General features: G+C 42.9%; 1 protein-coding gene across 4 annotated transcripts; it reads left to right on the top strand.

The window, feature by feature from the left end:
• Nucleotides 1-20,571: 20,571 nt before the first annotated feature.
• LOC134565159 (methylcytosine dioxygenase TET2-like) lies at nt 20,572-112,407 on the top strand. 4 transcript variants are annotated; one of them, XM_063424616.1, is made up of 10 exons: nt 20,572-20,694; nt 84,086-87,461; nt 93,779-93,869; nt 97,310-97,403; nt 98,516-98,724; nt 99,534-99,684; nt 101,872-101,961; nt 104,487-104,624; nt 106,007-106,367; nt 107,623-112,407. In XM_063424616.1, exons 1-10 carry the CDS (start codon nt 20,665-20,667, stop codon nt 109,035-109,037), a joined length of 5,955 nt encoding a protein of 1,984 aa, XP_063280686.1. In that variant the 5' UTR covers nt 20,572-20,664; the 3' UTR covers nt 109,038-112,407. The 4 variants fall into 4 exon arrangements, with proteins under 4 accessions (XP_063280686.1, XP_063280687.1, XP_063280689.1 ...); XM_063424617.1 differs by having other exon boundaries at nt 107,641-112,407; XM_063424619.1 differs by having other exon boundaries at nt 106,007-106,183; nt 107,623-107,984.
• The last annotated feature ends 31,772 nt before the right edge of the window (nt 112,408-144,179 follow it).

Here is a 144,179-nt window from a genome sequence, read left to right on the forward strand (position 1 = left end):
CTGAATATTAATAAAGGCATTAGCCCTGTTCTTTTCAATGCCTGTGGATGCCGAAATCACAGGTGTCAAACAGTGCAGCTGGCAGCAGCACCAGCTTCTCACCTCGGGCAGCCGGGAGAGTTTGCACAGGGAAATCTTCCGTGAGATTGAAAGGCAACTACAGGAGCCAGTGTTGCCAGGTGTCTCCAGCATAGTGACTCCCACAGCACTGGGATGTTGCCCCGAGGGTCAGGAGCGCACAAACGGCTGCAGGGGGTATGATGGGAAGCAGGAGCTCTCCCGTGTTTTGTGTCAGGAGGAGGAGGAGCGCAATAGTTTGAGGAGGAGGAACCTCTCTGTTCATGTTGGAAGAACAACTTCTCTTCCCCTCAGCGTCCCAAGGAAGATTTAAATTTATCCTTGTGCCTAGCCCAAACCCAGCTCCACGAGACCTAGCTCCCTTCATGTCCCTCATGCTGTCTCCTTACGCCACAAAATCCCTCAAAAAGGCTTGTGCCTCTCTGGGCTGTGGAATGCTGGCATGTCCTATGTCTCCTTGGAAAATAAATCTGATAAGGGACAGGAAGAGAGGATGAGGTGGAGGTGGGAGCAGCACACTGATGTCTCCCACACCTAACAAGGCTCACCCTTCCTCTCAGCTGTCCCTGCTGTGGACTACACCAGCCCAAAAGCAAGCTGCTGCTGTTCAGCCCCAAGGGAGATCAAGCCCTTCCCCAGGCTGCCCTCTGGGAACTAAAACACTCTGTCAGAACAAGAAAAAAAGCCAGAGAAAACCCCAAAATGTCCCAAACCAAGTGCTCTCAGATTTTTCTAAATGAGAATTGAAACATCTGCCAGCCTATCCGTGGATAGCAGAAAGCAGATTGCAAGTGTAACAGGATGCAATCGAGTCAGACAATTCCAGGGAGAGCACCAGAAGGCTTAATATTAGGACTATTGGCATTCACAGCCTTTGCTAATGCCTAACGATTGTTTGTGCTGATTTGGGTTGGCTTTGCAGTGCAGAGAACAACACTTTCTGTTCAAAACTGAGAGAGACCATCAGGCTTTTACTGACTATCGTGGTGGCTGCTTTCTTGTAAATATATCTTTTCCACACCTTAATGTTAAATAAGTACATCAACAAAACTAACAAACCAAAGTCAAATCCTCAGTTTGTACTCTCAAAGGATGTACATTTTATAGGCAATTTTCCACCCAACAGCATTACCTCAGGAGAAAAAGCAGACCTGCAGGACTCAGAGGGATTTAATGCCACTGAAATCATGCAAAAAGCACCAAAAGAATACAATAGGTTTTTGCTGCCTAGGGCTACCTCTCTCTTCAGAGAAATCCCTCTCTAAATTGCCTCTGTTGCAACTGGGAGCTGTGCTGTTCTCTTCAATTTGGTGTGTTAAAGCCCAGGCAGGCTGGGTCACACTGTCACTCTCTGAGATTGGTTCCCCTGACTTTAAAGTGCCTCTGTATTTAAATTAAAAGCATTTCTCCATGCTTTGGAGGCAAGTTTGGCTGCTCACTGAGCCGCACCACTTGGTGCCCATCCTTCTTCAGGATACTCTGCCCTTAAGGTCCAACCTGTACCAGCACAGAGGTACTTTGGAAAGAGGTCCCAAGCCCTCACCTCTGGGTGACGTGGGGATGGCCACCACATCTCCCAGCCACAAGTGTGAAACTAATAAGCACATGAAAGGCAAGTACAGACAGCTCAGTGCCTATTGCTTAGCACCTAACAGCAGGAAGAGTGTCAGCACCTTTTTGGTGGCTTGGAAATAGATGTTAATTGTTAAATCTCATTTAGTGCTTCCCATGGGATGAGGCCTGGCATACTATGAATGTTTTTTTCTAAATCCAGTGGCAGAAGGAAAGTCCAACAGATAAGTGGGGAAAAGTGGGGGGATTTTTTCTTTTTTAAATCTGAATAACCTTTAAAGCCACACAACAACCAATGAATCTATTAGGAGGAACAGCCCCAGACCCTCAGCAGCCTGCAACATCCCACCCAGAGCAAATCAAGGTTTGCTTCTCCCTTCATTGGGCAGTAGCACTGGCAGCATCCTGCATCCTTCTTTCCCCACACCCAGGTCAGCCAAAATTTGTGATACCTTAAAACAGGACTGGTTTTAAAGCACGAGAAAAAGGAGACGAAGGCAGGTCCCCTGCTTTCTCAACTTCCCTGTGGAGAGGGAGGATGTACCTTAAAAAGAAGCTTTCCATGGCTGCATTCTGTGGATGCTGCTACAGCCATGGTGACAGGGATGTCAACCAGTTCCCTGCAGAAAGAAAAGGCTGTTGCTTTTCTGTGGGACCACAGGGTTGTCATGATCCGATGGACAGTCGTGATGTTTTGTTTTGATTTCGAAGTGCAAAAAGAGGCAATGAGAACTCAGTTCAAGTAAAATCAATTGTATCTTTATTGATACACACAATATGCGATAGAAGAGAATGGAAAGAAAGAGAGAAAAGAGGAAAAGGGGGGTCATAGCTACTGACAACAGGCATGAGTCCTCGTGACGCTGGAAACCAATAGACCACCTTTGCAGTCCTTGTGGTACGCCAATAGATCTGTCTTGTCCGTCGGGGAGGTCTCGAAGTGTGAGTCACAGGGGGAAGCTTTTACAGTCATTTCAGAAGCAGGGGGCACCTGGCCATTGCAGGCAGAAGCAGGGGGCACCCGGCCAATGTGGGGGGAGCACCCAAGAGTCATTGTGAGGAGGCCCGTTGCTCTGGGAATCAGGTGCAGCCATTCAGATCAGGCAGGTTTGGGACAAGCATGTCTGGGCTTTGCAGCAGGCATAGCACAGTCAGTCAGAGCAAACACAGCCTCCGCAAACACGGCCCAGGAACCATAACAGCCCCCCATTGTTCCTGCCCGGGTTTCTGAGGAGGGCATCTTGGTCCAATGGGTGCACCTGCAGGGAAGAACTTGGGTCCCACCTCAATCAGGCCAGAACTCCTGTGCTGCGACCCAGGGTCCTTGGGGGTCTCGGCTTCTGACAGTCGTGAGACAGATGAGGGATCTTCGGACCAACTCTTTCAAGGGTGGACTGGAAAGGTGACTGGGAAAAAGGATGAGAAGGAGGAATGATGAGAGGAAGATGAGACTCAGACTCTGACCTGCACTGAAACCTCAATGACAAAATTCATTGCTCAAAAGCTTTTCCAGAGAAGAACAGTCTGAAAGAGCCAGCACACTGTGGGGGACAGGATAAATGTTATCTGCTGGGAAAACATCACATTCAAAGCACAAGAGGAGCAAATGAGAAATTAAGAGCTTGTTTTTCAGCATGCAAAGTGTGGGTCTCACCTAAGTTTGGAGTGAGGGGGTATTATATTCATCAAACTTTTAAGCTGTTTTTCCTGAGAGCGTTTACGCATACATATGTTTACATCCCTGTCACTAATCTAGTACAGACACGTACACATGTACAGGCAGTGCCTGCCTTCGCTTGGGATTGGTGTCTTTGCCCTCAGTGCAGCTGACCTGGTGAAATCCTCCAGCAGATGCCCAGAGCTGTTACAAACATCAGCCTCAGCAAACATTAGCTCTGCTGCCTGTTCATTCTCTCTAATGCAATTAGGACAGATTAACATGGATGACTAGATGTGAAAGACAACTGCATCTCACCATTTCCATCCCACCCACATTTATTAATTTGAGTCCTGCCCTTTTCATAAACTTGTTGCTCTCTTGACATCCCTCAGATGGAGAGTTTTTTCTTGCTCAAAAATTAAGAAGAGTTCTGGCAGGGAAAGACAGCTAGCTGAAACAGTCAAAGCCACAGGAGCCCCACAGCAACAGCCCACAAAGTTTCTTTGATAACCAGGACACATGTGGGAGCTTCACAAGCTCCGTAGTGGGCTAGCAGCCACCTCTCTTGACTCTTCTGTCAATCCCTGGTTTCAAAAGCCCTGGAAGGACTGTGAAATTGACACCATTACAATTCTTTTGCTTGGGACATCTTGATTTTCTCTGTTCGCTTTGGAAAGCCAGGCATCTGCTCTTTGCATAGACCTCCAGCAGCAGGGCAGACATCTTCAGGTTTGTATCATGCTTTAGTCACAGTAACAGCACAAATGGCTTAAAAGTGTGATCCACTGATTAAACTGGACCACACAATCACACAGCACAGCCTTTAGGTAACCAGCTAAAGCACCATGACATGTCTTTTAGACAAACCCTTGATGGAAAGGCTCTGGCACTTCCCCTGCTAAATTATTCCACAATTTAAGAAAAAAAATGCCACTTGCTCTTAAAAATGAGAACCTTTCAGGCTGAATTTCTCTAGCTTTAGCCCTCATCTACTGTGCTTTGTTTAGTCTTTGTCAGATTCCAGGTTCAGTCCACTCCCTGGCATCCTAGCAAAGAGCAATGTATGTAAAGTGTGCCCTCTCCTTCACTTGTGACAATGTGTTCTGTAACTCCCTAAGTGTGAACAGCCTAGCAAATGGCACATCTCCACTATTTATCTTACTCCAAGCACCCAGATTTTATTTTCTGCATGGTCTCCAACTGGGACACTATTGTTCTTCCTGAGGCTCTTAAAAAAGTCTGTCATTTTCTTGTCATGATGGAAACGTGGGTTTGTGAAGAACTGTAGGTGGTTTCTGGTCCATCCTTGGCCTGTGTGGATGTTTCCTGACAGGTCTTACCCTGCTGAGCCTCTGGTGTAATATCTTCTCCAGGCAACTTCTTTAGGTGCAGATCAATCTTTACAGGCAGAAATTATTGTCCTGGCAATACATGTGCATGGCTGCCAATAAGCCCAGATTTTTTTTTTTCTTTATTTCCAGAGGATGTGAAAGGAAGTTGATGCTCAGCATTTTAACAGAATTTAACATGGAGCAGATAACTTACCATGTCCTCACAGCTGCTAAAATCCCAATTCAGCAACTCCAAACCCTTCTGTTCGAGGGAGAACTTTGCTGTCCCCTGACAGCATAAGCTGTCATTCCTGGAGACCACCTCTGAACTCCCTCATCTAATATACTACTAGAAGCACAGCTCTCCAGCTGGCTGCATTTCTCCATCCCAATCTTCACCAAGCTGTGAACACCAGAGGATACCTCCCTGTGGGGCACACTTTGCCCTTGGACAGCACCATTGGGCTGCTGGCTCCAGAGCAGCCTGTTCTGCTGATGCCAATCCTGTGCCCCTCCTGGGGACCTGTGGCCAGGGGGCAGGTGCCCTTCATTGCCAGTGGGTGACTGCTCAGCAACTGCTTGTGCAGCACCTTCTTAAACATCTCCCTTCCCACCAAGTGGGCTGTAACAGCCCTCCTCTTGACATTCTCCTCTCTTTCCTCTTTATCTGTCTCCAAAGTCATTCAGTAAATCTTCCTCTTGCTTCCTCACAAATGTCAGATGAAGAACAGCCTTTCCTGGTATTTGTCGCAAAATTTAACCCCTGTTTTCTCTGCTTAGTTTTCCTAAATCAGCAGTGCCATTCCATATCCATCTTCCAAGCAGTAATCTGTCCCCCAGAGTCTCTGTGGTGCCTCTTAAATCCTGGTTTGCTTCTGTGCTAAGTACCAAAATACTTCCTGTTTATTTTCTGTACTTCTAGCATGATTGCTGAAGGAATTAAAACCAAATCTGTTTATCTTTGCTAAATCTCTCTGCTGATAAGGGTATTAGTGTTCTTACTCACAAATGGAAGAGCAAGGCAAAGTAGGGACTGGAAGTAAAAATCTCATAAAGCAAGTCCCTAATTTGAGATGTCCTGAAAACATCCAGTTGCTGAATTTTCTGAAAATGCCAGATAAATATCCTCTAAAATTCATGCCCCTTAAGGTGCTTCAGTTTAGGGACCTCCAATCAGTGGCATCTCCACTCCCTTGATACTGAAGAAAAATGAGGATCCTGCCTCAGAGGTGGAGAGCTCATCCACAGCTTTTTAGTGGAAGGAAATAAGTACATTGCAGGCTATGTGACAGTCAGAGTCCTCAGTCACAGATAGCCTTCTATCAGAGCAATTACTTTTTAATATGTCTCCTAATTTTTCAGAGATGGAATTAACAAAGCAGACATCATCCCAACAGCTATATATTTTTTTAAAACTTTTTACCAGCTTCATAAAATTATTCTTTCCCTAGTCTCTCAACACCTCATTAAGGGAAGCAGAAGACAGGGCAGGTTGTCACTGTTATTAACGAATTTCCCAGTCGGGAGGGATTGTGCCATCCCTGTCCTAGCGAGACAGCCGCTCCATCCCCCCAGAGGAAAATGTGGAGCACCCATTAGCATATTAAAAGAGTTTCTGAGTACTCAAAATGCAACCCTCTCCTCCCATCAATTTGTGCCGTCACCCAGCCTTTTAGAAAAATGGGGGTTTTTCTCTTTTGCAGAGAACCCCATAGCTGGGGTGATGCTGCTGTTCCTAGAGATCCACTGACCCCCTCCCGGCTAGGCTAGATGTAGCCCCACACCCCAGCAAGTTTGAGGATGAGGGGAAGCTGCCCTGTGGCATTCTCCCACCTCATTAAAATGTGAAAAGGAGCGGCTCCTGTCTAGATGGCCCTGTCATTTTTCTCTGTAACTACCTTTTTCCAGCAGGAATACCTCTGCTGTGACCAAGACAAATGCATATGCATTTGTATATGCAAATAAAACTGACCCTGTGAATCCTGGGAGGGCTTTTTTGAGAGGTACTGCACCCCAAGTTGGGAAGCTAGATGCATCAGAGGAGAATTAGATAGTGCCCTGGCCGAGGAAGGAGTGGACGCACCCCCTGGCCTGGTTTGAAGACTCACCATAACCTGTGAGGAGTCTGAATGGAATGGGAGCCGGCCAGCTGAAGTGACTGAGACGGAGAACAGGAAACTCTTGAGGTTTTTTTCCCTGAGGGTAAAGAGCTGACGTGTGCTACTCTGCACTCCAGTGACAGACCCCCCACTGCTCTGCCTTCTGATGGTTGACCAGAGAGAGCCTCTAGCTGTTCCGGTGGAGACAAGGACTTGGCACCTACTGGGGGCAGCTGAGTGAAGAACTGCAACAGTACCTGCTCCTTCAGATTGCCACAGCAGCGTGAAAAACTCTTGTCGGTCTCTACAATCCTGCTGTTGACTTTAATAAAGAGCTGATCACTTAAATCAAGAGCTGAATATTAATAAAGGCATATGCCCTGTTCTTTTCAGTCACCACCAAGAAGCACTACAGCTATTTTTCATTTTGACAGTGGCATACTACATTGGAGGTAGTTGCTGCATGCAAAGGTGCATGTTGCCAGTTTAAGGCTGACCAAACATGCTTTGGACTCCAGCCCTCAGCCCTTCCCAATGTACCTGCTGATGCCAGTGACCAAAAGCAAATCCCACCTGCATCAACCCCCTGCCAGCCAGAAAGATGCACACATTTGTATATTTTGATGACAGAGGAAAACTTCCCAAGAGGGAAGCTGCCTTTTCCTAAAAGAAGAGAGAATTTGTAGGGGTTTTAAGTTGCTCAAGGTGGTAAGGGCTTCTGCTGGTCCCTCATAGCTGCTGAGCCCTGACAGTCTACTCTTCTCACTCTTCAAATCCTGAGATAAAAATGTACCTTTTAATATAATGCAGTGACTGTGACTCTGATGTATGTTTTCATCTTTCAGCAGAGCTTCTCAACAACTTTTTGAAGAAGGGCAGAAGGGCAACTGTTGATAACACATTCACCTGAAGAAAAAGGATTGAATGCACAGCTCCTTCTTCGAGCTGCAAAACCCCAGGCTACTGCCGGTTTGTGTCCAAATGGGAAATTCCTTGGATGTCCTACCCCTGAGGAGATATGGTGCTGACTCCCTGCCAAAATCAGTAGCAGGCATGTAAGAAAAAATCAAAGCAAGCTGACAGCTCAGCTAGGACCACAGACACACTGCTCTGTCAGAGAAGGAAAACAAAAGAGACAAAGAAAGCTACAACATTTATCGTCTTTATACATTACTTCTAGATTAGAAAATCCACACTAAAGAGATCACTGGCACACACACATTTACATTACTTTTTAACACTATTTAGCTGTTTAAATGCATGCTGTCAAGAAGTTAGCTTTGCACATAGCTTTCATTTACAGGGTAAAATTGATTTAAGCAGAATTTAACTCAATATAATTGTGCCTGCACGAAGGGTATGAACAAACATGACACTTCTGCTCAAGGGCTGTGAATTTCTGAGTTATGGCAATGGCAACCCCGCTATAAGGTTTGGCTTTTTCATCTACATCCACTGGGAGAATGGCAACTAACAAGTGAAGTCCTACTGAGCTTGTTAAAAAGACTAGTGATTAAAAATTAAAAAGCTCTTTGAGTCTTGCAGCCCCTGCTTTTCCCAGCTCCTGCCCAGGCACACAGCTAAGGCTCCTTCCAAAGACTGGCATTTGCTGTATCACATCCCAGGTGTCCTTATATCAGCCTGTTTAACTGTTTCATCAGTCTCTTCTAGTTTTCCCTTAGCACTTCTCCCTTTGTAAGACTTTCTTAGGAGCCAGCTTTCATTATATGACAGGAGATCACAGGGTGCACTGCAAAAAGTGGCATATATCCTTGACTTCTCTCAGTTAACAGCAAAACCTCTTCCTTCCTGAGAGATGAACTGTAGAAAATGACCAAATTCCTGATACCTAAAGCTGTATGTTTAAATATATACATTGGAAAATATCTAACTGAAAGGGACCAGTACTGATTACTGAGACTGTCACTAGTGTCACCAGCGGACATCAAGCTCACCTGGAACAGAGACACCTTTCCTCAGTGCTATAGACATAGGAAGCCTGTTTTCAGACACCTAATTTGAAAATGTGGTTTCAGGAGATCAGTGCTCAGTCACTCCTTCATTTTTTACCATGATGTTCTGAGGAATGTGAAGTCAGTTTCCAGGGAGAAAAGACACTGAGCTCCTCTCAGGACCTAGCAGCTGTGGGAATTTAGCCTCCTATCCATCCTGTTCAATTTGTAGTCCAGCAAAAGTCATGTTCAGGGACAGAGGAGAGAGAGGCCCTTGAAAACAAGCCACTGCTCAAACTGGACACTTTTTGGTAAAGCTGAGAAGGCAGAGTGAACAATACTGATTTCCAGCAACAGAAGCACCAAACACCTGCAAAAGCCTCCTGCACCCATCCCTGCTTCACACAGGCTCCGCTCACACTGCTGCTGTGGGCTCATCATATGCAAGGGATCCCCCTCCATCACTGTCACCAGAAGAGAGCAGGAGGAGCACACAGGAGACTCCAAGGCCTTGTCCACCTGCCTGCTCCCTTAATGCTGCTGCAGAGCCACAGGGCAAGAGTTGCCAGCAAGTGAGGTGATGCTGAGCAGTGCAGCAGACCCCATGGGCAGCACGTAAGGATCCACACCAGGATGCCATCTACAAGGCCGTGGAAGGCTTTGAAGATAAGGAGAAAACCAAACATCAGTTGAGAAGGCAAGGGGAAAAAATAAGTAAAGGATTTGGCAGTTGTAGCCTGCCTTTCCTGCCTGGTCCACCCGAGGCCTAAGGTATTCATGCAGCTGCAAAATGCTTACAGTTCAGGGGTTATCAAAGGATTTTAATTCCTCCAACAATCAGAGAATGGATGGATACAGCTACTAAATGTTGCTCTAGCCCAGAAATTCAGTGAGAGATGCACATTGTCACATACAGAACCTGACACTAGTGCAGCAGTCCTGGTCGCACATCATTGCTCAATGATTCTGAGAAGGGTTAAAAGCACAGTTTTCCTCCCCAGAGCTAGATTGATTGATGGTGTAGCTTCGAGCCACCTGATGGCCGCATAATGCACTCGACAGAAACACAGCACAGCTCAATACACTTTGCTGTGACAGGCATTTGCCTGTGGGAGAACATTTAGCCACAGCAAGCCTGACTGATGGAGTGAGACTGCTTGCCCTCTGCTCACAGGGAGGTATTTTGGGGAAGGGCAACCATGCACTCCGCTCCTGTCCCCCCTGTGTATGTTGGTCTGTGTTACTAGGTTGAGGCACTTGTTTTCCCAGCTTTGCTGCCTTTCCCAAAGGTGCTGCAGTCCAGAAGTGAACACAAATGGGCAATGCTGGCAAGCCAAGGAGTGGGATGAACAGAGCAAGAATTGATTTTGATCCTGAATGTCACCAACTCAGTTGCATCTAGGATCTATACACACTGCTGAGCACTCTTCCTTTGCAGGTCAGCTTCTGGCCTTTCTTGGAAGGTTATTACCACATGTCAACGAAGTAAAGTGCCACTCCTCAGGAGTAACCACAGACCTGGTGTCCACCCCTCAGCCCAGACCTTCCCCTACATCCCACTATTAGAGCTTCTGCTTCTCTTGCATGGAGAATTCAAGATTTTACTCCTACAACCATGAAAAAGCAAGCTTGGGATCCCAAAAGGACAAGCTGTACCTTCAGAAAGGGTCCTCCTGCTTCACTGTCACCCTGGTTTTGAAGACTTTTTTAAGCCTTCTGTTATGTTCTTCATATTGGAGTCAGAAGTTTCACCTTATCACACTTTCTACTATAAACACTGGCCAGGTTTTGCTAACTGTCTTTTATTGTTTACATATTTCTAGGTAGGAGGAGAAATGTGATTGACAGTTAGCTCGACCAACGTGGATTGAGAGGTGGAATTCCATCCTCCAATCCACGGGCACCATGGGAAATGTATAAAACTGGGTTTTGTAAATAAACTCTTTCTCTCTTTTCCTGCTTCGCTCACCAGCGTGTCCTCGTGTGGTTCTTCCCGTGTCCACTGTGACACTTCACCTCTGTTTAAGCTTCCCTTACCCCTTCTCCTCTGCCAGGAGCTTCCTTCCCCCAGGGCATTAATCCCAACCACGATCCTGGGGTCAGGAATTGCCTAGTAGACATCTAGCATGCCAAAATTCAGGCTTTCCAGCCATAAATGCCTGAGCAATCACAAGGCTACAATCACCTTAGAGCAGTAAACACTGAGGAGCAGCACAAAGACATATCCACCCACTGGCAAAAGCCAAGGGTTTAAAAGTTGAGACATTTATGGCTCTTAAGAAACACACATCTCCCACCAACAGAATGACAGCACTGGGCAGACAACACATCACAGCATCCCTGCAGGCATCCCAGCCACTGGGTTCCCCGCTCCCAAACAGACAAACAAAACTCCCATGTGTTTACTCTCCAATAACTCATTTGTGCAGTCCTGGAAAAGCCCCTTCCTGTCTAGGGTAGGATTGCAAAGAAATGACAAATAGTGATCTTTGATTCAGGGGGAAAAGAGAAATGGTGTCCTGTCATCAATATGCGTCTGGCAGGGCCACCTCCTGCTGCCAGCTGGCATGGCTGCAGCCCCAGCATCAGTGTCATCCCTCAGCTCCAAGGCTGGACTCTCAAGCTCATGGATGAGCAGATGTCTGAGGACCTGAAAAAGCCAGGCTGAAAGTATAAACCAAAGCAAAATAACAGCTCACTGAACTGGTCCTGCTGCCTTTCCCTCACCTTGTCCCTCTAGGGCTTTTGGTGGATGCTGCTGTGATCCAGACATGGGCCCATGAGAAATCAGTGTCCCTGGTGACAGAGACAAATGTCTTCTGTTTGGAGAAAGGACATGAGAGATTGTCTGCAGGCCCGTCATGTCACAGCAGACAGTCCTCTGGGCTCCAGAGGTTTGCTCCAGGAGGTAAAATGGGATATCTAGCAAATTTCTTTCCTCTCACCTCACATAGCTGTTCACACTTTATTAAGGGGGCAAGACAACATGAATAAAAACAACATGAAAAGCTGAAGTTTCAGTAGTAACAATTGAATTATGGATCTGAACTGGTTATTGCACAGAAATTCAAAGTCAGAGTTCAATTTGTCCCTGCAAGCTATGTGAAGTGGGTAGCTAATACAAACCCACTTATTCTGCAATGCAGGGTACAGGATGAAATATTATCTGCACTGTACATCTCTCTGGATGTTTCATTTGGGGCTTTGAGGAGGCCAAGTACATTACATTCCTTCAGTAAGTCAGTCAAGTTTGCTCACTGCAGCTTCAGGAGGAATCTGGCTGCAACTCTAATCCTGGCCACCCCGACATCCTTCACAGTGAGCAAGTTTTCCTCTAGCAGAGGGGCAAGGACCACACTCTTTGAAACTGCTGGATTAATTGTGTGCAATTACACGCTGTACACTCAAATGCTCTAATTGCAGGATGCTTTCTACCTGATGTTTTGGCCATGAAAAATGGTGTGGCTCGAATAGCTCTAGAAACAGCTCCAGAACATTGTTTGAGCTAAGTGCATTTCAGGACATTTCCAAAGAAGGTGAATATCTGGGTGTCTTGGTTTGAAAGACAGATATCTGCTAGGAAGGGGCAGGACCTCCCTAGAGATGGAGAATTCAAATCCCCTCCCTCCAAATTATTCCAATTAAAAGGAAAATTAAAGGAGCTTTCAGGCAGAGGTATGGGGGTAGGAATAACAGTTCTTTACTAGTATATATGACAAAACGACAAACAAACAACAACTACAGCATCAATAATAAACAGAACCAAGAACCTTGAGGGCTTTCTTTTACAAAAGCCCAGAGCAGTTTGATCTGGGTGCCCCTGCAGGACTCCGAGAGGCCGAACTGGAAGGAAGGAAAAGTCCCGGGCTGGTGGATGAGATGAGGAGCTCTGTGCTGGCAGCTGGAACAGCAGGGGTGTCCCGGCAGGGCTGGGCAGTGCAGGGCTACAGAGTAGCAGGAGAGCCTCAAAGGTCCGAAGAAGCAGCGGCGGTGGTGGGAGAGGCTGGAGAAAGCGAGTTCAGGATTCCCGGGTACACAGCAGATGACGATAGATTTCCCAGGACGAGGCAGAGGCAGAGGGCAGCCTGACCGTCCTCCTCGGCGCTGAGAGCAAGAGTGCCTCCCCCTCCCCCAGATCTGTCTTTTTTGCCTTTCCCAAAGCTCATCATCTCTCCCCTCTGAGGGACACTCCCAGGGACTCAAAAACAATAGGTGTAGCTTCGTGCTGCTATATCCCTCAAGCACTCTTTTTGTTCTGACTAAGTAGTCATTAAGGCTTCTTGGAAACTTATGGGAAAAAATTCTGTGAGAAGAGGAAAAAAAAACAAAACCAAATCTAACCCCCAACACTGGGTTTTTTTACAGCAGATACTTGCTTTGAGGAATGCATACAACTTAAGTCAGGGAACAGCATGTTTGAGAGGTAAAAGACTTTTTGCCCCCAATTCTTTAAGGGTGAAAAAGTGTGGGGGTTTTATGTCACTTCTCACTGAAGTCATGTTCAGTCACTTTTCTCCCCTTTTGATAGATATGGCAAAGCATAATGGGTCAAAATGTCTCATTCAATAAATACATTGAAGCAAACAGAACTACTCCAGGGGAGCATTTAGGTTCATGTCCCTCCCATCAGGCTGCTAACAGGTACCAAGTAACATGCATTGTAGAGCACACTACATTTGACAGGGGTATGCACAACAGAAAGCCATTGTCTTTGAATCCAAAAGATCCTGGTTTGACAAGATGTAGCAGGATGGCACTGGGTCACTTAGGAGGTTTGTAGGTTGAGACAGCTGAGCACAAGCTGGCGGTGCAGGGGAGGCTCTGGTAAACGTGCCTTGTGCTCTGGGAGGCAAGACAGTACTGCTGGTTCAGCAGGCCTGATCCTGAGTTTATTGAGCTTGGTGATTACAACAGGCTGTCATCAGGGCAGTAAAGTTTAAAGAGAGAGAGAGTGAGAGAGAGCAAAGAATAGGGAAGGGAACCACACCTAAGTCAGGAAGCATTTATAAATTGAACACGTTTCTCACATTCATATGTGCAGGTAACACATGCATGAGTGGTCCCTTATCTTCAGCACAGGAGCACAGTCAGAAAAGATAAGAATCCCAGCTCAAACTCCTGCCCGTGGCTTTTGGGTTTGGTGGTTGTTGTAGGTTTTTTCTTTTTTTTTTTCCATTTTACCCACTCCGTCAGTTACCCAGGTTTGCAGCTGCTTGTTCATGCAAAGGGAAGATAGGTCTTTGCTCTGATGCAGCAGCATCCTGCCAAAACCAGCCACCAGCCTTTTCCAGCCACAAAGGGCTCACAGGCACAGGAGTGATCTGAGCCATGCAAAGGAGTGTCACCTCTCCCAGCGCAATGCAAATTGCTGAAGAAAAGCGCAGAGAGAGAGGCCCCACCAAACCCTGTCAGTGCCAAGCCCTGGTTGGGCAGAACAAGATGGTGCAGAGGATGGAGGTGTCTGCAGTGCTGTAAGAGCAGCTTAGGGATGAGACAACGCTTTGAACCCACTGAGAGACTGAGCATGTTCATTCCTCATTATGTCAGGTGGATGCGCCAAACCGGGGGATAAAGCAACTCCAGGCTTTAACAAAAGAGGGAAACTTTAAGGAGTTTTAAATACTGATTAAAGCCTTCTGGAAATCAAACAAGTGCTGTGAAAGCACAGGGGGGAAAAAAAAGGTAAAATTGAGGTGGACATTGACCATTTTTTGCATTTTTTAGTTTTCCAAAAAGAGAGAGACCTGAGTCTGTTTACACAGATTTAGGCTGCACAAAATGCTGCTGAAGTCAGCTCTGCAGAAGTAAACACAAAGGTCTTTGTCAGAAACCCCAGGCATTTTGCTACAGAATAGGGCCAGTCAGCCCAGCACCTTTCCAAGGGCTGGGGAGAACGAGTTGCCTCACAAAGGTACAGAAGTGACACCCTGCCACCATCACAGAGCTATTTTAGCAAGTTTTAAGGGCAAACTTTTATCTATAGTGTACTTCTGAAATGTTTCACAGAAATTAAAGTAAAACCAAAACTCAGACAACAACCTGTGATATGAAAAACAAATTTTTACTCAGTGTTATAAATGGCCAATCAATTTCCAAATTAATAAAATAATTTTTATTAATTAAAGAAATTACAAATCAAAAATTTAGACAAACCTGCAATCGAAAGTGCAATGCCAATTACCCGGGATCGACACTGGGTGAACCACGGTCACAGACTCAGTCGCACTGAGACCTCCCCCATTCACAAATTTTACCTGTTTCGGGGTCCCCTTAGAAAGTCTTTATTTAGCCCGAGGTCCCCCAGTTCTTTGTTCTATTCAGCAAAATCACCCGTTAAACTGACTCTCCACAGAAAGAAGAATCATCATTTCAGTTTTTCATTCAGTTCCTTCCTTTGCTGAATAGATGTTCAGGGAACAGATGAATACTAATGTTGGGGTTCGAGTTGATGGATAGAGGTGTGTCTCCTTTGATGCAGTTGTCGAGATAACTCCTAACGAGCAATCGACTGTCCTCCTTGCTCAGGAAGAGTTGCTCCATCGTCTTTTCTTCTGGTTAATGGCTGTAGCTTCTAGCCTTTAACTACACCCAGCCAGGGTTTTGTTGTTCTGAAAAAGCAATCTCTACAAGCCTGGGCTTGCCTGATTTTTCTCATTGCAAACCCCAGCTTGCATGTTACATTTATTTTATCCATATAAACTGCATGAAAAGAACAGGGCTAATGCCTTTATTAATATTCAGCTCTTTATTAAAGTGATCAGTTCATTATTAAAGTCATCAGCAGGATTGCAGAGTCCTATCAGAGTTTCCCATGCTGCTGCAGCCATCCGAAGGAGCAGGTGCTGTCCCAGTTCATCGTTCCACTGCAAACAGTAGAAGCCTAGTCCTTGTTCCCATAGGAACAGCTAGGAGTTCTCTCTGGTCAACCATCAGAAGGCAGAGCGGTGAGCGGTCTGCCACTGGAGTGCAGAGTCAGCTCTTTACCCTCAGGGAAAAACCTTGAGAGTTTCCCATTGTCTGGCTCAGTCACTTGACCTGGCCGACTCCCATTCTATTCAGACTCCTCATAGGTCATGGTGAGTCTTCAAACCAGGCTGGGGGTGCGTCCACTTCTTGCTCGGCCAGGGCACTCTCTAATTCTCCTCTGCCACATCTAGCTTCTTGTCTTGGGGTGCAGTACCTCTCAAAAAAACCCTCCCAGGATTCACAGGGGCGGTTTTATTTGCATATACAAATGCATATGCATTTGTCTTGGTCACAGCAGAGGTATTCCTGCTGCAGGAGGTAGTTACAGAGAACAATGACAGGGCTATCTTGGCATGGGCAGCTTCTTTTCACATTTTAATGAGGTAGGAAAATGCTGCCGGGCCACTTTTCTTCAGGGCAGCTTCCCTCTGTCTTCAAGCCTGCTGGGGTGTGGAGGTTACCTCCAGCCGGGAGGGGGTCAGCCGCTTTCAAGGGACAGCAGCCTCACCCCAGCTATGGGGTTCTCTGCAAAAAGGAAAACCCCCCATTTTTCTAAAAGGCAGGGAGATGGCACAAATTGGGAGGAGGGTGGGGTTGCATTCTGAGAGCTCAGAGCTTTTTTAATATGCTAATGGGTGCTTTGTGTTTTCCTCTGGGGGGATGGAGTGACTGTCTCGCTATGGAGCTAGGACAGGGATAGCCCAGCCCCTCCCGACCAGGAAATTTGTTCATAACACTGCACAAATATGTTATTAAAACACAAATTATCTTAGGTCATTCATAACACTCAGTGATGACCTGAACTTCCCAGAAATCACTCTGATCTGCATCAAATGCACCGGATTTGTCATCTTGAAGCCCTTTTTCACCAGCCTGCCTTTGCCAGACAGGGGACACATGGGGATTCAGCATCTCTTGGGCACCACTGAGGAACACAGCGCTTGTAGACCTTCTCCTGGCACCCCCTGGGTGAAGGACGCACCAGAGAGGGGGAGAGGGTCTGGCCGGAAAGCTGATGCTCTCCTAAAATCCTCCCGGGCCCCGCACGCATCCCGGACAGGCCGGAGGAAAGCAGCCTGGAGGCTGCTCTACTTGGTGCAGTGGGAAGTAGAGGGACCCGCTGGAGGGGAGGCCCCAGGGCCCGTCTGGCTCTCGGGACTCCGGGCAGCGTTTCAGAGGTTTGAAAGCCCAGCGCCGGTTCCGAGAGAGGCGATTTTGCATACTTTAATTTATGCTCCCTGCAGCTGCCCAGCTGGAAGGGCTCCAGCTCCGCCGGCGAAAGTCGGCAAGCGGCGCATGGAGGGGGTGGCAGCGGGGACCTGTATTCCACCGGCAGGGGCTGGCAGGCTTGGGGGGCAGCAACCTCTGCTCCCGGGGCTGCGGGGCTGGGAGCCAGACCTCATGGTGCTCCAGCTGTCGTGGGCACAGCACTGTTTCTCCTGCGGCGAGCCATGAGCCCACAGTTTGGGAATGGTGCCGCTAGTCCTGCTCGTCACGCACTCCCAGAAATAAGTGTCCAACTCACTGGGGGAGCAATCTCTGCTGGCAGCCTGGTGTCTGCGGTCACAGGGCTTCATTTTGGTGAAGCCTGAGGAGATTTTGTCAATTACCCACTGTTATAAACGCATATTATATAATTGGCTTTTCTCACATATTAAAATGAATATCCCATGTGTTATGTTGGGAAGTTATACTGTATTCATATAGTTTATTCAGTAATATGATAAATGTAGTTTTTATGTTATAGAACAATAGTAAAATAGAAATTATGTTATGTAAAGATGCTTTTGTAATTAGCTCTAGAAATAGAGAAAATAACCAAAGAACTTTTTCACAGTATCCTAGTTTGATAGGAGATAGCAGCAATGACCAAAAAGGCTCTGAGAAAAGATTTATGACATAGCTCTGCAACCTAACGGCACCATGAGAAGACCAGATTTATGAATGGAAGGGAGAAAGAGAAGATTGAGATTAAACAGGAACACCTACAATTTGAAAAGAATGTTTGAATCATGTATGTAATGAATGAATATTCAACACTCTAGTGTTTTTAACGGATGAGTCTTTTGTTAAACGGGGTACCTGTGAAAAATATGGGATGTTAATTCATGTTCTTATGGGTTATGGCATGTTAGAAATTATAAAAACCACTGTATATATGTTATATGGGAATATAGTCTTAAATTTCAGTCTGCCTTGGAATTCACTGAGGCAGGCACCACCCTGGAATTTCCATTTAGAAAGGAGACAAAGGATTTACGGGAAAACCCTGGCCTTCTCTTTGGCATCAGAAAGGACACATTAAGATAAGCTATCAGTCCTTCCTCCATTGACTGCAGAGCCATTAGAGCACTATCATCAGCTATCGGGAGCACCGTCATAAAAAGCATCGAAGCACCATCATCGTTAAAATCTCCGGAGATGAACTCTTTCCATTCATAAACTTTGGTGTCTATTCACTCACGGGAAACCAAACATTGACAATTTAAAAAGGAGGAGGAAACTCTTTTCAGTTCAGCCAGAGACTGTGAAAAACAAAGTTAGTTTTGTGTCAGGGAAATGAAGAAAATCGGTGTAATTGTAGTTGTGGAACACGATCATGGGACAATTATAAAGATGAGTTCTAATAAACAACCGAGGAAAGCATGGAAGGAAGTTTTTGAATAAATCTTTTGCTTGCAATTACCTATTATAAGTCTCAAGCTATTCTGTAATAAGTGTCTTATAACCTTAGAAGCTTGCTTTGTATTAAAGAATTTTTAACTGTAGTTTTAGAATGTAAAAAGGCTTTTAGACAAAAGAAGGAAGTAAGAAGGGGCCCAGGCCTTGCACAGAAGGTGGGAAAACATCCTGGACACGAAAACAAGATTTCAGCTCACTGATTTATGGCTTCTGAAGAGGGAAACTGGACATCACTATCGGAGATTGATGGACCTGGGAAATAGAAACGGGATCCCCACATCTGGAAGCCGGACCCCATCATCTGGAAAAATATATCCTGGATGTACATCCTGGAATATTGAAATATCGAAATAGATCACAATAGCCTATAGAATTGTACAGGACAAAATATGAATTTATGACTGTTAAGTATTGAATTGTGGCATTAAAACTAGAAATGGAAACTGCTGAGAAAGCTTATGAATATGTATGAATATAGCAAATAAAATCCCAGCAAGTCCAGCAATCGGTGTGCAGTCGGAAGGGAAAACCTCTACCACTGTACCCAGCACACTGTCTTTGCTCACACTTTACCATGTTAATCAATTATTAAATTGCTGCTTGATATATTGGCCGTGTCAAGCGTCTCATTTCTAACAAGATGACTATGAATTTGAATAACCAGCATAAAAACAAAAGGACTATGAGGAAATTTTTGCCAGAGGCGGACTAAAGTGTATAAAATCTAAGCCCCAAACAAGGCCAATTTGTGAACACAGGGGGCACTGCAGTGTGCCAGATACTGCGTCCCAGTTCACCCTTAACGATTCCCTGGGTCAATCGTCAATGTAAGTCCGCTGGGAAGGTTTTGCCAAAATTCTGTAATTCAATCCTTTTTAATAAACCAAAAATTATATTTCTAATTGGACTACTGCATTGGCATTTATAACAGTACCCACATGGTGAACTGTATGTGAGGGTACCCAGGCGCCTGTAAAAGAATACTTTTGTTCTTATTGTCTCCTGATTGTCTATTTGTATTTTTTATTAAACTTCTAAAAATGGTACTGTTATAAATGCCAATACAATATTCCAATTAAAATAATTTGGTTTGTTAATCAAAAGATCGAATTACAGAATTTCGATAAACCCACCAACAGCGGAGATACTTGACAGTCTTTTTCCCGGGAAAATGCCAAGGGTGAACCTCGACACACAGAACCTGGCCGTCTGCTGTCTCCCCTTAGGTTCACAAATTTGCCCGGTTCGGGGCTGTTTTTATACATTTTATTCTGCCCTTGGCAATATTTCCCCATATTTCCCTTTGTTTCCCGGCTAGCTATTCAAATCCAAGGGTGTCTCCGCTAGGCTGAAAAGAGTTCTTTCTCTCAGTTCATATGTTAATGTCCAGTTTCTATAGATCCTCATGGCTGATGAATGGTCGAGATATGGATGATGATGCTTGATGCTCGGTGAGGGTGTCGGCTGGGGTGTTGATGGCCCTGCCGCCTCATCTTGATGGGTCTACTCCCGGTGCTTGAGGAGACTGCTGGTTTTCCCGTAAACCTTTTGTCTATTTCTGAATGTGTGCTTCTGGGGTGGTGCCTGCCTTTTCATAATTTGGTTTAACAAAATGTTACAAGGTATCCTGAAACTTATACTTTCATACAACACACATATATATACAGTTTTTATAGTTTTCAATTTATCATTAACCATAAGAACATGAATTAATCATTTCACATTTTTCACAGGTACTAAGTGAACCTCGTTTTTCACACACACACACCTTTCTTGGCTTTTCTTTTACGCTGTCAGCCGGCCACCGAGCACTACCAAGCTGCACCCCCAAGCCTCCCGCCGCAGCCGAGGGAGAGCAGCCCGGGCACAGCAGACGGGCTCCCGTGGCCGTGGGAAAGCGTCGCCGGCCCCGGGGGACGCGAGGGATGCGGGACGGGGGGTGTCCCACGGGGGCTGGCGGGGAATGGCGGTACCCTCCGCCCCGCCGCGTCCCGCGAACCGACCGACGAAGGCAGAAAAGACGTGTGGGGGGGGGGGGGGGCAAGAGAGCGGGGGTGGGAATCGCCAAAAGGCCGAAAGAACGTCAGCAGCCAGGAAAAAAGTCCCGCGCGGTCGAGAACGAGAACGGGGACGGTGACGGTGCTGGCGGCGCCCCCGCGCCGCGCGCTGGAGGGGGGGGGGGTGGGGCGCGGGGCGGGCGCCGACGTCAGGGCGCCGCGCGCATATTGATGCGGGGGCCCAGCCGCGCTTGCTAAGGAGCAGAAGGAAGCAAGATGGCGGCGCTGTAGGAGTGGGGAGCGCGGCGCCCGGGCTGTGCGCGCTGGATGTCGGCGAGGCTGAGGGACGCGGCAGAGGTCAGAGCGAGATACCCGCGCCGGCCGCCTTCCCCGCCCGGCACTGCCGGGAGGTGTCGTGGGGGAGCGCCGCGCCGCGCCACCGGGGGTCGGCGAGGAGGGGGCGCCGCTGTGGGTCCCCCAAGATAGCTGATTGACAGGGGTGGCGGGGGCGCCGCCGCCCCCTCCCCACGGGGCCGGACCCGGGCTTAGCCTCGCCGCCCCTCCCCGCGCCTTTGTCTGCGGATGGGGGACGGTGGCCGGAGGCGCCCCGGCTTTGTTCCGCTTCCCGGCCCCAGGCGGACACAAAGGCGGGCGCAGCCCGGGGAGAGGGGAGAGAGGCGGAGGGCTTGCGGGGCCTGGGGAGGGCGAGCAGACCGCGGTGCCGGGGGGCTCGGGAGGGAGAAGTGCGTGCGGGAGAGACGGGGGCTCGGAGCGAGGCCTCCCTTTTTCCGTGCAGTGATCCACACGCGTGTTTTGCCCGCGTTGCTAAACTCCGCCGTCGGGGCACAACGTGGCCAGGAGATGAAAAGGAGAGTCACTTTCCCGAGCGTGTTGCCCTAAAATAACGCTTTCGGCGAGGTCAGGCTCGTTCCCCGCCGGATGACAGACAAGAGCAGCAACCTCACCACGCCTGAGTCGGAAGCGCGGCAGTATGCGCTCGCTCCGCGGCGTTTATCGCCGTTAAATCACCGCCTTAGACACCAGCACTCTTTCTCGAGCCCAGAGTTAAAAGGGGACTTTTCGGCTCGCGGTTTGAGTGTTGGAAATTTAGCAGACTTTTCTGCTAAGTAATTTTCCTTTTCGGAGTGAGGTGAAGTGATGTGGTCTAGCGTGCTTTCATCGAAACGCTGCTGCCAAAGATCTCATCACAAGATTTGCTTTCCATGATGAGCGTTATGTGAATGTGCAGGCTTTGAGCAGTGATCGGCAGCTCTGAATATATGTTCAGAATCATTTTCTTTTCTTCCTTTCAATGTGAAGTTTAAGAGTTTCAGAGATGAGGAGATAACACTGTCCTTAGTGAAAGCAGGTCAGTGGGTGTTGGTTGTCGGCTAATGAGGCCGTTCTATTTGCGTGTTAATGGCAGGTTGACTTACTGCAGCAGGGGGTGAGTGCAGTCACACAGTCACTTGTGTATCTGCGTGTGTATTCCAGTGTGGCACTTTGGAGGTTGTAAAGTGCAAAACAGGACGTGGTTGCCGAGGATACTCAACAGGGAGATGTCAATGGTCAATAGTCATGTCTAAACTCGAGTTACAGGGGGATCTGATGGCTGTTGTTAACTCTCTGAAACAATGTACCCATCTTGGATTTTATCCCGCAGAAAACCAGCATTTGGAACCAATGAAAAAAAAAATCTTGGGCAGTATTTTGTCTCTCTCATGGAAAGCTTAGTATGAACCCTGCCAGGGAAGTCAGAAAACATTTAACTCTAGAAGCCAGGGTAAGGGGAGGAGGGAAAAAAGGGAAGCCAAAGATGTGGAAAACAACAATGTTTTAGTGGTGGGACTAAACTGCTGTTAACATGAGATGAAGAACTCAAAAGTCTTCTTTCAGTGGAAAGAGTTGTTACATTTTGGGAAGTGAGATTAAAAAACCCTTTGTGAATGCATCCAGGGAACCTCAGAAAGTGGTTTTATCTTGTCCATTCTGAACAAATCTTCAAAAGGAGACACTGAGGCACCTGAATCTACCGAATTATCACGGTTGGTAGTTAGGTTTTTAATGAGAAGTTTGGCATTGTGGTGATTCATTGTGGTGGCATTTAGCCAGGAAAACTGGTATTGTTTTGATATAGTGCACATGATCTTAGACTTTGGCATGTCAGCATTGTTTAAAGAACAAGAAACATGTGCTTGTTGCGGAGTTATTGAGTTATTATGATGGACAAATTTCCAAGGTCTTGTTGGTATCAGTGCTGCACTGGGTAGCAGAAATATGAGGTTGTAAATGTTTTGGCTTTTGCATGCAGAATTGGGAGAGCCTGTAGTTGCTGCTGGAATGGACATTTCAGCTGCCAAAGTTGAATGGGACTGTTCCTTCTTGCCCAAGCACTTTGGATGCTGCTGGCTTGTGTCTTCCACAGTGTTCCTTTAAATATTAACAGCTGGACAGCCCTAAAGAAAAGGGGAGAAAAAACCCTCATCATATTTTGGAACAAATCTGCTGCTTAAAAATCATGAAGGTCAGGTTGGATTGATGTTACTGACCCTGGTCAGGTTTACAGGGAGTGCCTCACTCCTAAGTTACTTGCATGGACCGTAGTGTTATTATCAGTGTGCCTAAGCAGTGACTTTAAATCCCTTGTTCCTTTTTGTTCCAAGTGGAAGATGTATTTCGTGTTTCCACAGGAGCCAAGTAAGGTCCCTTTTAAAAAGCTGACAATTTGTCAAGGTGGAATTCCAGAAGAGCGGTCAAATTTGGCTTGTCACAGCGAGTGACCCCTCTGCCTCTTACTGGGCTGCCGCACAATAGCTCTAAGCATGGTAGCAGCATCTGTAAGCCAGCTTCGCAACTGGAACTTGAAAGTGGTAGGACAAAGTTGCCAAATTTCAAGTAGAGTTGGTGGTTATCTTGGAAACTGTGCTGGAGAACACAACCACAAGTTATTTTGGTAAATAATATAGAGTATTTATTTAGTCCAGCTCTATGTTTGCTGTTAAGGCAGTCAGCCAGCAGCATTAAGTGTTGTGACATCATTTCGAAAGGCAATGTGCTGGTTCTGAAATTAAATGAGATGTACTATGATTCATTATTTAAAAAAAAAAAAAGCTGTAGGCTGAACAGAGATAAAGCATATGACTGCATCCTGGCTGAAAGCCAAAAAGAGGATTGTATGAATCAATCACGCTTGCAGCATTATTCCCATCCCTTACTTCATATGGCAGTGACTACCATCTTACTCATTTAGTGATATTCTGCAGCAGAAATATGCTTTTGAACACTGAACAAGTAACTACTAATGAGCTGCCATAGTTCTGGTTACTTTATCATCACTGCTTACATGCTCAATTTGCATGCCTCATCCCAATAATCTTAGGTAATAAAACCTTACAGATGGAAAGTACTGTGAGTAATCATCCCCTCAGTCACCCATTGAAAAGAAATCACTTCTGCCTTACCTTAGGGGTAGGTAAGTTTGCTTAAAAAAACCCTCTATATGTGTGTGTATGTATATAGAAAATCACCCATTTTGCCAAGGAACTCCTCAGTGGGTGGATGCAGAGATGGTGAGGTTAAGGAATAAAATTCTGACCCTCCAGCATCAGCTGGACTAAAACAGCTGATGACTGACCCAAAAAGGTTGTTTAGATTAAAATACTGGGAATGTGCCTTGCATTACATAGTAGGGAGGAAGAAGGTAGAGAAAAACAAGGTCTGAGAAATAGAAAGAGCAGCTAACTTAATTTACCCGCATATCTCACACTGTTCTTGAAATGAAGAAAAAAAATGTCCTAACTTATAGGTGGATCAGAAAGACATTTCTACTAGTTTTTCACAGTAAAGAAATTTAAATCTGAGGTCACTTTAAAGGCAATTGCCATGATTTGAAACATACTTTAACAAATAAAAGCCATAAAGATTTAGATTCCTGTCTGTCTTTTCAAGCAGGCTTGTTCAACTCTGTAAAACACTTTCCAGAATGCTGAATCATGTTAGTAACCTGAACAAAATTGAGGCTGTCTTTAAAAAGCAAAGTTTTCTGTGGAGGTGGGGATTTCAGGTTGCAATGTTGTTGCCTTGTAGTATACATATGGCAAGAAATCCCAGAAAGATTATTCTTACAGATAAATAAAAGCTTGCAGTATTTGACCTAATTCTTTGTGTGTGTGTTTTTCCTCTTACTAAAACAAAAATAAAAAATACAGGAGGCTTTTCTGTTGCAGTGTGGAAAGGAATAGAATAGGCTTGTTCTATGCTCAAGTTCAGCAAGAAAGGATAATCCAGCATTTTAAGCCTAATCAAGCACAAAATTTTGTTCAACCACAACAGACAGTTTCAAAGAAGTGAGCAGGTGAGTGTTTAGATAGCCAAGATAACCAGCTCAATAACCAAATTCCCCTTGGAAGTGTCTTCCCCAGGTACAGGGCAGTACCATCTGCACTCTGATTAAATACTATGACGCAATTTAGACAACATGAAATAATCTTCACGTGTTCTACCATTCTAGCATTACCTCTGACCTCAAATATATACCACATGTTTTCCCAGAATACAAATATTTATTGGTTTTACCAGATGTATGCATGGGAGAGGGGAAGTTTCCAGGTTTAAGTTGAATTTTTGCAGCTGTATAAAGAACATCTGCATTCTTTGCTCTACATAAGCTACCCTGTCCCTCAACTCATATTTCAATGACTAAAGTTTAAACAACTCTTCGTCTAATCTCCTTTCCAATAAGCCATCAGCAGTCCAAGTATGTGTTCCAGTGTCCTGGCATGAGCTACTCTAAATCACATCGTGTTGGGAAAGGATTTGGCTCCATTGTAGCGAAACCCTGGCTTACCAAGTGGTTAGGTTTAGGTCAGGAGGATGACCCTCCATGTGGTTGCATGCACGTGGTTTGAGTGTTTGCAAACACTGTCCCAGCATCCTCACCAGCTGCCTTGATGAAGCCAGTGAGGACAGAGTTCTAGGAATGTCCCCAGTCCTCACGGACAGCAGAGGAGGAAGAAAGAAAGAAAAAAAACTGCAGAGTTTTAAGAACACACATCATAGTTTGGGTTTTGGCTGAGCTTTCTGCATCTGTGTTGCATTCTAGACTGCTGGATCCTTTGTCGAACGCCGTTGTTTTTGTCCTCAGCGCTTGAGTGCAGTCTGGGCTGTGTTGACAGGTTTGTCTGGAACAAAGTATGAGATGGGGGTTAAGGGAATTGTTGCAAAGGTTTCAAATTATTTTTGTGCCCCTCCTCCCCTTTTAAAAATGTATAATTAATTCAAGTCCCAAAAGCTTTTATAATGAAACAGGTCTTTACAATATAAGAATCCCACTGTAAATGGTTATCTATTTTTTTCCCTTATAAAGCATGATTCACTGCCTGTTAGGATACTAGAACAATTCCCTTTTTAAAGAACAAGAAAGAAATCATGAATCCTACTAACTTTATGAGTAAAATCAAATAGTTGAAAGCCTTTATTACTTAATGAGACGTTGACACAAAGAGGCATTGCTTTTACCAAGGCACATTTTGGATCTCCATTAGATGTAAGAAGCTTGGTGGAAATTTCTGCATTTACCCAAGTGAATAATGCCACCAATCTGTTCCTAAAAAAAAAAGAGGGAAAAAAAAAAAAAAGGAGGGGGGAGAAGTGGTGTTAATTATTGGGGATGGCTTGCAGAGATGAAAATTTTGTGATTCTGTGAAAATGCACTGTAGCAGGTCAGAAGTACCCAACTGACAACGTGTTTCATGCTCTCCCCTGTGGACCTAAACCAAACCTGTCAGGCCAGTTCTGGTCTTCAGAGACACTTGAAGCCTATGCCCTGCGTGTGCTGTAGGACTTTATTATCAGAAGTTCTAACGCTCCTTATCCAGTTCCATGCACGTTTTTCAGATTTTCTTAGGCAGTTCTGCAGGAAGCACTCAGAACATTGTGCAAAGCACATTACTTGCTTTACAAAATGAATCCTAAGATCTGTTTTCTCCTCTTAGAGAGGAAGCAGTTTGTACAAATGCCTCTTCCATGTTCTTAATTTGTCTGGATGAGTCATAGTATTCGCTGTCATGCAATAGAGTAAGAAGGCTGATCATGGATCTTGTTATACACACGGCTTCTGCTAGCAGTTGTATGTTCACATTGGTTGCTCCCATTTTATGTTGATGTCTATTACAACACTGTAATTTTGTAATTACACTGCAGTGTTGTCTTCTCATTTGCAGGACAAAATGATTTGTGTTATATCCAGAATCTGCTTCTGTTTCAGTAAGCTCTTTACCATCTTTCTTTTTCTTTTCTGGCCTTTTTTTTATCTACAGTTCCCATTACTCTTGCACTAGCTGGGTAGCAGAAGGTGGCAACCAAGAGTAAAGCATGTGAGAGAATATGTGACAAAGGCATTCTTGAGTTTGTGCTGACTATTTGTTCCTTCTCTTGCCACTTCTAGTGCTGTTAGAGAGATCAAAGGGTAAACATTAACCCTGGGCCTGATTCTGGCAGGAGAGTTTTGCCCTTATCTTCTGTGTCCTTTAGTATCTTTCCAGATTTGTCCCTTCAAATGAAAGACAACTGTTCATGCAACACTCAGCCCCATTTCATGCCCCTGATGCTTTTTTTCATCTTTGTTTTATCTGTTTGTTCTTTCACTGCTACTTCACTTGTGTTTGAAGTCACATTCTTTGAAGTTATAAAATTTTTATACTTGCCAAAGGACACAAAACTCTTTCAGCTCTTATGTAAGCAAAAAGAAGAAAAGAATGATTGCATATTTTCTCTTGTGTGCAAGTAGCATTACTCTCCTGCTCACGGTAAAGTGAGGAAAATGAATGGTTGCAGTAAAAAAGGAGTTTCTACTGTTTTCCCAAAGTTAAAGACCACAGAAGTGAGGTATTTTCATGAAGCTTCAAGTGCATGTACAGCTTAATAAAAGGAATACCATTTATCCCTGAAAGAGAACATATGAAAGCTGACAAATACATGGGACTCACCTCTTCCTGAGATATGGAGCAGTGGTGGTATGTGTGCACACATATTACAGGTGTTAACATACTTTCTTTTCAGGAAGTATGTTTCCTCTGCAGTCCTTTGCTTGCTTTTCTATTTCAAGTTTGTTTGCCCAAAAAAACTGAAGTATTACTTAAATGGAAACACTAAAAATCAAAAACATGAAAGCTGAACAACTGGAAAGGGCAAGATTTAACACCTTAGTTTTGTGTATCTAGTAGACAGTTTGTGGGAAGGAAAATGTATGCTAGTGTGTTTCCCATTCCATGCACAGGTAGTTGCAAATGTACACATCACATACCTAGGAGCAAATGAAAATACAGACCAAATAGGCAAAAACACTCTTGATATTCATAAATATGAAAACTGCACAAAATAGAAGAATACAGCCTTTCAGTTCTCTGTTGTTTCTATGGTACTTTCTATACTTTACATGGAACATTTGTTTTCCTTAAATACGTTTAGACCTGTACTTTTCGCCTTCCCTGTAATCCTCAAAGCAGAGAAGCTTCTGTAGGTGTGAGAAAGCAGTAAGAAAACCAACAACTGTGCTGATCTGTTTTCTTTCTCTATTACTGTGTGTAGTGCTTGAGAAGTGAGAAACCAGGTAGGAAAATGCAGATTTCTATCTATTTTTCCACTGTGTCTATGTTGTACAGTTGACAATAAATGAAGTATAGGTGGCTTTTTTTTTCTCAATGTCAGCTGACTTGTGATTCTGCAAACTGCTATTTTCAGAAAGCCCTATTCATTTTTCTTGGGCTTGCCAAGCTATACCAGAGACGCTTGGAGCAGTGAAGCACTTAAGCACTTAGTCAGTCATATACTTTGTAGTACTGAAAAAAGAGAAAGTAGTTTCGGGGCTTTTTTTTTTTTTTTTGAGGGGACAGGGAGAAGAAATGGATGGAAAGACTACAGGTATAGAAGCTAAAAAACTAAGAAAAAACTAAGTTTTACTTAGAAACCCCAGCTTCTCAAAGCAGTTGCAAGTTAACGTGTATTTTGCTGTAAAATGTGGACTCTAGCTGATGAATAAGAAATTATGCTTCTGGAAGAGTGGGTCTAACTACTAACAGAATGGCGGCTGTTTTTTCTTGAAACAACAAGCTGGCTGGAGATATTTTGAGGGACAAGCTGGAGCATGAGTCTAATTCAGGATGGCAACTCTGATGCTTCTAAATATAAGGAGACTGGATTGAGTGAAATTAATTATTGCACATTAGGAGGCACCTCATATCCCAGCCACGAAACAGAATCCCACTGTGCTTGGGGCTGTACAAACATAAGCCATTTTTGTTCTGTCTTACTATTTAATTCTGTAAAAGAGGCAGAGAAAAAGGGTCTGGCAGCACACAAGGGGCCAGAGTGTTAGTAACTCTTGTTTATAGCAGAGACAGGCAGCTCCCTTTCAAAAAACTAAATATTTGGAGTAAATAAAGCAAAGCTGCTATTAGTGCCTGCTCTCTCTCTCTCTGTGTGTGTGTGTGTCAGAGGAGTTTCTAAGCAGCACCGCTGCAGCCTTTTCCCCAGGGTGCTGATGTTAATGAGCAGGCAAAACATGCAAAGAAGGAGAGAAAGGGTATAAAATTATTAAGCAACGACTGAGAGACAAAGCACACAGAGATCATGCAATGTGGTACAAACTCTGCTGGAGTCATTCATTTCTGTGCCTTTTTTTTCTTAACCCTAGAAGACCTACAGCAAAGCTGTGGTGTAGCTGGAAACTGAACCCATATCTCCTAAACCCCAGTGCTTTACCCATGATACCCTCCTTCCTGCGCATTCAGAAGTTTACTGATCATTTTCTCTGCTTACTAAGATAACAGAAGTATCAATTTTAAGAAACAGAAACTAGATGCTTTTCACTTTTTTTTAGAATTTGGTTTTCAGTAGCATTTTCTGTTGACTGACAACATGTTCTGTTTTTTGCTGCACAAACTTTCAGACCTCTACATCAGCAGTGCTTATCCAAAACAACTCAGCAAATTAAATAAATCTCCTCAGGGAAAAGAATGACTTTTTGTTCACTGCTTTGTGGCACTGTTTAAACCCTCCACTCCAAGTGAGAAAGGATGCTGGGAAGAATGTTATCTCCATTTTGCTGGCACTGTAGGTTTCTCCATGTACCTCCAAAGAAATAATTAAAATAACAATAATTAAAAGTAGTCGGTTGTGTCAGTTAATCACAGTGTGTGAAACAGTTATGACATTTCTATAAATAGGTATTCCAGTTAACTCTCTCTAATACCCTTGATCCTCCTATTCTTTCAGGCAAGATTTCCCACAGTCTGCAAGCCGTTCATGTACATCAGCTCCAATCTACTATACAATTCCCATTTCATCTGTTTTATCAATTAAAGGTTTGTCAGGGACCATGAACCTTCATGTTGACATCACACTTGGTAGCAGAGCTAAAAGGAGGGAAAAATACCAAAATAAAACCAGTTTTAATTTGTTGTCAGAAATCTCTCTGCTGGAGATGGGATGCACAAACCTGACATTAACCATAGCAGCATTCATAGCTTTCTATTCAAGAATCCGTCTTCATCTCCTAGACCTGAACTGGAGAGGGTAAGCTTTAGTGTCTCTGGCCTTTGAGAATTCCTTTGCTGTTGGTCATAGTCATAGCTCAGCCTGTCTGGTTACATAGTACATTTAACAAAGAGCCCACCCTATTTAACTTCAGCACATTCACAGATTTGTGATACAATCCATGATGAACTGCATTTGGAAATAAAATCCAATAGGTAATTTAGCTCGTGCAGCATCTCTGGATGCTGGCAGACACAGCTGACCGTGAAGGACAGATGGATTTTTCCCTGCCATGTTTAGAGAGACAACACCACTGCAAACTACTTTTAAAAAAGATGGAGCAGATCATTTGGACTCACCTCCCACAGTTGCTTCTCTCCCCACAGCAGTTTGGAGGTTCAGCCAGCCAAGCCCCACATGGCTCATGTGCACATGGCCATGCTGCTTACAAACACCCTCCTAGGTGTCCCCAGGCACCACTGGGTGCCACACTGCAGCTTGTGAGAGCTCCTGTTTTTCACTCACAGCCTTGGCTGCTTATAGCAGTTGTGGCTAAAGGCAGGGCTCTGATGGGCTGTGGAACCTGCTAACTTGTTCAGGTTTGCTCATTTTACTTTTAAGCAATATTCAGGCCAGGGGTTCAGAGCAAGATCATCCACAGTGAGTCAAAAATAGAAACTTCATTGCTCAATAGCGTAGTAGCACTGGAAAGCACTAGGTAAATGTACACACAACAGTGAGGAAGGTGCTTTTCTGCTTTCCAGAAACACTACTAAGGAATTGGATAACATTAACAGTAGGGCAGGATTTCAAAAAGCCTGTGGAAATGAATGAATGCTTTTATTCTTTTTCATTTCCCACTAACAAACCAGGGACGACTTCTTGTCCAGGTTTAAGAGATGGAGCTCAGCAAAATACAAGTAGTTCAGAGCAGCTAATATTTAAAACCAGAGTTGCATTATCACTTAAAGAAGACTGCCTTAGTTCTGCTTTGTTTTAGCAGGCCACTGGCGTGCAGTAAAAAAGAGGTTTGAACAGCTGTGTGTTGCAGCGTTTAATGGCCTCCCATAGCTGAGGCACAAAAAGACAAAGCCTGTTTTTTCCAGCTGCTCAGCTAAAATTGTATTCACTTACTTTTGCTACTCTCCTCACCAGTTCAGAGTTCAAGGACTCATATATCTACTGTACCGGGAGTTCAGATAACAAGATATAACTACATGGAGGGAAACAAACAGAAAAGTTGCTGTTCCTCAAAGACGAGCACTTTTTCTGTATTCGCTCTCCTGTTTTGTTTCGGGGTGTGCACAGTTTATTTTTCTCCTTTTGTTTTACTCTCTCTCCCTGCACCCTCTCCTGCTCACCCTCTGCTGCGTGCACACCCTCCTCTTCCAGCCGCCTCTCTGGCTTGCCTGGCTGAGAAGTGCAGACTCAGCAGAGACCGATAACACTTTAACTCTTTGTTCTATTCTCAGCTCTCCCAGGAAAGGTCAAAGCATATGAGACTTACATCTGCGCTTGAAACAGAGCCACTATAATGGAGAGGGACATTGAGCACAGACTGTTCCCCCGTCACGTTTTGTTTTTTTTTCTTGAAGCATATAAAGTGTGTTGCTAGCGTGAGATGAAACCGCATAGGTTTGGGTGGCTGGATCTGCTTATTTCTCGTTAAGAGGAAATGAAAGACTTGTGACTTTTGTTTATATTGGCCATATCATGCAACTTCTACTGATAAACAGAAATCATTTAGGAGCTACTTCCTCAAATGCCTGAAACATGGTCTTAATTTCATCAGTGCAAAGCCAGCAAATAACTATTACAGACACAGAGTCTCTGTTATGTGTCTTTGAAGTAATTTTGGAAACTTTGGCAATGTGCCCTTATACAATTCATTTCCCTAAGAGCCACAGTTTTGCATTGTGTTCTGGGACCCATGTGGGCTCCAATTTTAGTGACTTAGGGCAGAAAGGAGTTCCATTTTTCTTAAGAACAATTCAGCACTGCCATTTGCTTACACTGACAGACGAACCTGCAGGGCCACCATCAACATTAGCACATGTCCACGTGTGCCATGTACAGGAAAAAGGTTCCCACTTGCCCTTCAAACACCCCACCGCGGTGTCTCACAGGGCTGCAAGGGGTGTGCGTCAGCTGGGGCACTGGCGCTGGTTGGCTTAGCGACATCACACTGGTGCCAAGCTTTACCTCGGCTTTGGCACTCCAGGTCATGCTGGTGTCTCGCCATGTGCTTATGCACACATGGCAGCAGTGTTTACAAACATGACCCCAGAACTCTTACGGGCAGTTATGAAAGAGGCTGCAAATACCACATCCCGTGCGCCAGGCTGACCTAGATCGCCAGCACTGGGAATGAATAGCATGGCGCTCGTACCAACACAGGCTCTGAGAGATGTTCAAAGCAGATGATTTTGCTCCCAAACTGTTTTGAAGTATCATTGCCATCATGAGACCTTTTTTTTCACCATAAACTAAAAATAATTACTATTAACTAGCAGGAGCAGTGATTCAGCAATTCAGGGATAGAAGTGACTGTATTCTTCAGCACTCTTAAGTCTGTTTCAGCATTGAACTAACTCAGTACATAAAATTTTCACAATGGGAAGGAAATGCAAAGCTGGCTTACTTTGTCTAAAAGAACACTGCATGATCATATAGTTCCTGATTGACAGTTCTCTTTTTTTATTCCTTTATTAACACTTGCACTCAGGCACTAATGAATGTTTTGTAGTCAGGCTGTGACCATCCATTTAGGAAAAAGATGCCTTAGTAATTTCAAATGAAACACTTCTATCTACAAAATATGAATACCACTATATGGCTGATTTGGTTTTTTGACATGGGCCTTAAGAAAAAAAACATAGCTGAAACACTGCTTCATCAAACCAAGCACTCAGTGGTCAACTATCAAATGTCCATGTTCTATCTTCACATGTATATTTCTTACAGTACACATCTACTGAAAAAAAAAAAAAATAAAGCATCCCTTCCTCACCCTTGAAGCTCTTGAAAGAAGTTTGTACTGTATGCCAAAAAACTCAAAGCAGTTTGCTTTCTAGAAGTAAGCAGTTTACGGTTTGGTGGAGTACATGATCCAAAAATTAGTTTTTGACAGATTCTAGCATTCTTGAAGTTGTCTCAAAAATACATGTATGTGGAAGAAGACAGGTACTATAACTGTGAGTGATTGCTTAAGATAATCAGAGTTTTCTTGAAAAAACTGCTAAATGAGCAAAAAGAACCCATTCTTGTTAAAATTCACTTCCAGTTTTCACTTCTGGAATTGAAGAATTTAATCTCAGCTTTGCAAAAGCCTCCCAAATGATGAAAAATTCTTTTTCCCCTCCCAAATAGAAAGTTTGACTTTTCAGAAGCAGATGAGATGGTAGAAAGATGGTAGTTCTATTTTATATTAGTTATTGTAATACATCTCAGTGTTTGTAAATATCATAATGATAAAGCCTGTAGGAAAGACACACTATGAGCTTCTCCATGCCTCTTCTGCAATACAGTTCATTCCCACTACTGAACAAAATTTTTCTAAGTATAGAAGTCATCTTTTCCAACCATACCCATGGTAGCTCTGCATTAGAGTTGTCAAAATTCCTGCAAAGTTTCTTCACTATGTAAATAAAATGAAACAAGAAAACATGACGTGTTCACTCTGGCTTGGTCACTAGCTCATTTCATGTGGTCTCTGATAGCTCTTACCTGAGCTGGGCAACTGCTCTGTGGGTCAGCCCTTAACCCGTTGCCAGTTTTGTCCAGTCACCTAATTATTTTTAATCTTGTATTTAGAATGTAAGCAAATGTACTTGGTCAGTTATTGATGTCTTTTCACTGCTGAATGTTCATTACAATGTTCATTACACTGTATATAACAGACCTAGAAATAAGAATGGAAGTACTGAAAATAGGTCACTGCTGTGTTCCTGTTTTAAAAGCTCTTTGTAGCATTTCTCCTGCCTGAGGAAAGCAAATCCACATTACTGTGAAACTGTACAAGTATGGGCAGAGTAGGAGAATGGAGAATTAGAGCCTTAGTGTAAAATCATCCCTTAATGTATATAGCTTTCCTCTTGGGTACATCATTGTGCGTTCTCTGGAGTCTTTCTTCAGAAACCCTGAAGCACTTTTTAAATTGTCCTGAATCAGAAAGTACTGAGGTTTACAAGAACTGGATTATTAGTATTTATGATGTCTGTGGGCTTTACCAGCACATTTAACTTAACCAGTGTAATGACTATACAGATACACAAATTCTGTCTGGTGAATCTTTGACTCAGAGAATGTTCTTATTGTTAATAATATTATCTTACTTTATATGAAGAGCTTCTTTTAGTCACCCAATGAAGAGAATATATGAGAAGAAGTGCTGCTTATGATGAAGTTTATTTTATTCAGTGCTTTTAGTTGGGGGCAGGAGGTAAGAGAACAGTGTAAGATTACCATTGTATGCTACAGAGTAAATATTGCCATTGTGTCAGTTTAGATGAGTATCTCAGAATAAATAGCAACTCTGTCATGGGTTTGTCCTCTAGGTAAAAAAGCAGTGGAAATCTCGTTTAACAGGTTCAGCAAAAGGCACACCTAAAGTTTAATTATGTCTTCAGATGCATGAGTGCAAGTCTTACTAAAGAGTTTTACTCAACTCCCAGAGAACAGACTTAGGACTTTTGAATTTTTTTATACTTAGATGGATTGATCTACAGTCATGACAGTGCACAGTTTGGGGAAGAAAATCCCTTGGCATAATAAACAACTATTTCCAGCCACAGCTCTCTCTGCCACCGAGGTGTGTGGGAGAGAGCAAGCAATTATTCACCAGTTCATATTTTTCAGTCAATATTCCTCTTTGCTCACCACTCTGAAAAGCCAATCTACCCAAAAATCAGGGGAATATGGAGAAGAGATGAAACAACACTTCTGGTAGTTACCTGAGGGTTTTGTAATAATGCCTCTTGGAGCTGGGGATCTTGGATAGGATCTGAACTGCACATCAATTGTGCTACAAAAGTTGAAGCACTGAATGAGGGAGTGAGAGGGCTTCTTGACCTAGGAGGTAGACAGACAGGGGTCAAATTGTTTCTTTGTCTCTCTTACTCATTGTTTTCTCTGTAGAAGATGGTTCCTTAACAGACCAACTGCTTAATGGTTTTGTGTACAGAGAATAAAATGCACAGAACACCTGCTGGACAGTATATTAAGTTACACTAACAACTGCCCACAGCACTCAAAGGTAAGGTGGGAACATGCAACGGGCCTCCAAAATACGTGTTCAGCATAAACCACTGGCAGAAAATATTTCCCATCACCCTACTTAATAACATAACAAGTCCTGTAAATTCAAGAGTCACAAGAACTATAATATGTGAATAAGAGAACAAAAACAGTGAAAGGATCAAGGAGCATTTCAGATTTTTTACAGTATTGGGGGGAAATGCCTGGAGATGTTCTTAGAAAAGCAAGAAAATCCCATCTTACAGAGTGAGTTTAAAAAAACAAAAAAATGGCTGAGCCATACCAACAACAGATCTTCTTCATATTCACAGGCTTAAACTAGTGAGGTGCTGAGGTTTCTTCCCATGTCTTTCAGTCCTACAAGAAACACTACTGTGCTTTGCGCCCCAGCCTGACTTGGTCATGGCCAACCTCCAAAGCTCCAAAATATGACAAAAGCCTTATTTCTAGTAGTCAAGTTATATATCCATGAAAGAAAGCAGCTGCATATATTTAACAGCCAAGCTGCAGAAACTAATTCAGCAGAGATACACCAGAAGCAGCAAAATCAGACCTTCTCTTCTACTCATGTTTCACTATTCTGGCAGCCTTTTTTTTGTTCCTGATTTTTTTATCCTTGCTATAGGTCTACAAATGTAGAGTATGGTTGTCTCAAGAAAGACAATTTCCATGAAACTCCATGCAAAAGAATGTCATGCTTCAGTGTAAAGTTTTGATGTGCAAAATTTGGGTTAGTTTAACTTTGAGAGGAAGAGTGGCCAATATCTTTCCTTTGTAAACTCCTTTTTGGCCTATTCAAACTTGCTTGCACCCTTATCCAGGAAAATTCTCATCAGGATATACTAAACAGCCTTTCCCTGTACCAGTGCACAGCAGTAAGAAAGATGGACAAGCTGTTCCTAAAAGTTGTATGAAATAGTAATGGAAGAGACCATTTTTTCCATCTTCTCCCAACTCAGCCAAATCATAAAACTGGCACTTTTGATAAATAGGTGAATAATCTGCTCTAGAAGACCTCTGCTAATAGAGATTCTGTACTCTTCCAAGCCTTCTCATTTTGATGCATATTTTTGCCTTTTGGATAGATAAAGCATTCCAGTTGAAGCCCTGCCAAGGCTTAACAAGAAAAGTAACTTAATGCCTGACAAAGCCACAAAAAAGAGCCTGTGCAAAAATTGCCTTTTTTTCTGAAAAAGTGTCTTGGGTTGAAAAATGTAACCAAGAATGTGTATCCTATTTTCATCTGTTAAAACCTGTTGGGAGATTTTGTTCTTCTCTCCTGCTGCACCCATCCTCCTCCTGCACCCGTCTTCCTCTGAGGGACATCACCTATGAATGGGCCATTTAAGGCCTCTCACATGACTGATAACGTTAGTTCATTCCATTGTGAGATGCTCCACTCAGTGGGAGAAGCCAAAGCCTTTCCACCAGCATAAAACCTTCAATCCCAAACACCAGGATAGCCGGTTTTCCCACTGAATTCTCGGAGGAAGACCAGACCCATCTCGCCAGCACTGGACCCTTTTTGTCTACAGGATCATCTCCACAGAACAACATCTGTTACTCCAGGAGGACTTATTTGGACTGTCTCCAACACCCTGACAACAGGGTGTCAGGTTGTATCTCTGACTCTGTCAGGGTTTTCTAGGACTTTTGTTTGTTTGCTTGCTTGTTTTTTTATTACTGCATTTGTAATTTTTTTTTAATATTCTGTCCTGGTTTGAGGGGAAATGAGTTTTTTCAGGAAGCTGAGGTTAAACCAATGAGTGGCAGGTTCGAATATTGACACCTTTGGTGGCCACTGAGAGTTTGGACACGCCTCTGAGGACTCAAGGGGTTAAAAACAAGGAATTCCCAGAGGGACTTCCTCTTTCCTGGCTCTGCTTTCAGCAGAGGAGCATTTCTTCTCTTCCCCCCTGCCCGGCCTGGCCAGGCTGGGTGGGGGAGGGGAGCCAGGTGGGCCTGGCTGGGGTAGGTGCGGGCCCCAGTGGGGGAAACAGAGGGAGATGGACTGGACCTTAGCCAGCCCCATCCAGGATGGAGGGGTGGAAAACTTCAGAGGTGTTTTCCGTCCCTCCGTCCCCCTGTCCCATGGGAGCTGGGCCAGCCCCATTTAGGATGGAGGGGTGGAGAATTCTGGAGAACTTTAGAGGTGCCTTCCGTCCCCCCCGTCCCATTACCCCCCCCCCCCCCCCCCAGGGAGAAGGTGGCTGAGCCGCTGCGTGTGGGAGCTGCAGTGCCTGCGACTGCCTGAGCCTGTGGCCTTGCTGGGAGATCAAAGCTTTTAACTCTTTCTACGGCGGAAGAAAGCTATCCCTAGACACTGAATTCTCATGGCTGGTGGTTCTAGAAGAGAGAGGATAGCCTGGGACCAAGATGGTAACGGGAGATGAAAAGAACCCCCTTCGATTGCCAGAGTGAAGAGGAGTGGTCTTTTGGGCTGGACTTTTCCTGCGTAATGTTTAGCCATAGACGGACCCTGAACTCTCCTGAACATAAATAAGACTGTGTTTGGGTGGATGCTTTTTTGGCTCAAAACCAGAGACGTTGTGGCCTGTTCTTGGAAACCCTCGGCCCCAGGGGAAAATGGGGGGGACCTCTGTCCCAAAATGAGAAGATGGCTGGTTTTTGGTACTTGGCCAAACATCCTTAAAAGAGCCCTATTGCGGTTTTGGTCCATGGATGGCGGTGAGAGCGCTGGACATGGAAAGGAGGGTGTCACCCTGGCAGACTGCCGCCAGGCAGTGCCATGGGTGACATGGGAACACGGGAGGGTGGACCTGTGTTTCCTGTGGGGGGTCTGTGGTGCGAGAAAGACTCCTCTTTCCCTGGATGGAATGAAGATAGTTTTTTTTTAAGGGATGATGATTGTGATGGGAACCCAGGGTCGTAGAAGGTTTAAGCAAGTGGATGAGGGTAATGTGCTGGTGTCAACTGTGTGAGCATGCATGGGATGGAAATTGGGGGGAGGAGAAGTGTTCTGGGAGGTTTTCATCTCTGCTTTTAGGTGGTTGGGTTTTCTTTTTCTATTTTCTGTTATGTAGTTTAATAAAGTCTTTTTCTATTTCAAGTTCTAGGCCTGCTCTGCTCTGTTCTTGGTCGCATCTCACAGTCACTCATTGGGTAAAATATACACTCATGGGTGCACTGGCATTTGGTCCAGCGTCAACCCATGACATATTCCTAGTAGACAACTGTTATTCCTATTCCCATATTTTTTGCCTGAATGCTCCCTATTGCAAAGAGTTGTAATAATTTGGAGGGAGGTGGTTTTTACATTCTCCATTCCAAGGGAAACTCCAGTTTTCCCTGACAGATACCTGTCTTTTCAAACCAAGAACAAATTTGGTGCGCAACGTCAGGCACGAGGGCACTGAGGGAAAAGAATAACAGTGTTTGGGTGATTTAGGTTCTTGTGTACTAGATACAGAGGCCTTGTTGGACAGCATCATGTGGTCTAGCTTGCCCTGGTTTGGGTGGCATGTGGTTGTGGCTGTGTTTCTGCCATTTGCAGGCCCTTATCTAAACATGGGCCCTATAACTAAGGCTACTATGGCTGTTATCCAGTTTATTTTATGGGTTAATAAAGTGAGGAGTCAATGGATTTTTAACTTTTTCTGGAAGGCAGGCACATGGATTCAGAGCTATCACACCCTAACTGTGTGTTTTGGGGGTTACTTTAACAATGGTACCCACTGTGAGGAAATGACGGTGGGGGAAATTTTTTCCCAACCCTTCACTCAGCTGTTTGGGTCTATTCCACCAGTTTTTGAAGGGTTTAAATCTTCTCTGAATGCTAATGATATCATACAATGGCTAGTATTGCTCACAGGCCTATTCTATTTAATATTCTGAGATAAGGGGAGATTGGCCTGGATAACCGCCCTGATACCTACCCCAGAGAATAACGATACTGCCACAGAGCCTAACCCTGCCCCACAGCCTACCTCGGAGATAAACCACCTGGACTGGGTGAAGAAGATAGGTGAGACGGGCCAGACGCTAAGGGAGTACATTTCCCCTGTGGTAGCCTCATTAGCCCCAGATGATGGGAATCCCTCCCCCTGCCCTGACAAAGGAGAGTCTGATGGTGTAGCAGTGGAACCCACAGATGTTACAACTGTCCAGGTTCCAGCTGAACCACAGGGGCAGTCACAGCCAACAGCAGTCACCCCTGTGGAAATGAAGAAATAGAAGATGAAATCAGCAAACCCAGGTAATAAGGATAAGAAAGGAGGGCCCTCACAACCCACAGGGGAGCCTCAGGTTGAGATCATCACCGAGTCCCTGTCGTATGAAAGTCTCCGTAATCTGCAAAAAGATATTGCACAATGGGGATGTGAGGCTTATACAGCCTGGTTACTTCAGGTCTGGGACCTTATGGGTACACGGGTGCAACTAGATAGTGGTGAGGCAAGGAACTTGGGACCCTTAAATCAAGTCTCAGGTCTGAATCAGGTATTTGTAAGGGAGCCAGGGCCCCTTTCCCTATGGGAGCAGCTTTTGATGAGTGTAAGGGAGAGGTTTGTCCACAGAGAAAGAATGCAGGAACACCACCATAGAATGCGCTGGAAGACTTGTGGAAGGGATCCAACAGCTGAGGGAAATAACGGTATTAGAAGTACTTTTTGGGAGGAGCAGACAGCACGATAATGACCCCAATAAGGTTAGGTGCACAGGGCAAATGTGGAATCTGGCAACTCTAGGACCATCTCAATACACCACATTCATTGCATCAATTAATGCTGAGGACAACCAAGAGACAGTGGGTTCTGTAGCCAACAAGCTTAGAAATTATGACAGTATGATCAATGGCCTGATGCAGGCTCAGGTCTCTGCCTTGGTTAAGGAACTTAAAGAGGAGATGAGGGAGCTGAGGGAGGAGATGAGGAGAAACAGTTCTCATGTGGTACCGGTGCGAGTTACAGGCCCCAAAATCAGAGCCCAACGTCCCTCAGCTAAAGAGAGAGGGTACCCCCCGCGAGCTGACCTGTGTTTTTTTCTGCGTGACCATTGGGAAGACATGGGAGTGTGGCATGGGAAACCCACTTCTGTCCTAGCAGCACGGGTGTGTGAGCTTAAGGAGAGAAACACTAACCGAGGGGGTTCCACTAGAATGAAGGTAGCCTCAGCCTCCCATGACCAAGCCACCAGGTATTACAGAAGTGAGGATGCTGTGTCGGATCCCCTTGAAGGAAGCTCTACCATGTATGCAAAGGAAGGCAATAGTAACCAGTGCTAGGGGGGCCCTGCCTCTAGCCAGGAAGAGGCACAGGAAAACCAAGTGTTTTGGACTGTGTAGATCCGATGGCCTGGCACATCAGAGCCACAGAAATATGAAGCTTTGATCGATACTGGTTCACAGTGTACCCTAATGCCATCGGGACATGTGGGAAGAGAACCTATTTACATTGCCGGGGTGACAGGGGGATCACAACAATTGACTCTTTTGGATGCCGAGGTGAGCCTGACCGGGAAGGAGTTGAGGAAACATCCAATTGTGACTGGCCCAAAGGCTCCGAGTATTCTGGGCATAGACTTTCTCAGGAATGGCTATTACAGAGACCCTAAGGGACTCAGGTGGGCTTTTGGAATAGCTGCTGTTGAAGCAGAGGACATTAAGAAATTGAACACCTTGCCTAGACTATCAGAGAACCCATCTGCAGTAGGACTCCTGAGGGTAGAAGAGCAATGAGTACCTGTTGCCACCTCGACGGTGCATCGCTGGCAGTATCGGACGAAACGAGATGCCATGATTCTCATCCACAAGATGAACCAAGAGCCAGAGAGCCAAGGGGTGGTCATCAAAACCCACTCACCCTTCACCAGCCCCATTTGGCCTGTGCACAAGTGCAACGGAGAATGGAGACACTGTGGACTCTCATGGCTTGAATGAAGTGACTCCGCCGCTGAGTGCTGCTATGCCGGACATGCTGGAACTCCAGTACGAGCTGGAGTCCAAGGCAGCAAAGTGGTACGCCACAAGTGACATTGCCAATGCGTTTTTCTCTTTCTCTGGCTGCAGAATGCAGGCCTCAGTTTGCTTTCACCTGGAGGGGCGTGCAGTACACCTGGAACCGACTGCCCCAGGGGTGGGAGCACAGCCCTACCATCTGCCATGGACTGATCCAGGCTGCATTGGAAAAGGGTGAGGCTCTGGAACATCTACAGTTTATTGATTACATCAATGAGTGGGGGAACACGGCAAGGGAAGTGCTTGAGAAAGGAGAGAAGATCATCCAGATTCTCCTGGAAGCCAGTTTTGCCATCAAGAAGAGCAAAGTCAAGAGACCTGCCAAGGAGATCCAGTTACTGGGAGTAAAGTGGCAAGATGGGTGGCATCAGATTCCCACTGAGGTCATCAATAAGATCACTGTGATGTCTCCACCGACCAGCAAGAAGGAAACGCAAGCTTTCCTAGGTGCCATAGGCTTTTGGAGAATGCACATTCCTGAGTACAGCCAGATTGTGGGGCCCTCTCTACCTGGTTACCGGCAAGAAGAACGATTTCCACTGGGGCCCTGAACAGCAGCAAGCCTTTGCCCAGATCAAGCAGGAGATTGCTCATGCAGTAGCCCTTGGCCCAGTCAGGATGGGGCCAGAAGTGAAGAACGTGCTCTACTCTGCAGCTAGGAACCATGGCCTGTCCTGGAGCCTTTGGCAGAAGATGCCTGGTGAGACTTGAGGCCGACCACTGGGATTCTGGAGCCGAAGTTACAGAGGGTCCAAAGCCACCTACATTCCAACAGAGAAGGAAATCTTGGCTGCGTATGAAGGAGTTCAAGCCGCCTCGGAGGTGATTGGCACAGAAGCCCAACTCCTCCTGGCACCCCAACTACCGGTGCTGGGGTGGATGTTCAAAGAAAAGGTTCCGTCTACCCACTGCGCCACTGACGCCACATGGAGCAAATGGACTGCCCTCATCACTCCGCGCGCCGGTATTGGAAACCCAAATCGCCCTGGGATTTTGGAAGTAATTACCACCTGGCTGGAAGGTGAAAACTTTGATCTCACTGATGAAGAGGAACAAGAGTAAGTGACACATGCTGAAGAAGCTCCACCATATAATCAGCTGCCAGCAGAAGAAACACGCTATGCTCTTTTTACAGATGGTTCCTGTTGCATCGTAGGGATGAACGGGAAGTGGAAAGCAGCCGTATGGAGCCCCACACGACAGATTGCACAAGCCTCTGAAGGAGAAGGTGGATCAAGTCAACGTGCGGAACTCAAGGCTATTCAATTGGCCCTGGACATTGCTGAAAGAGAGAAGTGGCCAAAGCTCTACCTCTAAACTGATTAGTGGATGGTGGCCAATGCTCTGTGGAGTTGGCTGGAAAGATGGAAAAAGGCCAACTGGCAGCGTAGGGGAAAACCAATCTCAGCTGCTGATGAATGGAAAGACATTGCCATTCGGGTAGAGAAGCTACCTGTAAAAGTCTGCCATGTCGATGCCCACGTCCCCAAGAGTCGGGCTAATGAGGAGCACCGAAACAACAAGCAAGTAGATCAAGGTGGGAAGACAAAAGTGTGAAAGATAGATCTAGATTTAAACATAAGTAATAGTTGTTCCTAGCTCGATGGGCCCACGACGCCTCAGGTCATCAGGGCAGAGATGCCACCTATAAGTGGGCACGAGACCGAGGGGTGGATCTAACCATGGACAGCATTTCTCAGGTTATCCATGACTGTGAGACATGTGCTGCAATCAAGCAGGCTAAGCGAGTGAAGCCCCTATGGTATGGCGGGTGGTGGTCCAAATATAGGTATGGGGAAGCCTGGCAAATTGACTACATCACCCTTCCCCAAACCTGCCAAGGCAACCACTACGTACTGACCATGGTGGAAGCCACCACTGGATGGCTGGAAACCTACCCTGTGCCTCACGCTACTGCCAGGAACACCATCCTGGGCCTGGAAAAGCAAGTCCTGTGGAGACATGGCACCCCTGAGAGAATCGAGTCAGACAATGGGACCCATTTCAAGAACAGCCTTATAATTGCCTGGGCCAGAGAACATGGCATTGAATGGATATATCACATCCTTTATCATGCACCAGTTGCCAGTAAAGTTGAATGGTACAATGGACTACTTACGACTACCCTGAAGGCACTTGGCAGCGGGACCTTCAAGAATTGGGAAATGAACTTAGCGAATGCCACCTGGATGGTCAACACCCGAGGCTCCATCAGTCGAGGTGGTTCTGCCCAGTCTGAACCCTTGCACACGGTGGCTGGAGATAAAGTCCTTCTGGTACACATGAAAGGTATTTTAGGAAAGACTGTTTGGATTAATCCCACCTCAGGCAAAGGCAGACCCATCTCTGGGATTTTTTTGCTCAAGAACCCGGTTATACTTGGTGGGTAATGCAGAAAGATGGAGAAACCTTTTGTGTGCCACAGGGAAACCTAATCTTAAGTGAAAATTGTGTATAAGGTTTCATTGTGTATGTGTGTATATATATATGTAAATAGAGTTTATTAATTTGGATATGAATAAAGGGTGGATAATGTCTTGGGTTGAAAAATGTAACCAAAAATGTGTATTCTATTTTCATCTGTTGAAACCAGTTGGGAGATTTTGTTCTTCTCTTATCCTGCACCCATCCTTCTCCTTCACCCATTGTCCTGCACCCATCCTCCTCTGAGGGACATGACCTGTGAATGGGACATTTAAGACCTCTCACATGACTGATAATGTTACTTCATTCCACTGTGAGATGCTCCACTTAGTGGGAGAAGCCAAACCTTTTCACCAGCATAAAACCCTCAGTCCCAAAAACACTAATGCAGCTGGTTTCCCACTGAATCCTCAGAGGAAGACCAGACCCATCTCGCCAGCACTGGACCCTTTTTTCTACAGGATCATCTCCACAGAACAACATCTGTTACTCGAGAAGGACTTATTTGGACTGCTTCCAACACCCTGACAACAGGGTGTCAGGTCATATCTCTGACTCTGTCAGGGTTTTCTAGGACTTTTGTTTGTTTGCTTGTTTGGTTTTTTTTTTTGTATTACTGCATTTGTATTTTTTAATATTTCTTGTAAACAAGGGTTATTCCTATTCCCATATTTTTGCCTGAAAGCTCCCAATTGCAAAACTGTAATAATATGAAGGGAAGGGGTTTTTACATTCTCCATTACAGGAGAAACTTCAGTTTTCCCTGACAGATACCTGTCTTTCCAAACCAAGATGAAAAGTTTGACAACTCCTCAGCTTGATGTTGTCTAACTCCAGGAACTCCTGTTCCTCATTCAGTGTTTTTGGTCATGATTGTTCCTGCCTTGAGGCATGGCCCTCAGGCTACCAATACAAGAAACACCCCCTAAGGACTTCAGAAAAAAAAGCTAGTGTGTGAAACAGAGAGGTTGGCATAATCAAGGAGGAGGAATTGCTTAGTGGGGGATCTTAAGTAATTACACATTTTTGTGAGGGTCTGGTGATACATTAGAATGTTCATTTCTTGGCCAAGGACCATGCCTGTGTTATCTGGGCACACTGCTGCTTTTCTGTGCATAATGCAAAGAGTTCATGGATGATGATGTGGACAATACAATGAACAGCTTAAGTGTAGGCACTTTCTCAATGTGGCAGTAAAGAGAAGTAGAAAAAACAGATACAACACAGTACTTAATCTTAGCAGTATGTATGGCTTTGTTAAGCTGTAGTGAATGAAGACAGAAACATTTTAGAGAATGCAAAACACTAGAAAATATTTCTCTTGAGCTGTAGTGCCGGAGGTGTATGGTTTGTCCATGGGAAGATCTGAACTCTCCTCCTCTTTCTTGTTCCAGTGGCATTTGCAGATGGAATTTGCAGTTGTTGAGTGTTCCCATATATTTTGACTCCAAATACAATATCTCCCAACAGGTTTCAACAGATGCAAATAGAATACACATTTTTGGTTACATTTTTGAACCCAAGTCAAACTTTCAGAGAAGGAAAACCACATGTAATCTAAAACGCCTCCCACTTTTCTGCCTTGTCACTGTGTCACTGTGACCCTCACCACTGTCATCCTCTACACACCATCTTACCTACTTTGCTCTGTGCTTTAGTTCCTTTCCTTCGAAATGTCCCCATGCACTTACATGTATATTAAACATACAGTCACAGCACACAAAACCAGACATCTCTGTTTTCATAACAGGAACTATGAAGGAACTCTGTCCGGCTGCACTCGCGATAGATGGGGCAGGCTTTTTTAGGTTATTACATAGCAGTTCCTAAAAAAGAAAGCTTTGTAACTTGCAGGCAAAAGCTGAGGGAAATCTGTCCCTCAGATACCAACAAAAGGAGCTCTAGGGGAATGGCTAGCCCTGGGGTCTGTATGTAGATTTAGCCGTGGACCCATTCAGTGGCCTCAGGAGAACTTGTGTGATCCATAAGCCCCTGTTTCCAGTCCTGGCCTTTGACTGCTTCTCCATGCATGATTGTAGTCCCTGTACTGAAAAGCTTTTTTCCCCTTTTCCTTTCATTAAAAAGAACATGAACATGAGTGCTTTTCTACAGTGGTGATTAATTAATCTCACAAATAATGTCACTCACTGACTGCAGTGAGATCACATGTGAGATCCTCCATGCATCCACAGAAGAACTCACCCTATAGCCCTTTGGGAAGAAACATATAACAGTGAGGGGAGTCAAAAGGCCATTTTATATCCTAACAGGAGGCCCCCTAGCTCAGCAGATGCCTGAAGACATGCCTATGGTACATAAATAGCACATAATTTTTTTTCTGTATAATCTGTTAATTATTTTTAAGTGCAAATACTGGGTAGAGGTGCAAAGCTTGGAAGTTCAGCGAGTGAGATGGTGTAAAGTTGGGAAAATCCTTGTACCCTAGACCTTAAATTTCTATTTTTATGGTAGAATATAAGAGTCAGAAGAGGCAGAAAGGTCTTGTAGGAAGATAGCCATAGAAAAGAAAAACCCCAAACCCATGCTTAGTATAGCTTGCAATAGGAACATTCTGCCACTTGTCTGTGGTGGCAGTGGCTTATTCTTCACACAAGCAGAAGTAGAAAAAAAGTCTGGTGATCACAGCCTCTGTGAGATTATCTCACAGCACTATCTGGGTTAGTCCGAAAGAGCTGAAAACCTTTTATATTGATGTAGTCATAATTAAATTTCATCCAATTGCATTTGTGGAATTAACTAATCACCAGTATGAGTAAGGGGCTCACAAGTCAGCCCGAAGTTACTGTGGGAAAACCTCTGTGGGTTAAACTGAAAGCTGTTGAGAAATGTTGATATTTAAATAGCAAACACAGTAGCTCAAGAATACGGGGAATAAGCAACTCTGCTTCTAACATTTCCTGGCATATGACAGTTTTGATAAGGGAATTACTCTAAACAAAACTCTCAGTCTCACATATGTTCATAGCTTTAATTAGACTAAGCATAGATGGAAATTCACAGTCTGCTTAACCTATTTAAATCTCTCTGATATGTTCCCTTTGCACACCTGTTTGAAATAAAGTGTGAGTGGAAAGAATAACCTCGTGGTGCTCCTTTAGGCTTTTATTGTACAAGATAGGTGGCTTTGTCTGCCTGAGTTGCCTTAGTTCCTTAGTATTTAGAGTAGTTTTTAGTAGACAACTGGGATCTGTGTGTGGAGAATGCTTGGTGGGTGCAGCAGGAAACTGCAAGGAGCAGGCTACAAAGAGGATACTGTAACCTAAGTAGTGTGAAGACTCCACTAGCTAAGTCTCATAAATGGCCATGATCATGTGCAACTAATACATAATCCTGTCCCAGTTCTGCCTGTAAATTATATTTTCTTCAGTAAAACTATACTGTTCACTCTTTCAAAACCACAAATTTGAATGTTACAAGCTAAGGGAGGGAGTTACTGCTGGTCAACAGGAGCTACCCTCATAGGTTAAAGTGTGAATATCAAGTCTCTAGATGTGATTTTACATTAGCTTTTAAAAATACTCTGTTTGATAAAGGGAGTGTTAGGTCTGTTTAATTTTGAAAAAAAAACATATGCAAGGAGGCTGAAGGTCATTACTACAAAATAAAAAATCACTATTGTGTGATAAAATTAGTGACAGCTGACAGATGCCAGCATCACAAGGATTACACAGCAGTACCCACCACACCTATCAGCCTGACCGAGGAGACCACAACCAACCCGCAAGCTATGTTCTGAATTACAGGGGCTGCATATGTGCTGACACTCTTTTTAAACCAAAATTCTAAAAATACCTTCTCACAAGAAAATGTAACCATATGAGAAGACTCTTGATTTATTAAAAAAAAAAAAGTATGCTCTGTCAAAGTCCCTGCCACACCCCCATTAAAATGGTGCTTTTTTGAAATTCATTCTAAACTCACTGAAGTAAGTGAAATAAATCTAATTCCAGTGATCTTGGGATCATATTTATAAGTTTGATTAAGCAAATGCTGACCAAGTGTCCAGGTATAAGGCTATGAAGAACTACATCAACTTTTCATTAGAAAGCTTTCATTAAATTCTCACCTGAATTGTATTTCTAATGAGCCCACCAACTTTTGGGATCAAAGTTCCTAATAATTTATATTTTAGCAGCAAGCTTGCCTGAGCACTTGAGTATTCTGGGGTTTTTGCCTGCTGACTTCTCCCTCCCCCTTATTTACTCTGTTCTTTTCCTATCAGTATGTGCCACTGTACTGTACACGGTGCAGTTACATTAGCATTTAACTCATGGAGCTGAAAGCCTAGATCTTTCTCTGTAACTTTTGTGAGCCAAAGTTTAAAAGCTTCTCCTCTCCTCCCCCTCCCAGATCCCTTCAGGGAAGAAGCAATATGAACAACAACACACAGATCTCTCGAGAATACAAATTATGTTCTGAACAGAAAGTTGGCTCATGCATGTCAATTACTTGTTATAAAGAATAAAACATTCACCTATAGTTAACCTTTAGAGGGAATGGAAAACACAGAGTTATTGCTTGGTATATGCTTTTTACTTAAGTGGCAACTGGCAGGATGAACTATGAAGGGGGAGAAAGTTGCTCTAGAGGATTCTAGGAGAGTAATTTTGAGCCAGCAGAGAGAAAGTCTTGCAGCAAAGGACAAAATCGATTTGTTGCCAGGGTGTGCAACATGGGAAGAAGAGACAGGCTCAGCAGTGGTGCTTAATTGTCTTTTTTATACTCACTGCACTGTGTGTAGTCAGGAAAAAAAAATAAAGCAAGCCCAATCCTGAGTGAAATAACGGAAATGCAGAGGAGTTTGGCCTGCCTGATCTGATGGACCTACTTAAGCTCCTTGCTTGTGTGTGTTACTAAAACACCTGTGGTCTTGATCACTAGAAGTTGTGCCATGTATTATTTACCATGCTTGTTTCTGGTGTATCTATTAGTAGGTGCCTTTTCAAATGCTTTTGCTTTTTCATTTTTGCTCTCTATTGCATGTTGTCAAAGCAGTAGTGTCTTCAGGAGAAGACTGCACTGGCCTGTAGTGGCACAGTTGTAAGCCTGCCACTCTCATTAGACAGGATCAGCATACTCCATGACTTACTAATCTTAATATATGGAAAAGTATAATTAGGAGGGCAGGAGGAATAGAAATTTCTTGGCAATTTGACTATTTCACTCTTGGCAAGAGTGAAAGCATCAGAGCTGATGGACAAGGTAGTGAAACAACCTACTGAAATCAAATCAACATTTTTATGAAGATGCAGAAACACAGAGTACCTAAGCTTGACTCTTTTTTTTTCCTCCAATATTAATAATAAACTGGACCACACTCACTTCTACTCTTGCCTCAAGTCCATGCTGCTCCACACTGTTAGGGAGAACAGACTCACACCCTTCACACTGAAGTGTTGTGCTATAGACTTCTTCATACATTGCAAGGACCCAAATATCCACTACAGTTTAGTGGATAAAATAAACTTTTTAGGGCACTCTAGAAGCTACAGATGGATACTAATTTTTTTAATAATATAAATATTTCCTTGGGATCTCTCTGGTGCTTGTGTAGGGGTATAAAGTCTGGTTTCATAACAGAAGCCAAAGGCTTCTCTGTTCACAGTTCAGACCCAAGTGGGAAGTTGACGTGTGAGGTAATTTAGTAGTCTAGATCCTGACCTGATGATGTGTACCTCAAAAGCCATGAGGAGTAGTTCATCTCCACACTTGCTCCAGACACTCACATTCCTGACAGAGAGAGGCTGGTGCATGACTGTCATACTATCCATGGTGACAGTCAGGTGATGGGGTTGTGGCTGGGATTGCTCAGGTCTTTATATTATTCTTGACTTATGGTCACCTTCTGGAGGTGAAAGCAGAGCACTTGAGCCAGGCATCCAACTAGACCATTGGATGTAAAGGGGTACAGGAACTGCATTAAGTCATTCTTGGTTTGTTTGGGGTGGAAGGTGTTAAACAAGGGCATTTCCTTCTTTGGGAAATGGGTATTTGCAATAGAAAGTTATTTTTAGTCACTCTGTGCTCCAGGAGTTGATACACAGAGCCTTGACCTGTCTGCTGATAACACATTACCTCATTTGCAGCTTCACTGTTGATGTGTCCTCCACTATGTCCTTGCTTGAACCTGGCAGGCATCATGAGGTACAGTTGTCATGGCATTGTCTGAAGGATTAAGCTGCAGTAAGGAGGTTGCTACCTTTCAAACTGATGCAGAAACCCCAAATAAATTCTCAGTAGCAACATATCTTTACAGGAATGCTTGAAGGACAGGCTGACATCTGTGTTATACCAGGAATATCTGGAACGGTACCATTTTACAGGCGTGCAGTAACAGCCTTACTGTTAATGCCACTGCTCAGACCTAAGCCCACTGTGTAATGCCATTGCTCAGACCTTGAGCCAAAACTCAACCAGTATGACTCTGCTGAAATCAGGGAAGCTACCCTGATCCACAGCAGTGCAACACCTGCCCTCTTCTCCACTATTTCTTGCAAAATTACCAGATATTTTTTGGCAAAGCTAACAGGGCATCCTCAGCAAGTGTCAGTCTCATTATAAAGCTTGTCACAAACAGTGAGTGGCTACCCTACAGATTCCCTTCCTCCTCTCTGCCAGGTTTTCACTGCTGCCAGCACAATGACACATGCATCTGGACAGGCAGGCAAGTCACACTCCCCTTGGAGGCAGCCCAGCTGCCTTTCCACAAATTGGCGCAGGGATGGCATGGCGGCGTGCCAATGGACTGGAAGCCTTCTGACGGGAGTACGTGCGTCAGCTCTGTGGCATGCTCGACATCCCTTGGCCTGAGGCCCATGGCCTGCAATCCTGAGTTAATGCTCACACTGGGTTTGTCACCCAGCTGACAGTGTAATGACCTTACTCCAGGACACAGATTTGCTTCCACATGCCGCAGAAAAGATATCGTATAAGCCATTTGATCATTCTGAATGGGGTGTTCACAGCAAATCTTATGAACTAACTAGATGGGTAAATTCATTTTCCTGTATTTTTGCCACACCAGAGACCTTTTTCTCATTGTGTCCATCACTGTTACCACTTGGTCACACCACACTAGCTCTTAGAAGGAAAGAAGAACAACAATTGTCATTCACAGAAAGTTGAAGTTCACAATTTTGTTAGATTAGTTTTAAAAGAAAACAGAAAATCTTATTTCTTGCATCTATAAACTTTTTCACCTCTCACTTGCTCTGTTCACTTTCTGCAAGTTGAAAAATATCACTGTTTTATTTCAAAACATGCTTTTGTAAGCTTTTTCTTCCACTTTACAGAGCCTTTTTTTTATATCTAGTCTTCTTCATTTCACATTCTCACTCATCCCTTCTTGCCCTCCTTTAGGATCCTTCCTTTGATCTCACTGCTGTTTTTCCCAAAGAAGGCCAGACATCTGAATAATCTAACCACGGTCTTCATCTGTTTCTGGATATATACAGCACTCTCCTTACTCAATTCTTGGCAGCTGCATGCTCCCAAAGCACCTACACATTTTCTGCCTGTGTGACTACCCTGCTTCCCTTCACATCCTTCAAACTTCTCTCTTCAGTTTCTGTGACCAAACTTTGCAACTATCTTCAACTGTTTCCAAAACAGTTCCCTTCCCAAATTAAAAATTAGGAAGGAACTTCTTCTAGCACATTCCCAGCTTTCTGTCCCTTTTCATTCTGAGGTTCTTCAGCCTTTCACTTGTGTGCCACTTTACTGTGTGTGAAATGTTCTCTGGGAAAACTTGTTGACTGAAACAAAATTCCTACCCTGCAGTTGCATGACTTAACATGTATTAAAACAACACAGAATTTTTCTAAACTGTACCACCTGTCTGCCCTACCCCCTTCTGAAGCATTCCTCTGGGCTTTACTTCTGATTTACCTTCCCCAAAACGTTACTTAGCAAGCTTCTCTCCATAGAAGACAAGAAAGACAAGTAAATCCAAAGTACTGTGCTCTAGCCAGTCTAATGACAGTAAGCCTGCTGCTTCAAAAAGGCCTGCTCAGTTTTACTTCTTACCTTCTCACCTCTCTCTGCGATCCCAAACAGGGACTGTCTCCCATGAACCTGTTCCACTTGCCTCCCGAGGAGCTCCTTGCATAACCCCCACTGGGGATTGCAAGGTCCAGGACTTGACTACTGTCCAGACTTTTTTAAAATTACCCTTCTCTGTTGTCTCCTCTTACAGATAGTGTTCCCTAGTGTCCTCTGACTTGTGGTTAAGGTTCTGTGTCTGACAGCTTTCTTTTGTTTGGTTTTAACATATTTCCCTTATCCATGAATACCAGTGACTCTTCTGCTCACTACCACAACCTATTGCAGTCATACATCCCTCCTGTGACTAGAAAAAATTATGTTAAGCTAGTTTCCCAGCAAAAGGAATAATATGGGATGATACTGTGCATATGCACGTCCATCCCCCACAAAGGAAGTCTGATTCAACTGTCTGCTTTGAGCCATGTAGGACAGATGTAGTGCTCCAACTGTTGTGAAGATCAGAAGCTGAGAAAAGGAAAAAGACCCTGTAAACGTCCCAGTGAGGGAAAAACAAATGCATAACTTTGCATGTTATTAAACACCAGAGAACCATCATGGGAGACAGCCCTTAAATATGTTCCAGCCACAGGAAAAGCTTCCTGTGAAACAGGAGAGTTTCACTGCTGAAACTCACAATCACCTAAGAAAAGCAAACCCAGGGTAATCTTAGTCTTCCTGAGGCTTGGTGCTCCTGAAACTACCTGCTTGGAAAGCATACTGTGGCTCCCAAATTGGGAATCGTTCGACTCCAGCCAGAATAATTAGCATTTGCATTTCAGCTCAGGAGTACCAAATATTAAATCACAGCATGTGTTCTTCATGCTCAGAATACAAGTAACAGTAATGGTACTGAACCCCCTGGAAAAGATTCTTATTTTCGCACTTGGTTCTAAAAAGCTTTGTAAGTAACTCAGGATAATGACAGGTATGTACTGATTCTGGAGGAATCATCAGCCTGTTGGGGTTACTGATCTACTAATCTTCATGTTATAGCATTTCTACTTCTTCAGCAATGAGGTTTCTGTATAGCCTGCTCACTGCAGAATGATCTACTTCAATGGGATAGGGGTACAGCTTTACAGGATCCTAATAGAAGTGTTTATTCTGGAGAAACTTCAAGACAAAATGGGAGGTTTTGAGGAAGTCTCAGACTACATAGTCATACTGAAATAACTACCATAAAAGGCAAGAAAAAATTCTTTTACATAGTGCAAAAGTGATTTAGAATAACTTATGCAAGGCTACAGGGAAGAAAGAAAGCATATGGCTGAAAACACTGAGGAGTATTCTGGCTTGCACACAGTGTAATGCTCACTAATACAGTTATTCATATTTCTATATATAGCTCTGTGTATCCCCAACATTTTCAACGTCTTCTCGATAGTTTACATAAATGAAAACCCGACATGTAAAGATCACTCTTTTCAGTTCCTGCCCTTTCCTCACTCCGAACAAAAATGTAGTTAACTATTTCAGAGGAAGACAGATTTTTGCGCCTGTAAATCAGGCTACTTCATCTTTCTGTGTTGAGGGTCTGGAGCAAACATAAAGGGAAGGTGGATTTACACATGGAAATATAAATCCTACTTCCTGTAGTGTTTGGCTTTTCCTTGTAACTAAGTTTATTTACCTGCTTAGCAAGGGAGGTCCAGTTTCAAGGTGAAATTGCTACTGCACTTTTTTTATTTTATTTTCATAACACTTTGATCTCAGCTTCATAAGGCTGATTCTGGCAACTGTCCACATTTTAGCAGGATCTTGTGGAGGTCAGGAGCAGTTCCACAACTACATATAGGACTGCTAACTGAATGGCACAGGCTGGTGTTATGGAGTGGGCTACCAAAACACCAGCAGTCCACAGCAGAGCCCAGGTATCCTGTGGGACTGATGTGTTCATCAGTGCATCCTGTGTTCATCTGTGCATTCTGTGGTCACTCAACCTGCATACCTGACTTCTGGTCAAACAGGCCATAAGAACCATCTCTCCAGCATCATTTAGATGTTTGGAGAGTCAGACTGGTACTTCTATAATTCCATAGAGTTTCTATTTATGTTTGTAAATCCCCATGACATGTCCATCTGCATGTCTATGTACTTAAACACCACTGCACATTCTGGCCCATCTTTCACTCATTTCTTCAGTCTCGCACTCAAGTTTTGCTGAGTGCCACACTGCCAAACCTTCGTAGCCTCAGCAGGAATAACCATGGCTTCCCCTCCGTGTCCCTGTGCACTGCGGGCACTCACCCAGCAGTCTGGCTGTGCGTGGACAGCTGCTTCCTCAGCAGCTGGCTCACACCCAGTGAGGAGGTTGCCTCCAAAGCACGTGGATGCGCATGCAGCTTTTTCCAGCACAGCAAAGCTGTCCCTCTCTAAGTCTTGAGATCAAGGTCTGTCGCTGTGAGCCTCGCTCGAAAAGACACACGGAGCCAAGAATTTGGGAGAGTAGAAAAGCAGCAGGGGAGAATCCCCGCTTTGTTTATTACTTCCTATTATGTACTTTTAGCAAGGTGACCATGGATTGGAGAGTGGTATTCCCACCTCTCAACCACATTGGTCAAAGGAACTGTCACACAGTCATTCCTCTCCAAGGATAAGAATGTAAAACAATGATAATGTTTACAAAACATAACTGCTGTTTCCCTGAAATGAGTGTGAGAAGGTGAAAAGCTTCTACCTAATATGAACGCTCAGCAAACTAGGAAATCTCATGGTAACATCTCACCCTTTTAACTGTTAAAAAAAGAAAACAAAAAAAGAAAAATGAACAATTGTACAACGGAAAAAAAAGGAAGAAAAAAAAAACCTGTACAAAGTTCACCGACCTTCATTTTGGTCGTGGTGTGAAGGTTGCTTGTTGGCCTGGTTCTGCCTTTGCTGTGCAGGGTTTAACCCTGAATCCCCGTGAAGTAACCTGCTCAAAGTACCCCGAACATGTTCTACAAGGGTTTGACCAGACAACCTTCATTTTCCAAATTTCTATATGATGTAAAGGCAGGAGCATTCCAAGAAAAAAAAAAAAATCACTCAAATCAAAGTTCTGTCCCAAACCGCAACCCCAAACCACGGGCACATTCCCCCATAAAGGTCACAATGGCTACAGTAACATAAAACTGAACCATCGAAAACAGTTCCTCTGAGTCCACGATTAACACAACCTGCTGGCTCACACTGCATCACGCTGTTCCACCCAATCCTGCAACAGGCAGCTCCACAGGATCCAAAGCCACTATGGAGGCCATGCAGAAAAGGGGAGGATGGCAAAATCCGTGTCCATGTCAATCAGATGTCGAGGAGGCTTCTCTGATGGGTGGCACCAGGGTGGCACAGAGTACACAAGGTTTCAGGATCAGACAGGATCACAGTCCAGTGCATTTGAGGCAGCTCAGCAGACTTGAAGCGGCCGCCTTCACGACGCCAATCCTCAAATCTGAGAACAGAAAACCTAACAAACACAAGTTGAGCAATTTGAATTTTCTCAAAGAATGCAACATGGGAGGTGGGTGTGGAAACCATTTTGCATAAGTGTGCGCTTCGCAAGAGTCCAAAATGACCATTGCTACTGTGGTGACAACACCTCCTGAACTGCAGGTGCTGGCTGCAAACCAGCCAAACAAACTTGCTCTTGCCCCAGGACTTGGGAAGCTGTTTGGTCCCCCAGACATCTTCGGCACCTTCTCCACTTCCGATTTTTCAGGCTTGACAAGGGCTGGCCATCAACATGAACCACTGCTTTACATATGTCTGCAGTATGGTCCGGCTTGCCACACCGTGCACAGAAAAACAAGGGAGTCACTTTCTGTGCCTCCTTTTCCTGTTTTCCAGGTGTCTGCTGCCCACCTTTCAGCCCCTTTTCGGATGGCTGTGGGCAGCAGCCAGGGCAGACACCTTAAGGTCAGAGGTGTCGAAAACCACACAGGCCTGGATCATGTCCAGGACATTAGAAGTCTCAAGAAGGCTTCCAAGGAGCCTCTGGCAAGCAGCGTTAGCACTGTTCCTTGCAAATTGTTCTAGCAAAATTATTTTCAGTGTCATTCTCAACTTGCTTCTCCAAAGAATGCATCAGACGCCTTATAAATTGAACAGAGGTCTCGTCTGGCCTCTGGACTATATCCAAGAAGTCCTGCTTTAGAGAGGAGGATAACAGTTTTTATCAGTGCAGATACACCTATGTCTCTGCACAGATCCAGGACAGTCTGAGAAAAGCCAAATTGCACATCAGGGTAAGCATATTCACCTCTCCCAGTAAGCAGATCGGCTCCGACCCCAAACAAGGGATCTTGAGACGACTGACTATTTTGGACAGCCACTTCTGTGGCCAGTCGTTCCCAATTGCCTTCAAAGCTAGAAACCTGAACAGGTCCAAACAACGACAAAGACAGGCGTCTAATATCATATGGAAACATCAAAACAGCAAATTTAACACTGATCAATTGTATGACATCAGAAAATCCGACATCACACTTGGCCACGTCCCTTCGGAAGGGAGGCATATCTGCCCAGGACAGGGCAGCGTGGCCGTGAGGCTGTGAAACCACGCCCACAGCTCTCGGGACGAGCTCGAGCACAGCTACACATTCAGTCAGCAGATCCACCACGTCATCAGCCGGGCTCGGCTGCGGTGCAGGACCAGAAAATGCGTCCCGATTCAAGACAGGGTGAGCGTGCAAATCTGACAGCGCTCCAGCCTTGCCCGCCCCTCTCACAGCTGGCTCGGGCCGGCTGGGGGAGCGGGGGAGTGGCAGAGATGTTGCCTCACTCAGCCTCTGCTCGGTGCGGGGGCGCATGCGCTGTACTGGCTAGGGAGGCACGTCTGCCACAGCGCTCCGCCCCCTGCCAGTTCGGGGGGACCCAGGACCGGGCGGACAAGTCCTGGTCGGGGGGGGATGGTGGTGGCACTGCCACGGGGAACCCGCCACCGCACTCGGCCCCCGGGCGGCTCCAGGAGGGCCGGGCTGGGGAGGGGCAGGCTGCGGGGCCGCTCTGACGCTGCATGCGTGGGGCAGGGCGGGGGGGGGGGTGCCTCTGCAAGGCCCCCCCTGCCGGCACGGCCGCCAACGGTGCAGGCGCAGGAGGCGCCTCCATCCCCACTCCAGGGCTGGGGGGGAGTACCTCTGCATCCAGCACCTGCGCAGAAGGCAGCGCTGACCTGGGAGCCGGGACGCCCTGCCCCCACAGGTCACTGGCCGCCCCAGCGCGCGCTGACCCAGCAAAAAGACCTAAAAAAACTCCTCAGCCCTCCCAAAATTCGCACTGGCCACTCTCTACCCCCGACATGGGGGTGGGGACCTCCTGCGGTGGCTCAAACACTGCTTCAGACAAATCATCATCCAAAAGGACGGCACTGGTAGGGGAGCCGATTCTGCTGTCTGTCTCAATCCCAATTCCAGAATCGCAGTCTTGGATAGTCTCTCTTAGAAGCAGAAAGACTGTCCCCCAAGACCCCAAGAGCATGCCCGCATTGGGATCTCTGTCAAGGATGGATGAAAAAAGACTTTTCCCTAGGGTTTTCCATGGGGTGATTGAAAGTGCTTTCTCAGCACTATAAAAATTTCCACGTGTCTTTCCCCAAGCGTATAGTTCTCTTACGTGTCCATTGGGTAGCTCGGCTTCACAGGACATCAAGAATGATTGGACAAGTTCCATTAGAAGTCGATCTTCCCATGAAATTGTGGATTCCTTGATTGCAGCCGTGAAAGACATTTTTGGGTGTTTTTTCTTCCTTTTCTTATCCCACAGCTTGCAATTTGACCATGTTGGGCACCAGATGTCACTGTGAGCCTTGCTCGAAAAGACACAAGGAGCCAAGAATTTGGGAGAGTAGAAAAGCAGCAGAGGAGAATCCCCACTTGGTTTATTACTTCCTATTATATACTTTTAGCAAGGTGACCATGGATTGGAGAGTGGTATTCCCACCACTCAACCACATTGGTCAAAGGAACTGTCACACAGTCATTCCTCTCCAAGGATAAGAATGTAAAACAATGATAATGTTTACAAAACATAACTGCTGTTTCCCTGAAATGAGTGTGAGAAGGTGAAAAACTACTTAATATGAACGCTCAGCAAACTAGGAAATCTCATGGTAACAAAGGTCCTCAGAAGGGGCCAGCTTGTTTCTCCCTTAGGAGTTTGTCCATTCTGCCAACAGGAAAACTCTTATTTGCTTGAAAGTTTCACAGCAGTTATTCCCAAGTTTAGACAACAATGAACACACATGCAGTGGAGTAGCAGTGAAAGCAGTTCTCAGCATTTCATGTACACACAGAGCTGATGTTAGTCACGCACAGCAGCCAGATAAAAATCCAGCCTGTTGCTTCATGATCTCTATCACTGTGTGTCGGAGTCTAGAACATCCCTCTGGCCACCCTGGAGGGTTTGGAGACTGGACAGGGGGGTCTGGGATCTGTACAAGGGGGTCTGGGATCTGTACAAGGGGGTCAGCCAGCCTCACACAGAGCCCAGGAGGACACTGCCTCTGATCCCTGGTCATGGGAGTGAATGCCCACATTGTATGAAGAATCACAAGCTGAGAAAATTCAAAATAAGTAGTAGCTAGTTTATCACAGAGTGTAAATGTAGAATCTAGGATTTTTAGTATATGGGTTTGAAGAGGCAAGATGGAGGAATTGGGGAGTGGCCCTGTCCTCCTTGTTCTTGTTCTTTTTCCCCATTTTCTGCTGAGTTGTATTACAAGGATTGGTTTAGAATAGAAATGACATGTTAACATAGGTAGCAAGTATTGGTAGGATTTTGTAAATAAAAAGTACGTTGTGGACGGTGGTTGGACCAGGGAAACAGTACAAAAAGTCCGGGACCCTCTGATCCGGCCAGTCGGCAGCGTGTCCTGCTCTGCTGGAGATGCCTTGCAGAGCTGAGAAAGAACTAAGATAATGTACCCTGCCAGGGAGACCTGGCAGAGCTGAGAAAGAACTGAGAGATAATGAAGAATAAACAACCTTGGAAACATGCACTGGCGGACTCAGCTTGTCGTCTCTGGCTCCGGCGTGAAACAGTTAGGGCTAGAGAAGATGAAAAACCTTATTACCTTGGGGAACAGCAACCCCGAGGAGACTCCCAGGGAACAGCAACCTTGGGAGAAAACCTTATTACCTCAGGGAACAGCAACCCTGAGAACTGTGGAAATCATTCTGTTGCCCACTTTGCAGCAGTCACCTCACCACTGCATTCTCCTCCTGCATTTGCTGGTTTTCCCCATTACACAACCCACTTAGCTATTTTTCCTGAATTAAAGTTACTCCCATTCCTTGCATGTTTTCATGATTACTCTATGATTATCTATGATTTAATTAAGAGCTCTGCCCATTTGGCATGGTGTATGCTTTCTGGAGTAATGCAGAATTCTGCACTCCTACTTGATGACTTCTGGTTTCCAAGCAAGGCCATGGGGGGACAGACATTCAGCTGAGCAGCAGAACCCAAAGGGTTTCTCATTGAGACCTAGCCTTCATGGAAAATCTGTTTATTCTCCTCGCAAAAACCCAAAATACTTTTGGAATAACAGAAACAGAATTCTTCAGCTTAAGCATATTTCTTCCTTTTTCACTATAGTTAAGAATTGCCTGGAGTGACTCACCTTTCATCATACACCTCTTGATGACTTCCTCCTGGACTGTACCCTCCCAGCAATGCTGGCAGCCGTCAGAGTGTGAGAGAAGGAAGGGACAACCACCCTTGATATTTTCTTCAGACAAAACTGTTCCTGAAGTGTTCTTTCTTTGGTGTGTTCATTATTGTTGTCCATAAAATAATGAAAGGAAAAACGTGCCTATGTTAGCCTGTCAAGGGAAGGAAGCAGGGCAAGAGGCTTGTTTTTAATTAGTCATTTTGTGAACATTTGTGCAAGGACAGAGTCTGCTGCCAAACAGCATCTCAATTAGTACGTCCCTGTGGGCAGACCTTGCTTGGATTGATCTGTGACTTACAAAGGTGACAGAGAGAAGACGCAGAAAGGATTTGTTTGCTTTTTTATTACCTCCCTCTTTTTTGTATAGCTAGGAGAGGAGACTGGTACAGTGGATGGGGTCTAACTGGGAGCAGTGACCCAGTTCAATAAACCTGACTTGGCTCCCGTGGGATTGGATTGAGACAGTGCAGAAGAGCAGGCTGGGACCACACTAGGCACAAGAGCAAGAAGCTGTTTCTAGTGCTTTGTTAGGGAAGAGAGGTGTAACATGAAGCAGTAAGGCAAGGATGAGGAAGGATTTGAGAAAGTAAAAGTACACTGAGCAAAGACACACAAACCCAGAGAGCAAGTTTTGTCACTGGTTGGTAATTCTTTGCAAAGCATTTATCAAGTTCTCCAAACTTGGAGAGGATTTTAGGGAGGGCTGGAGAAGAACAGAAGGAAAGGAATACTTTTTTCTTCAGAAAAAGTTAATGAAGAGTATTTTTTTCCTACTGAAAACAAGGTGTGCATCCAGGCTTAAAAAACCCATGATATTTCACCAGAGAGATTTTAAAGGTTTTGGTGGTTTTTTCACACAGCAGAACAGTGTTTTGCATCACTGAAACTCCCTGAGGAGTGCAGTAGCATTTCTCAGCATGTTAATTGTCACATAGTGCAGCGGGTAGCTTCTGCTCAGGAGAGAGGGGTGGCAGTGAAGAGATTAAAATGATGATTCAATCAGGAGACTCTCAGAAATCTGCCTAGTGACATTTTTAAAAAAGACTCAAGCTCTGTGACATAGTTACAAAGGAGAAGTCTTAATTAAAATTAGCAGGCAGATGAAGCATTTGAATGGATATCTTTCAATTCTTTTTCCCTTTCAGCTCACAGTAAACCCTCTTCTCCTTTTCTGTCTTTTTTCACAACAGCTTAAGTTTGCTTGAACTGTTTTGCTTGTCCATTTTCTTTCAATCACAAAAAAAAATTCCTTTAAATTGTACTCTCTCTAGAGTGCCATGCAAATAACTTGCATTTCTATGATTCCTTTCAGCCCAGAACAATTTAGAGGCAGTTCTGCTTATCGGCCTGTGAGTTAGTCTGTATATGGCTCACTATCCCGTTGTAGTTTGTGAAACAGGCACAGAAATTAACTTGGGGTCTGCATCACCATTAGCTGTGTCTGGGTGTCAATAACAGAAGTTAGACATGGTTTATTTACAAGTTTATCAGATCAGAACAGAAATGTTGTTCAACTCTGGCTCCATCTGCTTCTGTTTCTGACACCTGTTGGCAGTTAGGGATAACATTTTATGCACTAGGACAGACAAGCAGAAACTCCAACTGTGGAGATCCTAAAGCTAACATGAACCCTTGAGCTTTCATATACATATACACACATATACATATACACACATATACATATATATATACACACATATATATACATATATATATACATATATATATAAACCATGTAAGAATTCACTGCTACTAGCAGTAGCAGTGAATTCTTACATAGTTTATATAGCAGTATATAGCAGTAATGTCATACTACATGAATTCAGATATAGGTGTTATAAATGATGGTAATAATTTAATTTGCACCTCCTGTTTCACTACCCTTTCATTATGCAGGAAAAGCAGGCAAAGCTCCATTGCATGCTTTCACCAGAGAAATGAAAACCCAAACCCATTTCATATCCTTAAATCAAATTTTCCTGATTGAGCAGATAGGAAAGAAAGCACGCACTCTTGAGTAAGTGACAACATTTAAAGGACAGACAAATGAAATCTATTTTTGATTATCATTATCATATGGTTAAGCAGAGCAGAAGGACAGGTAACTTGGCTTTTAAGTTTGTTACACCTAGATTTTGGACGAGCTTTCAGCTCAGCAACTTGCTGTGTGTGTACTTTGCCAGGCAGAACAAGCCAGATTGCTGCATTTCTAGCTAGGGAATTAAAATGTAGATTCAAAGCAGATGGGGATGTTTCTGCAGCAGCTGAATAGGAATACACAGAAAATGAGAAAACTCGTCCCTCCCCCTCCCAAACAAAGTCAGCTATCATCTCCTTCTGACAAAGGCCTATTCTTCTACAGACCCCATAAAATTATCTCTCTGGGGAAGATCTGAATTTATGTACTATCAGGGCCCTTTGTGAAGTGCTGGAGAGCCCTTGGGCCAGCAGAACATCATCGCTCGCAAGGCCGCTCCTCGAGAGGAGCAGAGCCACCTCTGTTCAGGAACTCCTTCAACACTTGTTTTACATACAAAGGGAAGGGAAAACAAGACAACGAGAACCAAAATCAGCGAAATAGAAAATTATTTCCTAGATGGCTGATACCTCATCGACATTCAGTCTAACCTGTTCTGTATTGGAGCAGCACAACAAAGCCATCCTCCTGGATTAGAGGTTAGTAAGCACAGACAGCTGGTCTCCCCCTGGATCTCTCCCCTACACTGACCTTGCACAGGGAACCCTTCCCTCCGTTATCTTTAGATAAACTCCCGTTGTCCCTGAAACTGGAATAACTGTGCCATCTCACAGTCACATTGCCTCTGCATCTGTCATGCATCATTGTGAATCATCTTTGTTTTCAGCAGGGAGTTTCAAGTCATTACCCACCTAAAACAGGATTCAATCAATGTGTTAGTGACTCCGAGAGTTTTCTTTACCGTGGCACAGGAAGATTTCTTGTATTTGGATTTTTCTTTTCTTGGCTATTAACTATTTCATCAGATGATGACTTAAAAAAATCAAAAGAGAACAAACCCCAAAAACCCATCCACCCTCTCTTTTTCTCTAGAAAGTCAGCAAATCAATTCAATTTCAAATCTGAATGCTATTCTCTGCCATTCTACCCTTGGTGGGTGCATTTTACTTCTACAAGCTTTGGATTCCCCTCTTCAGTGTTGCGGTTTCTTAGTCTTTTCAGTGTAATTAGTCTCAGCTGTGATACTACATATTTTCTTCTTCCTCTGGGCAAAATATCCCCCCCAAACAGTTTCTCTGTTCTTTCCCTCCCTCTTTAAATAGTAATTTACCTTTTAAGAAAACACAACTGCCTCCCTCTGTGATACTGTCCTTATCTTCTCCCTGCACAGCAAGAACAAGAATTTCTACTTCTTGAGAAAACACTCATAAGCTCAAAGAGAGAAAAGGTCAACTGTGACAAGGATTATGCATTTCTGAAACTCCTTTTCCTATCTAAAAAGATTCCTACTTTATGTCTGAACTACAGAACTAGGGTTTACCCTCGCAAAACCAAAAATCTTGCTGTACCACTTGCATCACCTCCTACAAGGTGATTACACTGTTCTTCATTATGACAAAAGCTTGTTTTTCTGAATGGCTAGAATGCCATTTAAAGCTAGGAAATAATCACTTTCCGTCACCCCTAAAGATAGGCAAGAAAGTTCTTAGCTCTGTTTTACAATTGGAAGGAATAAAAGAAAAAGTAATATAGAACTTTCTCTGTGAGACAAGAAGTGTAAGCATGAGATTCTCCTAGATTTTCTTTCTTCCTCAGCAGCTCTCAAATACAGGTAAAGTTGAAATGAAGACAATAAAAGCAACCAGCTGTGAGGACTGTAGAACTGAGGAAAGGAAGAATTCTGCCCATCCACTACTGATTCAGTTTTCCACTGTAAAGCATTTTTCAATTCTGCTTGTAAGACACTGAACATGGACCAAAGTCAGATGGGGTATGAATTTATATACCTTCCTGGGTAGGGGGAATCTTTCAAGAATATCCCTCATCTAAAACTCTGTGCTGTCATTTTGACTTTCCAGGGCTCTGCCTCAAATGCTCAGATGCTAAATACACATTCAAGATCAACATCATACAGGGCAGGAAAGTAATGCACCTACTTTGTGCATTTTAAAATCACCAAAGATTTTAAGTGAAGAAGCATAGTTTCTCATTTTTCATCTGGGGTGACTTGACTTTAACTAAGCTTTGTGTCATGAGTAGAGATAACAAGTGAGAGAACTGTGTAAATCTTCCCAGCAGATGATCTATTTGACAGCCTAACTTTGTCAAATGCATTAACTATAACATTGAAAGAGAAAGCTGGTGATCTCTGCTCTTTTGAGGTGTCAGGTACTTAATATTATCTGTCTTCTTCATTCAGGTACTATAAATCTATTTTTTCCCTTTAAGAAAAGAGAAGATTAGAATGAGAAGATGAGAAATACAGAAACTAGAGTTTAAAAAAAAGGTGGGTTTTTTTGTTTTTTTTTAAGAGCTTACAGAAGAGCTTTCCTTCAAGCAAAAAAATACAAAGAATGCAAATAAACATTGTCAAGCCATGAAACACTCAGTATTACAACAGAAGAGCACTGTGGGAGTTACTGGGGCATGACCAATATACAAAATACCACCACTACCTTTCCTGTAATTGATAGTAGCACCTTTAAGTTACTAGAATCTAATGTTTCTGTGTAAAAACCTGATCTCTGGCCTACTCAACATCAGTTTTTCCATCCATTGCAGAGGATGCAATTTATGGTCCTCTTTTCCATGTACAGTCCATGGAAATGAAAGTAATAAAGTAACAAATCATTTTGCAGTTATGTAAGTTGTTGTACCTAAAACTAAATCTAAATTATGATAAGGCCACAAATGAGAACAAAAGTTAATAACAGATTGTTACAACTGCTCCTCTTTTCAATCAGCTTATTGAAAACCCACTAAGTCTCAAATCAAACAAGTTAATTTAAAACTTAAAAGCTTAGCTGTTTGTTTTACAATGCCTATGAATAGTTCATCTCTGAGCTTCTGGTCTGAAAAAAACCACCCTATATCCTGTCCTATGTGCTCAACATTTTGCCATGCCACGCTGTACACAGTTCATGGCCTGTGGCCACTGTTTTATAGTGTCTGGCTACCCTGAATCCTTCAGAGAGAGTTACTCAGTTATGCTCAGCATAACATGCACTAGTTACTGTTCATGTCTTCCCGTGTGAAATGCAGATCTACTCCTGACAGACAATGTTTGCAGTACTTGCCTTAATTAACCTGGTTCTGTGTATTATAAATACATATCTGTAACTTTAACAGAAAGAGGCAACAATGATGCTCAAAGTGCTTACAAAATGCGTTTCCTTCATTTTGTGCATTGTTATGTGTTGGTTACTGCAGTTCCCTGTGAGTCTATCTGTGGTTGTGACCTATATGAGCAAAACAACTGGCAAAGGCTGCTGCCCTGTTCCAGCTGAAGAGTAAAGGAAGTGGTGTCATGTGCAAGCCCCAGCATCATTCAGTAACTCCCTGTGGGAAGTGAGAGGGCTCTCCAGAGACAGCCTCAAAGAAGTGGCTTCACAAATCCTACAGGTGGGATCTCAGGTCAAACAAGTGTGTGTACTGGTGCTAGGCTAGATGGGTGAAGAGTACTACAGTGCAAGTCCGCAGAACTGGGAAGGCATTTGGAGCCACTCTGCACTGGGAAGGGTCAAACGTTCGTATGGGCCAGTTCCTATAAAGACTCATTTGAATCAAAGTTATTGCATTTACTTGGAAACGAGTGTCATAGTTACAAAACATGAGCTTAAACTTTCAAATAAGTCAGTGCAAATTCTGCAGTAGGTTCCTAGCAAGCCAGATCGAGGGGGAAGCCTCTGTGATTAACACCCAAAAAAGGTCACTTCCTGCCAATTCCAGGGTTCACAGGCCAATCCAGGTGCTGCAGGGGCATCCCAAAAATGGACACTTGAAAACTGTTGGTTGGCAGTCCTTGGTAATTTCATCTCTAAAAATTACTGTCAGTGTTTTTAGTCATCAACACTTGTAGCCACAGTCTCTAGCTGCTGCACTGCCTTCCTCCAACTTCAGCTTCCTGCAGTTCTGTGGAGCACATTCCCTCATCCCCATCCACTTCCTCTTGTTAACCTTGTAATGGAAAATCTCTCAAAATGTCTCTCTCTCTTTCTTGTTGCTATCTGAAGTGCACCAATCTTTCCTCCAACACAATCTGACACAACAAACAGAGGGGGAGTTATTACTGCTGACCACATATTTTATCTTTTATAGCAATTTCTTTTGGAATCCTGATTGAGCTTTTCAGTATTCGGTAGACTCAGGCTGTTGCCAATGTGTTTCTTGTAAAGGGGACTGCAAATCCTTAACCTTTGTATTTCCCTCCTTTAATTTACAGCAACAGCAGTGCTTACCAGCATCTAGTTATTTTCATGATAGCCCATTTGACCAAGTCAGGATTTAAAACTGAACATCAAAGAAGCATCTTCTGTATCATGGAGGTTTGATTGATTTACAAGGCTGTGCACATTTTTACAAAGCAGTTCCTCAGCCATTAGCCCACAATACCAATTGGTTTTAGCATAATCTCAGGATCTTTTCTCTAACTTACTGGCAACAGCACTACTAGAGTTAAAATGTTTTGGTGTTCTGTTTTAGCTCGAACATCTTTTTGCTGATTTCTGAGTATCTTGTTTTACAATAGCCTCCTTCAGGCAATAGAGTCCAGAGCAAAATTTAATCTTCAGAGAGCATAAAAAAAGGAATCAGCCATAGTTACCAAAAGATCATTAAGTATGTCATGGGTTGGCACTGGCCAGATGTTAATGCACCCATGAATATATGTTTTTTCTCTAACAACTCCTGTGGGATGTGATCAGGAACAGAGCAGAGCAGGCTTAAATCTTGAAAACAAAAAAAAACACCAAAACTTTATTCCATTACAGAAGAACAGCGACAGAAAAACTCTTAAACACACACAGAGACAGAAATAAAAACTTCCCAGGACATTTTTTCTCTTCTCCCAGTTTCCATCCCCCACACATTACTCTTCACAGACCAAACCTTTGGGTTTTAGATCAAACAATCACCACTCAAAAAAAACCAAACCAATCTTCAGTTCGGCAAGGGAGAGAGGAGTCTCTCTCGCACCACAGACTGTTCTCCAGAACACACAAGTCTATTCTTTATGTGTTCCCATGTCACCTGTGGCACTGCCCGGAGAAGTCTGCCAGGGTGACTCTCTCTTTTTCCTATGTCCAGCGCTCTCACCGCTGTCTCATAGGCCAAAACTACATACAGGGCTTTTTAAGGATGCTTGCATGCCGAGCTCTCCCCCTTTTTACCCAGGGGCCGGGGTTCCAGGAGCAGGTCTCCCCTGAGGGCAGAGGGCGCCACCTCACCCTCCCCCTCTTTTCTCTGCTCACTCTACTCTTCAAGTGCCAGTCACTGTAGCAAAAGCAGGGCAGCTGCATCCACCCAAAATGCAGTTTATGTTCAAAAGAGACTTAAGTTCAGTCCATGGCTGACATTATGCAAGAAAAGTCCAGCTCCGAAGGCTACTCCTCTCATTCTTTGCCCATCAGGTTCCTTCCAATCGTGCTTTATCACCTCGGTCCCAGGCCGCTTCCTTCTCCTTTTTTCCAAAATCACCAGTCATGAGAATCAATGTCTAAGAAAAGTTTCTTTCTGCCAAGCAAGGGTTAACAGCTTCTATCTCCCAGCAGGGTGCAGACACAGGCACTCCCAGGCTCGGCAGCTCCCACGTGGCTGGGCACCTTCTCCCGGAGTTTGGGGGGGGGGGAAGAGGGGGTGAGCACACACAGAAGGCACTTCCACAGTTTTCCACCCCTCCATCCTGGACGGGGCAGCTCAGTTCCAGTCCTGTCCACTCTCTTCCCCCGGGGCTCCGGCTTACCTGAGCCCGACCACGTGTTTCCCCTCCCCCACCTAGCCTCGTGGCTGGGCAGGGGAAGGAGACCTGAGACGTCTCTCTGCTGAAACCGGGATCCAAAAAGAGGCCGAACCCCCTTGGGGTCCTGCTTTTAACTCTTTGTGTCCTCAGAGGCGTGTCCAAACCTCCGAGTGACCAATCCAGGTGCCAGCAGAAAAGCTGATTACTGATTGGACTGCCCACATCCCCCTGGAAAAATTCACCTCCCCCGCAACCACGACAAAGTAGTAGAGGAATATCAATAAGACTTCTGCATTGGACTTTTGGAGGGCAGACTTTGGCCTATTTAGGAGGATTATCCAAAGAGTTCCTTGGGAAGCAGTCCTTAAAAACAGAGGAGTTCAGAAAAGGTAGACGTGCTTCAAAACAGAGATCTTGAGGGCACAGGAACAGACTGTCCCTGTGTGCCGAAAGAGGAGCCCAGGAGGCAAATGTCCAGCCTGGCTGGGCATGGAGGTTTTGAAGGAACTTGGGAACAAAAAGAGTATGTATCATCTTTGGAAGGAAGGTCAGGTCTCTTGGGAAATATTTAAGGGGGCTACTAGAACATGTAGGAAAAGAATTAGGGAAGCCAAAGCTCAGTTTGAACTTAGAATGGCAACTTCTGTAAAGGATAATAAAAAATGTTTTTACAAATATATTAATGATAAAAGGAGGGGTAAGACCAACCTTTGTCCTTTATTAGATGCAGGAGGGAACTTAGTAACTGTAGATAAGGAGAAGGCGGAGGTGCTTAACGCCTTCTTTGCCTCAGTTTTTAGTGGGAAGACTAGCCTTCAGGATAATTGTCTTCTTGAGTTTGTAAATGGTGTCAGGGAGCTGAATGGTCCCCCCATTATTCAGGAGGAGGCAGTCAGACAACTATTGGGATGTTTGGATATTCATAAATCTATGGGCCTAGATGGGATCCATCCCAGGGTGATGAGGGAGCTGGCAGATGAGCTTGCAAAGCCACTCTCCATCATTTACCAACAGTCGTGGTTCACTGGTGAGATTCCAGATGACTGGAAGCTGGCCAATGTGACACCCATCCACAAAAAGAGTAGGAAGGAGGATCCTAGTAATTATAGGCCAGTTAGCCTGACCTCAGTCCCTGGTAAGGTTATGGAGCAGTTTATATTGAGTATTATCATGCAGCACTTACAGGATGGCCAGGGTATCAGACCCAGCCAGCATGGGTTTAGGAGGGGTAGGTCGTGTTTGACCAACCTGATCTTTTATGACCAAGTGACCTGCCTGGTGGATGCAGGAAAGGCTGTGGATGTTGTCTATTTGGACTTCAGCAAGGCCTTTGACACTGTCTCCCACAGCATACTCCTGGAAAAGCTGGCAGCCCACGGCTTGGACAGGAACACTCTTTGCTGGGTTAGGAACTGGCTGGATGGCCAAGCCCAGAGAGTGATGGTGAACGGTGCTGCATCCAGCTGGCGGCCAGTGACCAGTGGTGTCCCTCAGGGATCTGTGCTGGGGCCTGTTTTATTCAATATCTTCATTGATGACATGGATGATGGGATTGAGTCTTTCATTAGTAAATTTGCAGATGACACTAAGCTGGGAGCGTGTGTTGATCTGTTGGAAGGTAGGAGGGCTCTGCAGAGAGACCTGGAATGGTTGGATGGATGGGCAGAGTCCAATAGGATGAAGTTTAATAAGTCCAAGTGCCGAGTCCTGCATTTTGGGCCCAAAAAACCCCTGCAGCGCTATAGGCTGGGGACGGTGTGGCTGGACAGTGCCCAGGCAGAGAGGGACCTGGGGGTACTGGTCAACAGCCGGCTGAACATGAGCCAGAAGTGTGCCCTGGTGGCCAAGAAGGCCAATGGCCTCCTGGCCTGTATCAGGAACAGTGTGGCCAGCAGGAGCAGGGAGGTCATTCTTCCCTTGTACACAGCACTGGTGAGGCTGCACCTTGAGTACTGTGTCCAGTTCCTGGGCCCCTCAGTTTAAGAAAGACATTGACGCACTTGAGCACATCCAGAGGAGGGCAACGAAGCTGGTGAGGGGCTTGGAACACAAGCCTTATGAGGAATGGCTGAGGGAGCTGGGGTTGTTTAGCCTGGAGAAAAGGAGGCTCAGAGGTGACCTTATCGCTCTCTACAACTTCCTGAAAGGTGGTTGTAGTCAGGTGGGGGTCAGTCTCTTTCTCCAGGCAACAACTGACAGAATGAGAGGACACAGTCTCAAGCTGCATCAAGGAAAATATAAGTTGGATATTAGGAAGAAGTTTTTCACAGAAAGAGTAATAAAGTACTGGAATGGCCTGCCTGGGAGGTGGTGGAGTCACCATCCCTGGATGTGTTTAAAAAAAGACTGGATGTGGCACTCAGTGCCATGGTTTAGTTGAGGTGTTAGGGCATGGGTTGGGCTCGATGATCTTGAAGGTCTCTTCCAACCTACTAATTCTGCAATTCTGTGATTCTGTGATAGTACCAACTGTTTTCAAGACATTGAATTTTTTCAATGAAGACAGAAAAACTGAAGCACAGACTAAGACTTTTGTGCTGCCTTGTTATATTGCAGTGTATGAGAAAACATCTCTGAATCATCCCTAACAGCTCTGAAGACCTCTCTACCTCCACAGCTCTAGGAATAAAGGCTGGGGCAGGGAGCTCAGGCAGGGGGAGGTTGGGAGCTGCTGGGATCCCTATCAATTTCCAGGATGGGACTGAGGCCCTGCTGGATGATGCGGACACATGCCCTGTATACATGGCATGCTCAGCTGGCCCCTCTGCTTGAAGGGAGGAACATGGCTTTGTTGAGACCTATCAGTGATAGGACTTTAAAAGTGCTAGAGGGAGAAAGTAGGAAATAGGATGGCCTTGGAGCCATCAGCACCCTGAATAGAGTTCAAACAGCTTCATGATAATTTCTCTCTGTCATGCTGCACAGCAGTATGGGGGCATGTTCTGTCTCTAGCATTTGCCTGATTTGCTTTAGTCTTCCACATGCTTTTTTAAAGGTTAACTGCAGGTACTCCAGGATTTTTTTTTCCATCTTGTTTTCAATTCTAATTTTAGGTGCAACTAACTTTTCAGAACATTTGCTTAATCACCAATACCTATCATACACTTTAAGACAATTTTGGTTTGGAAAGCTGAGGCACACATCTGATTTATTAAACACCGTTTCCCCAGAAAGCTTTTGTGAGCTAGATGAGGCTGTTAGGAAGGTTTGTTTGCTGGGGAGTGTAATAACCAAACAAACTTTGCCATTCATCCTTGTCCCCCAACCTTCCCACAATAAAATTATTAGCTCATTTTCTCATAATCAACCTGGCTGACCCTCAAAGGTTAACAAAGCAAAGATAAAGTGCCCCATATGCATTTGACAGTGGTATTCATATTAGCTTAACTGGCTGCATTAGACATTAAGTATCCTGATAGATGTCTCCTCTCTTCTCCCAGCTCCCCCTGCCTTTTTTTTTTTTTTTTTTTTTAAGAAAAAGCAGCTGGTCATTACCCCCAGAGGCTGTATAGAAGTAACACTACCAATCACAGACTGTGCTGTATTTCTTCTGAGTAAAATCAGTTGCATATATCAGAGCTTAATGCCTATCATCCTTGCTTTGCTCCCAAAACTGTTGTCTCCCTGATGTGTTTTGGGGGAGCAAGGGTGACAAAGGGACCATAGGTTTGTGTTGGCAAGAAAAGCAGGGACTGTGCTGTGCAATCCACTTGGTGTACAAGGACACGCACATGCTTACGGGAACTCAAGCACACAATGCAGGGCGTTCTCCCCTACACCTGCATTCCTGAGCTCAAGACCACCACAGCTATGAGGTTGCTGGCTGAAGGACTAGCCTGGCAAACACTCTGCATAACCTTGCCAGGTAGGAGCAGTTCTGCAGGGCTTGTGGGATCAAGTCCTCATTGCTGGAGGTGTGGATTTAAAGAACGAAAAGTCACCTGACCCTTTTGAGGATAGCTTGCCCGCTTAGGTCCTCTTAGGAAGGCTAAAAAGAGGCATTTAAAAGGCTTCCATTAACTTTCATCTTCTGTAGGAAAGATGTTTACTTAAGCTGAAAAAAGTCTCAGCTATGATTTATGAGTTTCATTCAAAGTAGTCTCATATCTTAGATTTGTCTGTAGTTCCCAGCTTTCTAAATCCAGTTGAGTGGGTACTTTACAATGGTGACCTTTTCATCCACACTGCTTCTTTGTGCACTAAGATCATGTCTGTGTTGTGGACAGACAATAATCAATTAGTGAAATGGTATCTCGTGATTGAGAATATGAAGTAGGCTTTGCAGAGGCTGACAACAGCTCTTTTAACTCACCCCTTTCTCTATGTCTCTTAAATATCCCACAATATCAAAGGTCTTTCATTAGAGCTTCAAACTCTCTCAAATCCATGCAGGCCACTATATACCTCAGAAGACTATGAACTGATGTGAGCCGACAGCAAGTGGCAAGTTGCCAGAATGAAGAACAACTGACTGTTTTCAAAGCTTTGAAAATATTTGAAAAGGAAGGACAGAGAGAGAGGTGTTGCACTTCCCTTCAGGACTGCTCAAATGCCACTCTTACAAGTGTCAGCTGTGGGAGTCTGAAAGTCTTAGAGAGAGTTAAATCACAATCTGCCAGTTCCCCTGTCTCCTTTTAGCTTGGCAGCAGTGAATTTTCTGCCTCTTTATGTTGCATCCCACCACAAAGGGAAAATTTTAAACAGGAGAAACAATGTTCCTTTGAATTACTGGAAATTAAAGGAAAGCAGGAATGCCAGCTCATTCTGGGGACCCAACTGTTTCTCAGCACAGCAATTCCAAGTTTTTATCCAGTCTTTTAATTTGATTAAAGGGAGAAACTTTCTTGCTAGAGCTGTGTTTTTAAGCAATCATCGCATTCACAAAATCTAGACTTGTTACCGGTTTCCAGTTTCCCTGGAATACCAAAGTGATATTCCACAGAAAGGAAAAAGCCTGTATCCTTGTAATAATCTTTTTTCTCTATTAGTTTTCTTAAATGTTTCTTGTCACAAAATACATAGAACTCCCCATATACTGCCCATTTATGCTTAAATACTAAGAAGTTTTAAATGGCTATACATAAAACCGTCATCCTTTATAAGTGGGGATAGAACAAGATAAGAAGTAACTGAGACACGGCCTCAGATGTGTGGAAGCACGAACTGGAGCCTATCACTTGATCCTCAGAACAAGATTAACAGTGGCCTTCTAAAGAAAAACCTAAAAACTCTTGGCAAGGGATATAAAACTAAAATTAGAAAGGGAAGAAAAATACTATAGCCAAGATGGTAACTACAGAAAATATGTTTTTCAAGCTAGGCTTAAGAAACTAGGCTGTAACTCCTCAATAAAGGCTGTCATGATGTGAAGTTGGTGTCTCTTGACTGACAATTTGTTTGGATCCTGAGCCCTTTTATCTATGATCAATGACCAAGTTCTTCCCAAACTTGTATATTGAGTATTCAAAATGAAAACATAGTCCCACATCTTCATCTCAAACCTAAAGCTGGAGGGGATGGCAACAGTACCCATGCCGAGCTCTCTTGGGTGCTTGGAACTGTGGTATGGCAGCACCAGCTCATGTTTTGTTTCTCTCCCAGAGTTTTGCCTTTATTAGGATTAGACCTTGACTGTTCTTAGGTCGTCAGCTGGCTCTGGTCATCAAAACCACCTTGACTTTCATCTCTGGTACATCAGGAGAAGTATCTATAACTGTTTTCTCAGATCTGGATTTCAGCCCAATAATCCATGCGATTGTTCTGTGTAGCTTGCAATAACCCACAATGAAAACTGCTCCTGAAGACCACACACAAATGCAGAAAAGCTGAATGGCAACCATAGCTCCAGGGAGCACCTTCTCATAGACCTCTAAAAATGCATTAGGTTCTTATCTTCTGTGGTGCCTCAGCAACAGTGGAAGTCAGAAGAGATGTTTGCACGAGTAGCTTGAAGACTTAAGCACACTGAAAGGTTTTAGTGAAACAACCTTTTCTATAAAGCTCTGCTATAAAGCCTGTTCTGTTGATTTCAGTGTGATTTATACAGTGAAGGAATAAAACTGCTTAGTTACTGAGGGGAAATTCGAGGTAATTAATACAAGTTTTTGGAAGATTATACAGATACATGTTAAAGCTGCTTGTATATCAAGCACCTGAATTTGGAGAAAATCTGGCAGAGTGTAGCATATGCATAAAGTCTCCAGAGAACAGCCTGTGGATTTACTATGTGACCTCCATGTATTTGGTCAGGGAACAAATGGTATGAATATAGATCCACCCAGGGAGAACATTGGATGTCATGAACTGGGTTGTTTATTCTGTCTAAAGGGGGAGCATTAATGACAGTCTTCAGTTACATGGGGAGAAAGAAGGCTGTCATGGGTTAGCACTGGCTAGATGTTGATGCACCTATGAGGGTATGTTTTTCCTAATGAGCTACTGTGAGATGTGGTCAAGAACAGAGCAGAGCAAGCTTAAAACTTGAAAACAGAGAACAAAACTTTATTACATTACATAGGAACAGGAATAGAAAGAAAAACTCTAAACACACACACAAAACAGAAATGAAACTTTCCCAGAACATTTCTTCTCCCCCAATTTCCACCCCCTACACTTTACCCTCTATAGACCAAACCCTTGGGTTTTAAATCAAACAATCACCACTCAAAAAAACACCTAATCTTCAATTCAGCAAGGGAGAGAGGAGTCTCTCTCGCACCACAGACTGCTCTTCAGAAAACACGGGTCCACTCTTTATGTGTTTCTATGTCACCCGTGGCACCACCCGGAGAAAGTTGCTGTGGTAACACTCTCTTTTCTATGTCCAGTGCTCTCACCACTGTCCATGGGCTAAAACTGCATATAGGGCCCTTTTAAGGATGCTTGCATGCCGAGCTCTCCCCATCTTTCCCCTGGGGCCGAGGGTTCCAAGAGCAAGTTTCCCCTGAGGGCAGAGGGCACCACCACACCCTCCCCCTCTCTTCTCTGCTCGCTCCACTGCAGCAAGTTGAGCTGGCCACATCCACCCCAAAATGCAGTTTATGTTCAAAAGAGACTCAAGTTCAGTCTACGGCTAACATTATGCAAGAAAAGTCCAGCTCAAAAAGCTACTCTTCTTCATCCCTGCCCATCTGGGATTCTTTTCATCTTCTTTTATCATCTCAGTCCCAAGCTGTTTCTCTCTCTCTTCTGAAGCCACTAGCCATGAGAATCAATGTCTGGGGAAAAGTTTCCTTCTGCCAAGAAAGGGTTAACAGTTTCTGGCTCCCGGCAGGGTGCAGGCTCAGGCACTCCCAGGCTGGGCAACTCCCACGCGGCTGGGCACCTTCTCCCGGAGGGGGGTGGGGGGGGTGGGGGGGAGACACACGGAAGGCATCTCTACAGTTTTCCACCCCTACATCCTGGATGGGGCCAGCTCAGCTCTAGTTCTGTCCATTCTCTTCCCCACCCCCGGGGCCCCAGCTTACTTCAGTTCAGCCACATGGTTCTCCTCAGCCCGGCCACGTGGCTCCCCTCCCCCACTCAGCCTAAAGCTGAGCAGGGGAGAGGACATGTCTCCCTGCTGAAACCGGAACCCAAAAGAGTCAGACCCTCTGACAGTCCCCGCTTTTAACCCCTTGTGTCCTCGGAGGCGTGTCCAACTTCTCAGTGGCTACTCCAAGTGCCAGCATAAAACTTGACTGCTGATTGGTTTGCTCACAACTCCCTGAAAAATTCACCTCCCCCTCAAACCGAGACAAAGGCATAGCACAGAAGGAAAAAAAAAAAACCTGCTCTGCATGTCTGTGGCAGATGCGATGAGCTGATCTAAGGTTATGTTTTAAATGGTAGAAGCTTTCTAATAAGTTAGATTAATTACTGCATGTAACTGTGTTATTATGCAACCTTCTTCATCAGGGACTTTTGAAAACAAGTTGGATTGGTCTGGTACAGGTCTGGCTGGTGTTGCCCTGAAACCAAGGAACAGGGCACCAACAAGCCTATTTTTCCTATGTGTTTATGAGCAATTGGTCTGGTTTGTAAGTCGCGAAAGGCACAAATTGGGAGAAATAAAACTAAATCACAAGTGGGAATGAAAACACATTTTTAAATTAAATCATGCAACAATTAAAACAGTGTAAGATGTTTCCTCAACTCCTCCAGCTTCACTGTGTGGAAGTGAACCCCCAGCAAGACATGCAGGGGCAGGCAGCATCTCTCACAGGGACATAGGGCATCTCATGGCTCACTGCCCCTGGCAGGGATCCCCAGAACCTGCTCCTTGGCTATTTCAGCACACACAGTGTACACTGTGTAGTGTGGGAGCTGCCTCTTTGGCTGCCAAAAGTTGAGTTCACTACAACATCCCAGTCTAGGTGTGGCAGAGCCATGAGAAAAACAGAGGAGGAATGTGCGGAGGGGTGTAAAGGCTACCATAGTTTGGCCAGTGAAGGGGCTGAAAGCTCTGCTTTACCATCTGGACATGTGGGAGCACCAGAGTACACCTTGGAGCCATCAACTTTCTCTGCATTGTCCCCACTGTCCTCTCAGTATGACCTTCAGCTTTTAAAAAGAAATTTAAGAAAACTGCATTTTGTAAAAAATTCTGTTTTCAACAGAAGTGTGACACCAACAGGATTTCCTGTTTGAAGTTCAAAGGATAATGGAAACCAGAGCTGTATAAATAGGTTTTCTGAGGACACTGCAGTCCACAAGGTTTTATTCTCTTCTATCAGTTCTTCGCTTATATGTTTATTTTCTAATGTTACTGTCCCAAGACGATGAAACCTTGAAATTTTTAGCTTTCCAGTGATTTTTTTTTCCCATCTACTGATCTTTCACTCTGCCAAAAGCCATGATGAAATCATTATGAATAACTGACTTTTGACTGGTGCTAGGAAGTCATCAACCCAAGAAATCCATGCTATATCCAAGTCTGAAGCCAAATGGACAATGATCACAGAAACTGGAAGATGATGACAGTGACCTCTTGGTAACCCTCTCTAAACAGCAGGTTGATAACATCAAGTGTGCCTTGAGGAATGGTTCAGCCACCAACGCTTGCTTATCCTGGCAGGCTCACAAGAGGCTGAACAGCAGAGCTTGGCCAGAACAGCAAGAGAAGTCAGCTGTTGCTCTTGGGGAGCTCATTTTAATCAGCAGCCCATATCACCATTGCCATTTGATACATGGGGTAGCTGAAGTACTGAGAGGAAAACCATCCCTCAAATCACATCCTTTCTCCAGACATCAAAAACATGTCAAAGAACCAGTTGTGCATCTGATTAACACTGCTCAACACACCTACTCTAGCATAATGGACTGAGATGAAGAAAAAGAGACTGTTCTGTTTTCCAACTCCAACATCTTTGCCAGTGTTGAATTCACAGGCACTGGGGAATTACCGAATGATGTCCTGTGTGGGTCACAATTTGAAATAATTTTGCTGGCCCAGACTTCACAGAGAAGTTTCTCATTAGCATCTCACTCATCACGCACTTCTTTGAGCACCCCTGAGATTTAAGGCTATAACTCCCATCCCTGCAGCCTTCCTATTATAATTATTGGATACAAAGATTCTCAAAAAACCAGCAAAGATGAAAGGGTACTTTAGTTCAGCTTCCCCGTATTTGTTAAAGATATCTAATAGTCAGGGTGATGCTCAAGAAATTGAGCAATACTGGTCTTAGAGTATGTTGGCATCCCAGCACCCAAGGTAGTACCAAACAAGCTAACCCGGGGAGCAGTGCAGCTCTGTGGAATGGCCTGTCCATACCAACCACCTGGATCCACCATACTCCAAACCTAAACTACGGAAAAGAGCTCACAACTGGCAAGAACAGACAGAGATGCCAACCTCATCTTGAGGGATCTGGTTATTGCAACAGGAGGGTCCTTTTGTTTCTTAAATTCAACCTGGTTCTGAAGTTTGACCTTTCAGGAAACATTTCTAATCTGGTCATACCATGGTGGCATTTAAAGCAACTACTTAATGAGCTACAGTGTTTTGCTAGAAGTGCTACACAGTACAGTTAGGTACAAAGTTTGTATGGAACATAAATCACAAAAAATGGGAACTGGAGAGCTGTGTGATGTGACATTATAATTTCTGTTTACTCACATTTTATAATCCTGAATTAATTTCTTTTGCATAATTGGCCATATTGTAGAGGCATTTAATTTTTATTTCCCTTGATTTTATGCAATTGTTAAAATAGTACAATTTTTACATCTGGGTAGAAATTACACAGTATCTAGTCTTGTTGATGGTTATGTAATGTAGGAGGGGAAATCACTGTTTGCTTCACTATCATGTCCTCTGTATTAAGGTCAAAAATCAAACTGATTCAAGTGTTTTTGCAATTAGACCATCGTATCACTGTGTCTTGGTTTGAAAGACAGGTATCTGCTAGGAAGGGGGGCAGGACCTCCCTAGAGATGGAGAATTCAAATCCCCTCCCTCCAAATTATTCTAATTTAGAAAATTAAAGGGGCTTTCAGGAAGAGGTATGGGGATAGGAATAACAGTTCTTTACTAGTATATATGACAAAACAACAAACAAACAACAACTACAGCATCAATAATAAACAGAACCAAGAACATTGAGGGCTTTCTTTCACAAAAAGCCCAGGGCAGTTTGATCTCGGTGCCCCTGCATGACTCTGAGAGGCTGAGCTGAAACGGTGGCAAGTCCCGGGCTGGTGGATGAGATGAGGAGCTCTGCCCTGGTAGCTGGAATGGCAAGGGGTGTCCCGGCAGGGCTTGGCAGTGCTGGGCTACAGAGTAGCAGGAGAGCTTCAAAGCTCCGAAGAAGCAGCGGCGGTGGGGGGAGGGCTGGAGAAAGTGAGCTCAGGATTCCTGGGTACACGAGCAGATGATGGTAGATTCCCCAGGACGAGGCAGAGGCAGAGTGATGGCCGTGAACTCTTCCTGCAGCGAGGGGCAGCTTGACTGTCTTCCTTGATGCTGAGAGCAAGAGTGCGCCCCCCTCCCCCAGCTCTTTTTACCTTTCCCAAAGCTTTCGTTCTCTCTCCCCTCTGAGGGACACTCCCAGTTAAAAACAATAGGTGTAGCCTTGTGCTGCCATGTCCTTCAACTACTCTCTTTGTTATGGCTAAGTACTGTCATTACGGTTTCTTAGAAACTTATGGGAAAAAATTCTGTAAGTGAAAAAAGAGGCAAATCTAACCCCCAACACACTGAAATGCAGGAACTGATGTCAGTAAATTGAGGGAGGTTTAGCACTAGTTAATTTTTAAAATGCATGAATTTTGAAGAGTCTGGCTTGGACAAGATTTAATGAATTATTAATCCTCATATGTCACAAATCCCATGCTCTTCATTCCTGCATGTCTGCTTATATCTATATTCACTAGTCACCATTTTCCCTGTAAATTAAGGATAAATTAGCTATAAATTAGGTAACAAATTTTATCCATCCCACATTTTCTTTTGTTTGACACAGATTATTGTAGATTTAAATGCCAGAGAAGACTTATATTCATGTGATATGACCTCCTGCGGAATACAGTCACAGTGTCATTGAGGAGTTTCTAGATTAACCCCTTAACTGCTCTTTAAAGCTACAATAAGAAGGCAATATGAATATTTTAGAAAGAAATATAGCTTTAACTAAAAACCTTCAAGGGATAGGCAAGGTATGGCATCCTTACTCAATTTTTTTCCAAAGCACTGCTAATGCCCTAAATAAATAAACAAACTATCCAAATGAAGAGACAGTTGAATGTAGTGCGAAAGGACCCTATTGTAAGCCATAGAGCCCAGCTAAGAACAGTGACCTTGTCCTTCTGGGGCCTCCTTTACATCTGCCTTGAAGTTTCACTGTGTTTTCCTCAGCCACCATGTATGCAGTGGGGCAGCAGTGATGCTAGGAAGGAGCAGAGCAAATCCTTCAGGGATGTTGTGGGGTTTCGAGCCTCAGTTCACCTTGGGTATGAAGGCAATCTCGAATCTGTCCTGGTCTTCCCTCCCATCTAAGCTTAGATTGTTTCTCTGTGTATAAACTACAGTACCTTAGGTGCAAAACATATAGGAAATCCTTAACTTATACCACATGTGTTCAACTTTTTATCCCAGCAATAATAGAAATCTCACTAATAAGGAGCTTTGATGTGTTACATCACCCTTCTAGCCATCTGAGTTCACTGCACATCTTTTCTCCTCTAGGGACACTGGCAGTTGCTTACATGTGTTAACCCAGGGCACAGCTGCAGCCACTGGTCTTTGGCTAGGCCAAGGAATCACATCCCATAATATCAAATCCTAGTGTTAAGCATCATTGTAACTGCTTACACATCTTGTTCCAATGTTAAAGAAGAGAAAGCTTTATCATAGGGGTAATCAGAAATAATTTTGCATCTATGCAAGTCCAGAAGATTTAAGGTTTTAGAACAGAAATTGAGCTTTCTGACAATGTCATGCATGAGTGCCCTTACCTAAATAATAACCATTCGTATGTAGCCACAAGTGAAGCCAGCTACCATACACAGACAACAGGAGCGGGAGAGTGTAAGCAGAAAATCTAACTTACCAAACTGGAGTTTGGCAAGACGTGGGCAAATTCACCTCCTGTCAAGAAAGTGCTAGAGGGGTTTCTTGTCTGGGAGCAATTTAGACCTCTGTGTCATCTGGCAGTGGCAGAAGGGTGCCAGCAGGATGGAGGCTGTGGCAACACTCCAGGAACAACCCAGTAAGCCATCAACAAACTTCTGGGTATCTGACTTCTGCTTTCCCGAGTCTCATACCGATAGCTGAGTACAAGTCAGCTGAGACTTTGATCTGAGGATGTGTATTTCTGCTGGGAAAAAAAAAAACTCTGAGGACATAAATGTCTATCTCAGCTAACCCCAGAAGGGGAAACAACCCATCTGACATCCCACCTTTTGGTCCCTTTAGGTCCGCAAGTGCTCTACCACAGCTATTCCCCCACCTACTTTTCTCCTGGGAATCTTTCCCAGTTTTGCAGAAGATTGTATTCCCCCTGCACTGGGTATATTTATCCATTCATTCATCTGAGCTGCTTTGCATTGACAAACTGCCCAGATACGGGTGCTATAGAAAATAAGCTATGAACCTCCAGAACTGACTAAAACTAAAGAAGATTTTCTGTGAAAGAAAATGACAACTTCTGTTGCTGCAGAAATGTCTGTTGTGCTTGTAACAACACCTTCCACAGTATATTGGTAAGAGGTGGTAGGAATGTGCCAAACCTGTCCATAAAACAAACAACAAAAAATTCTCAGGCTCTCATTCAGTGCCTAGTTTCCAGTTTGTGCCCTGTGTGCGGCAAGAAATAAATGTACATACATCAATTGCATCTGAAAAAGTCAGAGTAGTAGTCTGAATTATAACTTGAATGCATATTGATGGGATGAGATACTGATCCATTTGCACAATAATGTGCTATATTTACGTCACACATCGTGGCACCTTCAAAGAGGCCAGTCATAATTGTGATGGATTAGACTGCAGAGTCAGTCCTAGATGCAGTAATTGTTTCACAGATGCTGATGATGTGACTTGAATTTCTAATGAATTATAGCTGAAGAAAAATATGTGGAGCTTCTAAATGGTCTGGATAAAACACAGCTATGGCAAAGACTATAAAGACTAACTCCTGCACTTGGGGGAAGGTAGATTTACTTTGAGAGGTAGAGAGTTCACCCCACAATGATTGTAAGGACAACCACAAAGATATTTTAAGGTGCAAGCAAGTAGGAGTATGTCACCATGGGATTTTCCTAGTTTGCTGAGCATTCATATTAAAGTAGAAGGTTTGTACTTTCTCACACTCTTTCATGTAAACAGCAGTTATATTTTATAAACATTATTATTGTTTTCACATTCTTCTCCAAGGGGAATAATGATTGTGTGACAGTCCCTTTAACCAATGTGGTTGAGAGGTGGGAATACCACTCTCCAATCCATGGTCACCTTGCTAAAAGTATATAATAGGAAGTAATAAACAAAGCGAGAATTCTCCTCTGCTGCTTTTCTGCTCTCCCAAAATTCCTGACTCAGCATGTTATTTGAGTGAGGCAAACAGCGACAGGAGTACTACTTCATAGTCTCCCATTTAAAACCAGTAATAAAGATATTGTGGTCATTTATTTTTGCTAGTTCGACATTACAAATTACATTACTTTATATTTACTGTGATTTGCAGTTGCTTGAGGAAGATTTTTACTCAGGTGTGACTTGAGGATAGGGAATAACTTGAGTGTAGACAGAGAAAAAGAAGTATAATGAAAAGTCATCCCATCTTAGATGCATTTCAAAGAATGAAAATCTGGCACTCTTAATGCATGAATTAACTTTGTATTTTGAAGAACCAAATTATTCCTGTGTTCTCTGCAATGTCTAACACCAGTGCCTTTTATGCTGAAAGTGGTCAGAATTTGGGGGAACATACCATGAGATCTTTGAGAATGCCATGAACAATAATTCATCTCAAGATAACCTTGTGGGGTTTGAGGACAGCATGAACCTAAGACCCTTTTCTGACCACAGATATGCTCCTCTGAGGGGTTTGCAAGCTAAGTTTAGAGAAATCAGGGAGCTCTCACTTCTAAAGAAAATGGTGGTTTATCTGATAGATAGTAAGGAGTTGAGAAGAAAGATTGCCTGGGAATTCTCAGAAGGAATTTGGTTGCAACCCACAGGGTACACCAGAAAAAAGCCGCAAGGCAGACTTTGAGGGCCAGACAAAGTTTCTCACAGCTTAGTTGAACAGACTAAAACTTTTTTTAGAAGCAGCTAGACAGCACAGTGTTAATTACTATCGTGCCCTTTATTTCATTTCGTTTCATTTCATTTCATTTCATTTCATTTCATTTCATTTCATTTCATTTCATACTTGCGAAATGCAGCAGCCTACACACTCATGTCTGTGGTTCACCTGTAGTTTTTAGGAATGAAAGGTGTGAAGGCAAAGAATGACTTCCAAATTAGTCTGGCATTTTATTTGTGAGACACTCTGGGAGCATCGCTCTGCTGCCTGGCCTAGTATGACACATCAGAGGAATCCTTTTCACAGAGCTTTCTGCTAAGCATGGAACATCGTCTCCCTGGGAAAGCTGCTCATGTCTTGTGGTACTATAAAGCTAGGGTGGGAAAGACCTCTAGAAGGGAATAAGCTTACCTACTACCATGTCAAAAAAAACCCCAGGCAAGGCTGATAAACATTTTTCCATCTCAATGTTCTTAGCTTTCCCTGCAAAAATTCTTTTTTAAAGTACTGTTATTTGCAGCAAGAACTTCTCTACTTCTGAAATAATAAAACATAAATTGAGTAAAGGAAGAAAAAAACCTGCCAAACTTCTGGAGGTCAAAAATAAATCAAAAAACAAATTTGGCATTTGGAGGAAATGAATACAAGTTATCATATAGGGGCTTGCTGGTCAAAATGTGCATTTGAATTGTCCTGCTACTGAAATCAGAGCTGCAAGCAGAGAGAATTCTGCTGGATGCAATATATTTAATGAATTAGTATTACTTATAAAAGCATTTTAGAATCATATTACTAAACTGCATAAGGCAATACTGCACTGAAAACTATATAAATTACATTTAAATAACATTTTAAATTATATTTTAATTACATAAAAATATTAATGTAGGATAAATACATAAAGTAGATCAACCATGATGGGAGAATTTTTTCAGTATAATAGTTCTTCCTATGTAGTAGCAATACCAGCCACATGTAGTGCTTCTTCTGACTCTGCAGTACAAGCAGAGCTGACCTGATAATGGAGAACCCTTCAGATTCTCCTTTATGCAAACCAAAAATAAAAGCATCAGAACAAATTTGCATATGTCCAAATTTTCTCTGTGCGACTTCAAATCTGTAAGACCCACTGTCAGTCTGCCTTCTGTCATTTGTGACTGGTTGAGAACCATAAAACAACAAAGCATAAATTACAAACAGAGTCAAGCAAGGGCTTTATCTATGTTAACTGAGTCTGTGAATTCTGAGAAGATGCATGTGAACAGGATTAGCTTGTGATTGTATGGAATTTGCTCACTGCACATTGTCAGTACATTTATCCAGCTAAAAACTTCACTTTGTAAATAAAGAGTATATAAGAAAATGGGATTTCCCATCCCAAAAAAGAAGAAAAAAATCCTAGCTCCACAGCTACAGAGCTCAATTCAAAACCCAAAGCACAGTTTAAGCAATGCTTGATGTCTATATGTAAATTTGAAAGGATGTTGATACCTGAAAAAACGCGTTTCCATCAAACCTTTCAAAAATCACTATTTCTGTCAACGTTACCGATCTATTGACGAACTGTAAGAGTTCCTGTGGACAGCAGTGAAGCATGGCTTTGTCTTGTGTATTGTGCCACTTGCGTGGTCTTTAGGAATGCCAGTTTTAAAAGACCCTGTCAGACAGCTGAGGACAGAAAAAAAGGGTTTTCCCTACAATTGGAAACTTGGTGGCAATACTCCAAGTCAGACAAAAGAGGTTTGGCACACTTAACCAAATTACAGGATTAGCACCAAGTCTGGGAACCATGGTTTCAACATGACTTCCTGCCTTACCAAGGGCAAAATGTGATGACAGAGGAGTCTACGCAAATCATTCAAAAGCAGAGAATATTTTTTGCACCACTACGAGAGATTTATTCTGGTAAAATATCTTCCTGTGTGTTAAATGGGGTAAAGGAAGTCACTGTATTTTCACTCTTTTCATCTTGAAGAACAAACCTTTAAGGAAAAGGGAGACCTGAGGGTGCAAGATGCACTAGGATAGTGAAACACCCCTTGGGTGTGCTTGCAGGCTCACGCTGTGTGTGGGAGCTGGTCAGGGCGAGGGGTGCTTGAGCATTGCAGGAATTGTCAGGAACTGGCTGTCCTTCAATGGAAACTAAAACTGACTTAGATTTTCTCCTATTTCGTTTCTCTTTCAGATACGTTCAGAGGGTAGCCTTGTGGATGGCCCCGGAGCAGGCCAGATGGAACAGGGCAGAACCAACCATGTTGATGGCAATAGATCGAGTCCATTTCTAATACCACAATCTTCTCACGTTTTCCAGACAGAGCCTTTTGCAGTGAAGCTACAGAACGGGAGTCCAGCAACAGAGAGGCGTGAAGTGGAAGTAAATGGAGACCACAAGCCACTATTCAATAAAAGCAACTTTGGAGTGCCCCACACAAAGGGAAGTCCAAACAATCATGTTAGCCCCAACCTTTTACAAGAAAAGAAAGTATACTCCAAAGATATGCAAAATGGTGGGATCAAACGCACTTTTAGCGAGCCCTCTCTGTATGGACTTCATGAGAGCAAGAAAGTGAAACAAGACAAAGAGGTAAATGGAGAAAAAGCTGAGCCAGAGGACAATAGTGAAAAACCAAGTGTCTCCAATTGTTACAGTGAGAAATCTGCGAGTTTTACAAGACAAGAAAACAAAGCTTCAGATTTGATACCATCTACAAGATACAACAGTGTTGGTTCAGAAAACCCTCGTGATCTTCTGATTCAGGATGAGCAGGAGCGGGAAAATATTCATTGCCATAACAGGGACATTGTCTTACTACTTAAGAACAAGACAGTGCCAATGCCTAATGGTGCTACAGTTTCTGCCTCTTCCATGGAAAGCATGCATGGTGAACTGGAGAAAACACTGTCTCATTATCCAGAACATGTTTCTATAGCAATGCAGAAGAACACATCTCATATCAATGCCATTACCAGTCAGGCTACCAATGAGTTGTCTTATGAGACAACGCATTCATCCCATACCTCAGGGCAGATCACTTCCCCACAGACCTCAAACTCTGAGCTGCCTCAAGTGCCAGCTGTAGTGGTTACTGAGGTCTACAACACAAAAGATTCCAGTAAAACACCTGTATTGCCAGGTAGCTGTTCACTTCAGAAACCAGATCTACAGCTACAGCAACAGATTCCAGGCTATGATCCTCACCAGTTACCTGTAGGAAACAGTAATATTCATGGAAGCATAGGGCAGGCTCCCAACCAAGACCTCTCTCTAAGTTCCAGCATTAACCTGCAAGCTCAGAGCACTGCTCTGGAAAGGTACTCTGAGCAAGCAGAAAATAATGGTGCTTTCTTTACACAGAACTCAATGTTTCACAAAGATTCCTTCACCCCTCCTGCTCCAGAAATGAACAGTGCACTGTCTGCCGCGGTGCAAGAAAGACACCATTCTTATGACAACAGATGTGATGAAACTCTTTCTGGGGAGATAAAAAATGAAGGGCGACAGGAGGGACCAATGTCAGAAAGTCCCAGCCTCAGCCAACAACTTCACCCTCAACAGAGCCTTCTGCAACAGGCACAAACGTCACAACAAGATGTCAGTGAAAGCAACCCACAAGCTGCTGTGGCCGCCTCGATTCCGCAGTGCCCTGAAGAAGTGGCGCTGGCATCAGAATCTCCCCTCCAAAACCTGCATGCACACAGAAGCGAGGGTGAGTTGCAACAACACTATCAGCATTTCCCAGGACAGAGAGAACCTCAGACTCCTCCTGACAAAGTAAAGGACCAAGTGAAAGAGCCTGTGCAACAGGCTCAACGTTATTCAAAACCAGCCTGGATAGAACTGGTTTCCACCCAGTTCCACCAGGGAGAGCCTCCCCAGAAGCCCAGTGAAGCATTATTGTGGTCAATTCTTCAGTACCAGGCAAGCACAGCCCAAACAGTCTATACAAAACAGTATGCTGGATGTCCTGATTCATTAAAAAGGCCTTCAGGACAGGCCCAGAGCCAGAAGATAATGCAACAGGAACAATTTCCTCCACTATACAAAAACGAGAGCTCCCAGCTGCAGCTGCATCCCCCAGCTGACCAGCAGCTGCCATTCCAGAAACACTCACCACAGCCACAGCTCACAAAGGTGGATTCCCTTCTCAAGTCCCAAGTGCAGCAACACCCTCCACAGCAGCTCCATTTCCAGCCAAGATCAGAACTACAAGCAGAACAGTCTTTAGGGGCCCCCTTGAAACAGCAGCACTTGAAGCCCCAGCCAGGGGAAAACGGGCAATTCTTGCATTCACATATCTTGCAACAGATGCTGCAAAAACAGGCACATCCAGTGCAACTGCCATGCAGTCCACAGCTAACCCCAAACCAGCAGCAGGCTCCAAAAATGAAAACTAAAGACCTGCCCCAAGCTGTATCCCACCCCCAAAGCAATGCTGGGCAGCCTCTAGACAGGAAGTCCATCAATCAACTTAAAATAGATAAATGTTTCCAAACTGGGAGTAAGTATGCTAAATCAGCTGCATTCCCACTGCCTAAACCTCAGCTAGTCCTAGAGCAGGTACAGACCATGAACAACAAAGCTCCCCTTTACACTCAGAAGGCAAATGCCAGTCTCCAGCACCCTTGCCCAAACAACAGGCACCTGATTTCCAAGAAGAAAGGGAATGCCACAAATATGGAATGCTTTGGAGCCAACAAAATGCAGGACTTGCAACATATGCAGTATTTTTCAAATAACTTGACCGCAAAGCAAGATGTGAATCATTGTTTTCAAGAACAAGAGCAACAGACACAACAAACCTCAGTTCTACATTTGCCACCTCTCCAGTCCTCACAGGGCTATGGTGCTAGTCTGAATCAAGACCTCCCGAGCAAACAAATTCCACAGATCCCTCAGCAGTACTTACAACGCAGCCAAACTGCCCCCCACGCCCAAGACCAGAGAGGCTGTCATTTGCAGTCCCAGACCTCTAAGGATTTTCAAAAGCATGCTGCTCTGCGGTGGCATCTTTTGCAAAAACAGGAGCAACAAGCATACCAGCAACCCAAAACTGAGACTGGTCCTGGTGCAGCACGCAAGCCTATAAAAATCGAGGCTGGCACAAAGTCTGATGTCTGCATGCGCCCATCAGCTGGACAGCTGAAAAACAAAATGTGGAAAAAACCAATTAAACAGGAGAATCAGCACTTTGGCTGTGAGAACATGCAACAAAAGAGCATCATTGAGACAATGGAGCAGCAGCTAAAACAGATACAGGTCAAATCACTGTTTGATCATAAGACTTTTACTCTCAAATCACCCAAACATGTGAAGGTTGAAACATCAGGCCCTATTACCATCCTATCACAAAATACCAGTGCTGCAGATTTTGACATTCAAACCCCAATCCTAGATCAGCAAGGAAACTTGTCTTCTGAGAAAACCCTGACCAAAAGAACAGCTGGAACTGTTCTCAATAATTTTTTAGACTCACCTTCCAAGTTATTGGATACTCCTGTAAAAAATTTATTGGACACACCTGCCAAAACCCAGTATGATTTCCCATCTTGCAGCTGTGTTGGTAAGTGCTGAGATGTACTAAAAACATAATAGTTCACAGGAAGGAAATGAGCCTTCAAGTTGGGATCACAAGGTTAGTTGGATGTTTTTGTTGGAAGATTTTTTGGGGTTTTTAAGAACAGGAATTAGTGAAGACTTATAAAACTGGGATTTTACACACTTATGCCTACTCCACTTACCAACCCTACATATGGGCCCTTTCTCATTATTTCATAAAGCAATTACCTATTTGATTTTTCAGTCAGAATCCTTATGGCCTCACATCAATTCTCCTTGAGCAGCAGACATGTAACAACAACATACTGATAAAAAGTAGGTCATAACTTTATGACCTAATTTATTTGTCAAGGTTAAATACAGTTTAAAAAAAAGAAGTCAACCATCCCAGTCCAAAACTTTAGAGCCTTATGGCCATTTTTTTGTTTTAACAGTGAAACTGTTGAAGTTTCTCTTAGCAAAGCCTAAGCGAAAACAGATTTCAGATTATTCCTCACTTGTTGCAAGAGCTTATTCTCCTTTTCAGGCATTTATCTCCTGTAAGGCTAAAGAGGTCCACAGTTTCATAGAGAAGCTACACAAGCAGCACCAAAAAAGCAGTGGGGGGGACTCTTGTTGCTCGATGGCAAATCCTGTCTCCAAGAGCTGGAAACGTAGAGCAGAAGGACAGGCATGGTCCCCTAGGCCAAGCTTTCATACAGTACTGGAACTGCATGTAGTCAAGTGTAACAGGCACTGTTAGACTCTACTAGATAAACTGTTCAGGCTGAGACAAAAGGTTCAGCATGAAAAATGAGAAGAAAATGAAAATCCTTGTTACCGTTTCAGTTACTAGGATTTTGTATCAACTATAAAAGAAGAAAGTTGAATCAATGCTCCTCCAAAATGCAAAATGGACCTTTTTGCCTTTTTGAATGTTGGGGCTATGTCTCAGAGATATGTGGGAACAAAACCAGGAAGTAGTGTATTTCTAGAGCTCCCAGGAAGAACTCTGGAAGCCAGTTCCTTGCTGTTCCTTGTTTTATAAGAAACAACCTTCAAAATGTAGGTTTTTTTGAAAACACAGTTGTCATTTGTTGGGTATTGGTGATTGATTGAGAAATGGGAAGACTGATTCGGTGATCAGAATTCGATTTTACTCAGGTTTCCCAAAAGCTTATATACTATTTCAGACAGGTTAATGATTTCTACTACAATAATCAGGTTAAAAATCACACAGAAAACTCATACATTTTACAACAATTCTTTGCTTGCAGAAGTTGAATGAATCTTCTCTCTTCCCGTAAGCAGGTGTAATCCCATCTCCTGTAATTTTAACAGTTCTGTTTGTTCCTGCCATGGCATCTTGGTTATCAAACTAGCTATGCTAATCAAGTCTGTTTGACTCTCTGTCTTGTGTATTCTCACAACTCCTCCTGATGTATCAACCAAGGACACCCCTTTGATGGCTTTATTAATTAATCTCTGTACACATTGAAGCAAGCAAGGTATCATAACTAATACAATTATTATTAAAATCATTACATGCATTCTTATCCTAAGAAAATCTTTTGGCCAAGGTGTCAAACCCCAGCCACTAAACAGGTTATCTTGCTAAGATTTAGATTCTACCTTTAGTTTAAAAACACTGTAAAATATAAGGAATAATTATAACAATACATAATATAATGCCTAATACATATAAGCTTATTTTAACTAAATTTCTAATCTATTTATGGATTCTCTAGCTTTCAGGAGTTTTATCAACTATTCAAATCTATCATCTGTTTGCAGGGGGTTTTTTTACACTCTCAGGGCTGAGGCTTCAGCTTTCCTCACGATTCTTGCAACATAAACTGAATTTGTTACTAGATTAAAAGGTACAGAAAAATTTTGAAAAGCTCTGACCACAGTAGCAAGTTCAGTAATTTGAGAGGATCTCCCAAATGTGGATACATCTGATCTTTAGGCACTAGAAAAAGAGTCTCTTTATACTGTTACTGATTTATGAGAGTGACTAGAACCATCCGTGAATACTGTTAAGGCTTGAAGTGGAACCTCACTTCTCTTACTTTTTTATTAATTGAAATAAAGGTGTTAAAAGCTTATGTTTTGGATGATGTATTGAGATTTGTCTGCTGAATTCAGCAAAGGCTATTTGAATAGCTTCAGATTGTTGAAATATTTAATTCAAATAAAGGATGATAAGAAGTAGCAAAACAATGGAAAATTTCACTCTTGCAAGAGAAGTTAGTCTCTGTCAGGCTTTAACAATTAGTTGGGCTATCATTTCATGTTGGGTACTGATGGTTTTCGTCACTTGGTGAGGTAAAAAAATCAATGGTAAGCACAGGGTCTGGTGCTTTGGAGTCTCATAGAAATATCAAAGTGTGGGGCTGTTTTGCTAGATGCAAAATTATTAAAAGGAAAGGCAGTTTAGGTGCCTAGCGTGCAGCTTGCTGGTTTACCAAGTTCTGCAGTGAATGTTGAACTTGTAAATTAAGTCGTTTAGGTGATAAAAGGTTTGAATCTCTCTTTAGCAGTTCAAACAAAGGACTTAGGTCTGCATTTGGGATTTCTAATAGGGAGCTTGCCCCTAAAAAATTTTTGTACATCATCTAAAGTTTTGATTTCAGTTAAAATTTGCAAAGGTTGTGCTGAAATAGAATGCATTCTTATGCACCAGTCTAGATATTTCTATGGGGATCTCCTTTGAACTAAAAATCAAACTGGTTATCACAATCTTTGTCAAAAGCATGTAAGTTTAACAGGCTACGTCTGAGCACTAGAAACAATTCTCAGTAAATATCATGATAGTCAGGAAATCATCATATACCCTTATTCTCAGTGGCAGTAAGCCACTGTGCTCTAATTCTTCAGGTGGATCAAATTAATATACACACATTAATCATTGAATTTGTGCATTATTTTTGATGCGTCTTGATGGATCACATTGACAGCAAATATCTCGTCTTTTATGAGATGCACAGTACTACAGTATGTCACATATAACACATTTGCATTCAACTTAGGTTTGATGACAAACTAAACAAGAGAAGGAGAGAAGCAGTCCTGCATTATGTTCTCACTCAAAGGCTGAAACCATTTGTTTAGGGTTCATCAAGAACAATTTAAAAAATTGAAAACATAAAAGAGCTTTCTGCAGTCTTTTCAGCAGGGGTGCCATCCTCGGCTCCCCCTTTCCTGTTAAGAACTTAAGACACATTAATTTACTAAACTGGGTTTTTTTGTTTGTTTTCTAGGTTAGTTTTAAAGTCGCGCGCTTCAATGACTTTTATACAAAATCTGACTGCATAAAAATTCTCTACTGAGATAGAACATCTTTCTCCCACAAAACTAGTGGCGCAGACAGCACAAAAGGCTTGACAGTAGCTACTGTCCCCTCAGACCCTGTAATTTGTACTAAGTGTTGGCTTTGATAGCTTTGACTGTTTCTACCCACCCCTTAAAGGACCTGGGGGACAGGCATTAATGGCCAATCATTAGGCCATTGGTTTTGTGAGATAGGGCTAATAGTATCAATGAGTCCGGTTAAAATTAAGTGTTCGCTTTTTAGAGTCACTTTGCATTAGCATGTGGGACGCTGAGATGTAATACCTTGTGTTCAGAAAATTTGTGGGCCCCCTGTTGAACCAAACTTGCTTTCCCTCTGTTTAGCTATGGGGGTGTATATAAGGGTACTGCTGGGAAAGGTACGAGTTGGGCAATATTGCCCCCGGCCGGTACTACACAGGGCGGCTGGGGGGTCCAAGCCATGATCTCTATCCCTCCAGCTGTGTCAGAGTCGATGATTGCTGGTAAAACAAGCAGTTGTGTTACCGAGGTAGATGATCTACCTATACGCAAGGCATGGTAACTGGGTACTAAGAGTCTATAGATTTCTTGTAGGGAGACAAAAACTGAACAATTACATAACCTTACTGCACTTCTTGGGGTGGCTGCACATAGGTTGGAGACGGTCTGGTGGATGGGGGCTGGGCCGGCTGGAAGCTGAAGGTTGCTCCTGGTTACTGTGTCAGCTGCTGCATCCGCTGTAGGATTTGTCTCTGCACTCGTTGCTGTTCCGTGCTGTGAGATGCTTTTCTGTAAAAGTTGGCTGTTTTGGTGAAACTTGAAGAGGCATTGATTAGCAAAATAAAGGCAAAGTCTCTGTCTTTAAAGGCTTTCTTTTTTATCTGTAACCAATTGTTATGCATATTTGAAGGGAATAAGTCTGGATCTCTTTTGGGGCTGGGTTCGAAAGGCTCTCGTCACTGCTAGAGTCAGAGTCCCCATAAGTGATTAGCATTTGGTGGCTCTGGGGTCGCTGGTGGGATACCGGTAGGGCTGTAGGTGGCGGCTGGGCTCTATCCTTGCTGTTCATTGGGAACTGGGAGCGGGACCTGGGCAAGTTTCGGTCTGGCACGGCCGCCGGGGCCGTCTCTGTGGTAGCCTCACAGGCTGCCTCGCTCCCCCCCTGTTTTTTAATCACGTCCATGCAGGAAGCAAGCGTAGCTCTGGCTCGTGGCCAGGCAGCATAGCCAGATCGTAGAGCTGTATGCCTACCTTGTCCCAGTAGTGGAGAGTAAAAATAGAGGAAGGGGTGGTATCGGGGAACATGCATGACACCCATCGTAGGAGCGACTTAAGGTCCTGCTTAAGGATGGGGGATCCATGCTTGCTCAGCAAGCGTAGCATGGTTTCATTAACATCTCTCTCGTCGGACACGTCCTGTCCCATACCTTGAGTTCCCCTGGCTCACCTGTCACGTCGCAGCCTACAGGCGATTGTGGGCCCAAACACGGTTCTCTCACAGTCACAATCAGTTCCAGGGGCGTCGCCAATTGCCATTGGGTAGCTGGTTCTTCTCTCCTCACACGGGGCACCAGTTATTGGCGATTGATTGAGAAATGGGAAGACTGATTCGATGATCCGAATTCCATTTTACTAAGGTTTCCCAAAAGCTTATATACTATTTCAAACAGGTTAATGATTTCTACTAATACTCAGGTTAAAAATCACACAGAAAACTCATGCATTTTACAACAATTCTTTGCTTGCAGAAGTTGATTGAATCTTCTCTCTTCCCGTAAGCAGGTTTAATCCCATCTTCTGTAATCTTCAAAGCTCTGTTTGTTCCTGCCATGGCATCTTGGCCATCAAACCAGCTATGCTAATCAAGTCTGTTTGACTCTCTGTCTTGTGTATTCCCACAGTTGGGTTTTTTTTATTATTGTTTCTTCCATATAGTTAGCACAAGTTTTTCTGGCAGTTATTTCCTTATCCTCACTATTATTTTTTCATACTGAAACCACTAAGCAAACTTAAGAACTTATCCTCCATTTACATTTTAAATCTTCAGTCCTTGCAGACACTAGGAAATACAGGAGTATGAAACCCTCTCTGAAGAACCCAGTGCCACAGCATAATCCATAGGTTTACTGCTCTTTCTTATCAATATTGTCCTTAAGAAGATTAAGCCATTCCCCACTGACAAGTTCAGATTTATACCATGTCTTCCTCGTGCTTCCACAGGCTGTCTCTCAAGAGCAGCATCACCCATCCAGCCCTTGGAGTTAGCATGGCAAAAAGCATCAAGTCAGCATTTAGACATCAGCCAGCACAGCTCCACCATCTCCTGAACCCAAGCAGGGCCTGGCCATTTCTTTCACACAACTGGAGCCTGCTTCCTGGTATCAAACCAAACATACAGCATGTATTGTGACTGCTGATATGGTCCTACCTACACACAGAAAACTGAGGCCACATTCTTGCCATCCAAGGGTTTTGACCAGGCCTTGTGCATGATTTTTTTCAGAAAACTTGGATGGTTTTTTTTCATTTCACTGTCTTTCCGTGGGTGGCAGGAATGCTCTGTGTAACCTTAGTGGACAGTTTTTCAAGCTGTAAGTTCCTGCACTGTAACATGTCTGCTGAAAAACAAGTACAGTACAGCTCCCTAACATCAATATTTACCACTGTTATGCCATTTATCCTCCTTTCTATAAACTGGGAGAGAAGGAAGTGGGAGAAGGAGAAACAATTGTTTGCTGATAACAGGAAAATGCCAATTTGAACGTCAGTGTGGAGCCTGAGATGTGGAATAAGTATTTGTACTAGGGAAAGGCACATAGTCCCTATCACAGCTGTTTGCAGGATTAGCCATTGCTTTGCATGTTGTGTACAAACTGTGCGGGCAAATACCTTAGACATAAGTGTTGGAAAACTGACCCCAGGCCCATACAGCAGTCTACTAGCAAGCTAGAGATAAGCTTTGCAGTGTGACATTTTACATGAAAAAATTAAGCTTCAAAGTAATAACCTTTATTTTGTTTTAAACAGAGCAAATTATTGAAAAAGATGAAGGCCCCTTCTATACTCATCTAGGAGCCGGTCCTAATGTGGCAGCTATTAGAGAAATCATGGAAGAAAGGTAATTAGTGCAAAGGCACAGAGCAGATTAACATTTATCCTTTTGTGGATGTCAGAATTTTTCCAGTTTTTACACATAAAGAAATAAATAACTGCAAAACAAGTAATTACTTGTAGGTTTAGCTACTCCAGTGTTGCCAACATTACGCACCCTGCTATTCACCAGAGAGTCACAATATTTGACAGCGCTAATAGTCTGCTGGCTGGCACAGGCTGTGCCCTGGGAGACAGACGCCAGCAAACCCAAGCCAGAACGAGTTCTCACCAGCCTGCCAAGCAAGGTGGCTGGCAGTGGCTGCAAAGGCAGGCATGGTGTTCCCGCTGGCTAGGAGAATGCCAGCAGAGGAGGATGAAGAGCAGAATACCAGATTTCAACATTAGTTTCCCCTCACCAAATTACTAAATGTCTAAATCTCATTCATTCACATCCAGAAGAGTGCCACAGAATTGCTGGATGGGATTTCAGCCCAAGAACCGATAAGTAGTGCTGTGAGAAAACATTCTCCTGCCTTGGAGTATTGCACAAACCCAGTCTTATCTTTATTATGGACAATCCCTGTTATCGTGTTGTGTATTTATTACATCAACACCAACCAAACCAGGAATTTTTAAAGGCACAGAAGAGATACATATGTGCTGTTTAAAAATATGTGTAGGCACAAACCTCACCAGCCTAAGATATACAAATTAAAAGCTGTCACAAAAGTGACTTCTGCACTTTGAATTCTGCATTACTTGTAGCAAATAATGACCAGATTTTTAGAGGTACCTGGGAATTCAGTTCCCCCCGAACAAAGAAGCAAACAAAAACCTCTTCAGTTAAGTCAGAGACAAATGGGAATTTGATTTATTAGTACCTTAAAAATCTGAACTCCAGAACAGCAGTGAAGCTCCAGCTAGTTGCAGAACCAAAAGCAAGTGGGCTTTATTGCAGTGCTGGGTCTGAACTAAGGAGCACCATTTCTTAGCAAGGTCTGTTAGCTTGTGCTCGTCATTGCACAACCATGGGACACTTGCAGCCTATTAAACCCTTCAGATTAAATCTTAAGGTCCTTTCTCTTTCTTAGCACCTCCTTCCCTGTGACTCTTGTGCACAGCTTACCCCAGTAATTTTCAGCTTTGAGAGCAGCTCAAGTGCATGTAAACTACATAAAACAGCTTCCTTCTGGGAAGGGAGAGTGAACACTGACTCGCTGAAGAAATTCTTTACCATCTGTTATCTCCAGAGCTCTCATCAACTGGTTCTTTAGTATTTACAAATAATATATAAAACAAGTCATTCAAGTTGTAATGTCATTTATAGAGATGAATTTATTTTCAGGTTTTTTACTTTGGAAAGTAATTTTTCATTCTTAATATTGACCTTACCTTTTTTCTTTTCTTTTTTGAATTTAATTTCATTTCATGTTGGCAGAAGGAAATCATGAGATATTATAGATAACATGCAACTAATCAGCCAGGTTCAGCAGAGTATAGCAGCAGCCACTTGAACAATGGCTAATGTTCAACTGTATGGTATGAACTATGAAATTCTCTGACTGAAGAACTCCAGAACTCATTAGTTAATTTTGTATCCCTAAGTAAAAAAACCCAAACTCTTCACTATAAAGATACTCTCAAGCATACATGTGCAATTGGTGACATCAATCACAACTCAAGCATTTTTAACCTGGTTTCCCATGCATATGAATTGACTGCTAAGGTATCAGCTCTGCTAAAGAAGCCAGAATTTGGATTTAGACCTACAGTTAGTATTTTAGCTATACCAGAACTAATTTCTTGCAGAATCCACAGTGGATATAGACATTTTACCTCTTCCTTCTCCCAATTCCTACTTCATGCTCAGTGAGATTTGCTCTAGTTTTAAAGCCAATCAGCTTTGGCCTGAAAGCAAGCATGACAAACATAAGGAACAAATTCCTTTCTGACAGTTGAAAAAATTTGGGATGAAGTCCATTTCATTTCCAGTGTGTAATGTACAACATATTTCTATAGAGGCATCCACACAATTGTCCTGTAATCCAGATTAGAAAACTGATAGAAAATGTTAAGATTTAATTTTTTTTTTTAAATGTGGTTAATTAAAGAAACAAATATATACTAACATCTTAAGCAGGAAAAAGTGACCTAACAGTTGCCTGCAGAACATGTGTAGCACAACTTGATTTGGTTTATATAATTTCCTGTGACACTGAAACTTCACTATGAGATCACATCTGAAAATAAGCATTTTTCATTTCCTTTACAGGACAAAAGTTTAAATACAGATACTGGCCCTTAAATATGTCACCAAGATTTTAGTGCAAAAACAAGAAGAAAAAGAGTCAAAAGTTCTTAATGCATCACTAAATGGCTGCATAACAGGGATATACCTTGATTGCTCTGTAGGTAAAGGCAAAAAACAAGGAGACTGATTTAGTTAGTCCCCACACGTGACTATTAAAAGTCAACACCAACCAGAGTGACAGAATTCCAGAAATGGTGATGGAAGTGCCCAAGGAGCAGCCAAGTGGCCAGGGTGGCTCAGTCTGGAACACTGCGGCCACTGCGGTTTCTGCCCCTGGCCTCCCCTGAGCCCTGGTATGCTCCTGGGCTCAGCAGGTGGGCAATCCCAGAGAAATGCCTGGAAATGGCTTAACCCATCCAGCACTTTCTATTGAGTCAAGACATCCTTCACGTGGCATTTGCCACGTATTTCCACCTGGAAAGTGGATCCTCTTTGCTCTGGCAACAGCACTGCTTGCATGTGCAGCTGGAGCCTGCCTTGAGAGCATAATCCTCTTGTTTAAATGCTTCAGCAAGACCTGAGCCTGCCCACCTTGGCTGCAAAAAGACATAAAAATGGTGTTATTTGAGGGTACCTTGTTATCCTAACTGGAGTATAGAAGTCAAGTAGAAGTAAATAAGTAACAGTTTATGAGTGGATGAGAAAGTTAAAAAAAATAGATATGATGCAATTAATCCTGACTTAACTGATTCACACTAAGACAAACAAGCACAGAAATTTAATGGAGTGACACATGCCAGCTGTTCCATGACAACTTAATTATGTACATTTCACAGAAACTATTTCAACCCAGAAATTAAAAGAAAAATATAAAATTCTTCACCAAAATAGAAAGACATGGTTTTTTTTAAAGTCCACTTTTCAAAATGTCACCTATAACAAATACACTAATTAAATGGTTAAAATATTTGGTAATATTAATAAGATATTGATAATTTTTACCCATCTGGGATGTATTAAAAACATTTGCCTCTCTTAATATATCAGTCCACCACTGTAATAAAATCATCAAGAGAAACCACATTGCACATCTTTCCCTGTAATTCACCATGTTTATTTTTCTAAGATAAGACTAGCAAATATGCTCCATCTTTTCAGTGTTCACACAGAACCAAATGAATCTGCTTATTGTACATATTTTTGTTTTGTTTAAGATTTGGACAGAAGGGTAAAGCTATAAGGATTGAGAGGGTTGTCTACACTGGGAAAGAAGGCAAAAGTTCTCAAGGATGTCCAATTGCTAAATGGGTAAGTGATGTAAACAAATTAATCTAGTCCAGTATCATGGTTCATGTAGCTGACAGCAGTGACATGTCCTGTTAACTGACACTAAGAAACTTAAAATAGCTCAACAGCAGCAGAAATATGGGATGCCTGTAGCCTGCTCCCACTCATCTCTCACTCCATTGACTTGTTGCATAGAGAACACCAAGAATAAAATATAATTTAAAGGTATGAAAACCTAAGCAGAAGGGCACATTTGCTTAGATTTAAGTTTTGCACCACCTGACATTTTCATTGCTGTTTTATTTTAGCCTACAAATAAGTTCATAAGTGCACCACTGTGATGTCTTTAAAATACCATCCCAGTTGGAGAGGGGTGTTATGACACCCTCTTTGCAAACACTGTCGTACTTTGGAACTAATTACTGAGAGGTTTGGATTGCTGGGGAAAGACAGGATGAGCAAAAACTAATACATTATAGTTTTTATGCATGCCAGACTGCACCCTTTTTAGGAAATGCTTCTCAGTGCTTATGCTACTGGAAAGACACTGTCTTATTTGATCTACTGATTTCATCCCAACACTGTAATGTTTGTATGTAATAAGAGCAGGTCACAAAACTGTGAAGCTGGTTATGAGTATATCTGCTTAAGTTTGGAAGGGAAGGGGAGAGAGCTCCTGTGTCCAGTTACTTAGTCCCTTCCTTAGTGCCTGCCTTTCCCTGCTTGCTTCTTACCCTAAGACAGGTGTCCACTACTCAGTTCTGTGTGGGGAGACACCTCACTGCCCACTTCCTCTTGCTCAACAATCTGCGCCACAACCATAACAGATTCAGGAGAGGATTCCTGCTGAATCAGAGCATGGAGGGTACTGTTACAAAGCTGGTTTCCACCACCACAGCTTTCCATGCCATCAGCTAACCTCTTAGAGTCAGCTTCATTAAACACTAAGGGTAGCCCTGCCATATCACAGTGAGAAAAACAGACTGAACTGCCAGAAGCAAAGAGGAAGATAGAAGTAGAAGTAACCTCCCCACAGGCACAGTAATGCTGCAGTTTCCTATTCTCTTGCTCTTCACATTAAGAATGGCATTGTTTGTGTTGGGGCTCTGGGGTGTGTGTTGCTGTACATGCAGGTAGTCCGCAGAAGCAGTCAGGAGGAGAAGCTGCTCTGCTTGGTGCGCGAGCGAGCAGGACACACATGTGAGATGGCCGTCATCGTGATTCTCATCCTGGTCTGGGAGGGAATCCCAACCAGCCTGGCTGATAAGCTCTACACTGAACTCACTGACACCCTGAGGAAGTACGGCATGCTCACAAACCGGCGCTGTGCCTTGAATGAAGAGTAAGTGGAGCAAAGGCTGTGCTCACCAAGCCCGCAGCCCCATCTTCAGACCCAGCACCTCCATTCATGCTGTTACCCTGAAACATCTACAACCTTCCCAGCTATTTCAGGCTGTTTGAAAACAAAAATTTTGTCGGAAACCCAAAGTAAACACTCTTATAAATAGGGAAAAACATTTTTTCAGAGTTGTGAAGCATCTCAATATATTTAAAATAAGGGATCTCGGCAGGGGCTAGGATAGCTGATAGCTCAACCTTGAAATAAAAGCTGGGTGCACTAAATCATACTTGTGTAAGCTGACACAGACTAGCCTCAGTCTAAAGAAATTGAACTATATCTTTTTCCCATGCCTTTCTGAGAGACAAGAACATTTAGACCAAAATTACCACAGCTATCACTGTATGTTACTTTGGCTTCATGGGTAGAGTTATATTTCAGGAATTATTGCTTAGCCTCTGTCAGAGGGCTCCCACATTCTTGCAGTGCTGTCAGCACAAGCCCCTGAGGCACCATGAATATCAGTGCCTAACAAGGCACCACACAAATATACCCTCAGCTGAGCAAAGCTGGATTTCTCACACAAGTGTAGAACCCCCAAAGACACTGCTTTGTAACCATGAAATTATTCACTCTGATAAATTCTTCTGTTATGATGTGTATGTCTCTCTCTTGCGTTTCTTCATAATTTACTGGTGGAAGATGATTACACCGCTAATTCCCTGGAGCACTGGCAGAACGCTGATGGCCGCTGCTGGAGCACCACAGGGGGACCTGCCTGCTGCTAACAGCTGTGTTCTCTCATCTTTTAGACGGACTTGTGCATGCCAAGGGCTGGACCCTGAAACGTGTGGTGCTTCATTTTCCTTTGGTTGCTCCTGGAGCATGTACTACAATGGTTGTAAGTTTGCCAGAAGCAAGATTCCAAGAAAGTTTAAGCTGATGGGGGATGACCCAAAAGAGGTTGGTGTCTATTTCTGAAATGAGCTTCATTTGCAAAAAATGTTTTCTGTCACTCTGTAAATAGAAATACAGTACAAGAGAGCAGGGCCTGAGGCCCCTGAGTGCTGTACATGTAGGGTAATTAAATAACTGCCAGTCAAAACCGATTGATTCCAGTCACTGAGCCAGCTGAATTGACTGTCCAAATTCTGACAGCTGGTAAAAACCCTGAGACTTGAAACCATGTTTGCAGGCTTTCACAATTAGAGGAGAGGGCACGGCCTGAATAATTCTGGCTGTAGTAGGCCTGCAATTGAGCATTCCCCAGTGGCACAGTAGAAGGTTTACCAGCTAATGGCACATAACACTGCAACTGGGAACCAGAGCAGACTGGTCCAATGGAGACAAACATGATGAAACTCGGAGATGACAATAGGAAGAAGAGGGTAGGAAGACTCATTCTACATACAGTCCTGCTCCACTGAATGTTTCCAGACCGGGCTCTGTTTTACAACAAACTGGCAAATGTTTAAAACGAGCCAGAGAAATAAACATTTACCTTAGCCTGGACACGAGATACCCTGAAGTTAGAACTGCAGTGACTCCTGGACACCTTCAGCAAGTCATGTGAAACTCCAGTGGCCCAGTCTACTTTCTGGCAAGGATGAGCAGATTTAGTCCCTTGCCTGTGTACTGGCAGGTTAGTGCACAGTTTCACTGTCTTCTGATGTCTTACATAAATCCAAGCATTGCTCTCTCATGATCAGAGACAGGTACTTCTGCATCCTACAGCCTGTGCTGAAAAGATTGCACTGTTCAGAATATCATCATAACTAACATACAGGTTTTCCTGTCCACTGCTCTTCTACAGCGCCAAGAACCACAGAATAGCTCTCCTCCAACCAAACATGCTATGGCACAAGGCCTTCTTTATCACAGCCTGCAATCCTGAACTACCTACATTTCTAAGATGGATACCTGGCCAGAGCATACCAGGGTACTCTTCCAACTTGCATTCTTGGATTTACTTCCTATGGAAGCCAGATTTAGGCAGGAAAGAGGGTTTTACCCTCCAGTCCTGGTTGCAAAGTTGGGGGCAGCCAAAGCATGCATCCAGACCAGGGGTTGGGTCCCATGGCACAGACACAGTTTATAGACAGCACAAACAGAATCCTCACCAATAAAAACTAGAAGTTTCACTAACAAATGCCAACCTACAGGCCATACAAAAGCTCCACATTCTGGCAGTAGGCACCAGGTCACAGCAAGATATTTTTTGACAATTTCATGTCAAACCAAACTAGGATATTGCCCCGTAGTAGGGAATACAAACTTTCAACACACCAAACGCATTCCTTTCTGAAACCTGTTTTCTCACAGCTCTTCACATCTTCCTTAAATACAAAAAACTCCTAAAAATGAATATGCCACTCCAGTATGCCACCATTCTGTACGCACTTAAAGATAAGGGCCTCATACAAGTGAGGTTTTGAATTTGGGATTCTCATCCTTAGATGATGGGGAACAACTCTGGAGTACGTTCTTAGATTTTTTTTTAAAGGCTTTATTTTGACAGTGTACAATTTAGAGAAAAAAGGAGGTGTGGTCATTCCCACCTCCATATCACCAATTACTAGACACATCCATGATTCTTCATTGCTTAAGGATGGGGAACTTTTTGAAGGCTGCAATATTTAAATATTTTTAAATTTCTGCATGTAAAAATATTTCAGTATGTCAAACTGTTGTCCTTGCAATGTGCAAAACCCTTAAATTTGCCATATTTACTTACCCTTAAATTTGCCATATTTACTTAGACTATTCTGATGTTATTTCTCTCAAGCTTTCTGAAGAGTAATATTTTCCCACAACTCCAAAAAGGAAAATAATAAGGATTATCACACTTAGATCTAAAACTTATCCACGTTGAAGAATGAGATTTTTCTTAACATAAACCAAATTAAGAGTATATGTGATGTTCTTTTGCAGGTTTCCCACTACACTGCTATAATTGCTCCATTCCTTTAAAGGCCTTGGAACAATAAAATTAAAAGGAGATCCACAATAGTCACTGTCTAAACACCAGTGATATTGGTTTATGCCTTTACACAACTGTCAGTGTAAACATGATTGTGTAAAGACCCTAACTTGTTTGATCCCAGATGCACAGTATGGAAATGTCATTGAACCCTGTTTCATCTCTAACAGGAAGAAAAACTAGAATCCAATTTGCAGAATCTGTCAACCCTGATGGCACCTACCTACAAGAAGCTTGCACCTGATGCATATAACAACCAGGTATGATGGGGGAAAAAAGGAATATGAGCAGTCATGGAAATAACCTGATTTTTAACATACTTCCCAATGCTTCAGCCTTGCACCAAACCATTATATACATTTCGTGCCAACATTTCTTTGATATCAGTGTGAAGACAAATAGAAATGAACAGTTCCACTTAAAATGCTCTCACAAGTAAAACTAGAAGGATTTGGTCCACTAAACAGAATTAATCTTTTCACCTACATCAACACGATAAAATTATTTCACTCCTCAGCTCCAAAATACAAATTTCTTGATTTAGCATGACTTACCATCCAAACTAGCAAAGCTTCCATGAATATGGTGTGAGATTGGCAACAGTTTGAACTCAAGTCCTGAAACCACAGTTTCAGTTCTGCTCTCTCAAGCAGTAGATGAATTTAGTTTTCACCAAAACAGCCTTTATAAACATTATTTTAAAGTGAAGTTTTATATTTTAATACACTCAGCCCTGTGTATGCACACAAGTGCCTGCACCAGCCTTCTTGCATGAGGGGATTGTGCACGCCTCTTTTCTGTGGATCGGTGTTCTCGGACAGCAGCACGTTCAGAGCTGTGATGAGGTTCCCAGTGTGGCCATGTCTCATCTACATTTCATTACAAAATGTCTTTCAGATAGTTACACTGAAATTTGACAGCACACCACCTGCAGACATGTAACTGTTGACCTTCATTTTCATTGCTCAGGTTTACTACTGTTAGGAATATTCACAGAACTTACAGTGCCCAAACTTTCAGCATCTACTGCAAACTGTGACATCACCCTGCTTTTCTATTGACAGCACGGTACAACCAGCACAAGACAAATTCTCAGCTTTAACAGAAACAGTAAACTAACACAAAACTGTCCATTATTAACTGCTGTAAAATTCACTCATTTACTGTGTATTTAGTAGCAGCTAAACAGGGTAAGCAGACTCAGTGCAGACTTACCCAGTTTCACTTACCTGATCAGATAATGTTTGGAGACTCATTATGGTGAGAACTCTGGCTATGTGCCCACTCTAGCTGTGGTTATCTGTCCAAATATCTGAGAGACATTCTGCAAGAGAAAATAGGAAAAGAAAGGGAAAAAAAATGAGGTGATAAACAATAAATTGTTTCTCTGCTTGAGCTGCTTTTCTTTTCACACAAAAATTCACTGAAGAACTTTTCTCCAAGTAAGCTGTGATGCTGCCCAACATTGGTTGAAAATATATGCTTTTACAGGTTTCAGTTTTTTACCTTATGTAATAAGTCATGTGTATAGCTTGGCTTATTTCAGGAGTTTCATGCAGACCTTGTATTTGTGAGGAAACTGTACTCGAGCTACTGTCAGTAGCTTTAAAGAGAGATGATTGAGTTCTAATTTGTATGATATTGTAAAAGGTTCTAAAACCAAAAAAAGCATAAAATCACATTTCAAATTCCCTGATTTATTCTGATCCAAATCTACACCACTTCTGGATTAGAACCAAGAACTGGAAAGGGTCTGTTTCCCAACTGAATTGAACAGAACATTTCAGAGAACACCTGCACTGGTATAGTTTGATCAGACAATTATAGTCTGGCTAACCATTCAGATCGCTCACATTTCATTCCAAAGAAGTTTACATAGTTCTCAAGTTATGTTCTGCTTTTATTTGCAGATTCTAGGGAAGCAGATTTGAAAAATAAATGCCTGTGAGCAAACTAGACATATATTTAGTGATTTTGAATGAAGACTTGGCAAAGCTTCAAATTTGACCTTAACTTAAAAAGGGATCCATTAAGTTTCCTTACGTGTAGATGTTCTGTGCATTCACTTAAAAGGTTCAGGAATTTCAGCAAAGCATTTTATAAATGTGATTTTATTTTTAATTTTCTGAATAAAATATGAAACCATAATTTTTCTAAGGCTTTATCTTCCATTACAAAATCCTTTCTTTTTGTGTAAGGTCTGTTGTTGCATTATGAGTTCTTTGTAAAGCTCCTTAATCATGACTGCATAGGTACAAAGTACTGTCTTGACTGAATTCTCTCTCTTTTTAGCCAGGGGTTAGATTTGTACTTAAGCTAATGAAATACATGTTTAGCATGCCAAAATATTACAAATCAAAAAGCAAATTATTATTTTTCATTAAGTCATTCTGAAGTCAGTTTTCTAAAGCTATTTTCCCTTAATAGCTTGGTGTACTTCCAGTCTACACAAACATCACTCTCAGAGTGCCAGTCACAGAAACCATGCACTGCATTTGTCATGTAAAAACACCAACCCCTGGCAGAAAATCAGAAGTAATACACAAGGAAAAGTATTATTCACCAATTTCACAATCACGCCAGAAACTGACAGTACCAGGGAAAAAAGCAGCAAGGAATGAAGCATGGATACAAAACGGCCATCAAATTGCTGTAGTTTATTTGCTTTCAAGATGTTTGTTGTCATCTCCAAGACATGAGGGAGACCTACCCTTTGTCACAGCAGAGCACTCTTTGTGCACTCGGTGTCCTGAAGCACCCAGTGAAACCTGTCCTGTCTCTCCAGATCGAGTACGAACACAGAGCCCCTGAGTGTCGCCTGGGTTTGAAGGAAGGTCGCCCATTCTCAGGGGTCACTGCCTGCCTCGACTTCTGTGCTCATGCTCACAGAGACTTGCACAATATGCAAAATGGGAGTACTCTGGTAAGTCTGGGACGTGTAACAGCCTCCTCACTCCAGCACTCAGCTCGTGGCACTGATTCATTATCTCCTCTCTATTTAAATTTATACTGCATAATGCAAATTAATTAAAAAAAAATTAGGCAGTAACTAAGCTAACTTATTACCCACTACACATCTACACATTTTTCTTTCAAATGAATGAGACTTACGGTGTATTAAAGAAAGGTTTAACACAGACCTGGTAAAAGAGGAACTGTGGAAAGAAGGTCCCAGCAGAGCTGAAATGCCTGTTTCAGTGTTCCTGGCACAAAATAGTTCATATTTATCCTCTTGAAACCCTTCTTTTTCTAACAACTTTGGATTATATCTTCTAATAAAATAGAAGTAGAAACAAATAACTCCTTTCTGAGATTGTTTTGGAAATTTTGGGTTTTATTCCTGCTTTGGATGAGCAGAAAGTCTACAAATCCATGTACCCTTTACTCTCCTCAGTTCTGATTTCTGGCAGGTACAGCAGAAGTTCTGTAGAAGATACTAGAAAAGCAAGCTGGTTTTCAATGTATGTTGGATTATTTCTGTGACAAAACAGTTGGGCCAAACATAGGAAAGAATACTCTTCAGTTCTGAATAATCATAAAGGCTGTAGTTTGAAGCAGCTCCCTAGATTCACAGTGCAGCTCTTATTACAACCAAAGAGAGTATCTACCTTTTCAATTCAAACTGAATTTTTCCTATTTACAGGGTCTGACTTAATTCACAAGTTAATCACCACCAATACAATGTACATTTCCAGTTGAGCTTTCTTCCCAAAGCTGGGACAATAATTTTGCTGTAGAATATGTCCCTACCAGAATCTTTATCCACAAAGATCCTCCCAATACCTGTTCTAGCTAGAACTAATACAACAGGTTTGCTGCATGACAACAGTAACTCCCCTAAATCTTGTTATTAACATTACAGTTACACTGTAAGGGGATGTGAAGTACAACACTTATGTTGTATAACTTGAGTGTGTTATATTGCACACTCTCTCTAATAGGTATCTACCTCATGTACTGTAGTGAAAGAATCTTCAGGTGAGTACAAAGTTGCAGATGCCACTGCTTTAGCTCTCTGGCCACAGTACAATGGATCAGAGTTTATTTCACATGACAGTAATCCCTAACTATATTGTTCATTTCAGCACAAGTAAAATAAATAGATATCTATACACCTTCTGTTTCTTTTAACACTGTCCAACAAAGCAATGGAAGAAATTACATTTGAAGGCTTGTTGTGATATGCAAAAATTGCACAGAAACTTAGAATTTACGAAGAACTTGCCAGATGCCAGTGCTGACAGTGTCAGGGCAAGGCACAATGCATAGGTAAAGTTTCAGATCTCTAATACACTTTTCTAACAGGTTTGCACACTGACTAGAGAAGACAATCGTGAAATTGGCCAAACACCAGAAGATGAGCAGCTCCATGTGCTCCCATTATACAAAGTCTCTGATGTGGATGAGTTTGGAAGCACTGAGGGCCAGGAGGAGAAGAAGAGGAACGGCAGCATCCAGGTCCTTACCTCCTTTCGACGAAAAGTAAGGATTTTAGCAGAGCCTGTTAAGACCTGTCGGCAAAGGAAGCTAGAAGCAAAGAAAGCAGCTGCAGAAAAGATTTCCTCATTGGAAAATGGGTCTAGCAAAGCTGAGAGAGAGAAGTCTGCTGCAGCACGCAACAAGCAAGGCACCTCTGAAGCAGCAGGTCATGCAAAGCAGCTGGCAGGTAAACAAAGGAATCTGAGCAGGGTCAGCAGTGCTAAGCATCCTACAAATCAGGGCCTGTTATAATCAGCCTCAAGAAAACCATTATTTTCAGCCCAAGAATGTATTGAACTAAAAAGGCAAGAGATTTCTTCAAAGTGAATATCAATATTTTGTAAATACTAGAGTGCCAAATTTAGACAACTCCAGAGAAGAAAAAATAAAGAAAAGTTGCAATAAGAAACCTTTTTCTGTTGGATAGTAAACACCTGTAGAAATCTAGAAACAAACTCTGCTTGCCATCCAGTGTATTGTACAGTACCTTTAAAGGACTAGTAGTGCTAGAAGCCATGAAGAGAAGTGTGTGGTGCTGCTGCCAAAGAATGACCTGCACATCACTCAATGTCTGGCACTGTGACAGAACCTCCTAATTTCAGGAGATGCAAGCATTACCTCTTTACCACTATTTACACTCTGCCTCAAGACCAAAAGCAAAGCAGGTTTTCCGTAGTGGAGTAAGAGTTTATGTCAGTTCTCTGCAGCAGATTTGAGAGTCCTGAGCAAAGGAGTTATCACTATTATAACTAAAAGGAGTTATATGTTATAACTATTTTATTGTTGCAGCAGTTTTATTAGAGAGGAAAAAAGCATGCAGGGCCACCCAGAAGGTCACTGAAATACCTGTGAATAGAAGTCAGCTGTCCCATGATCCAGGCAAGGGTTGTGACCATTAAATGATGCCATTGCACTTAACAAATGGTATTTTTGCTCGTATATCTTCAGTAAATGTCACTTATTACTGCACTGTTCTGTCTATCAGTGACTGCTGGTTTTAACACACTGCTAGGGACATCTCTTGCAGTCAGTTGTATTCATGTAGATGAGAAGAATTATTTATTCTTGGGGAAAAGAAAGTCACTTTGTGCACGGCTGTTTGGGAGCACTTTGATGCTCCATTTCATGGGCTACTTAAAAGATGATTCAACTCTTTGGATTTTGTGCATGTCACTCTGAACAGTCTGTGCTGTCCTTTTTTCCCCATGTCTACTAGCATCTCATCTTGTTGGATACAGGCCAAAAAGGAAGAGTATTTATTCAGCTTCTTAAAGGATGGTGTTTGAGATATGAGAAAGGGAGTGTGTTAATGAACCTACTTTTCTTAGAAATTTCATATAAAGTATTTAATTTGTTGGGTGGGTGGTTGGTTTGGGGCCTTTTTTTTAAAAGCCTGTTTGTTATGTGGTTGTTTGTTTTTCCTTTTTACATCTCATCTACAGATCTTTTACGTCTTTCAGGACCAGCCACACAACAGCAGCAACAGCAGCAGCAGCAGCCACAGCGCTCTCTCTCTAACAACCCTCAGTCAAATTCCATTAACTCTTACTCAGGTTCAGGTTCTGCAAATCTCTATGGAAGGTTGCCTAATCCAGCCAATGATTATCCAAACTCTTCGTACACTTCAGATCCATATGGAGGGTCCAATCCCATGAACCTCTATACAACCTCATCACAGTCTGTGGGGTCTTATTTGAATTCTTCTAGTCCCATGAACCCTTATTCAGGATCTTTAAGCCAAAATAACCAATATCCCCCCTACCAATGCAATGGAAACATAGCTATGGACAACTGCCCCTCTTACTTGGGCTCCTACTCTTCCCAGCATCAGCACATGGACTTGTATAGTTGCCAGAGCCAAGACCATATGTCTAAACTACGTCTGCCACCCATTCAAACATTATACCAGCATGGGTTTGGGAATAACCAGAGTTTTGGTCCCAAGTACTTGAATTATGGAAACCAAAATATGCAGGTAGACTCCTTCAGTAATTGCACCATTAGAGCAAATTTACACCACATAGGGTCATTTTCCTCTTACTCAACCCATGAGGCCAATGGCCATTTTATGAAGGTTGCCTCAAGGTTAAAATCTAATCTGAGTAATCCAAGCATGGATTATACCTCCATGAGTAAAACAGGTGAACATCATCATATGCAACCCCCCCCACATTTATCACATGACTACCATTCTGCTCCAAGTATGTTTAGTGGTCCTCCTAATTCACTGCATCTCCAAAATAAGGATACCAAAATGATTTCACATGCAGTTAATGGTTTGTCTAACATGCTTCCAGGTCAAAACCATGACAGGACTACTCCCCAGGGTGGTTTAGATAAAACTGAGGTGCTAAATCCAGAAAAAGCAGAGGATCCCAATGAAGTCTGGTCAGATAGTGAGCAGAACTTTCTAGATCCAGAAATTGGAGGAGTGGCAGTTGCTCCATCTCATGGGTCAATTCTCATAGAGTGTGCAAAACGTGAGCTCCATGCAACAACTCCCTTAAAAAATCCCAACAGGAACCATCCCACCAGAATATCCCTTGTATTTTACCAGCACAAGAGCATGAATGAGCCAAAACATGGTCTGGCTTTGTGGGAGGCAAAGATGGCTGAGAAGGCAAGAGAGAAAGAAGAGGAATGTGACAAGCATGGTCCAGACTATGTGCCTCAGAAATCCTACAGCAAAAAAGCCAAGCGGGAGCCTGTGGAGCCCCACGAGCCCTCTGAGCCAACGTACCTGCGCTTCATCAAGTCCCTGGCACAAAGGACGCTGTCGGTCACCACAGACTCCACTGTAACCACATCTCCATATGCCTTTACACAGGTTACAGGGCCTTACAACCGATATATCTGACTTCACACCTTGGTTGGTTACCTCATTTGAAAAAACACCTTGTCACTAGGGTAGTAGGTTTTAGGTTTCGTGGAAGGCAAGAGTGGAGAAGAAAAGAGTGTTTTTATGGGACTCATCTGTGGAAGAAGCCTCGGCACACCAGCAAAAAGAGGTAAATCTCACTAGAGCACTTGTTTTCCACTGATTTTTAAGTGGTCACAGATGGCACGTAGGAAACAAGACCAAAGCATCCTATGCAAAAGAAAACCAAACAAAAAAACAAAAAAACAAAAAACAAACAAACAAACAAAAAAAACCCAAAACACCAAATAAACAGAAGAAGAAAATAAAAGGAAAGATAAAAGGAGAGAACACTACCAAGTGTTTCACAATTTACATTGGAAAACACTGTCTCTATTACTGAGAGATAATCTGCAAATGGAATTTTTTTTCCCTTACAGTTTTGCACATCTGTGGCCACTTTTAATGTCATCAAGTTTGCATAGTCATGGAACAGGAGAAAAAAAAAACCTTTAAAAATAATACTGCAGTATTGCAAGTGCAGGAATCTTAAAATAACATCTGGTGCTGAATCTACGATGTACTGGAATACTGAAATTATGGCTTTTTAACATGCAGTTTTTACTGTAATCTTAATAGTCTTTTGATTTTATTTAACAAAGTAGATAAGTATAAGACAAATAGACAGAAAAACACTGAATTTGAATATTCTAAAACCATGGTGCTAAGAAAATGGTGTCTATTTTATCAGTCAAACAGCTAATGGCTTTATAACAAAATGTCAATGATGTAGCCAAATGTTCTTCAGCAACAGGGAGGACCTTTTCATTCATGTATGTACTGAAGTTACCTGGTGTTAAAATAACCTTACTTTTTAACATATGGGAATTACAAAGACCTCTGGATTTTGCTCATCCAGTCAAGTCTTAGAAAAAGACAATAAAATAGAGAGAATTTTTTTTAAATAGTGTTTCAAAAGCACTTTGTCTACCTAAGCTTGGCAACTTGAACAATGCTGAGGTACTAAGACATTAAAAAAAAAAAAAGAGTTTACTTTGATTTTAAAATGTAAAGATATTTTTTTAAAACTAAGAAAGCTTTTAAATACTTTGGTTTAGCCATGCATCAGCTAGTGGGTTACATATCCATTTTTAATACAGTCAGTTATGGTAAAAATGGGGCTTACTGGATATAAGGGAATACTTTAGTATACAAAACACATTTTTTCTGGTGCTCATCTCACACAGGTATACTGTAAACTGTTTTCTAAAATTATTATGACAAGTTCATTGCTCAAATATGTACATTTTTAAGGAAAGAATTTTATATTAACCACAGGTAATAATTAGCAGCATGCAACAAACTACACCTAGTTAGCTTGGGCTTCTGCTGTTTCTAGAGATCTATGCGCTCCCACTATGGAATGGCAGAACTGCTTTTGTGTTGATAATTATGTACATTGTGGTGCAATTTCTTGGTGCAAGTGGCCTCTTTTCCAGGAAGACTGAGCAGACAGATGCCTACACAAGATGAATGAAACAGGGATAGTTCTGTACGATTCCGTTGATTAATAAAAAAAAAAATAGGCATCTGGCTTGCTGTGGTGGTTTTAAATCATTAATTTCTATTAAAAAAAAAAAAAAAGCAGGAGAGTTGTATAGTAAATTAAATTGTAAACAAAACTTTTTTTAACTCAATGCTTTAGTATTTTAGTACTGTAAAAATATTAAATCTATATATTTGGTTTTTGAGCTGAATTTACATCATGGTGCTACTCAGCCTGCTACAAATATATCATAATGTGAGTGAAAAGTACATTAAAAGGTTTGAGTGATGTTCCTACTTGTCATATACCTCAACACTAGTTTGGCAATAGGATATTAAACTGAGTGTGAAAGTTTATATATTGTATACCATCTTTTCCCCCAATAGCCTTCGAAAAAATCAAACAAAAAAACTAAACAAAAAAAACCTCTCGATACTTGACATTTTAGCAAGTATAACTTGAACTTCAGCTTGCAGCTTGTTTTTTTTCTTCTTTTTTTTTTGGGTTCTAAAAATTCAGGGATATTTCAGCTCATGTTCTCCTATGCCAACATGTCACCTGTGTGTATGTAAAGCTGTTGTAGGTTAAATATATTATTCTTGGGTTTTTTGGTTTTGTTTTGGTTTTTTTCAGGGATTTAATGTTTTTCTTTTGAATCCCTTCTCTTATTTTTCTTGTACATGTATTGTGTAACAAAAACTAATTTTGTAAATTTGATAGCTCTTTAACAGAAGAATTAAGAGATTTAGAATGTTTTAACTGTTTCAAATGATTAAACAAAAAGAAAGTAGAATGCACTGAGCTGATTAAAGGGAAAAATGTAAGGCGGGGATTTGGCAAGTGACTGCTAGAGTTGTTTGGGTCACTCTCTAAACAAGGCTTCTTGAATACTGTAATGAATAAAATAAAATATAAAAAGGTACAGTCTGTACAAGGGCTTCCCTAAACACTCAAACCTCCATGTCCCAGCTGTATCTTGTGCAATATACTGTAAGATTAAATTTGGTCAAAAGAAAATCTATCCAACAGAATCACAGCCTAACTCAAGTAAATCAAAGGAGGCCTTTGAGTTTAATGGTCAAATATTTATTATGGCAATTCTGTCTTTTCTCAGTCTGTGACTTTATCCACTCATTGAAACAAAAGTTTTGCCTTTTGGAAAAAAAATGATGGTTATATGTCATATTAAGTAATTCATTATATATCTTCATCTTTTGGTAATTTTTTTTTTCCTATATAATTCATGTAATCCATAGTAGATGTCTGGTTAATATGCCATGCACTGTCATTTGCCAAACTGCTGGCAGCAGGAGCAGGAAGCTTAGTTGGTGAATCAGTTTTTTATTGTAAATACCTGAGCTGTAATTTTTGGTGTACAGAACCCTGCCTCAGTTGGAATGAATGACAACGCAGACAGAGTTGCTTGTATAGGATTATCAGGTTGACTATAGCCATACTTGAAGATGCTTCTGAGAGTTGTCAACTTTACTTGAATGAATTTTTCATCTTGATTGACGCACAGCAGTATAAAGTTCACTTCTAAAGCTAGTGGTTAACTTGTGTAGGAAACTTTAGCAGTTTGACACTAAGGCAATGAACTTCTGTGTGCGTTTTCTATGCTTATGTTCTACTTTATTTTACTTTAGTTTCATTCATTTTCATGAGATGTTTGGTATGTCTATGAAAAGAATCTGAGGATGGTTATAAATACTGTAAGTATTGTAATGTAATGCAGGTTATCTGAAAGTTATTATTATATCATTCCTGATAACTCTGAGATGTGGATGTTTTTAATAAAATTTATATTTATTTAATGCATTCTAAGTCTGTCTTGTAGAAACTTATCTTTCCTTGTCATTTTTACCAGCTAACAAAATAGCAGGCATCACACTCAAACAAAGTGCATCACTAGGGACTTCAAAACAGGAAGCCTAGGCATCACAGTTATTCCTAGTTCTGCTTTGACTCTTACCTCTAACAGGTTGGGACACAGGCTGCTGACCCCAGGCTACTGCTTCATAAAAGCTGTATTTACAGGGAAGGAGGGAGGCATTTTTATGGGCAGGAAGAGACAGTAGAGCTTAACTGCTGGTTTTCCATTGGTGTTTGTGTACACAAATGAATATGGCATATTCACTGTTCCAGTGCCCTCACTGCTCAAGTAACAGCCACAAATGCACACCTAGCAGAGGCAGGACAAGGGGAAGACTCTAAGCATTCATTGGTTTGTTTAGGGTATTTAGCTGTACCTGGTTAAGCATTTTTATACTTTATTTCAAATCACTCCCAAATGGTGGGATGCTCTAAGAAATAGTATTGTGCCAGGAGAGGGTTAGACTGGATGTTAGGAAAAATTTCATCACCAAGAGGGTTATAAGATTGGAAAAGGCTGTCCAGGGAAGTGGTTGAGTCACCATCCCTGGAGCTATTCAAAAGACCCATACACATGGCACCTGTGGACATGGTTTAGTGGTGGACTTGGCAGTATAAGTTTACAGTTAGACTTAATGACCTTAAATGTCTTTTCTAACCTAAATTATTCTGTGACCAAGAAAAACCCCAAAACTATAAAACCCCAAAACCACATGTATAATCTAAATCACTCACAAGCTAGAGAAAAGCAGAAGCAGTAAGAAAGTGTATCTGAATCAATACTAGGACATACATTCTTGGAGTAATCAGACAAAAGCTTGTTCTCCTGGTCCCTTTGTTTAACTTCATGGGATATCAGGACTGAATTCTGAAATAGCCTATTCTGTGGAAAAGACAGAAATTGCTCTCTCCACAGTTGCAAAATGTTTCTGTGACAATTGCAATTCTCAAGCTTCCTTTTTTAAGAGCCTGAGTTTGTTGTCAGCACTGGTCACCCAGTCCATCAATGCCATACACCTTGGAAAGCCCCCCTGCTACGCACATTCAGATCACTCAGTGTCTTGGAAATGCAGCAATTTAAAACTCAGCAATCTGTAATGTTCCCCCTGGCTCTCAGTGTATTCCCATATGGGAATGTCTTGAGGGCAGGCTAGCACCCCGCAGTAGCCAAGTGTTGTTCTGTGCCCAGGCGCACTTTGCTGCATCAGCCAGCTGAACAGACGGAGGCACTGGCTTTAACAGAGCTCTTGCAGCCCTTCAGCCTTCCTTGGAAAAGAATTCTGCCATTTATGAACATCCCCACTGGCTGCCTTTCAGCATAATTTCTTCAGTGCACATCTAGAGATCTCATTCCAGAGGTGCTAACACAGCACAATGCGCTCATAGCCAAGACCACAGGGAAGTCAAACCAGACCTTCCAATAGCACTTGTCCCAGGAACACAGGCCCTTCCCAAGACTTGGGCAGTTTGCTGCTGTGCCTCAGGGTGTCGTGACACCACCACCATCACCACCCAAACCACCGGCTGTAGCCCCCATACAGTGGTTACTGAAATAAAAGGGCAAGGAGACCTGCTCCTTTTTAATGCCTTTATTAAGAAATCAGCTCTGGTTGGGGGCCCACGGGGTCATGCACACTGCTGCTGCTCCCTTCGGCTATGTGGAGAAGGTGGTAGGCAGCTTTGCTACACAGCAGAGCTGGGGCTTCCGTCCTCAGGGGTGCGCCAGGAAGACCGCTTCAGCTCGTTGTCTTGGGGGGGCGGGGGTCCTGCAGATGAAGAACTGTTTAGGTCACGGCGACATAGTGGAGTTGCTTTGCTTGGTGGTTTTATCTTCTCCACTGCTACGCCAGTCTAGGGGTACTATTTCTAGTCTTGGATTTTACACTGGCTCTTTGTCTTAAGGGTTCTTTAGCTCTGAGTAGTACTCAGTGTCTCAGTGTCCTTTCATTTGCTTATTGTGTGCCATTTTGGGGAGCAGCAGAGGCTATACCCAATGAAAAAAGAATACAGGTAAGGGACTGTTGGTTAGGATAATTAACAATATGGGTGATTAACAGAGTCTATGCATTCATCTTGGTGATCAACATTTAACATAGTAACATTTAACAATTACCAAAACATGGTAACAATCGATTAACTTATAAAGTTGTTCATAACAGTTACAACTGGGAATGCACAGCTGAGCATCCAAGTAGCTTCTGCCTCACCTTTCCTCTTCACTTCCCTATTTATTGTCATTTCCCACCTTTTGACATCTCACAGAGAGGACAATACAGCTTTTTTAGGGGAATGACTGGAAAGCCTGTGGTGACAAGCCAAAGTTGGGTGAACAAACCCCAAGCAAAAACTAAGAACAACAGGTGATGGTGTTCAGAGATATGGAAAAGTAGCCATACAAAAAAGGATGAAAGAAAAACACAACAGATTTCTCTTGGAGAAGCAAAGCAACTTACAGAAGGCAGAGATTAAGTCGTGGGTGTGAAAAACGAGGTTCACTTGGTAAAATTTAAAAGTTTAATAAAAAATACAAATAGACAATCAGGAGACAATAAGAACAAAAGTATTCTTTACAGGTGCCTGGATACCTTCACATGGGATTCACCATGCGGGTTCACTTCCTAACAAAAGAGTCATCCCTTAAAAACACTAGTGTGTTGAATATTCATATATTACATACATGATTCAAACATTCCAATTTTAGGTGTTTCTGTTTAATCTCAACTCCCCCCCTTCTCCTTTCCATCTATAAATCTGGCCTTCTCATGGCTCCATACTGTCACCTGGGCTATGCCATAAATCTTTCTTCAGAGCCTTTTTAGAGTTGTTGCTGCTATCTCTTATCCAGCTAAGATGTTACATTCCCCTGGGGAATGGTTTCTCCCCCCTCAGGGACCCCTAGAGCTTGTAACCATGTAGTTTAACCCTTCCTCCCCTTTGTGACCCTATTGGCTGTGTCCAATTACCCCTCCCTGGGAGAAGCCCAGAAAAGACCCTCTCCTTCCACACTCGTCCTCTTTCCCCTCTGGTTACCACCTGGAATAAACGTCTTGAACTACAGCTGGGGGTCAGAGCCTCCTTTGGAATCCTTTGTCCTGTCCATGAAATATTCCTCCAAAGCCCTCTAAGGACTGAGCTAGCCTTGGAACATTGGAGGTGCTACAGGGGGATTTATTTCACTAGGATACTGTGAAAAAAATTCTTTGGTTATGTTCTCTATTTCTTGAGCTAATTACAAAAGCATCTTTACCTAACAGAGTTTCTATTTTACTATTATGCTATAACCTAAAAACTACATTTACCATATTACTAAAAGAAACTATATGAATACAGCATAACTTCCCAACATAACACATGGGATATTCATTTTAATATCTGCAAAAAGCCAGTCATATAATATGCATTTATAACAATCCTCTCTCGTTCTCTTTTATAAATCATTTGGCTTGAGCAATATTCTTTGTTTTCTTGCCTCCATCATTCGTTCATTTTTTTCACAAATCACTTGCTTCTTCAAAAGGGTCTTCTATATTATTCTGTTTCTTAAACACCATGATCTTTTGTGCTGTTCTAGATGTAGCCAGATTTGGGTCCATGGGCATTGTTACCACTTGCATACTTTGGACAACACTGGTGATTAGCCAAATAAAACAGGAGATCAAACAAGGAAGAAATATCAAACTAGCTGTAGCGCACAAAAGGAAGAAGCCTAGCTTCTTCCACTATTCTGTTCTCAACAGGTTATCTCACCAGCTGGCTTTCAGCATTGATTCCCATTTTTGAGCCAGTATATGGGCTATTTTTCTGATATCATTGACTGTATCTAGAACAGCATGTCCATTGTCATCTACTTTTAAACAACAATCTGATGTATTAAATTTTTTACAAACACTTCTTCAGCTAACAAATAGTTAAAAGCTAACTTATTTTGATATATGGCAGCCCTTGTTTGGCATTGTTGACTCGATATTAATTCCAATGCCTAATTTTTTTTGTTATTATTTCTACAACAGCCTGGAGTCTTATGATGCGATTCAGCATATAAATTGGGGTTCAATATCCCCAACTCCCATCTTGTGCCTATGTAGCTGGCCTATGTGTTTCTAATATGCGTTCAGGAGGCCATTCATCATCTCTTCACTTTTGAAATCGTCCAATCAAATTTCTTTTATTTCTCTTTAGGTCTTGATAAACTGGTACTTTTAATTGATCTCTATTTGGTCTTGGTAAAAAAATCTTGGTTGTATGATTCTCACAGTACAACTCTTTTTCTACTGGGAGGGGAGTCTTGGGTAGGCTCTTTTTCTACATATCTAAAATAAGCCATCTGGTGCTTTGAAACAAATCTATCTCTCTCCTTTGGGGTATTTACTTCTCAACCTGTTACCAGAGTTTCTTAAGTTTTCTACAGTCCAGTATTTCTCCTTGTTGTGCACACAATTACTTTATTTGGATGGGTTATAACAGTGGCTGTTGACACGAGTGTGTGTGATAAAAAAGGAACTTCGGTGTCTTTCTACATACAGCTTTTGGTAACACTTGTGCCATGACTTTGCCGGAATCCCAGGAGGGAAAAGACAAAAAATGAGTGACAGTAAAAGGAATAACAGAGGTCTGGTATGGCTTATACTCCCACCTTTCCTGCCTATGGGGGTGCAACCCACAGCAGGTGTATATGATCTTCTCGATGGCAAGTACAGCGGCCAACCCAGTCTTGCCCTCTATTTCTTTGGGGTTTTTTTTGTTTGTTTGTTTGTTTTTTGGTTTTTGTTTTTTTTTTAATTTCTAGGCAAATCATCTTTGACACTTCTTAACTGTAGTTTCTCACTGTTCTTCAGGTATTTCTTACTTAACAGGCACTAGTAATTCTCTATGTACAAGGATATATATATATATATATATAATCTTTAAAGTCTTAAAAGCTAGCTACAAAGTCTTTTTAGAGCTGACAACTAACTGTGCAGGCTAGACTGCACTTTTGAACAAAACTAAAATAACTGCATCTTTGAATTAGCCACTTAATGCACTGTGACTCTTTTGCAGGCAATCCTCAGCTCTTTGGGGCGTGGTAGGGAGAGAATTTTTACTGAGCTCTTAGAAGACACTGGCATTATGAACTTAGGGTGCCGTTCTCCTCTCCAGGGGATTAACTTTTGGTGTCACAGCATCTTTTAAAAGCCTCCACTTTTTGTGAAATGCAGCCAGATTTGAGGGACAGGTTTAAAGGAAACTTAAAAGAAAAAACCTACTCAGTAACAAAAATAAGTTAAACTGCAGAGTGTAAAAAAAAACCTATTTTACTTTTTTAATTTTTTCTTCTCCACTAGGGTACTATGGGCTGTTTTTAACTTTTTAATTTCTAGTAAATATTCTGAGGTTAGAGCTTTACAATATTGAAAGTTTCCAGTGGGCAGATAGCCTGCCTAGCTTGTTTTTGGGGCAGGAGGACAATGAACTCTTGCTTATTCTTGAAGATTTTTCTCTCACTACTCTAGGAGAACTTAGGAAGACATACACTATAGGATTCATTTCTCTCTAAGGCAAACATCTACTCAATCTGCTAGGCATTGACTTGAGAGATTAGGAACTTTTCAGAAACTTTGATGAAAACTTCTTTTTGACAGCAAACAATACTATCAATTCTGTGAGACGAGTCTCATCTTCTGTGAGACGAGTCTCATCGGCAAAAAGCTGGAAAACTAAGTAACGTTTTGAAAACTATTTCTGTAAGATTCATGATAATTTAGTGTCATTTGATGGTACACAATTTTAAATGCTGTCACTAAACAGGGAAGAAGATGGTAAAAGAACAAATGAAATGATAAAGATACTTTAAAGTAGTAAGAATCTTGTCATTTATACTATTTCTCTCCTGTATTCTATCACAGGAAAAATCTGATATTTTCTTATATTTAAAAACAAAACAAAACATTTTCAAAAATCTTTCAATAAACACACAAAAATTTAGGGAAGATAAAAGAGGCAAAAACATATTGTCTGTCTCATCAGGTACAAAACTTAAATTAGCTAAAATTCTAGTTGATTCACATGTGTTAAAACAACTAACTCAAGTGGTGAGAAGGGACAAGAAGATGAAGTTAGTTACATTAGATTTGTTACTTCTTGTGATCTCTACGCACTTGGAATACTGCACAGTGGGATGACAAATATCTTTAAAATAACGCTGCATATCTTAACTTTAGCTTTTTACATTTGTTAAACAGTCATTGGAATGTCTATTCTCTTTTCAGCTGTGAAGAAACAGAAATAAGTAGGAAGATGTAACAGATGTGACAGACTAGACTGTTTTCCACTCATTAAAAGGTTCTTTGGCTAATTTTTCTTGAATTATTTGTGTCTTTTCAGTTCATTATTACTCAGTCTTGTTCAAAATTCAACTTGGTTTTACCTGGTTCAGATGTCACAGTTCATTCTCAGGTTCTTACACCGGTCTCTTGATCTTGCTGGCGTTGATTTGTATTTTCAGCCTCAGTTGTCAGTCATACTGCAGCTTCAGTTGCTTGTAATACCTGAAAAAGCATCTTCCTATTGTGAGGTTAAAGGACTGTTCTTTGCATTTTTGCAATTGTGACGGCATATTTTTTGAACACCATTTTCTCTACTTTATAAGCAACAGTTTCATAATCTAAACATTATCTCATAGGGTGTTACTTTCAGGTTTTAACCGGGGTTGTTTGGACTCTCAATAGAGCCAAAGATAGTTTCACTTATAGCATTCTAAAAAAAATCTAATTTCATCTATAATTCCTATTTTTTTCCACTATGTTTTGAAACTTCTAATTTTTCTCATCAAACATTAGAATGATCACAACTCTTTTGACTTCAATTTTTGCTCTATTAAACGATTGCATTATTTTCTCTTATTTATGAAGTTATTCTCCTTTTGTATTTTAGAGATATTTTTAAAACTTCTAAAAACTTTAAAAAATGAGCCCTGTTGCGGTTTGGATTTTGGGAGGGTCCCCAGGGAGGGTTCCCCAGGAGCCCCCTGCGCCCTAGGTTCGTTGGTATTTGCATGCAGGCAGGCAAGGAGACTTCAGACAGCTGGTGAGGTGCTGATGAGATGAGGATTTATTTGGAGTTCGACCCTGGGAAGGCAGCATGGTCACTGAGGGAGAAGGGGAAGGAAGGGGAGAGAGGGAAGGGGAGAGGAGCAGAGCCTCCAGAGGCCTCCAGGGCAAAAAGAGCGAGCCCCCTCTGTCTGCACCCTTTACAGGGAGATTCAAAATGGGCACGGATTGATCCTCAGGCCAATGGGGTTACAGATACACGATACTGCAGGGGAGGTTACAGATTTGGGGTAAACCATACACCTCAAGGGGTGAGCCAGAGTATACCATTTCAATAAAATGCAATCCCACAGAGCCCTTCATGTATTATTCTTTTTCAAAGAATTCTTTTTTTCTTCGAGTATTCCAAAAGTGTGTACTATCTCCAAAAGCATGCACACAATCAGTATATATTTTACACTTTCTTCTGTCAACAAAGGCACATCCCGACATTCTTTTCCTTGTAAAACTTTTAAACTATCAACATATATTCCTTCTCCTTCTAGGAGTGTTAGAAATGAGACACTTGACATGGTCAATATATCAAGCAGCAATTCAATTTAATAATTGATTAATTAGCATGGTAAAGTGTGAGCAAAGACAGCGTGCTGGGTACAGTGGTAGGGGTTCTCCCTTCCACCTGCACACTGATTGCTGGACTTGCTGGGATTTTATTGGCTATATTCATACATATTCATAAGCTTTTCTCAGCAGTTTCTATTTCCAATTTTTAACGTCACTATTCAATACCTAATAATCGTAAATCTATGATGGTGATGTTTGGTTCCTGTTTGATTTCTATACTTTATTGTGATCTATTTTAGATTTCAATATTCCAGGATGTACATCCAGGATATGTATCCCAGGTGGTGGGGTCCAGCTTCCAGATGTGGGGTCCAGCTTCTTTTTTCCAGGTCTATCAGTCTTTGATAGTGATGTCCAGTTTCCTTTTTTCAAGAACCATAAATCAGTGAGCTGAAATCTTTCTTCCATATCCAGGATGTTTTTTACCATTTTGTGAGAAAGGCTTTTTACACTCTAAAACTACAGTTTAAAATTCTTTAATACAAAACAAGCTTCTAAAGTTATAATGCAATGACTCTTATTACAGAATAGCTTGAGATTTATAATAGGTAATTGCAAGCAAAGTTTGTTCAAAAAACCTTCTTCCATGCTTTCCTCGGTTGTTTATTAGAACTCATCTTTATAACTGTCCCATGGCTGTGTTCCACAATTACAATTACACAGATTCATTTTATTTCCCTGACACGAAACACAACTTTGTATTTCATAAAAGGTACTTACAATCCTTCTTTTCTTTTTCCAGGTCTCTGTGCTCATGTGTTTTATGGGGCTAAAGTACCTCGTTTTTTTAAGGGATCCTTTTAACCCTTTCCTTTGCTCTATTGTCTCCTTCTTGTCCTCGGGGTATTTAACCTGCCACCTCCAATCTCCACCAGGAGAAGCAAAGCGAGGCCACTGAAAATCAGGTGGGGCACCCTCCCACTCCTCCTCTCCCAGGGTCTTGGAAGTCGAGGTGTTTTCCCCGTATGGGCCACCAAATTGTAAAAAGCGAGGTTCACTTAGTAAAATTTAAAAGTTTAATTAAAAAAATACAAATAGACAATCAGGAGACAATAAGAACAAGAGTATTCTTTTACAGGCACCTGGGTACCTTGACATGGAATTCACCATGCAGGTACACTTCTTAACAAAAGTCATCCCTTAAAAACACTAGTGTATTGAATATTCATATATTACATACATGATTCAAACATTCCTTTCAAATTTTAGGTGTTTCTGTTTAATCTCAACTCCCCCCTTCTCCTTTCCATCTATAAATCTGGCCTTCTCATGGTTCCATACTGTCACCCGGGCTATGCCATAAATCTTTCTTCAGAGCCTTTTTAGAGTTATTGCTGCTATCTCTTATCCAGCTAGGATACTGTGAAAAAATTCTTTGGTTATCTTTTCTATTTCTTGAGCTAATTACAAAAGCATCTTTACCTAACATAGTTTCTATTTTACTATTATGCTATAACCTAAAAGCTACATTTACCATATTACTGAAAGAAACTATATGAATACAGCATAACTTCCCAACATAACACATGGGATATTCATTTTAATATCTGCCAAAAGCCAATCATATAATATGTATTTATAACATGAGCAATGATGGTTTCTCCAGAGGCACATTTTCAACATACTTTCAATTAGGAAGTATTTAAGAAATGCTCCAATCTTTTCACTGAAGTAAAGCTCCAAGCAGAGGAACAAGACCATGGATTTAAACATGAACCCTGTGGTTTACCCTGTCTGCAAAACAAAGCCTATAGAAATGCATATTCTCTTGCCCTTAGGCTATATCCAAGAGCAAGGCCCTGCCAGCAGAGCTCTCTTACTTCTACACTTGTGTGAGGAGTGCCACCCCAAGCTTGCAAAGGCTTGCTGGTAATCCAGCAGCACTGATACTAAAACTGGCACATATCATCTCAGCAGCAAATTAATACTCTGCTATTTAATGGACACAGTAACATTTCTTTTTCCTGAAAAAGATGCATCTGTCAAGTTCCTGTTACACTCGACTCTGTTTACCTAATGCAGACACAACTAATATTTTTGAGGCATGTTTTGTCTCTGAGGAGTGACAGTTCCACCCCCATCAACCCATGAGGCACAATGACTGCTCTCCATGCATCACTCTGAGACACTCTGCTTTCCAACTATGTTTATGCATTGAGTTCATTTACTGTGACCTGTAAATGATTCCCTAAGTTAGTTTAATTAGGGAAAATATTGTGCTAGGAGAGATTCTTGCAGAACTAGGGAGATAAGTCAGCTCTGTTTTACTTGCCTAGGCTCTAACCAGCAAAGGGAGTATCTGTCATCAGCACAGAAAGTGCTGGTGATTTAAAGAAACAAAAAATGCTCCTTTTTGGAGGTAAGAAAAATCTTGCACTGGGGGCAAGAACGTGAGAAGGAAGGAAGAGGTCTGTTAAGGATTTAATGCTGTCCTTTCTGATGGGAGAACACTGAAGCTGGAAGCTGCTTACTTGACATGGAGGTTGCAGCATGGGGCACTTAAGCCCCAGACAAACACCACTGTTGCTGCAGCAGAGTGGGGGGCCAGGGGCCCCTGTCCATGCAGGGGGACACAAAGGAGGGCTCCCCAGATGGTAGGCCATGGAGAAGGGAATGACATAGACATACTTCCTACAGCATGCTGTAAAAACATCTCCAAAGCTTTTCTGTTTAAAAATCTCTTTACTCTTGACTTCAAAAGGTCTTCTTGCAAGTTTGTGAGAACAAAGCACCATTCTTTCTCCCCCCAAACCATTTTGCCATTAGTTCAGGTGTTTGGAGTACTCACAACCTTGGTACTCAGGTCCTCCATGTCTGAACAGACTCTGATCATCATTCTAAAAGGCTTGAAGTACTCTGGGATACACACAAGCACATCCTAAAACCCCCTCCATCCCACATCACAAAGAAACACCTCCTGCCATTATAGGAAGGAGTGAGGGAAGCCTGCTGTTCTACTTCTTTTTAAGAAGGAGTTTAATTCTCAGTGCTAAGACCAGTGCCACCCTCTTGTTTCACAGTCCCAGCAGAAGCAGAACATCACTGCTGTAGGCAGCCATCGGAGGGTTTGCTGGGATTTTTCTTTTACAACCCAGCCAGGCCAATCTAGGTTAACCCATTTCTCCCACTACCACATTAAATACTTTATCTTCATAGTATTTTACGTAAGGAAAACCATCCCAGGGTAGGTACATTTCCTCATAATGTCATGGCAACACAGCTGTACACTCCTAAATCACAGTAGAAAAGCCAGCCTGGCGGGAACAGCTTGAGATTGTGGTTCAGCTTCCTTTTAGTTTCCACTGCATTAGCAACTGGAACCTCATTGCATTTTCAGGCATAATCATCTTCCTCCTATTTTTCTGCTCCCATTGTGATTATTTGTAAAAATGACAGCATGATTATCTTCTTGTATGTAAGGCTTCATACAGACCACTTTGGTAAAGAGATTTAACTGGAGGGGATGGCTTAAACTGCAGTCTGCTCTGAAAAGGGCTGGGTAAAGTGGCATCCTGGGGCTCCCAGTCTGCATTTCGATTATTGTTGTAGGCCAATGTGCCTGATTTGGAAAGGGAGGGTGGCATTTCCCCCCAAACAGATGCAACAGATCTCCTCTGACTGGCCCTTCTCCCCACCTGTGTAGTCTTGGCTCTGTTAACATTTGTACAGGCACAAAGCTGGTCAGATGGCAGCAATCCAATTCTAATTAATGGGAGCAAATGATTTGCTATAAACAGAGGAAGGGTTGGCATGGGGGAAGGTGACAGATGTCAAGCAAAGGGAAAACATTTATTAGCTGTTCCGTCCTCCACTGCCACTCCAGTGCATTTGTTTTCCATGACAGCCGTTCAGGCCCTGGTTTAAAACATCCAAACTCTAAATATTGGATCTGGTATTTGAACATTTGCAGCATCCACACAGCCTTCCTAAGACAGGATACTGGGAGGGACTGTATAAGGCAGAATTTTAAAACTTCAGGCATGGTCTTCAGGAATTTAAACACTTATAATCAGTAACCCTGGCAAATCTCCCCTCTGCTTGTCTCTTCTGTGAACACTCTCCATACCAGAAGCAAGCAAGCATTTTGTCAGAGGGCTGCAGTTTGCAGGCATTTATTCTCCCAGCTCTTAAGATGAAAATGATTGCTCATTTGCACAAAAGAATTCCAGTACCTCTGGCGCAAGATGCAACCAAGAGCAGCCTGTTTCGAACTTCACCCAGCTCCTGCAGGAGCCTTAGGTGAGCTGCAGAAACTCCTCAGCTGAGCTGCTCCAGGGAAGACAGGGACCAAGTCCATGGCACAGTGCACATGCGTCGCAGAGGACACTCTGGGCTACTCTTGTCCACAATGCCAGGCAAGAAATACTAACACAGAGGAAAGGCACCTGTCCTAAGACAATGCCGCTGTGAGGGGATGCCAGGTGATATCAGCCAAACCAAAGCAGTAGAGGGAGGAGAAGGGAGTCTGACAGTTCCTGGAGCACTCAAATTACCAGGCACAAATCCCAGCCACATAAAGTGACAAGACAAAAGTGAGCCTCTTTCATAGGACTACCAAGACAACATTTAGATTGGCTCTCTTGGTAATTTTCCCAGCAGCAACACACTGGCATTCTACAGAAGGATTTGCACCTCAGGACTCCTAGCACAGGCAGAACATAGTTTCCAAGTTAAATCAAATTGAAAACCAGATGTGCTTTTGACAAGGAAACCAGGTCAAGTGTAGCCACAAGGTTTCAGATCTCCTGCAGCTGTGCCTGTTACATGAAGAAAGCAGTGCTGCCTCCTCCTCCACCACATTCTCTGTTGCTGCACAGCAGCAACTGCTTCCTTGGGAAAGCCAGGCAAGCAGCTTAGTTACACATTTTCAGACTCCCCCCAGAAAAACACATTTTAAGTGTGAGGGAAAGAAGAAAACTTCACAAAACCTGAAGCGAACAAGTTTATGTGAATCCAGTAAGTATTTCTATGTGCTCTCTTCATGCATTTACAGTTAGGCACTAAGGAACTATCCAGATACACAGCTAAGTATACATACAACAGAGTCACAAAGGATGTCTCAGAGTTGTTGTTTCCCTGAGATTCTCCTTGGGGTTGCTGACCCCCAAGGTAATAAGGGTTCCCCCAAGGTTGCTGTTCCCTGAGGGTTTCCCCTGGGTTGCTGTTCCCAGAGGTAATAAGGTTTTCAGTCTTCTCTTCGCCCTGGGTGTTTCACACCGAAGCCAGAGACGACAAGTTGAGTCCAGTAGTTCGTGTTATCAAGCTGTTTATTCTTAATTATCTATCAGTTCTTGTCCAGCTTTGCAAGGCGTCCCCAGCAAAGCAAGACACGTGGCTGGACTGCGGCGGATCAGAGAGCCCCGCACCTTAAGTACGGTATCTTTAACCCAACCACTGTCCGAGACGTATTTTTTATTTACAAAATTTTACCAATACCTATTACCTATACTAACATGTCAGTTCTACTCTAAACCAATCTCTAAAACCCAACTCAGCACAAGATGGGGGACGAGAGCAAGAACAAGGAGGACAGGGGCCACTCCCCAATTCCTCCATCTTGCCTCTTCAGCCCCATATACTAAGAATCCTAATTTCTATATTTATATTCTATAATAAACCATCCACTACTTATTCTAAATTCTTAGGATTCGTGATTCTTCCTGCATGTGAGTGTTCACTCCCATGGACAGGAATCAGTCAGTGTCCTCCTGGGATCTGTGTGGGTCTAACTGACCCCCCTGTACAGATCCCAGACCCCCCTGTACAGTCTTCAAACCCTCCAGGACGGCCAGAGGAATATCCTGGACTCCAACAAGGATGGGTCAGGCTGGAAGGGACCAGGGCTCATCTGGTCCAACCTCCCTGCTCAAGCAGGGTCATCCTAGAGCACATGGCACCAGACTGCATCCAGAGGGTTCTTGAATATCTCCAGTGAGGGAGACTCCACAGACTCTCTGGGGAATCTGTTCCAGTGCTCAGTCACCTGCAGAATAAAAAAGTTCTTCCTCATGTTCAGGTGGAATTTCCTGTGCATTGGTTTCTGCCCGTTGCTTCGTGTCCTGTTGCTTGGCATCACTGAACAGAGCCTGGCTCCCTCCCCTTGACACCCTCCCTCCAGATGCTTATAAACACTGAGGTCCCCTGTCTGTTGTCTCCTCTCGAGGCTGAACAGGCCCAGTTCCCTCAGCCTTTCCTCGTAAGAGATGCTCCAGTCCCCTCATCACCCTTGTGGCCTCTGCTGGACCCACTCCAGGAGCTCCATGTCCCTCTTGTGCTGAGGAGCCCAGAGCTGGACACAGCACCCCAGATGTGCCTCACCAGGGCTGAGCAGAGGGGCAGGATCACCTCCCTCAACCTGTGGCAATGCTCTTCCTAATGCACCCCAGAATGCCAGTGGCCTTCTTGGCCACAAGGACACACTGCTGGTTTATGGGCAGCTTGTTGTTCACCAAGACACCCAGGTCCTTCTCCACAGAGCTGCTTCCAGCAGGTCAGCCCCCAGCCTGTGTTGGTACCTGGGATTATTCTTCCCTATGCATATGGTCAGGTACAGCTGACATTTAACTAGCTGGGAATATTAGAAGCCATATTCTTCCTCTTTCTAAGAAAGCAGTTTGCTGCCAGTTGATAGTTACAAGTTACATGTGGCTGTTAAGTTACACTGTGAAGATCTTTGTGCAGAGAAAGCCACGGATTGTCACTCTAGGAAAGCCAGTGCTCTCTTTTAGGAGGGTTATGTGTTATACTTGTCCTGATAAACAAACCAAAGGTTTGCTGCACATGTGATTCCTGCCTGCTTGCCTCTAAGGCACAGACCAAGCAGTGAGCAGACTGTTTGATCCATGGAAGGCCCTGCTGCTAGCAAGTATTGCCAAACAAGTCCTGCAAAAGAGCAAACAAAGTGCTTGCCTGTTCAGTTAACACTGATCAACTACAGTTAAGAAGAGAGATTATACATTACACAACCTCTTGCCACAGAGGCTGGAAGGATATCTCTCGCCTACCACACACACAAACATCTTCCAAAATGCAGCTGGGTTCCTGTTAGGAAGCATGGTCACTTTTTAAATGACTGCCAGAAGATATTCAAGCCTTTGGTACAAGGGAAAGAGCATTAGTCCAAGACATGCCTCTCCTCGAGGAAGGGGATTCCTCCTGCCACTCAAATTATAATAATGCATGTGCTGGGCCAGAGGGAGAGAACTATGCCTATGGGGAAGCATGACTCTGTAGTATGGGAATGAAGAGCTTTGCTGCGTGTTCTCATTTCTGTTTATGTTAATATTAAACAGCACATTGAAATACAGTGCTCAGAAACAGCTCTTGACCCTTGCCTTCCTCTTCACAGGCAAGCACCTTCCCCTATAGGCTCCCTACTTTCCCAGCTACAATTTAAAAGCAGCCAGAACAGAGATGTGATGCTTGTCAGGAGCTTGGTTCCTCAAGCAATGAGTCTACTTTGATCACAACTTCGGCAAAGAGACTCTTCATTTTGGGGTCAGGTGACATTTCCCTAAGAGCTGTGCTGTGGGACTCCCATTCTAAGCAGTCCTGGATGGGTATGAAAGGAAAATCTAGCTGGTCATAGATGCCAGGGAGGTTCCTCACCTCCAAGGGTAAGTAGTGACTGAACAGGGAATAGACAGACTGCAGTCTGGATTTCAGCATCTAAACCCTGCTTAGAACCTACTTTAGGTATCCAAGCCCTTAAACTCAGTTTCTAGGTCACAGCTCCCTTTCAAAAGGTTCTGCTCCAAACCACATGGGAATGTTACAGCAATAAACACATTATCAATTTAAGTGTTCGAATACTGTGGTAACATCACCTGATTTTTGCATGCTTGAACTGGGCCAGCTCAACTGCTTTTTTTTCTGCTTATGTTAATTTTCTTTTTTCCTGCTTTAAACTTCCACTCTTATGATGTAAGTCCTATTAAAACACTTGGTTTTTCCTCATCTTTGCTTTAAAAGTATCTCCATTAGAGAACTGTTCCATTGTCAAGCAGTTTATTGAAAAAAAAATAGAAAAAGAAAAAGGGTGAGTGAGGGAGAATGAATGAAAGAGATGGCTTTCTATAAAATCTTCCAGCTCATCTAGTCCACCTCAAAGCAGGTACAGACAAGAATAGCTACTCAGTGTGCGTGTAAAATTGCTTTACTAACTGTGGAAGGAAAAGTATTGATTCAGTCTCATAGATACGAGAAGTCAAGATTGCACAGAGTTGCCATTAGTGCTCTTGCTGCTGTGAAATCTGAAAGGAGTGGAACAGCTACTAGCTCAGAGGCCAACATAAAGGCAATGAAGGAAGCCAAAACTACTTTTCTGAATTTCCTCTCGCTGCTGCTATAATTGGGCACCCCAAGGTATTTTCTTCTTGTTCACAATGCTGAGCAGTCAAATCCATCACTGCATACATAGTAGGAAGCACAAAACTGAAAGCTTTTTCGTTGATTTTTCATAATATGATCAATCAAATATTTCACTATGACCCATGAAATCCTATGTGCATCATTAAAAGATGGGAAAGATGCTGAACAGAAAAAAACCCCAACCCAAAACACTAAAAAACCACAGAAAGAGAGATGCAGATCTACTTACTGCTTTTTCGCCAGTAAAAGTCCATACAAAATGGTTTCCTTTTCAATTCTAATCACATCAAGTACTGGCAAGGGGAAAAATCCAAACCCCATTGGCCAGAATTAACTTTCAGCTGGAGTTGTGCCACATATTTCAAGAACCATGCTTGTAGTTGCCTCAACAGCCAGAGCAGCATAACAGGACTGGCTCTCCGCATTACAGGTACACTGTATTCCCTTGTTTGGAAATAACCGCATGAAACACTAAAGAAAGCAGCTCCCCATGCAAACTTTACCAGCTTGCAGTGAACTGCCCCAAATGTCAAGCTGAAAAGTGCACTGGCTGACAGCTCTACAGGCAGAAAAGCCCCATCCCAACTCATTAGCACTGACCTGGAAGAGCTGATGGGGATTGCAAATGGCCCAGGGGCAAAAGGTGTTTTCTACTCAAATGCATTCTTTGGCCTATTGGGGTAAGATAATTAGAGGTGAAGACACTGAAATTCTCTTTCTTGAGTGTAAATCTATGCTTGCAGAAAGCAAACACACCCCCCCAATCACTGTTGCTGAAGGGCCCTTAACTTTAGAGCTAGACTTGATCACTGTGGGTCCCTTCCAACTCAGAGCATTTTGCAAAAGAATGAAGCAAATCTTGAAGTCTACAGAAAATACGTGGCCAAATACACTACAAACTCCTGGAACCTTAAAAGGTTTCAAGCTGTGCATGCTGAAAACCTTGGAAAGCCGCCTGATTATTGGAATATAAACAGGTACTTAAACCTCTTTTTAACATCTCACATTAACTAGCCAACACTCGGCCACTTTGAGAAGTATTTGAGTGCAGACTAACTGTGGATCAGACTACAGTAACATTCATTTCCATAATTATTGAAACATCTTTTTTTTTTCCTTCCCCCAGTTACAGATTTACAAAGTAAACCTTTTTTTATACAATTTTTGATTGCTCACAAAACAGTCCAGATACACTGCAAACCCTAAGTTTTGGGATATAAGTAGTAGAGATTCTGGGAATTGGTTATGAAATGCAGAGCTTTCTCAGAGCCTTGCTTTACAAGGCTGAGCTCAGCAAGTGAGAGCTGTTTCAGACGGTGCTGCTCTGATCCTCTTGCCTTTTTAAGATTCAAGAAACTCACGCAACAGCCTAGTTCCCCAAAGGTCCTTCCCAAAAGGCAATTGATAAAGTTTAAAAGCACTAAGATGACAGTGGATATAGGACTTGTGGGAAAGTTCAAGGCAAGACAATGCAGCCACTCTGCAGAGTGCTACAGAACAACCACGAAGGTGAAAGAACTGACACAAAAGCAAGTGAACTGCCCTCACCCTTGCCCATTAGTCAGCAATACAACTAGGCAGTGTTGGCACAACTCCAGCCAAGCTCATTACAGTTTTTAATCCAAGATGCACACAAGCTACACTGAACCAGAAGCACCATCTGGTAACTGCTACCAATCACAGTAAGACATGGACTGGGGATTTCTGACTGGATTGCATGTGACACAGGAAAGGCTGGCTTGAAAGAAAGAAAAAGGAAAATGCTCCATCTCCTTCAATATTCTCCTTACAGAAAAAGAGAAAAAAACCCCAAACTGTAACCAAAATAGTGAAAAACAGCACAATTCTGGCATAACACAGAAAGGGGAAGGAGAGGGAGGACAGTCTGAGGAGAGAAACTGTGACTGTTTTTTGCTATGGATGCGATTTCACCATTGCTTTGATTCATTACAAGCTGCAGAAGTCAGGATGAGACAAAGGATCATTTACACTGCAAAGGCAACCTCCTGAGTGTCCGGTTTCTCCATGGGCCTGTAACAGTCGGTCTAAAGATTTCTCATCTGCCTCACGACTGTCAGAGGCTGAGACCCCCACGGACCCTGGGCCGCAGCACAGGAGTTCTGGCCTGACCGAGGCAGGATCCAAGCTTCTCCCTGCAGGTGCCTCCACTGGACTGAGATGCCCTCCTCAGAGACCCGTGCATGAACAATGGGAGGCTGTTATGGTTCCTGAGCCATGTTTGTGGAGGCCGTGTTTGCTGTCCCGTACCGACCGTACCTGCTGTGAAGGCTCGGGCACACTGCTCCTCCATTGTGAGAGAACACCTGCAGTGCCCACGAGATCTCTCCCCCTTCCTGGCATGTTGCCCTTTGCCTTGAAAAAGAACTATAATAATCACCCCCAGAGAGGAGACTCTCTGAGATCTCCCCGACGGACAAGACGGATCTATTGGCACGCCATGAGGACTGTGAAGGTGGTCTACTCGTTTCCAGCATCACGAGGACTCACACTTGTAGTCGGTAGCTATAACCCCCCTTTTCCTCTTTTCTCTCTCTCTCTTTTTCTTTCCCTTCCCTTCTATCGCATAATTGTGTGTATCAATAAAGATACAATTGATTTTACTTGAACTAAGTTCTCCTTGCCTCTTTTTGCACTTTGAAATCAAAACGAACCATCACGACCATCCTTTGGCTCGTGACAGGGCCTCATAAGCAGGGACCTGTACACAAACCATGACCAGACAGCACTGCCTAGAGAGCAGCCCCTGGGAACCCAGCTTGGTGTAAAGTGCATCTATAGGAATGGCAGAGGAATCAATCCTGGCAGCCAGAATTCAGTTTTCAGAGCTGCAGTACGGGACTACCAGGACGTCAATAAAAACTGCAAAAAAATCCCAATTCTACGCGGGGATCTGGGAATTTCTGCAGCTTGCAAATTCCTCTAGGGATCTGAAGACTTCCTTCTTTGCATCCATTTTCAGGTGCTGAAGAGATATATTTGCACAACAGGTTGGAAACAGATTTCTCCTAACAGAGAAGAAGGGTCTTTAGTAAACACCATTTCCCAGGCTGTTACTTCTGCTTGGGACACCTAGACTTTTATGCATCAGTTAAAAGACTTCTTACATCTTCTCAGAAATCCTGCTTTCCTCATCCCTCAATAGTCTCAGACCTTTAAACCTCACTCCACTGTGACTAAAGCTTTGCAGAAGCCTTTCAGAGCTGTCACTACTTCTACTAGGCCCACCTCTCTGACTCAACAGCATCAGCTGGCAAAGAAATTTTCAAAGCAAAACTAAAATGCCATTCTGAGATCTATTAGGTGAATTCTACTTGTCAATGTGCTATTTCTGTTTACAGTGGAATATTTTAATAAATTGTATGCTTGTGCACTACCTTCCATCAGTCAAAAAAAAGCCCAAACCTGCTTATGCCTTCATGACATTTTCCTGCTGTGGATCTTTTATACTGTGCCCATCAATACTAATCCCAGGAAATGAACAAAAGCCTTCAACCATCAACAGGGGCTCACATAGGACTCTACAAGGGAACATCATACCAGCTTTTGCAGCCACCAAAACGCTTGTCAGTCAGAGTTTTCAGAAGAATCATACCTATGAGCCCTCTTTATTCCCCTCCTCTCTTTTTGTTTAATCCCCTCTACCCCAATTCATAGCAACTCAATAACCTGTTTACCATGCCTACAGAAAACAGTATTATAAAAAGAATACTTGTGACCTGTAAGAAAATTAATAAAAAAGCTTATCTCACAAAGTGGCAAGGAATGGAATCTAAACCAAGATGCTATGTAGGACTCAAAATCATTAATATGCATTGTGACCCTTTCACATCTTCCATTTTAAGAGAAACAAAAAATATGAACAATAAAGCTCCTCACTTTGGATACTTTGAAAGGAAAGTCAGTGAACAACACTCTCTTCAAGTACTCTCACATGGAAGCCACATTTTTGATTTTAAGACATCTTGAAAATGAGAAAGTTAAAATGGACCCAGGGATGACTAATTCCCTTGGGCTGGAAGATGACATGATGACTGGATAGGTAATAAAAATAAATTATATTCAGAAAGTCTAGGAAAAAAGTAATATGCTCTAATGTAACTAGCAAACAGGAGGTAAGGAAATCCAAGGAGCAAATGCCAGAACTTCCTCACACATTAGAAGCAAGTCAATCCCATTCTTTCTCAACATCTTTCACAAGAAAAAAACACCTACACTTCTGTAGCCAAACCAGACCTCTTGAAAAATGGCCTGACTCATTCTGGATAGTCAGCAGGCAAGTTTACTTATTTGGTCAACTGGCAGTAGGTTGTGTAAACGGTCTAAGATCACCAGGTTCCTTCACCTGCTCCACACCAGCCTTGCTCACGCTGGGCTTGTCCCCATTGGAACGGGGACATGCCATTGCTAATGAGCACTCCCAAGTCTCCACCCTGCCCAACTGGAAGCTGTCTCAGTTTGAATAGTTACACTTCTAACACACTTCTCCCTTATCAGCTGAAGGGAGAGGTTTCACCCTGCAAAGCAAATGCTTGCAAGCTCCACAGGAAAAGACTCTAAGCTGCAATTCCTTCTTTAAGGCACAGAAAGCATTGAAGCCAGGGTCTCTATATGGGGCTGGAACAAAGCAACGTACGATACAACCAGTGTGGTTAAAACATACGTTCTCCCCTTTATTCCCGAAATGGCTGGTTTTATACAGTGCCAGATAGTTTACAGTTGCAGGTGAATTTCTATTGGCATTCAGCATGAGAAAGAATGCAAACAATCTTAGCTTAAGGCAGCCACCGTGTTTTTATTCTAACTGTTCTAGCTAAAGCATGCACACACCTTAACTTAAATTCTAACTGTGCCACAGGTTTATCTACTTCTACATGGGCCCAAATCTGAGGCCTAGCAGGCCCAAATCTGAGGCCCAGTTTGGGATAGCTCAAACTTCATTCCATAACACATCATGCTCCTTCTACAAAGCATTAACAGTGTGAGTAAACAGAAAGAAAGGTCAGTAGCAGCCAGTTAATAAACTAATTCATGCTTCTTAACTGAAATTCAGTCCCAAAGTTAGTAAAGATCTAGCTTAAACCTGAAATGTTTCCACATGCAGGCAGCATCTCAGATTTCTCTTTGGTAACCCAGGATTCAATGGCATCATTCTCCTTGACAGGAGGTTTTACCTGTTTTCTTGGGCCCCAAGACACTAGCCTAATTTAAACACAGGAGCTCTTGTGCTCAATCACATATTTACTTCCAAAATGTTTTATTACACTAACAAAACAGTCTTACCAATGCTGTATTAAAAAAAACCAACAAAAAACCCCAAAACCACAAAAAACACACACCAAACCACACCCCTCCACCCCCCCCAAAAAAAAAAACCCAACAGACAATCATTAGCTGTAAGAGCATTTAATCACAGCCTGAAAAAGGTTAGATACAGGAGCAGACTTGACCATACATCACAAAAGTCCTTTTCAGCTTCCAGTGACAACACAGACAAGCCTTTTCAGAAGAGCCTTAATCACAGCCTCACACTCATTCCCTGCCCATCAAACCAGAACAGATACCCCACCACTCATCACGGCCCATCCTTGGGTTGGCTCAGAGGACACCTCCAGGCAAGGAGCCTAGGACAATATTACAGACCTTCTCCCAGGCTATTTAATCACATGTAGAGCACAGAAAGAACATAGACAGTTATACCACAGCACAACCCAGAGTGGTTTTATGTCACTCTGGTTTTGAAGACTTTTCTAAGCCTTCTGTAATGTTCTTCATATTGGAGTCAGAAATTTTACTTTATCACACTTTCTACTATAAACAATGGCCATGTTTTGCTAACTCTTTCATTGTTTACAGATTTCTAGGTGGGAGGAGAAAGTTGATTGACAGTTGGCTTGACCAATGTGGATTGAGAGGTGGAATTCCATCCTCCAATCCACAGGCCCCATAGGAAATGTATAAAACTGAGTTTTGTAAATAAACTCGCCTTTTTTTCCTGCTTCGCTCACCAGCGTGTCCTCGTGTGATTCTTTCTGTGTCCTTTGTGACAGTTTTATAATTTTCCAAGTGGGCTATATTTTTACTTAAAGGGTTTTTTTTAATTTCTTCTTTTAGAAGTTATATAGTAAAATCAATCCGCCAAAAAACCAAAATCCAACTATCCCTTATCAGTTACCAGGTGCTTTATTACACAAAGTATTTTCACATGTTTCAGTGATTACTTTTCTGACAGTGCTGAAGGCTAACAGCAAGGAATTCAGCCACAGTGGGACTCAAGCAGCTCCACAGATAGCATTGCAGGGTCTAACCAAACACTAGGCCTTAAGTGGAATTTGGGACTGTATCAACCGAATCACTGAGCTTACCTAAAGTCCAAAGACGATTAATCAGGTTCCTCAGGAGATGCAGGCAAGTGGCAGAGCCCAGCCTCCCTGGAACCTTCAGGTCTTTATAAAGAAGCAGCATCACTGGTCCATGATGCACATTCTCTGATTAAAAGAAAACACCTCTAGTCCTACTTTAAAGGCAGGAGTCATTGCTTTTAGACCATGACTAATTTGGCATTTAGCTGATGTGGTAGGTTAGGCCTTAAACCCTCTCTGTTCGGGACGGCATCCAATTCTGTAATTCTTAGCTCCCAAGAAAACATCCTAACACTTAAGCTAACAGTATCCCACAGCCTGAGCTTTCTCCTTTCTTCCAGTGGGTGGAAGAAGGTTTGGGAGGAAAGCAGTGCCAAACACTACTTTTCCTCTGTACAAGCACATACTTCCAGAGTACTGTGGTGTTAATGTCCCCTAAGGAGCAAGCTGTTAATCTATTTGTGGACCTAGGTTTTTGGCACAGCAGGGCTGCACAAGAGGACATAAAACTATTGCTCCAGATTTTGCAGCAGAAGCAACAGTTGTGATTTCAGCAAGTAAGTTCCCCGTGCAATGTGCAGGAAAGAGCCCAATCCATGCAACCTGCTCTCTGCAGTTCAACCAGGGAGCAGCACCAGGGAGCACTGAGGAGGGAGAAGCTCCTTAAATCCCCCTCTTCAGGGGGCTCAGGCTGTTCCTGCAGGGCAACAGGAGGCCCTGCTTTTCATCTGCAGTTCAGCATACTGAGCTCTGCCCTGTATACCCCTTTGCTCTCATGAGGAAGGGCAACATCTCTACTACACAGCATGAACAGAGGAAGCAGCAGTTTCCTTGCCCTTCCTTAGTGGTTACAGCACTCATTCAGGATGTGGGAATAAAACATAGTTCGGTGTCTACATGCTGGAACTTAGATCCATCTGTTCAGTTTTGCAAGGGCTGAATTTCGTCAGAAATTGGAGAAGTGAACATTCTAAACCATTGTGTAAAATGGCCTGTCTGGAAGCTGCTTGGATGGAGCACTGCAGGGAGAGCAGCCTGTCTATGGCCCAGGTGACACAGATGTGCCACGGCACTTAGCCATGAAGAAAAAAAAAAAGAGGTGTTTCTGAGAATGGCAATAGCAGGACTGTCCAAGTCCAAAGATTTATGTATGAAAACCAAGGATCATATAGTTTCCAAATTTAGATGGCCACAAACAGGCTGCAATAGGAGCTTAGTTCTTCCTGCAGACCAGTGCTTGTGACTTCCATGATCCAGATCAGAGGCAGGATGGACAGCATCTCATATCCATGATAATCAGGCCCACCAGAACAGAGCCCAAGCACAGTGCTTCCCAACAGCCCAGACATAAATAAATCATAGGACTATCTGTTCATTCAGAAGATTAAACAAACAATATCCAAGGCCATGCTTGCTTCCCTGTTACTTATTAAAATTTCTTAAAAAGAAACAGTGCTAAAACTGTGTATCTGCTAATAATTTGCCTGTAATTTCCCATGTTTTATGGCCAACCAGCAATCCAGGATTGCAGCCTGAGAAACACTCAAATAATGATGGTTCTTCAAATACTACCATCCTTTTCTAAAAAGATTTCATTTCTGAAGATAATGGGGAACAACTATCCAAAGCCAGGCAAGCAGTATCTCATCTTGTGTTAAGAAAAGTCTGACAACCTCATGTCAAAAACAGAGGTCATAGCTGGGTTTTTTTTTGTAATCACAGTTAAGGGTTCAGAGACAAATAAGGAAAGCACTCACTGGAATTGTTAAGTTCAGCTGGGAGAATGGGAGAACTAGCTTACACTCTAAACAGGATAAACCAGCTCCTACCGGTTTATTTAAAACACCCTAAATAACAATGCCCACACCATGTGTCAAATCACTTAACTAACAGAGCACAAGATCAAATTGCTGTTGGATAATCAACAAGGCCTCTGAGCCAGACTGTGCTTATCTTCAAAAAACTGATATTCACCTACTGATTCTTTAAGTTATCTCATGCTCTTACACCCTAATTTTCTTTATAAAGTCTTAGAATGCCAAAAAGATGGTAAAGGGAAAGTACAAGCATAGTATGGAGAACATCGAATCTTCTCTGTTCAAATGCACCTTTTGTGGCTATCACAGGACCCTCAACATACACAGGATGGTGCTAAGCACTGCACTCTTCCCGAGTCCCCTCCTCACAACCTTGCATTTCTAATATTATCTTCTAGACTCTCATCCAGCTGAAGTGACCTTGGCTGGTGTGCAGAAATTACTTTATATTGCTACATATGGAATTTAAACATATCTGCAGTGCACTGTGTTTCTGGTCTGTCTGGCTCAGGCAGCTCTGCCTCAATACATTCCTATGCTTTTATTTCAGTACTGCAGTAACCATTCAATCACTGTACCATTCTTAAATATGATTCTAGAAATGACACAGCAGAAGTCCATTTTTATTTGCACCAGCAATTACTGATCACTGCCTGCTTCTCAGCTTTTGGGGTGGTTTGCTTGTTCCTGAGTTTTCGGGGCTTTTTAGGGAAAGGATTCAGTGTCCATGAAAGCTGTGTCTTCTTTTTCAAGTAATGCAAGTTATTTCCTGCCTTTTTATTTGTGATTACAATTATTCCTATGTTGATAATATAGGAGTCAGAAGACAATCTGCTTGCTTTTTACTATGTTGACCATGCAAAGCAGATTTTAATCTAAACGATAAGCAGAAATAAATGTTGGTCTCCAAGTAAAGGAGGCCTACAGGATATTCCCAAAGTAATATTTTTCAGGATTGGTTCCACTGATATATGTTAAGTGGAATAAATTTGCAACAGTTCCCTTATTGACAATAACAACAGAAACCACAGTAATTCCAATCATGATTTCCATTTCCTAACATTTATAGAGATCACCAGTTTTTTGGGCTTTCTGGCATTTGTTTGTTTGGTTTTTTTTCTAGGTGATTACACAGCATAGATGTAGTTAAGGAGAGGATCCAAAATGCATCTGCCCACCTTTTTAGTGCTGCATTTCCCCTGACTTATTTAGTAAAAAACAAATTACATTCCAGATTTATGGGGTCTGAAAAAAAGCCATTAGTGAGAATTTGATTTGCATAATTAAAGCATCACCATGGAAAGTAAATGTTATTTATTATCACAAAAAAACAACAAAATTGAAGTGGTGTAATTAGGTGTTCACTTGCGTTGCAATGGGGAGAAAGGTCAAAAGAATTTAGCATTTTTAAGAAGCAAAAATATCTTCAGAGTTGCTCATTTCTAAACAGCTAATTCATTCCTAACAGTTCACTATAGCTCCCATAATTTATGAATCCCAAGGATGCACTTAAACATCTGCAATTTCATTATTTCATATTTTATATCATTAGCTTAAAATTTTGACGAGTCATTATGCAGGTAACAAGTTGAGAAGTTGAATATTACTATTGCAGGAGAAGCAATGAATCCAGCTGTTCAGCATGATCAAGAAAGGATTATTTCCTGTGACAGGTCATAGCAGAGGATTTTCTTGCTGTTGTTTAATACCTGCAACAGCTGAAAAAACATCTGCTTAGTTTGATCATTTCAAAATTCCCCAATGAGAAAATAACCTTTGTTTTTAATGTCTTTTGTGTTTTGAGGAGGCTTGTTTGGTGTGTGTTTTTCAAGAAAAAATGCAGACCTCACAACCAACTCTTTTGAGATTTTTCAAATTCATAAAATCCCACTCCTCTTTTACCAAAGCATAGCATTCTCTCACAAAAAACAGCAGGGTAGACATATCATAATAGCCTCATGAAATAAACAAGGCTGTTTTATATATACCTTCAGCAAAAGGTACTGAAAATTTGGAGCATTTCCAGAATGGCAGTGAAATATTATGCAGCCAGTAGTGAAGAGCCTCTCACTCTGCCCCTTCCAGAAAGTGGCCATGGCCACCAGTAGGGCAACATCCCTTGAGGATATCCTTTGCCTCCCAGGACTTGCCTTTAGCCAGGGTCTAACCCCTTATTCCAGTTTTCTCTCCCCTTCCTTACAGGAAGTGAAGCTAATGTCTCAACTTCTCCGTGGCTTTCAAATTCACACACTTTCTCCAGCAGTTGCTCCATCACAAGCCATACGTGCCTCTTATATCCTTTTCTGAAGAGTTCCATGAAGCCAAAGAATTACAGCAAAAGAACGAAATTAGCCACTACCCTGTCTGCTTCTACCTTCTCTACCTGATTTCTGCATTTAGTGTTGGACTCAGTTTAGAGAAACTCTGTTTGATTCAGCAGGAATCACACAAGGAACACCACTACCAGCTTGCTGCACCTAAATGGTAACAACTCCTTTTAGAAGCAGCATTCACTTGTGGCACTGTAGTTTCAAACAGGCTGAGAGCAGTAATTCACTGGCTTCCCTTCATCTAGGTCAGGACTTTCCAACCTGTGGTTTCCAACACCATGCATGATGTACAAAGCCAGTTCAAAGAGATACACACAAAACACAGACCCGCCCACAGTTGTTTCTGTGGAGGAAACAGGGACAGTAAATACTGCCCATGCAGCTCAATACTTCCTCTTGTGCCTGCCAGCAGTCCCAGATCTGCCACCAGGTCTCTTGTGTGAAAAAAGTCAATGCTGAAGGTGGAAGTTAACAATCTTTGAGTGTTTACTCATTTGGACAAGACTTCTTTTGCTGTCCTCTAGGCCTGGGTTTTCACAGAACCAGGCTGTGTGCACAAAAGTATTTATTTCACTGTTTTCACTATCCAGCATGAAGTATAGCACCAGAGATTCTCCTGTGCCACATGACAGTGAGTCCTAGCAGTTCCTCTGCTTTCCCCTTCCCTGACTTGTCCTGAAGTAACCAACAAATTACTTAGTGAGGATGTGAATAATGTGACCGTGCAGCCATGCAGCTGTGCTCAGTCATCTGACTGCAACGTGGCAATAATTTGGAAGCTAATCTGGATGAAGCTGTCATTTGCTTTCCCTCACCTCACCTTCCTTCTTTCCATACCTCATGAAAGTCTCCTATAGGTTTAAATGGCATTTTCCCACTCAGGATATTGCAGCGTTTGCCACAAACTCATTTCAACATCAAGAAAGCAAACTTCATCAACCAAGTCCTGGTTGGGGGTGGGAAAAAGAAGAAGCAATGGCAGTAACTCCCATCTCCATGCACACCTCCATAGGCAGCAGCATGCTCCCAGAAAAGCAATCCTCTGAGCTGACACCCTGCACCACTTCCCCTTTGCTGTTGCCCTCCCCGCGCAGGCAGTGAGGGGGAGAAGCTCTGTGGTTACTGCCTTGGCCCCTTCTGCCAGGGAAGCAGGAGTGAGGCAGGGAGGGGAGCAGGCTGCCCGGGGAGCAGCAGCTGAGCTACCCCTGCTGCGGGTGGGCAGAAGTGCGGGGTGCAGCCAGCTCTGTCCTTGGGGAAGCGGCTGCCATTCCCCACTGCCCAGGGCCAAGCTCCGTATAGAGGTGTTTAACCGAGAGTGTTAGAAATGAGACGCTTGACACGGCCAATATATCAAGCAGCAATTCAATTTAATAATTGATTAATTAGCATGGTAAAGTGTGAGCAAAGACAGCGCGCTGGGTACAGTGGTAGGGGTTCTTCTTTCCGACTGCACACTGATTACTGGACTTGCTGGGATTTTATTGGCTATATTCATACATGTTCATAAGCTTTTCTCAGCAGTTTCTATTTCCAATTTTTAACGTCACTATTCAATACCTAATAATCGTAAATCTATGATGGTGATGTTTGGTTCCTGTTTGATTTCTATACTTTATTGTGATCTATTTTAGATTTCAATATTCCAGGATGTACATCCAGGATATGTATCCCAGGTGGTGGGGTCCAGCTTCTTTTTTCCAGGTCTATCAGTCTTTGATAGTGATGTCCAGTTTCCCTTTTTCAAGAACCATGAATCAGTGAGCTGAAATCCTTCTTCCGTATCCAGGATGTTTTCACCATTCTGTGAGGAAGCCTTTTTTCATTCTAAAACTACAGTTTCAAATTCTTTAATACAAAACAAGCTTCTAAAGTTATAATGCAAAGACTCTTATTACAGAATAGCTTGGGATTTATAATAGGTAGTTGCAAGCAAAGTTTGTTCAAAAAACCTTCTTCCATGCTTTCCTCGGTTGTTTATTAGAACTCATCTTTATAACTGTCCCATGGCCATGTTCCACAATTACAATTACATAGATTCTCTCTATTTACCTGACACGAAACACAACTTTGTATTTCACAAGAGTCACCTGAAGGTCACTAAGTGACTCCGTCTGCAATAAAACTTAGAAGTCCTGATGCTGTAAATCTGCCACTTGCTGAAGCCACTAAATCACGTATAGAAATCAACATCTGTAGGAATTCTTCAGTTTCACAAAGCACAACCATTCTTCAAATTTGGGATATGGAATGCAAGAGACAATTTTCCAAGGACTTCAGGAGGGAAAATTACCCCAGACTTGAGCCCACTGTTTGTTACTGATAGTTTTAATTTGGACTTTATATTTATGGAGCTCCCTCCCCCAAACATATTTCAGTTGTCTGCACCACTGAACTGTGCTTTCCAACCAACTTCCATAAGTGATCACCTTATAGAATAAACCATTGTCTGTTCTAACTAGACACAAGGAATTGGACCAGGTAACTGGATACAGGGCAGTAAAAAAAAAAGCCATTAACAAAAATTTCAAAAAACATGGTGAATGCATGATCAAAGGTTTCTGCAAACATGGAAGTACTCTTTCTTTTCCACCTGACATTTCCAACTACCCTTTTTCTTCCTGGGTCAGTGCATGCATCCTATAGGATCTTTTCTTAACACAAGGTAGATTGAGAGCTTGATGGCTTTTAAGAAGGGAATTAATCAACTACTCCCCCTAAGATCATCTTCCTTTCAGAAGTGGTTGGGGCCTAAAATAACTGGGGAAGTTGAAGCTACCACCTGTCACCATGAGATTCTCCTAGTTTGCTGAGTGTTCATACTAAAGTAGAAGTGTGCACCTTCTCACGCTCATTAATGCAAACAGAAGATCGTGTTTTGTAAATATTGCCATTGTTATGAATTCCTTCTCCAAGAGAAGGGGACGTTGAATGACAGCCTCCTTGACCAATGTGGGTAAGAGGTGGGAATGCCCACTCTCCAATCCATGGTCACCTTGCTAGAAGTATATAATAGGAAGTAATAAACAAAGCAGGAGTGAAAAGAACAGGGCATATGCCTTTATTAATATTCAGCTCTTTATTAAAGTGATCAGCTCATTATTAAAGTCATCAGCAGTGTTGCAGAATCCGATCGGAGCTTTCCACGCTGCTGCAGCCATCCGAAGGAGCAGGTGCTGTCCCAGTTCATTGTTCCACTGCAAACAGTAGATGCCGAGTCCTTGTTCCCATAGGAACAGCTAGGAGTTCTCTCTGGTCAACCATCAGCAAGCAGGGCGGTGAGCAGTCTGCCACTGGCGTGCAAAGTCAGCTCTTTGCCACCAGGGAAAACCTTTGGGAGTTTCCCGTTGTCTGAATCAGTCAGCTCACCTGGCCAGTTCCCATTCCATTCAGGCTCCTCATAGGTCATGGCGAATCTTCAAACCAGGCCAGGGGGTGCATCCACCTCTTGCTCGGCCAGGGCACTATCCAGTTCTCTTCTGACGTAATCCAGCTTCCTGTCCCGGGGTGTAGTTTCCCTAAAAAACCCTCCCAGGATCCACCGGGGAGGTGCTATCTGCATATACAAATGCATATGCATTTGTCCTGGTCGCAGCAGAGGCACTCCCACTGAAGGAGGTAGTTACAAAGAACAATAACCAGGCAATCAAGGCCGGGAGCCGCTCCTTTTCACTTTTTAATGAGGTAGGAAAGTGTTGCCAGGCAACTCCTCTTCAGGGCAGATTCCCTCCCCACTCAAACTGGTTGGGGTGTGGGAGTTAAAGAGGAAAAACCCCCATTCCTCCAAAAGGCTGGGGGATGGCACAAACCGGGAGGAGGGGGGCCACACTCCCAGAGCTTTCCCAACATGCCAATGCGTGCTCCGTGTTCTCCCATGGGGGGATGGAGCTGTCCCGCCACAGGGCTAGGACAGGGACAACCCAGCCCTTTTTTTTTTTTTTTTTTTTTTTTTTGACCAGGAAACTTGTTCATAACAGGAGGATTTTCTCCCCTGCTGCTCTGATTTCCCCAAACTCCAGACTCTGTGTGTCTTTCTGGCGAGGCTTACAGCGGCAACCACCTCTCTAACCCTCACCACAGTTGGACCATGTTCTCAGAATGAGAAACAAGCTGCTGTGGTCAGTGTGTATGTCACGGGGTTTTGCGAATGATACAGAAAACATGATGGGCTCTGAGACACAGACCCAGGCAAAAGGGCCCTGTTTCATTCACTCCCACTCACAAGTACAAAATCAGAACAGTAATGCTTAAGATGGGAATAAAACCCTCACAAAAATCTATTTCTTTCAACTCCACAATTTCTTGTTTTCTTATATCCCACCTTGTCTCACCTTCAGCACCCAGACAACTCCAGTTCCAACATTTCCTACAAATCTATGTTCTCCAAAAAAGAGTGCACAAGTCCTCGCTTGCCTGCACACTGACTGACCAGTCTCAGAAGTATCAGCTCAGCAAGGAGAAAACTCTCTAGAGCTCTGCTGCTACCTAATCCACATGGCAGATCTATTTTTCCTCTGTGTAAATTCCTTAGCTTTTCATTCTCCACTGTGCAGCTCTTCTGCTGCTTTCTTGTCTAAAAACCAGTCAGAATGCCTCTGAAGGCTGACATATTTCATATAAAATACACATGGGATGCCAAAGATCCATCTTCTGCAGAAATCACTTGTGGCTGGATCATACTCTGATGCTAAATCCCTGTCAACCCTGTCCAAGAACATCTGAAATGGGCCTAGCTGGAATTAACAACTTTGGAAGTGGAAAAGAGAGGGGGGGAGGAAGAAAGAAAGAAAAAAAATGGCCTAGTGTTTGCCAACAAACAAACCATAAAAGTTCCGTTGAACTTCTTTCTGCCTTCCTCAAATGATTCTCTTTTTCAGATGGAATGGGGAACTGTATAAAAACTTTTCTGATCCTCTTTCCAAACAGGCTTAATGATCATCCAGGGTTTGAGGCTGTTGTTAGGAGTTGGGTTTAAGGCTGAATGCTTATTCAAATTCTGCACTTCATGGTCATGTCATCCTACCACTAGCTGTGACCCCACTAAGTAAAGCCCTGTTCCCTACTGTTTAAAACAGAGATTTTATTCCTGCACTGCAGTTCCAGTTCTGACACAATCTATGAACAGATCATTTCCTCTGGCTGCAACAAGGCAGAAGAGATGTCCATCACTAACTGTTC

Source organism: Prinia subflava, assembly GCF_021018805.1.
Source record: "Prinia subflava isolate CZ2003 ecotype Zambia chromosome W unlocalized genomic scaffold, Cam_Psub_1.2 scaffold_37_NEW, whole genome shotgun sequence".
Lineage (NCBI taxonomy): Eukaryota > Metazoa > Chordata > Aves > Passeriformes > Cisticolidae > Prinia > Prinia subflava.

What these genes read in the sequence shown, in the direction of transcription:
- LOC134565159 (XM_063424616.1), top strand. Translation starts at nt 20,665, where the DNA reads ATGTCGGCGAGGCTGAGGGACGCGGCAGAG. An exon ending in CGCTGTGCCTTGAATGAAGA is followed by an intron (nt 98,725 to 99,533) that starts GTAAGTGGAGCA and finishes CTCATCTTTTAG; the next exon opens with ACGGACTTGTGCATGCCAAG. An exon ending in TGGGGGATGACCCAAAAGAG is followed by an intron (nt 99,685 to 101,871) that starts GTTGGTGTCTAT and finishes CATCTCTAACAG; the next exon opens with GAAGAAAAACTAGAATCCAA.